This window comes from Carcharodon carcharias, chromosome 32 (assembly GCF_017639515.1).
Source record: "Carcharodon carcharias isolate sCarCar2 chromosome 32, sCarCar2.pri, whole genome shotgun sequence".
Lineage (NCBI taxonomy): Eukaryota > Metazoa > Chordata > Chondrichthyes > Lamniformes > Lamnidae > Carcharodon > Carcharodon carcharias.
The window spans coordinates 5,016,617-5,160,795 of NC_054498.1; the positions used below are offsets into that span (position 1 = coordinate 5,016,617).

The 144,179-nt window shown below is 48.3% G+C and overlaps 4 protein-coding genes across 4 annotated transcripts in view; 1 reads left to right on the forward strand and 3 right to left on the reverse strand.

Annotated features, from left to right (window-relative positions):
- The window catches only part of adamtsl5 (ADAMTS like 5), a 45,005-nt gene extending 42,870 nt beyond the window's left edge, over positions 1-2,135 (forward strand). Inside the window, exon 13 of the mRNA XM_041178555.1 lies at positions 980-2,135. Coding sequence (XP_041034489.1) covers positions 980-1,314 — 335 coding nt within the window. The 3' untranslated portion in view covers positions 1,315-2,135. The remainder of the gene's footprint in view (positions 1-979) is intronic.
- Positions 2,136-49,538: 47,403 nt separating this feature from the next.
- serinc4 (serine incorporator 4) lies at positions 49,539-94,417 on the reverse strand. The gene is made up of 11 exons (XM_041178209.1): positions 94,319-94,417; positions 93,221-93,399; positions 89,822-89,901; positions 82,702-82,795; positions 81,763-81,974; positions 55,720-55,815; positions 53,598-53,724; positions 52,731-52,803; positions 52,242-52,278; positions 51,473-51,602; positions 49,539-49,704 (listed from the first exon to the last, which is right to left on the reverse strand). The coding sequence occupies exons 1-11, from the start codon at positions 94,403-94,405 to the stop codon at positions 49,539-49,541; spliced, it is 1,281 nt and encodes a 426-aa protein (XP_041034143.1). The 5' UTR covers positions 94,406-94,417.
- A 5,394-nt stretch (positions 94,418-99,811) lies between these two features.
- On the reverse strand, positions 99,812-104,525 carry hypk (huntingtin interacting protein K). The gene is made up of 4 exons (XM_041178534.1): positions 104,320-104,525; positions 103,343-103,398; positions 101,419-101,470; positions 99,812-100,204 (listed from the first exon to the last, which is right to left on the reverse strand). The coding sequence occupies exons 1-4, from the start codon at positions 104,470-104,472 to the stop codon at positions 100,109-100,111; spliced, it is 357 nt and encodes a 118-aa protein (XP_041034468.1). The 5' UTR covers positions 104,473-104,525; the 3' UTR covers positions 99,812-100,108.
- Positions 104,526-107,077: 2,552 nt separating this feature from the next.
- mfap1 (microfibril associated protein 1) lies at positions 107,078-120,292 on the reverse strand. Its single transcript, XM_041178196.1, has 9 exons — positions 120,113-120,292; positions 114,410-114,626; positions 113,655-113,784; positions 111,854-112,041; positions 110,195-110,303; positions 109,694-109,854; positions 109,174-109,333; positions 108,612-108,701; positions 107,078-107,529 (listed from the first exon to the last, which is right to left on the reverse strand). The coding sequence occupies exons 1-9, from the start codon at positions 120,192-120,194 to the stop codon at positions 107,347-107,349; spliced, it is 1,320 nt and encodes a 439-aa protein (XP_041034130.1). The 5' UTR covers positions 120,195-120,292; the 3' UTR covers positions 107,078-107,346.
- Positions 120,293-144,179: the final 23,887 nt, after the last annotated feature.

Here is a 144,179-nt window from a genome sequence, read left to right on the forward strand (position 1 = left end):
CCATGTTTACCTACTTAATCCTTCAAACCTAGCTTACCTTCTGATACATCAAAGGCTTCCAACCAGCTGTCTTTAATTCAATTAAGTCTCCCCGCCCCCTGCAAACCCCTCCACAGCCCCCCACCCCCACACATGCACAGACCTCACTATTAATTTACTTATCAATAAATTCCAATAACATTATGAAAATTCTAATATCTTCCTGCCATACTCTGCTTGCTATTGGTGGGGAGAATTTTCGGCTCGGTGAGCGGGGGTAGCAGGGCCCTCTCACCGAGGTGTAGCATGACGCAGGGTGATGTCACTGCACGTCATTTAGATGTTCAGTTCTGGTGAGCACGCAGCCGACTCGCCAAACTATCAAAGGCCTGTTAAGGCCATTAGTGAACTAATTAACGCTTTTGAGAAAGCTGCTCGCCCAACCTTAAGGTCGTTGGGGGGGGCGGGGGGGGGGGGGGGCTGCCGGTGAAGAGCTCAGGCGGCCTTCACATTTTTCATGGAGCCTCATCCGCGGGCGGGATGAGGTTTCATGAAGGGTTTATAAATTAAATAAATTTTTCCATTAACATTTATTGACGTGTCCCAGCTCATGTGATACTGTCACATGAGGGGGACAGGTCTTAAATTTTATTTTTTCTTTCCTGAAATTTTTAAAACTTAAAACTTATCTTCCTGAGGCCCCTCTGTGCCTCGGGGAGATTTCTAAGCTCTATCGCATTCAGGCTGGGTGGGCCTTAATTGGCTTGCCCATGTAAAATGATGGCGTGGACCCGACTGGGGGCACTGATCGGGTATGCACCCGCTTGCACCCAGCCCCATACAAACCCCCAATCGGGGTGGGAGGGGGAGAGAATTCTCTCCGATGTCTATTTACTTGAGTGGGGGAGGAATGGAATCAGATGGTGTGTAAACAGCACTGCTACTCCTAAGCCCATCAGTTTCACAATGTTGCTGAACCTTCTTTCTCTTTTCCTTTCAGTTTTGCATGTGAAGATTATTAGTAAGAGAACTGTCGGATCGGAAACTCGCTACGATGCTCGTGTGGTGACGACCTACAAGAAAAGATTTGCTGTCCTAAGGCGGGAATTCCTGTGGGTCCCAAACATCTGTGACTGTCCCAGACTCTTCACCATGAGGGAGTATGTGGTGATGGCACTGAGACATGTGAACTATGAACAGACACTGAACAGAATCCTGCTGGAGGCTGACAGCTTCATCCGAACCTACAGGCCCCGGGAGGACAAACTCATGAAGGGACTGGACAAGGAGTGTGAGAAGCAGGGATACCAGCTCAGGGTGAATTCACCTGGATAAGACTCAAACCAGCATCACTGTGGTCTGCAGGCATTAACACACTCACCTTGTGCAGACTGAGTGAGACTTGAGATCGATTGAGATGCCGATGGGATCTCTGGCACTTTAAAGTTGGGCGGCAAACAGGCATCAAACTCAGGATCAGGTGGCTCTACAGACCAGTTAGAAACTTTACATTGGGCATTCTACACTCTTGAAAGTGTTTGCTAAACCTCCACACAGCAGAGATACCAAGAGCCAAACTGATCCGTGGTTTTATGTCGCTCTGTTTGCACTGAGTGGTGTTAAGACCTTGTCTCTCCTGACCAAGTGACATACTCCAAGCTGTGTAATGAAGTCAATTGAATTTTTTGTTCCACAGGAAGGTTAGAGGGAAGAGTTTTGGTCTTTAAACCCACCTTGAACTCAGTGCCGTCAAGGCCGTACTTGACAGATTGGGTTAACATTGATAATTGCTGCCTAAAGCAGAAATGGATTAGACTGTATGAATTGGAAAGTGTTCAGTTTGGGATAGGTCTGAAATTACGGACAACACAGGAGAAACTTCAGACAGAAAGGATCTCAGATCTTTGAGCTTCAGAACAAAGAGTATGAGTCCCTGGTGATCCATTTCTCACTGGGGAATGTAGGCTTCATTGCACCTGACATAAACCTGCCTGTAGGTTTGCAACATAGGATGATATTAACCTATAATCAGGGTCACAAGCTGCACCTACTGCTTAATAAGAGACTGGTCATCACCTGATAACTGAGCTGAAGCACTACAGGAACTCACCAAGGCTCCTTAGACAGCACCTTCCAAACCCACGACCACTACCACCTAGAAGGACAAGGGCAGCAGATATATGGGAACATCACCACCTGGAAGTTCCCCTCCAAGTCACTCACCATCCTGTCTTGGAAATATATTGTTGTTCCTTCACTGCCGCTGGGTCAAAATCCTGGAACTCCCTTCTTAACAGCACTGTGGGTGTACCTACACCACATGGACTGCAGCGGTTCAAAAAGGCAGCTCACCACCACCTTCTCAAGGGCAACTAGGGTTGGGCAATAAATGCTGGCCCAGCCAGTGACTCCGTGAATGAATAAAAAAGAAAGGTGTTTGATTTCTCTCACTTTCTCTCTCTAATTCTACCCAATACTGTAACCAGTGCTAACGTCTACAGCCAGCCACACTCTCACCTCTGGCTCAGAAGGTTGATGGTTCTAGTCCCACCTCAGAGGCTTGAACTTAAAATCCAGACTGTCACTCTTCTGCAATACTGAGGGAGTGCTGCACTGTCAGAAATGCTGTCTTTCAGATGAGATGTTAAACTGAGGCTCCATTTGCCCTCTCAGGTGGAAGTAAAAGATTCCACGGTGTGCTTTTGAAGAAGGATAGGAGAGGTTTCCCTGGCCATTATTTATTCCTCAAGTAAAACGATGATCTGGTGATTATCACGTTGCTGTTTGTGGGAGCTTGCTGTGTGCAAATTGGTTGCCATGTTTCCTATGTTACAACAGTGACAATGTTTCAAACAAAAGTACTTAATTGGCTGTAATGCTCTGTAATTGTGGAAGGCACTAGTTGACAAATTATCCTGCCTTAATCCAGACTGCTCTCATGTTTAACTCATAAACATGTACAAATCAAAGTTGGGACTGTTTTCCTTGGAGAAGAGAAGGCTGGGAGGAGATTTGATAGAGGTGTTCAGGATACTGAGAAGTCTGGGCAGAGTAGATAGGGAAAGGATCAAGAACAAGGGCGCACAGATTTAAAGAACTTGGCAAAAGAAGCAAAAGCAGCAGGAGGAAGATAGTTTTCACCAGTGAGTGGTTAGGGTCTGGAACGCATTGTCTGAGAGTGTGGGGGAGACAGGGTCAATCGAGTGGTTAGGATCTGGAACGCACTGTCTGAGAGTGTGGGGGAGACAGGGTCAATCGAGTGGTTAGGATCTGGAACGCACTGTCTGAGAGTGTGGGGGAGACAGGGTCAATCGAGTGGTTAGGATCTGGAACGCACTGTCTGAGAGTGTGGGGGAGACAGGGTCAATCGAGTGGTTAGGATCTGGAACGCACTGTCTGAGAGTGTGGGGGAGACAGGGTCGAGTGGTTAGGATCTGGAATGCACTGTCTGAGAGTGTGGTGGAGGCAGGGTCAATCGAGTGGTTAGGGTCTGGAATGCACGCTCTGAGAGAGTGGTGGAGACAGGGTCAATCGAGTGGTTAGGGTCTGGAATGCACTGCCTGAGAGTGTGGGTGAGACAGGGTCAATTGAGTGGTTAGGGTCTGGAATGCACTGTCTGAGAGTGTGGTGAAGACAGGGTCAATCGAGTGGTTAAGATCTGGAATGCACTGCCTGAGAGTGTGGTGGAGACAATGTCAATCAAGTGGTTAGGATCTGGAATGCACTCTCTGAGAGTGTGGTGGAGACAGCGTCAATCGAATGGTTAGGGTCTGGAATGCACTGCCTGAGAGTGTGGGTGATACAGGGTCAATTGAGTGGTTAGGGTCTGGAATGCACTGCCTGAGAGTGTAGTGGAGACAGCGTCAATCGAGTGGTTAGGATCTGGAATGCACTGTCTGAGAGAGTGGTTGAGACAAGGTCAATCAAGTGGTTAGGATCTGGAATGCACTGTCTGAGAGTGTGGGGGAGACAGGGTCAATCAAGTGGTTAGGATCTGGAATGCACTGTCTGAGAGTATGGTGGAGACAGGGTCAATCGAGTGGTTAGGATCTGGAATGCACTGCCTGAGAGTATGGTGGAGACAGGGTCAATCGAGTGGTTAGGGTCTGGAATGCACTGTCTGAGAGTGTGGTGGAGACAGGGTCAATCGAGTGGTTAGGGTCTGGAATGCACTGCCTGAGAGTGTGGGTGAGACAGGGTCAATTGCGTGGTTAGGGTCTGGAATGCACTGCCTGAGAGTGTGGTGGAGACAAGGTCAATCGAGGCATTAGGGTCTGGAATGCACTGCCTGAGAGTGTGGTGGAGACAAGGTCAATCGAGTGGTTAGGATCTGGAATGCACTCTCTGAGAGTGTGGTGGAGACAGCGTCAATCGAGTGGTTAGGGTCTGGAATGCACTGTCTGAGAGTGTAGGGGAGACAGGGTCAATTGAGTGGTTAGGATCTGGAATGCACTGCCTGAGAGTGTGGGTGGGACAAGGTCAACTGAGTGGTTAGGATTTGGAATGCACTGCCTGAGAGTGTAGTGGAGACAGGGTCAATCGAGTGGTTAGGATCTGGAATGCACTGTCTGAGAGTGTGGGGGAGACAGGGTCAGTCAAGTGGTTAGGGTCTGGAATGCACTGCCTGAGAGTGCGGTGGAGACTGGGTCAATCGAGTGGTTAGGGTCTGGAATGCACTGTCTGAGAGTGTGGTGGAGACAGGGTCAACCGAGTGGTTAGGGTCTGGAATGCACTGTCTGAGAGTGTGGGGGAGACAGGGTCAATCGAGGCTCTCAAAATGATTGAAACTGTTATCTGGAAAGGAAGGATGTGCAGAGTTATGGGGAATGAGGTGAGTTGCTCATTTGGAGAGCTGGTGCAGACACAATGGGCTGAATGGCCTCCTCCTGTGCTTTAAGCAGACTGTGCTTCGGTGAAATCAGGAGTGGTTGGAATAGATGGCAAACCCCTGTAGAGAATTCTTTAACAACACATGAACAGCACGCAGTCAGGTGAATACAAGGCTGTTGAAGGCTTTTTTTTCTCTTATGATATACATGTTGGACTATATATAATACATGAGTAAACCCATATGCACTGAATTTACACTGATGTTTCAGAAGGTGTAGTTCAAGCAGATTAAATAACCATTAATAATTGTGCGTGGGTGAGTGAGTGATGGAGTGAGTAAATGAGTCAAGGAGCGAGGGAGTGAGTAAACAACCCAGGGAGTGAGGGAGTGAGTAAATGAGTGAGGGTGTGTGTCAGGGTGCGAGGGAGTGAGTAAATGAGTGAGGGAACGAAGGAGTGTGTAAATGAGTCAGGGAGCGAGGGAATGAGTAAATGAATCAGGGAGTGAGGGGGTGAGTAAATGAGTGAGGGAACGAAGGAGTGTGTAAATGAGTCAGGGAGCGAGGGAATGAGTAAATGAATCAGGGAGTGAGGGAGTGAGTAAATGAGTGAGGGAACGAAGGAGTGTGTAAATGAGTCAGGGAGCGAGGGAATGAGTAAATGAATCAGGGAGTGAGGGGGTGAGTAAATGAGTGAGGTAACGAAGGAGTGTGTAAATGAGTCAGGGAGCGAGGGAATGAGTAAATGAATCAGGGAGTGAGGGAGTGAGTAAATGAGTGAGGGAGTGAGTCAGGGAGTGAAGAAGTGAGTAAATGAAACAGGGAGTGAGGGGGTGAGTAAATGAGTGAGGGAGTGAGTCAGGGAGCAAGGGAGTGAAGCCAAGCACTGTACAAGTGCAGCCTGAACATTTTGAGGAAATGAAAGAACTTTATTCTGTTTTATTGATTTCTTTAAAAAATGTGTTAAATTTGCAAACTGGCAAGTGCCACAAGATTTTAACTGGCTAGGGATCGAGTTCTGTGTTAGAAACTCAGTGTAGAAATCCCTATATAGATATCTGAGCACAGTTCAAATGAAAGCAAAGTATTTATTGGAACACATATTGTATTTCAATAATTTAATAATGTGAAGCAAAAGTGAGAGACATTCAAGCGATGAGCAGCTAAGGGAGGGGTGAAGGGCTGGCGAGGGGCACAAGAGGGAGGCTGGGAGAGGTGGACCTGTCTGGGCAGTAAAAGAGGGCTGGTGAGGGTAGGAAAGGGTCAGGGAGGCATTTCAAGGACCCCTGAGCTGAGGTTTGTGTCCCCCCCCCATCTGAATTGTGTGTGCAGGCTGCAGGGATATCCAGTTTGGACCCCATGTCAGCCTTGTAACTAGCAAGAAAGGACCCAATAAATAAAATAGATTAAAGAAAGCCTTGTTTCTTTCCTAAATGTGCCTATTCTGTAGGGGGGGGGGGGGGGGGGGGGGAAATACCTGTAAATAGCCCATTCCGCATCTCCCTATTGGAGAGAGGAGGATTTTTGGGATTGGGCAGGACTCTCCAGCCCCGCCCCGTCACCAGGATCGTCCAGTCCGGCCGATGGTCAATCTCCCAGGGCAGCTCCGGCCACCACAGGGCTGGAGAATCCAGGTCAGTGAGTTCAACAGGTTAAAAAAAAAAACTTGACCGGACAGAACGAACGAGCTGTTTCCCGGATTGTGAGGGGACTGAGAGCAACAGCAAGTCTTTGATGGAAAATTCAACATGGTGGACCTCGCGCTCAGGACCAGGACTGTACATTGGCCGGGCGGGCTCGGTGGGAACAGGCGAGGGCATTCGGGGAGCTGACTGCCACCTGTGATCGGCTCCGCACCGCGATTTCGCTGAGCTGAGCACTACCTGTGCGGGCGTGGGGAGGAGGGAGAGTTGGGCCCAACGCTCTTCCACGCTCAGGGGGATTGAAGCGATTGTTAAAAAAATTAAATAAATACGGTAAAAATTTAGCAAAACATGTGCCCTCCTGTGACTGTGTCACCTGAGATGGGACGAGTTTTTATTTTGCAAAGAAAGTTTTTACTTGAGTTGTAATAGCTTTAGGAAACCTCATCCCGCTTGTGGACGAGGTTTCCTAAAAAAAATGTACAGGCCGCTTGGTCTTAACCTGCCCGCCGAACGTTAGGTTGGACGGGCAGCATAAACTTGAAATTACTTTAATTTGTTAATGGCCTTAATAGGCCTTTCAGTTATCAGCGGGTGCACAGCCGACTCCAACAAGCACCCACCGAATGAAATATCGCGAGACAAAGCGATGACATCGGGATGCACGGCTGACTGCATTCCAGTCTCCACTGGACCTGTTGAGGCACATGAACCTCATTTTCAAGATGCCTGTCGTTTGCTCCACCAAAGCCTGGATCGCGGCATGAGCCTTGTTATATTGTCGCTCTGCTACAGTCTGAGGCCACAACACAGACGTCATCAGCCACGTCCTCTGTGGGTGGCCCTGGTCCCCGAGGAGCCATCCCTGCAGCCTCTCTGGACCCTGGAAGGTGTCAGGGATCTGAGACCTGCTCAGGATGTAGGAGTCGTGGACGCTCCCTGGGAATCGTGTGCAGTCCTGTAGGATGTGTTTGTGGTGGTCGCACACCAGCTGAGCATTCAGCGAGTGGAAGCCCTTGCAGTTGACATAGTTGACTGCTTGTTGCCACGGAGATCTGAGCGCCACATGAGTGCTGGTGATAGCGCCCTGCACGTGTGGGAAACCAGAGATCTGTGCAAATCCCAGCGCTCTTACTCCCTGGCTTTCCTGATCCTGGGTGAAATGCACAAAGTTCTGTGCCTTCATGAAGATGGTGTCTGGGACACCCTGGATACACTTGCACCTGGAAGTTTGTGAGATCCTACACAGGTCACCTGTGGAGCCCTGGGAGGAGCCTCTGGCGTAAAGATTGAGCGCTGAGGCCGCTTTCACAGCCACTGGCAGTGAATGTCCTCCATGTCCCTGTGGGGCCAAATCCAGCAGCAGGTGGCAGATGTGAGCGACCAGTTCCCTAGACATGTGGAATCTTTGGTGACACTGGCTTTCGGTCATCTGCAGGAATGATAAGCGCTGTCCATGGACCCTGTCTAGTGAGGCCCCAACAAGCGACAGCTCTCTGGATCTTCAGCTGTGTGCACAGCAGACCCTGCCATCCCTTCAACTTGAGGGAGGTGCTCCTCCCTTTGCCGAGCCAGGATTGACCACTGCTCTCTTCTCCTTCTCCTCTGCTCTCTGTAAACCATGAAGCCTCCTGTTAAATCACCAGGCCCCATGATCCTGACGTTCTCCTCCTGTAGGATTGGACAGAGAGATGCAGGAGTTAGCATATGTCTCCTAAGGGCCCCTCTTGGTTAAATCTCTGGCTCCGGCTGCATCTCAAGGCACCTTCCAGCAAGCAGGAGAGGGCTGGTCATCACTTGGGCAGCCAGTGTGTGGTGCACTTCATGGCTGTCCGAAACCCCACTCACCTCCACCCCACTCCACTTGACCGATTGGCGGCAGCTTCACCCACTGGACTCCATGCTGCGCACTCAGCCCAGACACAGACATTCTCCTAACCCGCGCTGCAAAGCTGCGCTGTTGGCTTTAACCAGGGGGGAGACTGGTCCAAACCTGAATAAAGACATTGCAGGGGACTGTGAGCACCTCCATCAATGATGTTCCTTGCCCACCTTTGGTAAGGGGATTATACAACCTACTCAGCTGCTCCCTGAAGCTCACATTAATTTGCAGTCTGCACTCAAGGGGTGAACAATTCTGGAGCATTTGCTGGCTCTTTCATGCTTTCACAGTGCTTGAGTGGGCAGAGGACCAACTCCAAGCAAGTCAATGTAATGGCATAGCGGTACTGGTAATAGACCCTGGGTAATGCCCTGGGAACCTGGGTTCGAATCCCACCACGGCAGATGGTGAAATTTGAATTCAATAAATATTTGGAATTAGATGTCTAATGATGGCCACCATCTAGATGACAATGAAATGATTGTTGTAAAACCTATCTGGCCAGCCTTACCTGGTCTGGCCTATGTGCGACTCCAGACCCACAGCTCTGAAATGGCCTAACAAGTTGCATCAAACCCTACAGGCGACGCTTGCAAGTGCTGAGCAAGGTTGTGTGCACTCTCCTTCAAGTTCAGGTCACCAGGTACAGGTCTCTTAAGGGCAGTGATGAAGCCAGGGCAGTAAATTTGATATCCTGGTGTACAGCACAATAATGAGATGCAAATACCTGTGTGTATCTGCGTTTGTGTTTGTGTCTGTGCCTGTGTGTCTATGTCTGTCTCAGTGTATCTGTGTCAGTGCATCTATGTCTGTGCCTGTGTCTATGTCTGTCTCAGTGTGTCTGTGCCTGTGTGTTTATGTCTCTCTCAGTGTATCTGTCTCAGTGTGTCTATGTCTGTCTCAGTGCGTCTATGTCTGTGCCTGTGTCTATGTCTGTCTCAGTGTATCTGTGTCTGTGTGTTTATGTCCGTGCCTGTGTGTCTATGTCTGTCTCAGTGTATCTGTGTCAGTGCATCTATGTCTGTGCCTGTGTCTATGTCTGTCTCAGTGTATCTGTGCCTGTGTGTTTATGTCTCTCTCAGTGTATCTGTCTCAGTGTGTCTATGTCTGTCTCAGTGTATCTGTGTCAGTGTGTTTATGCCTGTGCCTGTGTGTCTATGTCTGTCTCAGTGTATCTGTGTCAGTGTGTTTATGTCTGTGCCTGTATGTCTGTGTCTGTCTCAGTGTATGTGTGTCTGTGTGTCCGTGCCTGTGTGTCTATGTCTGTCTCAGTGTATCTGTGTCAGTGCATCTATGTCTGTGCCTGTGTCTATGTCTGTCTCAGTGTGTCTGTGCCTGTGTGTTTATGTCTGTCTCAGTTTTTCTGTCTCAGTGTGTCTATGTCTGTCTCAATGCGTCTATGTCTGTGCCTGTGTCTATGTCTGTCTCAGTGTATCTGTGTCTGTGTGTTTATGTCTGTGCCTGTGTGTCTATATCTGTCTCAGTGTATCTGTGTCAGTGTGTTTATGCCTGTGCCGGTGTGTATATGTCTGTCTCAGTGTATCTGTGTCAGTGTGTCTATGTCTGTCTCAGTGTATCTGTGTCAGTGTGTCTATGTCTGTGTCAGTATGGTTATGTCTGTGCCTGTGTGACTATGTCTGTCTCAGTGTATCTGTGTCAGTGTGTCTATGTCTGTGTCAGTGTGTCTATGTCTGTGCCTGTGTATCTATGTCTGTCTCAGTGTATCTGTGTATGTGTGTCTAGGTCTGTGCCTGTTTGTCTATGTCTGTCTCAGTGTATTTGTGTCAGTATATCTGTGTCAGTGTGTTTATGTTTGTGCCTGTATGTCTATGTCTGTGTCAGTGTATCTGTGTCAGTCTGTTTATGTCTGTGCCTGTATGTCTATGTCTGTCTCAGTTTATCTGTGTCTGTGTGTCTGTGTCTGTGCCTGTGTGACTATGTCTGTCTCAGTGTATCTGTGTCAGTGTGTCTATGTCTGTGCCTGTGTGTCTATGTCTGTCTCAGTGTATCTGTGTCAGTGTGTCTATGTCTGTGCCTGTGTGTCTATGTCTGTCTCAGTGTATCTGTGTCAGATTTTCTATGTCTGTCTCAGCTTATCTATGTCAGTGTGTTTATGTCTGTGCCTGTATGTCTATGTCTGTCTCAGAGTATACGTGTATGTGTGTCTATGTCTGTGCCTGTTTGTCTATGTCTGTCTCAGTGTATCTGTGTCAGTGTGTCTATGTCTGTGCCTGTGTGTCTATGTCAGTCTCAGTGTATATGTGTATGTGTGTCTATGTCTGTGCCTGTGTGTCTATGTCTGTCTCAGCTTATCTGTGTCTGTGTGTCTATGTCTGTGCCTGTTTGTCTATGTCTGTCTCAGTGTATCTGTGTCTGTGTGTCTATGTCTGTGCCTGTGTGACTATGTCTGTCTAAGTGTATCTGTGTCAGTGTGTCCATGTCTGTCTCAGTGTATCTGTGTTGGTGTGTTTATGTATGTGCCTGTATGTCTATGACTGTCTCAGTGAATCTGTGTCAGTGTGTCTATGTCTGTGCCTGTGTGTCTATGTCTGTCTCAGTATATCTGTGTCAGAGTGTCTATGTCTGTCTCAGCTTATCTGTGTCAGTGTGTTTATGTCTGTGACTGTATGTCTATGTCTGTCTCAGTGTATCTGTGTTAGTGTGACTATGTCTGTCTAAGTGTATCTGTGTCAGTGTGTCTATGTCTGTGTCAGTGTGTCTATCTCTGTCTCAGTGTATCTGTGTCAGAGGGTCTATGTCTGTCTCAGTGTATCTGTGTCAGTGTGTCTATGTCTGTGCCTGTATGTCTATGTCAGTCTCAGTGTATTTGTGTCTGTGTGTCTATGTCTGTGCCTGTGTGACTATGCCTGTCTCAGTGTATCTGTGTCTGTGTGTCAATGTCTGTGCCTGTGTGTCTATGTCTGTCTCAGTGTATGTGTCAGTGTGTCTATGTCTATGTCTGTGCCTGTGCGTCTATGTCTGTCTCAGTGTATCTGTGTCAGTGTGTCTATGTCTGTGCCTGTGTGTCTATGTCAGTCTCAGTGTATATGTGTATGTGTGTCTATGTCTGTGCCTGTGTATCTATGTCTGTCTCAGTGTATCTGTGTCAGAGTGTCTATGTCTGTCTCAGCTTATCTGTGTCAGTGTGTCTATGTCTGTGTCTGTGCCTGTGCATCTATGTCTGTGTCAGTGTTTCTGTGTATGTGTGTCTATGTCTGTGCCTGTTTGTCTATGTCTGTCTCAGTGTATCTGTGTCAGTGTGTCCATGTCTGTCTCAGTGTATCTGTGTTGGTGTGTTTATGTATGTGCCTGTATGTCTATGACTGTCTCAGTGAATCTGTGGCAGTATGTCTATGTCTGTGCCTGTGTGTCTATGTCAGTCTCAGTGTATATGTGTATGTATGTCTATATCTGTGCCTGTGTGTCTATGTCTGTCTCAGTGTATCTGTGTCAGAGTGTCTATGTCTGTGCCTGTTTGTCTATGTCTGTCTCAGTCTATCTGTGTCAGAGGGTCTATGTCTGTCTCAGTGTATCTGTGTCAGTGTGTTTATGTCGGTGCCTGTATGTCTATGTCCGTCTCAGTGTATCTGTGTCAGTGTGTCTATGTCTGTGCCTGTTTGTCTATGTCTGTCTCAGTGTATCTGTGTTAGTGTGTCTGTCTGTCTCAGTTTTTCTGTGTCAGTGTGTCTATGTCTGTGCCTGTGTGACTATGCCTGTCTCAGTGTATCTGTGTCTGTGTATCAATGTCTGTGCCTGTGTGTCTATGTCTGTCTCAGTGTATCTGTGTCAGTGTGTCCATGTCTGTCTCAGAGTATCTGTGTTGGTGTGTTTATGTATGTGCCTGTATGTCTATGACTGTCTCAGTGAATCTGTGTCAGTGTGTCTATGTCTGTGCCTGTGTGTCTATGTCTGTCTCAGTGTATCTGTGTCAGAGTGTCTATGTCTGTCTCAGCTTATCTGTGTCAGTGTGTTTATGTCTGTGACTGTATGTCTATGTCTGTCTCAGTGTATCTGTGTCAGTGTATCTGTGTCAGTGTGTTTATGTTTGTGCCTGTATGTCTATGTCTGTGTCAGTGTATCTATGTCAGTGTGTCTATGTCTGTGTCAGTGTGTCTATGCCTGTGCCTGTTTGTCTATGTCTGTCTCAGTGTATCTGTGTTAGTGTGTCTATGTCTGTCTCAGTGTATCTGTGCCTGTGTGTCTATGTCTGTCACAGTGTTTGTGTCAGTGTGTCTATGTCTATGTCTGTGCCTGTGCGTCTATGTCTGTCTCAGTGTTTCTGTGTATGTGTGTCTATGTCTGTGCCTGTTTGTCTATGTCTGTCTCAGTGTATCTGTGTCAGTGTGTCCATGTCTGTCTCAGTGTATCTGTGTTGGTGTGTTTATGTATGTGCCTGTATGTCTATGACTGTCTCAGTGTATCTGTGAGAGTGTGTCTATGTCTGTGCCTGTGTGTCTATGTCTGTGCCTGTGTGTCTATGTCAGTCTCAGTGTATATGTGTATGTGTGTCTATGTCTGTGCCTGTGTGTCTATGTCTGTCTCAGTGTATCTGTGTCAGTGTGTCTATGTCTGTGCCTGTTTGTCTATGTCTGTCTCAGTGTATCTGTGTCAGAAGGTCTATGTCTGTCTCAGCGTATCTGTGTCAGTGTGTCTATGTTTGTGTCAGTGTGTCTATGCCTGTGCCTGTTTGTCTATGTCTGTCTCAGTGTATCTGTGTTAGAGTGTCTGTCTGTCTCAGTTTTTCTGTGTCAATGTGTTTATGTCTGTGCCTGTATGTCTATGTCTGTCTCAGTGTATCTGTGATTGTGTGTCTATGTCTGTGCCTGTGTGACTATGCCTGTCTCAGTGTATCTGTGTCTGTGTGTCAATGTCTGTGCTTGTGTGTCTATGTCTGTCTCAGTGTATGTGTCAGTGTGTCTATGTCTATATCTGTGCCTGTGCGTCTATGTCTGTCTCAGTGTTTCTGTGTATGTGTGTCTATGTCTGTGCCTGTTTGTCTCTGTCTGTCTCAGTGTATCTGTGTCAGTGTATCCATGTCTATCTCAGTGTATCTGTGTCAGTGTGTTTATGTATGTGCCTGTATGTCTATGACTGTCTCAGTGAATCTGTGTCAGTGTGTCTATGTCTGTGCCTGTGTGTCTATGTCTGTCTCAGTGTATATGTGTATGTGTGTCTATGTCTGTGCCTGTGTGTCTATGTCAGTCTCAGTGTATCTGTGTCAGTGTGTCTATGTCTGTGCCTGTGTGTCTATGTCTGTCTCAGTGTATCTGTGTTAGTGTGTCTGTCTGTCTCAGTTTTTCTGTGTCAGTGTGTCTATGTCTGTGCCTGTGTGACTATGCCTGTCTCAGTGTATCTGTGTCTGTGTATCAATGTCTGTGCCTGTGTGTCTATGTCTGTCTCAGTGTATGTGTCAGTGTGTCTATGTCTATGTCTGTGCCTGTGCGTCTATGTCTGTCTCAGTGTTTCTGTGTATGTGTGTCTATGTCTGTGCCTGTTTGTCTATGTCTGTCTCAGTGTATCTGTGTCAGTGTGTCCATGTCTGTCTCAGTGTATCTGTGTTGGTGTGTTTATGTATGTGCCTGTATGTCTATGACTGTCTCAGTGTATATGTGTATGTGTGTCTATGTCTGTGCCTGTGTGTCTATGTCTGTCTCAGCTTATCTGTGTCTGTGTGTCTATGTCTGTGCCTGTTTGTCTATGTCTGTCTCAGTGTATCTGTGTCAGAGGGTCTATGTCTGTCTCAGTGTATCTGTGTCAGTGTGTCTATGTCTGTGCCTGTGTGTCTATGTCTGTCTCAGTGAATATGTGTATGTGTGTCTATGTCTGTGCCTGTGTGTCTATGTCTGTCTCAGCTTATCTGTGTCTGTGTGTCTATGTCTGTGCCTGTTTGTCTATGTCTGTCTCAGCGTATCTGTGTCAGAGGGTCTATGTCTCTCTCAGTGTATCTGTGTCAGAGTGTCTTTGCCTGTGCCTATGCGTCTATGTCTGTCTCAGTGTATCTGTGTCAGTGTGTCTATGTCTGTTCCTGTGTGTCTATGTCTGTCTCAGTATATCTGTGTCAGTGTGTCTATGTCTGTGCCTGTGTGTCTATGTCTGTCTCAGTGTATCTGTGTCTGTGTGTCTATGTCTGTGCCTGTTTGTCTATGTCTGTCTCAGTCTATCTGTGTCAGAGGGTCTATGTCTGTCTCAGTGTATCTGTGTCAGTGTGTTTATGTCTGTGCCTGTATGTCTATGTCCGTCTCAGTGTATCTGTGTCAGTGTGTCTATGTCTGTGCCTGGTTGTCTATGTCTGTCTCAGTGTATCTGTGTCAGAAGGTCTATGTCTGTCTCAGCGTATTTGTGTCAGTGTGTCTCTGTCTGTGTCAGTGTGTCTATGCCTGTGCCTGTTTGTCTATGTCTGTCTCAGTGTATCTGTGTTAATGTGTCTGTCTGTCTCAGTTTTTCTGTGTCTGTGTGTCTATGTCTGTGCCTGTGTGACTATGCCTGTTTCAGTGTATCTGTGTCTGTGTATCAATGTCTGTGCCTGTGTGTCTATGTCTGTCTCAGTGTATGTGTCAGTGTGTCTATGTCTATGTCTGTGCCTGTGCGTCTATGTTTGTCTCAGTGTTTCTGTGTATGTGTGTCTATGTCTGTGCCTGTTTGTCTATGTCTGACTCAGTGTATCTGTGTCAGTGTGTCCATGTCTGTCTCAGTGTATCTGTGTTGGTGTGTTTATGTATGTGACTGTATGTCTATGACTGTCTCAGTGAATCTGTGGCAGTATGTCTATGTCTGTGCCTGTGTGTCTATGTCAGTCTCAGTGTATATGTGTATGTATGTCTATATCTGTGCCTGTGTGTCTATGTCTGTCTCAGTGTATCTGTGTCAGAGTGTCTATGTCTGTCTCAGCTTATCTGTGTCAGTGTGTTTATGTCTGTGACTGTATGTCTATGTCTGTCTCAGTGTATCTGTGTCAGTGTATCTGTGTCAGTGTGTTTATGTTTGTGCCTGTATGTCTATGTCTGTGTCAGTGTATCTATGTCAGTGTGTCTATGTCTGTGTCAGTGTGTCTATGCCTGTGCCTGTTTGTCTATGTCTGTCTCAGTGTATCTGTGTTAGTGTGTCTATGTCTGTCTCAGTGTATCTGTGCCTGTGTGTCTATGTCTGTCACAGTGTTTGTGTCAGTGTGTCTATGCCTGTGCCTGTTTGTCTATGTCTGTCTCAGTGTATCTGTGTTAGAGTGTCTGTCTGTCTCAGTTTTTCTGTGTCAATGTGTTTATGTCTGTGCCTGTATGTCTATGCTGTCTCAGTGTATCTGTGATTGTGTGTCTATGTCTGTGCCTGTGTGACTATGCCTGTCTCAGTGTATCTGTGTCTGTGTGTCAAAGTCTGTGCTTGTGTGTCTATGTCTGTCTCAGTGTATGTGTCAGTGTGTCTATGTCTATATCTGTGCCTGTGCGTCTATGTCTGTCTCAGTGTTTCTGTGTATGTGTGTCTATGTCTGTGCCTGTTTGTCTCTGTCTGTCTCAGTGTATCTGTGTCAGTGTATCCATGTCTATCTCAGTGTATCTGTGTCAGTGTGTTTATGTATGTGCCTGTATGTCTATGACTGTCTCAGTGAATCTGTGTCAGTGTGTCTATGTCTGTGCCTGTGTGTCTATGTCTGTCTCAGTGTATATGTGTATGTGTGTCTATGTCTGTGCCTGTGTGTCTATGTCTGTCTCAGTGTATCTGTGTTAGTGTGTCTGTCTGTCTCAGTGTATCTGTGTCAGTGTGTCCATGTCTGTCTCAGAGTATCTGTGTTGGTGTGTTTATGTATGTGCCTGTATGTCTATGACTGTCTCAGTGTATATGTGTCAGTGTGTCTATGTCTGTGCCTGTGTGTCTATGTCTGTCTCAGTGTATATGTGTATGTGTGTCTATGTCTGTGCCTGTGTGTCTATGTCAGTCTCAGTGTATCTGTGTCAGTGTGTCTATGTCTGTGCCTGTGTGTCTATGTCTGTCTCAGTGTATCTGTGTTAGTGTGTCTGTCTGTCTCAGTTTTTCTGTGTCAGTGTGTCTATGTCTGTGCCTGTGTGACTATGCCTGTCTCAGTGTATCTGTGTCTGTGTATCAATGTCTGTGCCTGTGTGTCTATGTCTGTCTCAGTGTATGTGTCAGTGTGTCTATGTCTATGTCTGTGCCTGTGCGTCTATGTCTGTCTCAGTGTTCCTGTGTATGTGTGTCTATGTCTGTGCCTGTTTGTCTATGTCTGTCTCAGTGTATCTGTGTTGGTGTGTTTATGTATGTGCCTGTATGTCTATGACTGTCTCAGTGTATATGTGTATGTGTGTCTATGTCTGTGCCTGTGTGTCTATGTCTGTCTCAGCTTATCTGTGTCTGTGTGTCTATGTCTGTGCCTGTTTGTCTATGTCTGTCTCAGTGTATCTGTGTCAGAGGGTCTATGTCTGTCTCAGTGTATCTGTGTCAGTGTGTCTATGTCTGTGCCTGTGTGTCTATGTCTGTCTCAGTGTATATGTGTATGTGTGTCTATGTCTGTGCCTGTGTGTCTATGTCTGTCTCAGCTTATCTGTGTCTGTGTGTCTATGTCTGTGCCTGTTTGTCTATGTCTGTCTCAGCGTATCTGTGTCAGAGGGTCTATGTCTCTCTCAGTGTATCTGTGTCAGAGTGTCTTTGCCTGTGCCTATGCGTCTATGTCTGTCTCAGTGTATCTGTGTCAGTGTGTCTATGTCTGTTCCTGTGTGTCTATGTCTGTCTCAGTATATCTGTGTCAGTGTGTCTATGTCTGTGCCTGTGTGTCTATGTCTGTCTCAGTGTATCTGTGTCTGTGTGTCTATGTCTGTGCCTGTTTGTCTATGTCTGTCTCAGTCTATCTGTGTCAGAGGGTCTATGTCTGTCTCAGTGTATCTGTGTCAGTGTGTTTATGTCTGTGCCTGTATGTCTATGTCCGTCTCAGTGTATCTGTGTCAGTGTGTCTATGTCTGTGCCTGGTTGTCTATGTCTGTCTCAGTGTATCTGTGTCAGAAGGTCTATGTCTGTCTCAGCGTATTTGTGTCAGTGTGTCTATGTCTGTGTCAGTGTGTCTATGCCTGTGCCTGTTTGTCTATGTCTGTCTCAGTGTATCTGTGTTAATGTGTCTGTCTGTCTCAGTTTTTCTGTGTCTGTGTGTCTATGTCTGTGCCTGTGTGACTATGCCTGTTTCAGTGTATCTGTGTCTGTGTATCAATGTCTGTGCCTGTGTGTCTATGTCTGTCTCAGTGTATGTGTCAGTGTGTCTATGTCTATGTCTGTGCCTGTGCGTCTATGTTTGTCTCAGTGTTTCTGTGTATGTGTGTCTATGTCTGTGCCTGTTTGTCTATGTCTGACTCAGTGTATCTGTGTCAGTGTGTCCATGTCTGTCTCAGTGTATCTGTGTTGGTGTGTTTATGTATGTGCCTGTATGTCTATGACTGTCTCAGTGAATCTGTGGCAGTATGTCTATGTCTGTGCCTGTGTGTCTATGTCAGTCTCAGTGTATATGTGTATGTATGTCTATATCTGTGCCTGTGTGTCTATGTCTGTCTCAGTGTATCTGTGTCAGAGTGTCTATGTCTGTCTCAGCTTATCTGTGTCAGTGTGTTTATGTCTGTGACTGTATGTCTATGTCTGTCTCAGTGTATCTGTGTCAGTGTATCTGTGTCAGTGTGTTTATGTTTGTGCCTGTATGTCTATGTCTGTGTCAGTGTATCTATGTCAGTGTGTCTATGTCTGTGTCAGTGTGTCTATGCCTGTGCCTGTTTGTCTATGTCTGTCTCAGTGTATCTGTGTTAGTGTGTCTATGTCTGTCTCAGTGTATCTGTGCCTGTGTGTCTATGTCTGTCACAGTGTATCTGTGTTGGTGTGTTTATGTATGTGCCTGTATGTCTATGACTGTCTCAGTGAATCTGTGGCAGTATGTCTATGTCTGTGCCTGTGTGTCTATGTCAGTCTCAGTGTATATGTGTATGTATGTCTATATCTGTGCCTGTGTGTCTATGTCTGTCTCAGTGTATCTGTGTCAGAGTGTCTATGTCTGTGCCTGTTTGTCTATGTCTGTCTCAGTCTATCTGTGTCAGAGGGTCTATGTCTGTCTCAGTGTATCTGTGTCAATGTGTTTATGTCTGTGCCTGTGTGTCTATGTCTGTCTCAGTGTATCTGTGTCTGTGTGTCTATGTCTGTGCCAGTGTGACTATGTCTGTCTCAGTGAATCTGTGTTGGTGTGTCTATGTCTGTGCCTGTGTGTCTATGTCTGTCTCAGTGTATATCTGTATGTGTATCTATGTCTGTGCCTGTTTGTCTATGTCTGTCTCAGTGTAACTGTGTCAGAGTGTCTATGTCTGTCTCAGCTTATCTGTTACAGTGTGTTTATGTCTGTGCCTGTATGTCTATGTCTGTCTCAGTGTATCTGTGTCAGTGTGTCTATGTCTGTGCCTGTGTGTCTATGTCTGTCTCAGTGTATCTGTGTCAGTGTGTCTATGCCTGTGCCTGTTTGTCTATGTCTGTCTCAGTGTATCTGTGTTAGTGTGTCTGTCTGTCTCAGTTTTTCTGTGTCAGTGTGTTTATGTCTGTGCCTGTATGTCTATGTCTGTCTCAGTGTATCTGTGTCTGTGTGTCTATGTCTGTGCCTGTGTGACTATGCCTGTCTCAGTGTATCTGTGTCTGTCTATCAATGTCTGTGCCTGTGTGTCTATTTCTGTCTCAGTGTATGTGTCAGTGAGTCTATGTCTATGTCTGTGCCTGTGTGTCTATGTCTGTCTCAGTGTATCTGTGTCAGTGTGTCCATGTCTGTCTCAGAGTATCTGTGTTGGTGTGTTTATGTATGTGCCTGTATGTCTATGACTGTCTCAGTGAATCTGTGTCAGTGTGTCTATGTCTGTGCCTGTGTGTCTATGTCTGTCTCAGTGTATCTGTGTCAGAGTGTCTATGTCTGTCTCAGCTTATCTGTGTCAGTGTGTTTATGTCTGTGACTGTATGTCTATGTCTGTCTCAGTGTATCTGTGTCAGTGTATCTGTGTCAGTGTGTTTATGTTTGTGCCTGTATGTCTATGTCTGTGTCAGTGTATCTATGTCAGTGTGTCTATGTCTGTGTCAGTGTGTCTATGCCTGTGCCTGTTTGTCTATGTCTGTCTCAGTGTATCTGTGTTAGTGTGTCTATGTCTGTCTCAGTGTATCTGTGCCTGTGTGTCTATGTCTGTCACAGTGTTTGTGTCAGTGTGTCTATGTCTATGTCTGTGCCTGTGCGTCTATGTCTGTCTCAGTGTTTCTGTGTATGTGTGTCTATGTCTGTGCCTGTTTGTCTATGTCTGTCTCAGTGTATCTGTGTCAGTGTGTCCATGTCTGTCTCAGTGTATCTGTGTTGGTGTGTTTATGTATGTGCCTGTATGTCTATGACTGTCTCAGTGTATCTGTGAGAGTGTGTCTATGTCTGTGCCTGTGTGTCTATGTCTGTGCCTGTGTGTCTATGTCAGTCTCAGTGTATATGTGTATGTGTGTCTATGTCTGTGCCTGTGTGTCTATGTCTGTCTCAGTGTATCTGTGTCAGTGTGTCTATGTCTGTGCCTGTTTGTCTATGTCTGTCTCAGTGTATCTGTGTCAGAAGGTCTATGTCTGTCTCAGCGTATCTGTGTCAGTGTGTCTATGTTTGTGTCAGTGTGTCTATGCCTGTGCCTGTTTGTCTATGTCTGTCTCAGTGTATCTGTGTTAGAGTGTCTGTCTGTCTCAGTTTTTCTGTGTCAATGTGTTTATGTCTGTGCCTGTATGTCTATGTCTGTCTCAGTGTATCTGTGATTGTGTGTCTATGTCTGTGCCTGTGTGACTATGCCTGTCTCAGTGTATCTGTGTCTGTGTGTCAATGTCTGTGCTTGTGTGTCTATGTCTGTCTCAGTGTATGTGTCAGTGTGTCTATGTCTATATCTGTGCCTGTGCGTCTATGTCTGTCTCAGTGTTTCTGTGTATGTGTGTCTATGTCTGTGCCTGTTTGTCTCTGTCTGTCTCAGTGTATCTGTGTCAGTGTATCCATGTCTATCTCAGTGTATCTGTGTCAGTGTGTTTATGTATGTGCCTGTATGTCTATGACTGTCTCAGTGAATCTGTGTCAGTGTGTCTATGTCTGTGCCTGTGTGTCTATGTCTGTCTCAGTGTATATGTGTATGTGTGTCTATGTCTGTGCCTGTGTGTCTATGGCTGTCCCAGTGTATCTGTGTCAGAGTGTCTATGTCTGTCTCAGCTTATCTGTGTCAGTGTGTTTATGTCTGTGACTGTATGTCTATGTCTGTCTCAGTGTATCTGTGTCAGTGTGTCTATGCCTGTGCCTGTTTGTCTATGTCTGTCTCAGTGTATCTGTGTCAGTGTGTCTATGTCTGTGTCAGTGTGTCTATGCCTGTGCCTGTTTGTCTATGTCTGTCTCAGTGTATCTGTGTCAGTGTGTTTATGTCTGTGCCTGTATGTCTATGTCTGTCTCAGTGTATCTGTGTCAATGTGTTTATGTCTGTGCCTGTGTGTCTATGTCTGTCTCAGTGTATCTGTGTCTGTGTGTCTATGTCTGTGCCAGTGTGACTATGTCTGTCTCAGTGAATCTGTGTTGGTGTGTCTATGTCTGTGCCTGTGTGTCTATGTCTGTCTCAGTGTATATCTGTATGTGTATCTATGTCTGTGCCTGTTTGTCTATGTCTGTCTCAGTGTAACTGTGTCAGAGTGTCTATGTCTGTCTCAGCTTATCTGTTACAGTGTGTTTATGTCTGTGCCTGTATGTCTATGTCTGTCTCAGTGTATCTGTGTCAGTGTGTCTATGTCTGTGCCTGTGTGTCTATGTCTGTCTCAGTGTATCTGTGTCAGTGTGTCTATGCCTGTGCCTGTTTGTCTATGTCTGTCTCAGTGTATCTGTGTTAGTGTGTCTGTCTGTCTCAGTTTTTCTGTGTCAGTGTGTTTATGTCTGTGCCTGTATGTCTATGTCTGTCTCAGTGTATCTGTGTCTGTGTGTCTATGTCTGTGCCTGTGTGACTATGCCTGTCTCAGTGTATCTGTGTCTGTCTATCAATGTCTGTGCCTGTGTGTCTATTTCTGTCTCAGTGTATGTGTCAGTGAGTCTATGTCTATGTCTGTGCCTGTGTGTCTATGTCTGTCTCAGTGTATCTGTGTCAGTGTGTCCATGTCTGTCTCAGAGTATCTGTGTTGGTGTGTTTATGTATGTGCCTGTATGTCTATGACTGTCTCAGTGAATCTGTGTCAGTGTGTCTATGTCTGTGCCTGTGTGTCTATGTCTGTCTCAGTGTATCTGTGTCAGAGTGTCTATGTCTGTCTCAGCTTATCTGTGTCAGTGTGTTTATGTCTGTGACTGTATGTCTATGTCTGTCTCAGTGTATCTGTGTCAGTGTATCTGTGTCAGTGTGTTTATGTTTGTGCCTGTATGTCTATGTCTGTGTCAGTGTATCTATGTCAGTGTGTCTATGTCTGTGTCAGTGTGTCTATGCCTGTGCCTGTTTGTCTATGTCTGTCTCAGTGTATCTGTGTTAGTGTGTCTATGTCTGTCTCAGTGTATCTGTGCCTGTGTGTCTATGTCTGTCACAGTGTTTGTGTCAGTGTGTCTATGTCTATGTCTGTGCCTGTGCGTCTATGTCTGTCTCAGTGTTTCTGTGTATGTGTGTCTATGTCTGTGCCTGTTTGTCTATGTCTGTCTCAGTGTATCTGTGTCAGTGTGTCCATGTCTGTCTCAGTGTATCTGTGTTGGTGTGTTTATGTATGTGCCTGTATGTCTATGACTGTCTCAGTGTATCTGTGAGAGTGTGTCTATGTCTGTGCCTGTGTGTCTATGTCTGTGCCTGTGTGTCTATGTCAGTCTCAGTGTATATGTGTATGTGTGTCTATGTCTGTGCCTGTGTGTCTATGTCTGTCTCAGTGTATCTGTGTCAGTGTGTCTATGTCTGTGCCTGTTTGTCTATGTCTGTCTCAGTGTATCTGTGTCAGAAGGTCTATGTCTGTCTCAGCGTATCTGTGTCAGTGTGTCTATGTTTGTGTCAGTGTGTCTATGCCTGTGCCTGTTTGTCTATGTCTGTCTCAGTGTATCTGTGTTAGAGTGTCTGTCTGTCTCAGTTTTTCTGTGTCAATGTGTTTATGTCTGTGCCTGTATGTCTATGTCTGTCTCAGTGTATCTGTGATTGTGTGTCTATGTCTGTGCCTGTGTGACTATGCCTGTCTCAGTGTATCTGTGTCTGTGTGTCAATGTCTGTGCTTGTGTGTCTATGTCTGTCTCAGTGTATGTGTCAGTGTGTCTATGTCTATATCTGTGCCTGTGCGTCTATGTCTGTCTCAGTGTTTCTGTGTATGTGTGTCTATGTCTGTGCCTGTTTGTCTCTGTCTGTCTCAGTGTATCTGTGTCAGTGTATCCATGTCTATCTCAGTGTATCTGTGTCAGTGTGTTTATGTATGTGCCTGTATGTCTATGACTGTCTCAGTGAATCTGTGTCAGTGTGTCTATGTCTATCTCAGTGTATCTGTGTCAGTGTGTTTATGTATGTGCCTGTATGTCTATGACTGTCTCAGTGAATCTGTGTCAGTGTGTCTATGTCTGTGCCTGTGTGTCTATGTCTGTCTCAGTGTATATGTGTATGTGTGTCTATGTCTGTGCCTGTGTGTCTATGTCTGTCTCAGTGTATCTGTGTTAGTGTGTCTGTCTGTCTCAGTGTATCTGTGTCAGTGTGTCCATGTCTGTCTCAGAGTATCTGTGTTGGTGTGTTTATGTATGTGCCTGTATGTCTATGACTGTCTCAGTGTATATGTGTCAGTGTGTCTATGTCTGTGCCTGTGTGTCTATGTCTGTCTCAGTGTATATGTGTATGTGTGTCTATGTCTGTGCCTGTGTGTCTATGTCAGTCTCAGTGTATCTGTGTCAGTGTGTCTATGTCTGTGCCTGTGTGTCTATGTCTGTCTCAGTGTATCTGTGTTAGTGTGTCTGTCTGTCTCAGTTTTTCTGTGTCAGTGTGTCTATGTCTGTGCCTGTGTGACTATGCCTGTCTCAGTGTATCTGTGTCTGTGTATCAATGTCTGTGCCTGTGTGTCTATGTCTGTCTCAGTGTATGTGTCAGTGTGTCTATGTCTATGTCTGTGCCTGTGCGTCTATGTCTGTCTCAGTGTTCCTGTGTATGTGTGTCTATGTCTGTGCCTGTTTGTCTATGTCTGTCTCAGTGTATCTGTGTCAGTGTGTCCATGTCTGTCTCAGTGTATCTGTGTTGGTGTGTTTATGTATGTGCCTGTATGTCTATGACTGTCTCAGTGTATATGTGTATGTGTGTCTATGTCTGTGCCTGTGTGTCTATGTCTGTCTCAGCTTATCTGTGTCTGTGTGTCTATGTCTGTGCCTGTTTGTCTATGTCTGTCTCAGTGTATCTGTGTCAGAGGGTCTATGTCTGTCTCAGTGTATCTGTGTCAGTGTGTCTATGTCTGTGCCTGTGTGTCTATGTCTGTCTCAGTGTATATGTGTATGTGTGTCTATGTCTGTGCCTGTGTGTCTATGTCTGTCTCAGCTTATCTGTGTCTGTGTGTCTATGTCTGTGCCTGTTTGTCTATGTCTGTCTCAGCGTATCTGTGTCAGAGGGTCTATGTCTCTCTCAGTGTATCTGTGTCAGAGTGTCTTTGCCTGTGCCTATGCGTCTATGTCTGTCTCAGTGTATCTGTGTCAGTGTGTCTATGTCTGTTCCTGTGTGTCTATGTCTGTCTCAGTATATCTGTGTCAGTGTGTCTATGTCTGTGCCTGTGTGTCTATGTCTGTCTCAGTGTATCTGTGTCTGTGTGTCTATGTCTGTGCCTGTTTGTCTATGTCTGTCTCAGTCTATCTGTGTCAGAGGGTCTATGTCTGTCTCAGTGTATCTGTGTCAGTGTGTTTATGTCTGTGCCTGTATGTCTATGTCCGTCTCAGTGTATCTGTGTCAGTGTGTCTATGTCTGTGCCTGGTTGTCTATGTCTGTCTCAGTGTATCTGTGTCAGAAGGTCTATGTCTGTCTCAGCGTATTTGTGTCAGTGTGTCTATGTCTGTGTCAGTGTGTCTATGCCTGTGCCTGTTTGTCTATGTCTGTCTCAGTGTATCTGTGTTAATGTGTCTGTCTGTCTCAGTTTTTCTGTGTCTGTGTGTCTATGTCTGTGCCTGTGTGACTATGCCTGTTTCAGTGTATCTGTGTCTGTGTATCAATGTCTGTGCCTGTGTGTCTATGTCTGTCTCAGTGTATGTGTCAGTGTGTCTATGTCTATGTCTGTGCCTGTGCGTCTATGTTTGTCTCAGTGTTTCTGTGTATGTGTGTCTATGTCTGTGCCTGTTTGTCTATGTCTGACTCAGTGTATCTGTGTCAGTGTGTCCATGTCTGTCTCAGTGTATCTGTGTTGGTGTGTTTATGTATGTGCCTGTATGTCTATGACTGTCTCAGTGAATCTGTGGCAGTATGTCTATGTCTGTGCCTGTGTGTCTATGTCAGTCTCAGTGTATATGTGTATGTATGTCTATATCTGTGCCTGTGTGTCTATGTCTGTCTCAGTGTATCTGTGTCAGAGTGTCTATGTCTGTGCCTGTTTGTCTATGTCTGTCTCAGTCTATCTGTGTCAGAGGGTCTATGTCTGTCTCAGTGTATCTGTGTCAATGTGTTTATGTCTGTGCCTGTGTGTCTATGTCTGTCTCAGTGTATCTGTGTCTGTGTGTCTATGTCTGTGCCAGTGTGACTATGTCTGTCTCAGTGAATCTGTGTTGGTGTGTCTATGTCTGTGCCTGTGTGTCTATGTCTGTCTCAGTGTATATCTGTATGTGTATCTATGTCTGTGCCTGTTTGTCTATGTCTGTCTCAGTGTAACTGTGTCAGAGTGTCTATGTCTGTCTCAGCTTATCTGTTACAGTGTGTTTATGTCTGTGCCTGTATGTCTATGTCTGTCTCAGTGTATCTGTGTCAGTGTGTCTATGTCTGTGCCTGTGTGTCTATGTCTGTCTCAGTGTATCTGTGTCAGTGTGTCTATGCCTGTGCCTGTTTGTCTATGTCTGTCTCAGTGTATCTGTGTTAGTGTGTCTGTCTGTCTCAGTTTTTCTGTGTCAGTGTGTTTATGTCTGTGCCTGTATGTCTATGTCTGTCTCAGTGTATCTGTGTCTGTGTGTCTATGTCTGTGCCTGTGTGACTATGCCTGTCTCAGTGTATCTGTGTCTGTCTATCAATGTCTGTGCCTGTGTGTCTATTTCTGTCTCAGTGTATGTGTCAGTGAGTCTATGTCTATGTCTGTGCCTGTGTGTCTATGTCTGTCTCAGTGTATCTGTGTCAGTGTGTCCATGTCTGTCTCAGAGTATCTGTGTTGGTGTGTTTATGTATGTGCCTGTATGTCTATGACTGTCTCAGTGAATCTATGTCAGTGTGTCTATGTCTGTGCCTGTGTGTCTATGTCTGTCTCAGTGTATCTGTGTCAGAGTGTCTATGTCTGTCTCAGCTTATCTGTGTCAGTGTGTTTATGTCTGTGACTGTATGTCTATGTCTGTCTCAGTGTATCTGTGTCAGTGTATCTGTGTCAGTGTGTTTATGTTTGTGCCTGTATGTCTATGTCTGTGTCAGTGTATCTATGTCAGTGTGTCTATGTCTGTGTCAGTGTGTCTATGCCTGTGCCTGTTTGTCTATGTCTGTCTCAGTGTATCTGTGTTAGTGTGTCTATGTCTGTCTCAGTGTATCTGTGCCTGTGTGTCTATGTCTGTCACAGTGTTTGTGTCAGTGTGTCTATGTCTATGTCTGTGCCTGTGCGTCTATGTCTGTCTCAGTGTTTCTGTGTATGTGTGTCTATGTCTGTGCCTGTTTGTCTATGTCTGTCTCAGTGTATCTGTGTCAGTGTGTCCATGTCTGTCTCAGTGTATCTGTGTTGGTGTGTTTATGTATGTGCCTGTATGTCTATGACTGTCTCAGTGTATCTGTGAGAGTGTGTCTATGTCTGTGCCTGTGTGTCTATGTCTGTGCCTGTGTGTCTATGTCAGTCTCAGTGTATATGTGTATGTGTGTCTATGTCTGTGCCTGTGTGTCTATGTCTGTCTCAGTGTATCTGTGTCAGTGTGTCTATGTCTGTGCCTGTTTGTCTATGTCTGTCTCAGTGTATCTGTGTCAGAAGGTCTATGTCTGTCTCAGCGTATCTGTGTCAGTGTGTCTATGTTTGTGTCAGTGTGTCTATGCCTGTGCCTGTTTGTCTATGTCTGTCTCAGTGTATCTGTGTTAGAGTGTCTGTCTGTCTCAGTTTTTCTGTGTCAATGTGTTTATGTCTGTGCCTGTATGTCTATGTCTGTCTCAGTGTATCTGTGATTGTGTGTCTATGTCTGTGCCTGTGTGACTATGCCTGTCTCAGTGTATCTGTGTCTGTGTGTCAATGTCTGTGCTTGTGTGTCTATGTCTGTCTCAGTGTATGTGTCAGTGTGTCTATGTCTATATCTGTGCCTGTGCGTCTATGTCTGTCTCAGTGTTTCTGTGTATGTGTGTCTATGTCTGTGCCTGTTTGTCTCTGTCTGTCTCAGTGTATCTGTGTCAGTGTATCCATGTCTATCTCAGTGTATCTGTGTCAGTGTGTTTATGTATGTGCCTGTATGTCTATGACTGTCTCAGTGAATCTGTGTCAGTGTGTCTATGTCTGTGCCTGTGTGTCTATGTCTGTCTCAGTGTATATGTGTATGTGTGTCTATGTCTGTGCCTGTGTGTCTATGGCTGTCCCAGTGTATCTGTGTCAGAGTGTCTATGTCTGTCTCAGCTTATCTGTGTCAGTGTGTTTATGTCTGTGACTGTATGTCTATGTCTGTCTCAGTGTATCTGTGTCAGTGTGTCTATGCCTGTGCCTGTTTGTCTATGTCTGTCTCAGTGTATCTGTGTCAGTGTGTCTATGTCTGTGTCAGTGTGTCTATGCCTGTGCCTGTTTGTCTATGTCTGTCTCAGTGTATCTGTGTCAGTGTGTTTATGTCTGTGCCTGTATGTCTATGTCTGTCTCAGTGTATCTGTGTCAATGTGTTTATGTCTGTGCCTGTGTGTCTATGTCTGTCTCAGTGTATCTGTGTCTGTGTCTCTATGTCTGTGCCAGTGTGACTATGTCTGTCTCAGTGAATCTGTGTTGGTGTGTCTATGTCTGTGCCTGTGTGTCTATGTCTGTCTCAGTGTATATCTGTATGTGTATCTATGTCTGTGCCTGTTTGTCTATGTCTGTCTCAGTGTAACTGTGTCAGAGTGTCTATGTCTGTCTCAGCTTATCTGTTACAGTGTGTTTATGTCTGTGCCTGTATGTCTATGTCTGTCTCAGTGTATCTGTGTCAGTGTGTCTATGTCTGTGCCTGTGTGTCTATGTCTGTCTCAGTGTATCTGTGTCAGTGTGTCTATGCCTGTGCCTGTTTGTCTATGTCTGTCTCAGTGTATCTGTGTTAGTGTGTCTGTCTGTCTCAGTTTTTCTGTGTCAGTGTGTTTATGTCTGTGCCTGTATGTCTATGTCTGTCTCAGTGTATCTGTGTCTGTGTGTCTATGTCTGTGCCTGTGTGACTATGCCTGTCTCAGTGTATCTGTGTCTGTCTATCAATGTCTGTGCCTGTGTGTCTATTTCTGTCTCAGTGTATGTGTCAGTGAGTCTATGTCTATGTCTGTGCCTGTGTGTCTATGTCTGTCTCAGTGTATCTGTGTCAGTGTGTCCATGTCTGTCTCAGAGTATCTGTGTTGGTGTGTTTATGTATGTGCCTGTATGTCTATGACTGTCTCAGTGAATCTGTGTCAGTGTGTCTATGTCTGTGCCTGTGTGTCTATGTCTGTCTCAGTGTATCTGTGTCAGAGTGTCTATGTCTGTCTCAGCTTATCTGTGTCAGTGTGTTTATGTCTGTGACTGTATGTCTATGTCTGTCTCAGTGTATCTGTGTCAGTGTATCTGTGTCAGTGTGTTTATGTTTGTGCCTGTATGTCTATGTCTGTGTCAGTGTATCTATGTCAGTGTGTCTATGTCTGTGTCAGTGTGTCTATGCCTGTGCCTGTTTGTCTATGTCTGTCTCAGTGTATCTGTGTTAGTGTGTCTATGTCTGTCTCAGTGTATCTGTGCCTGTGTGTCTATGTCTGTCACAGTGTTTGTGTCAGTGTGTCTATGTCTATGTCTGTGCCTGTGCGTCTATGTCTGTCTCAGTGTTTCTGTGTATGTGTGTCTATGTCTGTGCCTGTTTGTCTATGTCTGTCTCAGTGTATCTGTGTCAGTGTGTCCATGTCTGTCTCAGTGTATCTGTGTTGGTGTGTTTATGTATGTGCCTGTATGTCTATGACTGTCTCAGTGTATCTGTGAGAGTGTGTCTATGTCTGTGCCTGTGTGTCTATGTCTGTGCCTGTGTGTCTATGTCAGTCTCAGTGTATATGTGTATGTGTGTCTATGTCTGTGCCTGTGTGTCTATGTCTGTCTCAGTGTATCTGTGTCAGTGTGTCTATGTCTGTGCCTGTTTGTCTATGTCTGTCTCAGTGTATCTGTGTCAGAAGGTCTATGTCTGTCTCAGCGTATCTGTGTCAGTGTGTCTATGTTTGTGTCAGTGTGTCTATGCCTGTGCCTGTTTGTCTATGTCTGTCTCAGTGTATCTGTGTTAGAGTGTCTGTCTGTCTCAGTTTTTCTGTGTCAATGTGTTTATGTCTGTGCCTGTATGTCTATGTCTGTCTCAGTGTATCTGTGATTGTGTGTCTATGTCTGTGCCTGTGTGACTATGCCTGTCTCAGTGTATCTGTGTCTGTGTGTCAATGTCTGTGCTTGTGTGTCTATGTCTGTCTCAGTGTATGTGTCAGTGTGTCTATGTCTATATCTGTGCCTGTGCGTCTATGTCTGTCTCAGTGTTTCTGTGTATGTGTGTCTATGTCTGTGCCTGTTTGTCTCTGTCTGTCTCAGTGTATCTGTGTCAGTGTATCCATGTCTATCTCAGTGTATCTGTGTCAGTGTGTTTATGTATGTGCCTGTATGTCTATGACTGTCTCAGTGAATCTGTGTCAGTGTGTCTATGTCTGTGCCTGTGTGTCTATGTCTGTCTCAGTGTATATGTGTATGTGTGTCTATGTCTGTGCCTGTGTGTCTATGTCTGTCTCAGTGTATCTGTGTTAGTGTGTCTGTCTGTCTCAGTTTTTCTGTGTCAGTGTGTCTATGTCTGTGCCTGTGTGACTATGCCTGTCTCAGTGTATCTGTGTCTGTATATCAATGTCTGTGCCTGTGTGTCTATGTCTGTCTCAGTGTATGTGTCAGTGTGTCTATGTCTATGTCTGTGCCTGTGCGTCTATGTCTGTCTCAGTGTTCCTGTGTATGTGTGTCTATGTCTGTGCCTGTTTGTCTATGTCTGTCTCAGTGTATCTGTGTCAGAGGGTCTATGTCTGTCTCAGTGTATCTGTGTCAGTGTGTCTATGTCTGTGCCTGTGTGTCTATGTCTGTCTCAGTGTATATGTGTATGTGTGTCTATGTCTGTGCCTGTGTGTCTATGTCTGTCTCAGCTTATCTGTGTCTGTGTGTCTATGTCTGTGCCTGTTTGTCTATGTCTGTCTCAGCGTATCTGTGTCAGAGGGTCTATGTCTCTCTCAGTGTATCTGTGTCAGAGTGTCTTTGCCTGTGCCTATGCGTCTATGTCTGTCTCAGTGTATCTGTGTCAGTGTGTCTATGTCTGTTCCTGTGTGTCTATGTCTGTCTCAGTATATCTGTGTCAGTGTGTCTATGTCTGTGCCTGTGTGTCTATGTCTGTCTCAGTGTATCTGTGTCTGTGTGTCTATGTCTGTGCCTGTTTGTCTATGTCTGTCTCAGTCTATCTGTGTCAGAGGGTCTATGTCTGTCTCAGTGTATCTGTGTCAGTGTGTTTATGTCTGTGCCTGTATGTCTATGTCCGTCTCAGTGTATCTGTGTCAGTGTGTCTATGTCTGTGCCTGGTTGTCTATGTCTGTCTCAGTGTATCTGTGTCAGAAGGTCTATGTCTGTCTCAGCGTATTTGTGTCAGTGTGTCTATGTCTGTGTCAGTGTGTCTATGCCTGTGCCTGTTTGTCTATGTCTGTCTCAGTGTATCTGTGTTAATGTGTCTGTCTGTCTCAGTTTTTCTGTGTCTGTGTGTCTATGTCTGTGCCTGTGTGACTATGCCTGTTTCAGTGTATCTGTGTCTGTGTATCAATGTCTGTGCCTGTGTGTCTATGTCTGTCTCAGTGTATGTGTCAGTGTGTCTATGTCTATGTCTGTGCCTGTGCGTCTATGTTTGTCTCAGTGTTTCTGTGTATGTGTGTCTATGTCTGTGCCTGTTTGTCTATGTCTGACTCAGTGTATCTGTGTCAGTGTGTCCATGTCTGTCTCAGTGTATCTGTGTTGGTGTGTTTATGTATGTGCCTGTATGTCTATGACTGTCTCAGTGAATCTGTGGCAGTATGTCTATGTCTGTGCCTGTGTGTCTATGTCAGTCTCAGTGTATATGTGTATGTATGTCTATATCTGTGCCTGTGTGTCTATGTCTGTCTCAGTGTATCTGTGTCAGAGTGTCTATGTCTGTGCCTGTTTGTCTATGTCTGTCTCAGTCTATCTGTGTCAGAGGGTCTATGTCTGTCTCAGTGTATCTGTGTCAGTGTGTTTATGTCTGTGCCTGTATGTCTATGTCCGTCTCAGTGTATCTGTGTCAGTGTGTCTATGTCTGTGCCTGTTTGTCTATGTCTGTCTCAGTGTATCTGTGTCAGAAGGTCTATGTCTGTCTCAGCGTATCTGTGTCGGTGTGTCTATGTCTGTGTCAGTGTGTCTATGCCTGTGCCTGTTTGTCTATGTCTGTCTCAGTGTATCTGTGTTAGTGTGTCTGTCTGTCTCAGTTTTTCTGTGTCAGTGTGTCTATGTCTGTGCCTGTGTGACTATGCCTGTCTCAGTGTATCTGTGTCTGTGTATCAATGTCTGTGCCTGTGTGTCTATGTCTGTCTCAGTGTATCTGTGTCAGTGTGTCCATGTCTGTCTCAGGGTATCTGTGTTGGTGTGTTTATGTATGTGCCTGTATGTCTATGACTGTCTCAGTGAATCTGTGTCAGTGTGTCTATGTCTGTGCCTGTGTGTCTATGTCTGTCTCAGTGTATCTGTGTCAGAGTGTCTATGTCTGTCTCAGCTTATCTGTGTCAGTGTGTTTATGTCTGTGACTGTATGTCTATGTCTGTCTCAGTGTATCTGTGTCAGTGTATCTGTGTCAGTGTGTTTATGTTTGTGCCTGTATGTCTATGTCTGTGTCAGTGTATCTATGTCAGTGTGTCTATGTCTGTGTCAGTGTGTCTATGCCTGTGCCTGTTTGTCTATGTCTGTCTCAGTGTATCTGTGTTAGTGTGTCTATGTCTGTCTCAGTGTATCTGTGCCTGTGTGTCTATGTCTGTCACAGTGTTTGTGTCAGTGTGTCTATGTCTATGTCTGTGCCTGTGCGTCTATGTCTGTCTCAGTGTTTCTGTGTATGTGTGTCTATGTCTGTGCCTGTTTGTCTATGTCTGTCTCAGTGTATCTGTGTCAGTGTGTCCATGTCTGTCTCAGTGTATCTGTGTTGGTGTGTTTATGTATGTGCCTGTATGTCTATGACTGTCTCAGTGTATCTGTGAGAGTGTGTCTATGTCTGTGCCTGTGTGTCTATGTCTGTGCCTGTGTGTCTATGTCAGTCTCAGTGTATATGTGTATGTGTGTCTATGTCTGTGCCTGTGTGTCTATGTCTGTCTCAGTGTATCTGTGTCAGTGTGTCTATGTCTGTGCCTGTTTGTCTATGTCTGTCTCAGTGTATCTGTGTCAGAAGGTCTATGTCTGTCTCAGCGTATCTGTGTCAGTGTGTCTATGTTTGTGTCACTGTGTCTATGCCTGTGCCTGTTTGTCTATGTCTGTCTCAGTGTATCTGTGTTAGAGTGTCTGTCTGTCTCAGTTTTTCTGTGTCAATGTGTTTATGTCTGTGCCTGTATGTCTATGTCTGTCTCAGTGTATCTGTGATTGTGTGTCTATGTCTGTGCCTGTGTGACTATGCCTGTCTCAGTGTATCTGTGTCTGTGTGTCAATGTCTGTGCTTGTGTGTCTATGTCTGTCTCAGTGTATGTGTCAGTGTGTCTATGTCTATATCTGTGCCTGTGCGTCTATGTCTGTCTCAGTGTTTCTGTGTATGTGTGTCTATGTCTGTGCCTGTTTGTCTCTGTCTGTCTCAGTGTATCTGTGTCAGTGTATCCATGTCTATCTCAATGTATCTGTGTCAGTGTGTTTATGTATGTGCCTGTATGTCTATGACTGTCTCAGTGAATCTGTGTCAGTGTGTCTATGTCTGTGCCTGTGTGTCTATGTCTGTCTCAGTGTATATGTGTATGTGTGTCTATGTCTGTGCCTGTGTGTCTATGTCTGTCCCAGTGTATCTGTGTCAGAGTGTCTATGTCTGTCTCAGCTTATCTGTGTCAGTGTGTTTATGTCTGTGACTGTATGTCTATGTCTGTCTCAGTGTATCTGTGTCAGTGTGTCTATGCCTGTGCCTGTTTGTCTATGTCTGTGTCAGTGTATCTGTGTCAGTGTGTCTATGTCTGTGTCAGTGTGTCTATGCCTGTGCCTGTTTGTCTATGTCTGTCTCAGTGTATCTGTGTCAGTGTGTTTATGTCTGTGCCTGTATGTCTATGTCTGTCTCAGTGTATCTGTGTCAATGTGTTTATGTCTGTGCCTGTGTGTCTATGTCTGTCTCAGTGTATCTGTGTCTGTGTCTCTATGTCTGTGCCAGTGTGACTATGTCTGTCTCAGTGAATCTGTGTTGGTGTGTCTATGTCTGTGCCTGTGTGTCTATGTCTGTCTCAGTGTATATCTGTATGTGTATCTATGTCTGTGCCTGTTTGTCTATGTCTGTCTCAGTGTAACTGTGTCAGAGTGTCTATGTCTGTCTCAGCTTATCTGTTACAGTGTGTTTATGTCTGTGCCTGTATGTCTATGTCTGTCTCAGTGTATCTGTGTCAGTGTGTCTATGTCTGTGCCTGTGTGTCTATGTCTGTCTCAGTGTATCTGTGTCAGTGTGTCTATGCCTGTGCCTGTTTGTCTATGTCTGTCTCAGTGTATCTGTGTTAGTGTGTCTGTCTGTCTCAGTTTTTCTGTGTCAGTGTGTTTATGTCTGTGCCTGTATGTCTATGTCTGTCTCAGTGTATCTGTGTCTGTGTGTCTATGTCTGTGCCTGTGTGACTATGCCTGTCTCAGTGTATCTGTGTCTGTCTATCAATGTCTGTGCCTGTGTGTCTATTTCTGTCTCAGTGTATGTGTCAGTGAGTCTATGTCTATGTCTGTGCCTGTGTGTCTATGTCTGTCTCAGTGTATCTGTGTCAGTGTGTCCATGTCTGTCTCAGAGTATCTGTGTTGGTGTGTTTATGTATGTGCCTGTATGTCTATGACTGTCTCAGTGAATCTGTGTCAGTGTGTCTATGTCTGTGCCTGTGTGTCTATGTCTGTCTCAGTGTATCTGTGTCAGAGTGTCTATGTCTGTCTCAGCTTATCTGTGTCAGTGTGTTTATGTCTGTGACTGTATGTCTATGTCTGTCTCAGTGTATCTGTGTCAGTGTATCTGTGTCAGTGTGTTTATGTTTGTGCCTGTATGTCTATGTCTGTGTCAGTGTATCTATGTCAGTGTGTCTATGTCTGTGTCAGTGTGTCTATGCCTGTGCCTGTTTGTCTATGTCTGTCTCAGTGTATCTGTGTTAGTGTGTCTATGTCTGTCTCAGTGTATCTGTGCCTGTGTGTCTATGTCTGTCACAGTGTTTGTGTCAGTGTGTCTATGTCTATGTCTGTGCCTGTGCGTCTATGTCTGTCTCAGTGTTTCTGTGTATGTGTGTCTATGTCTGTGCCTGTTTGTCTATGTCTGTCTCAGTGTATCTGTGTCAGTGTGTCCATGTCTGTCTCAGTGTATCTGTGTTGGTGTGTTTATGTATGTGCCTGTATGTCTATGACTGTCTCAGTGTATCTGTGAGAGTGTGTCTATGTCTGTGCCTGTGTGTCTATGTCTGTGCCTGTGTGTCTATGTCAGTCTCAGTGTATATGTGTATGTGTGTCTATGTCTGTGCCTGTGTGTCTATGTCTGTCTCAGTGTATCTGTGTCAGTGTGTCTATGTCTGTGCCTGTTTGTCTATGTCTGTCTCAGTGTATCTGTGTCAGAAGGTCTATGTCTGTCTCAGCGTATCTGTGTCAGTGTGTCTATGTTTGTGTCAGTGTGTCTATGCCTGTGCCTGTTTGTCTATGTCTGTCTCAGTGTATCTGTGTTAGAGTGTCTGTCTGTCTCAGTTTTTCTGTGTCAATGTGTTTATGTCTGTGCCTGTATGTCTATGTCTGTCTCAGTGTATCTGTGATTGTGTGTCTATGTCTGTGCCTGTGTGACTATGCCTGTCTCAGTGTATCTGTGTCTGTGTGTCAATGTCTGTGCTTGTGTGTCTATGTCTGTCTCAGTGTATCTGTGTCAGTGTGTCTATGTCTGTGCCTGTGTGTCTATGTCTGTCTCAGTGTATATGTGTATGTGTGTCTATGTCTGTGCCTGTGTGTCTATGTCTGTCTCAGTGTATCTGTGTCAGTGTGTCTATGTCTGTGCCTGTTTGTCTATGTCTGTCTCAGTGTATCTGTGTCAGAAGGTCTATGTCTGTCTCAGCGTATCTGTGTCAGTGTGTCTATGTTTGTGTCAGTGTGTCTATGCCTGTGCCTGTTTGTCTATGTCTGTCTCAGTGTATCTGTGTTAGAGTGTCTGTCTGTCTCAGTTTTTCTGTGTCAATGTGTTTATGTCTGTGCCTGTATGTCTATGTCTGTCTCAGTGTATCTGTGATTGTGTGTCTATGTCTGTGCCTGTGTGACTATGCCTGTCTCAGTGTATCTGTGTCTGTGTGTCAATGTCTGTGCTTGTGTGTCTATGTCTGTCTCAGTGTATGTGTCAGTGTGTCTATGTCTATATCTGTGCCTGTGCGTCTATGTCTGTCTCAGTGTTTCTGTGTATGTGTGTCTATGTCTGTGCCTGTTTGTCTCTGTCTGTCTCAGTGTATCTGTGTCAGTGTATCCATGTCTATCTCAGTGTATCTGTGTCAGTGTGTTTATGTATGTGCCTGTATGTCTATGACTGTCTCAGTGAATCTGTGTCAGTGTGTCTATGTCTGTGCCTGTGTGTCTATGTCTGTCTCAGTGTATATGTGTATGTGTGTCTATGTCTGTGCCTGTGTGTCTATGTCTGTCTCAGTGTATCTGTGTTAGTGTGTCTGTCTGTCTCAGTTTTTCTGTGTCAGTGTGTCTATGTCTGTGCCTGTGTGACTATGCCTGTCTCAGTGTATCTGTGTCTGTGTATCAATGTCTGTGCCTGTGTGTCTATATCTGTCTCAGTGTATGTGTCAGTGTGTCTATGTCTATGTCTGTGCCTGTGCGTCTATGTCTGTCTCAGTGTTCCTGTGTATGTGTGTCTATATCTGTGCCTGTTTGTCTATGTCTGTCTCAGTGTATCTGTGTCAGAGGGTCTATGTCTGTCTCAGTGTATCTGTGTCAGTGTGTCTATGTCTGTGCCTGTGTGTCTATGTCTGTCTCAGTGTATATGTGTATGTGTGTCTATGTCTGTGCCTGTGTGTCTATGTCTGTCTCAGCTTATCTGTGTCTGTGTGTCTATGTCTGTGCCTGTTTGTCTATGTCTGTCTCAGCGTATCTGTGTCAGAGTGTCTATGTCTCTCTCAGTGTATCTGTGTCAGAGTGTCTTTGCCTGTGCCTATGCGTCTATGTCTGTCTCAGTGTATCTGTGTCAGTGTGTCTATGTCTGTTCCTGTGTGTCTATGTCTGTCTCAGTATATCTGTGTCAGTGTGTCTATGTCTGTGCCTGTGTGTCTATGTCTGTCTCAGTGTATCTGTGTCTGTGTGTCTATGTCTGTGCCTGTTTGTCTATGTCTGTCTCAGTCTATCTGTGTCAGAGGGTCTATGTCTGTCTCAGTGTATCTGTGTCAGTGTGTTTATGTCTGTGCCTGTATGTCTATGTCCGTCTCAGTGTATCTGTGTCAGTGTGTCTATGTCTGTGCCTGGTTGTCTATGTCTGTCTCAGTGTATCTGTGTCAGAAGGTCTATGTCTGTCTCAGCGTATTTGTGTCAGTGTGTCTATGTCTGTGTCAGTGTGTCTATGCCTGTGCCTGTTTGTCTATGTCTGTCTCAGTGTATCTGTGTTAATGTGTCTGTCTGTCTCAGTTTTTCTGTGTCAGTGTGTCTATGTCTGTGCCTGTGTGACTATGCCTGTTTCAGTGTATCTGTGTCTGTGTATCAATGTCTGTGCCTGTGTGTCTATGTCTGTCTCAGTGTATGTGTCAGTGTGTCTATGTCTATGTCTGTGCCTGTGCGTCTATGTTTGTCTCAGTGTTTCTGTGTATGTGTGTCTATGTCTGTGCCTGTTTGTCTATGTCTGACTCAGTGTATCTGTGTCAGTGTGTCCATGTCTGTCTCAGTCTATCTGTGTCAGAGGGTCTATGTCTGTTTCAGTGTATCTGTGTCAGTGTGTTTATGTCTGTGCCTGTATGTCTATGTCCGTCTCAGTGTATCTGTGTCAGTGTGTCTATGTCTGTGCCTGTTTGTCTATGTCTGTCTCAGTGTATCTGTGTCAGAAGGTCTATGTCTGTCTCAGCGTATCTGTGTCGGTGTGTCTATGTCTGTGTCAGTGTGTCTATGCCTGTGCCTGTTTGTCTATGTCTGTCTCAATGTATCTGTGTTAGTGTGTCTGTCTGTCTCAGTTTTTCTGTGTCAGTGTGTCTATGTCTGTGCCTGTGTGACTATGCCTGTCTCAGTGTATCTGTGTCTGTGTATCAATGTCTGTGCCTGTGTGTCTATGTCTGTCTCAGTGTATCTGTGTCAGTGTGTCCATGTCTGTCTCAGAGTATCTGTGTTGGTGTGTTTATGTATGTGCCTGTATGTCTATGACTGTCTCAGTGAATCTGTGTCAGTGTGTCTATGTCTGTGCCTGTGTGTCTATGTCTGTCTCAGTGTATCTGTGTCAGAGTGTCTATGTCTGTCTCAGCTTATCTGTGTCAGTGTGTTTATGTCTGTGACTGTATGTCTATGTCTGTCTCAGTGTATCTGTGTCAGTGTATCTGTGTCAGTGTGTTTATGTTTGTGCCTGTATGTCTATGTCTGTGTCAGTGTATCTATGTCAGTGTGTCTATGTCTGTGTCAGTGTGTCTATGCCTGTGCCTGTTTGTCTATGTCTGTCTCAGTGTATCTGTGTTAGTGTGTCTATGTCTGTCTCAGTGTATCTGTGCCTGTGTGTCTATGTCTGTCACAGTGTTTGTGTCAGTGTGTCTATGTCTATGTCTGTGCCTGTGCGTCTATGTCTGTCTCAGTGTTTCTGTGTATGTGTGTCTATGTCTGTGCCTGTTTGTCTATGTCTGTCTCAGTGTATCTGTGTCAGTGTGTCCATGTCTGTCTCAGTGTATCTGTGTTGGTGTGTTTATGTATGTGCCTGTATGTCTATGACTGTCTCAGTGTATCTGTGAGAGTGTGTCTATGTCTGTGCCTGTGTGTCTATGTCTGTGCCTGTGTGTCTATGTCAGTCTCAGTGTATATGTGTGTGTGTGTCTATGTCTGTGCCTGTGTGTCTATGTCTGTCTCAGTGTATCTGTGTCAGTGTGTCTATGTCTGTGCCTGTTTGTCTATGTCTGTCTCAGTGTATCTGTGTCAGAAGGTCTATGTCTGTCTCAGCGTATCTGTGTCAGTGTGTCTATGTTTGTGTCAGTGTGTCTATGCCTGTGCCTGTTTGTCTATGTCTGTCTCAGTGTATCTGTGTTAGAGTGTCTGTCTGTCTCAGTTTTTCTGTGTCAATGTGTTTATGTCTGTGCCTGTATGTCTATGTCTGTCTCAGTGTATCTGTGATTGTGTGTCTATGTCTGTGCCTGTGTGACTATGCCTGTCTCAGTGTATCTGTGTCTGTGTGTCAATGTCTGTGCTTGTGTGTCTATGTCTGTCTCAGTGTATGTGTCAGTGTGTCTATGTCTATATCTGTGCCTGTGCGTCTATGTCTGTCTCAGTGTTTCTGTGTATGTGTGTCTATGTCTGTGCCTGTTTGTCTCTGTCTGTCTCAGTGTATCTGTGTCAGTGTATCCATGTCTATCTCAATGTATCTGTGTCAGTGTGTTTATGTATGTGCCTGTATGTCTATGACTGTCTCAGTGAATCTGTGTCAGTGTGTCTATGTCTGTGCCTGTGTGTCTATGTCTGTCTCAGTGTATATGTGTATGTGTGTCTATGTCTGTGCCTGTGTGTCTATGGCTGTCCCAGTGTATCTGTGTCAGAGTGTCTATGTCTGTCTCAGCTTATCTGTGTCAGTGTGTTTATGTCTGTGACTGTATGTCTATGTCTGTCTCAGTGTATCTGTGTCAGTGTGTCTATGCCTGTGCCTGTTTGTCTATGTCTGTGTCAGTGTATCTGTGTCAGTGTGTCTATGTCTGTGTCAGTGTGTCTATGCCTGTGCCTGTTTGTCTATGTCTGTCTCAGTGTATCTGTGTCAGTGTGTTTATGTCTGTGCCTGTGTGTCTATGTCTGTCTCAGTGTATCTGTGTCTGTTTGTCTATGTCTGTGCCTGTTTGTCTATGTCTGTCTCAGTCTATCTGTGTCAGAGGGTCTATGTCTGTCTCAGTGTATCTGTGTCAGTGTGTTTATGTCTGTGCCTGTATGTCTATGTCCGTCTCAGTGTATCTGTGTCAGTGTGTCTATGTCTGTGCCTGGTTGTCTATGTCTGTCTCAGTGTATCTGTGTCAGAAGGTCTATGTCTGTCTCAGCGTATTTGTGTCAGTGTGTCTATGTCTGTGTCAGTGTGTCTATGCCTGTGCCTGTTTGTCTATGTCTGTCTCAGTGTATCTGTGTTAATGTGTCTGTCTGTCTCAGTTTTTCTGTGTCTGTGTGTCTATGTCTGTGCCTGTGTGACTATGCCTGTTTCAGTGTATCTGTGTCTGTGTATCAATGTCTGTGCCTGTGTGTCTATGTCTGTCTCAGTGTATGTGTCAGTGTGTCTATGTCTATGTCTGTGCCTGTGCGTCTATGTTTGTCTCAGTGTTTCTGTGTATGTGTGTCTATGTCTGTGCCTGTTTGTCTATGTCTGACTCAGTGTATCTGTGTCAGTGTGTCCATGTCTGTCTCAGTGTATCTGTGTTGGTGTGTTTATGTATGTGCCTGTATGTCTATGACTGTCTCAGTGAATCTGTGGCAGTATGTCTATGTCTGTGCCTGTGTGTCTATGTCAGTCTCAGTGTATATGTGTATGTATGTCTATATCTGTGCCTGTGTGTCTATGTCTGTCTCAGTGTATCTGTGTCAGAGTGTCTATGTCTGTGCCTGTTTGTCTATGTCTGTCTCAGTCTATCTGTGTCAGAGGGTCTATGTCTGTCTCAGTGTATCTGTGTCAGTGTGTTTATGTCTGTGCCTGTATGTCTATGTCTGTCTCAGTGTATCTGTGTCTGTGTGTTTATGTCTGTGCCTGTATGTCTATGTCTGTCTCAGTGTATCTGTGTCTGTATGTCTATGTCTATCTCAGTGTATCTGTGTCAGTGTGTCTATGTCTGTGCCTGTGTGCCTATGTCTGTCTCAGTGTATCTGTGTCAGTGTGTCTATGTCTAGGTCTGTGTGTCTATATCTGTGCCTGTGGGTGGTATTTTACCGTCACAATGAAGTCAATGGGTTCTTGAACGACTTGCTGCATTTCATGGCTCCCCACTGCACCCCCCCACCTCCCCCACCCTCCCCCGCAACAGGGCAGTAAAATTCCATCCTGTGTGTCTGTCCATGTCAGTGTCTCTCTGTCTGTGTCAGTGTTTATGACAGATTTGTCATCTTGAACGAGGCACACCCTTGAACTCCGGGGATTTCTGAAACAATCTGCAGGCTCTGAATCCCAAGCCCCGGTGTTGTTGTGCCAGTGCCAGCCCAGAGCACAGTGTGGTGTCAGTGTGTAGTGCTGCTGAATGTATTTTAAAATGTTGCTGTTTTGTTTTACTTTGATAGGAAAGTTGTGCCCATTCTATGAGAGAACAATAGAGTGTGACAAAGCAGCTGGCTTGATCAGCACCGCATCCACAAACATTCACTCCCTCCATCACCGATGCAGCAGTGTATGTACCATCTACAAGATGCACTGCAGGAACTCACCAAGGCTCCTTAGACAGCACCTTTCAAACCCATGATCTCTACATCTAGAAGGACAAGGGCAGCAGATACATGGGAACACCCACCGCCTGGAAGTTCCCTCCAAGCCACTCACCATCCTGACTCGGAAATATATCACTGTTCCTTCACTGTCGCTGGGTCAAAATCCTGGAGCTCCCTTCCTAACAGTGCTGTGGCTGTACCTACACCACATGGGCTGCAGCGGTTCAAGAAAGCACCTCACCACCACCTTGTCAAGGGCAACTAGGGACGGGCAATAAATGCTGGCCCAGCAGAGAAGCCCACATCCCATCAATGGATAAAAAGAAAACAAATCATTTCAGGAATGTGGACGGTAGATAATTTAACAGTCAAGCAGCTTAAAAAGTAACCAGTGGAATTTTAATGGATAATAGTAAATATTTATTTGCTGATGTACATCCGTGTTGCATGACAGAGGGTCAAAGGTGAAATCAGTTACAAGGCCCCTCCCTGTGGAAGATGGAGGCTCTCACTACAGAGTTCAATACAGAAACCCAGTTAGAGTGAACACCTCATGAGAGTGGGTCTGTGGCAGGGTGGGGGTGGGGGTGGGGGTATGTGGGATGCACTGTGGAATGGGATTGAAGGCATGTCTGTCTCAGTGTATCTATGTCAGAGATCAGTGTGTCTATGTCTGTGCCTGTGAAGTGAATGGTGTACCTATTTTCTGTTGCTCAAGTCGCTATTCAGCCTGTCTGTTACTCAGTGATCTGTGTCAGTGTGTCCATGTCTGTGCCAGTCTGTTCACAGGTCAGGAGGATCCATGTCAGCTCTGTCAGTCTGTTTACTCTGTCATGTCTTTCTATTCTCTCAGTTTATCTGTGGTTGGTGTGTCATGTCTGTGTCCAGGTCACTATGCTGTCTCAGGGTATCTGTGGCTGTGAATCAATGTCAGTGCCTGTGGTCTATGTCTGTCTCAGTGTATCTGTGTCAGTGTGTCCATGTCTGTCTCAGAGTATCTGTGTTGGTGTGTTTATGTATGTGCCTGTATGTCTATGACTGTCTCAGTGAATCTGTGTCAGTGTGTCTATGTCTGTGCCTGTGTGTCTATGTCTGTCTCAGTGTATCTGTGTCAGAGTGTCTATGTCTGTCTCAGCTTATCTGTGTCAGTGTGTTATGTCTGTGACTGTATGTCTATGTCTGTCTCAGTGTATCTGTGTCAGTGTATCTGTGTCAGTGTGTTTATGTTTGTGCCTGTATGTCTATGTCTGTGTCAGTGTATCTATGTCAGTGTGTCTATGTCTGTGTCAGTGTGTCTATGCCTGTGCCTGTTTGTCTATGTCTGTCTCAGTGTATCTGTGTTAGTGTGTCTATGTCTGTCTCAGTGTATCTGTGCCTGTGTGTCTATGTCTGTCACAGTGTTTGTGTCAGTGTGTCTATGTCTATGTCTGTGCCTGTGCGTCTATGTCTGTCTCAGTGTTTCTGTGTATGTGTGTCTATGTCTGTGCCTGTTTGTCTATGTCTGTCTCAGTGTATCTGTGTCAGTGTGTCCATGTCTGTCTCAGTGTATCTGTGTTGGTGTGTTTATGTATGTGCCTGTATGTCTATGACTGTCTCAGTGTATCTGTGAGAGTGTGTCTATGTCTGTGCCTGTGTGTCTATGTCTGTGCCTGTGTGTCTATGTCAGTCTCAGTGTATATGTGTGTGTGTGTCTATGTCTGTGCCTGTGTGTCTATGTCTGTCTCAGTGTATCTGTGTCAGTGTGTCTATGTCTGTGCCTGTTTGTCTATGTCTGTCTCAGTGTATCTGTGTCAGAAGGTCTATGTCTGTCTCAGCGTATCTGTGTCAGTGTGTCTATGTTTGTGTCAGTGTGTCTATGCCTGTGCCTGTTTGTCTATGTCTGTCTCAGTGTATCTGTGTTAGAGTGTCTGTCTGTCTCAGTTTTTCTGTGTCAATGTGTTTATGTCTGTGCCTGTATGTCTATGTCTGTCTCAGTGTATCTGTGATTGTGTGTCTATGTCTGTGCCTGTGTGACTATGCCTGTCTCAGTGTATCTGTGTCTGTGTGTCAATGTCTGTGCTTGTGTGTCTATGTCTGTCTCAGTGTATGTGTCAGTGTGTCTATGTCTATATCTGTGCCTGTGCGTCTATGTCTGTCTCAGTGTTTCTGTGTATGTGTGTCTATGTCTGTGCCTGTTTGTCTCTGTCTGTCTCAGTGTATCTGTGTCAGTGTATCCATGTCTATCTCAATGTATCTGTGTCAGTGTGTTTATGTATGTGCCTGTATGTCTATGACTGTCTCAGTGAATCTGTGTCAGTGTGTCTATGTCTGTGCCTGTGTGTCTATGTCTGTCTCAGTGTATATGTGTATGTGTGTCTATGTCTGTGCCTGTGTGTCTATGGCTGTCCCAGTGTATCTGTGTCAGAGTGTCTATGTCTGTCTCAGCTTATCTGTGTCAGTGTGTTTATGTCTGTGACTGTATGTCTATGTCTGTCTCAGTGTATCTGTGTCAGTGTGTCTATGCCTGTGCCTGTTTGTCTATGTCTGTGTCAGTGTATCTGTGTCAGTGTGTCTATGTCTGTGTCAGTGTGTCTATGCCTGTGCCTGTTTGTCTATGTCTGTCTCAGTGTATCTGTGTCAGTGTGTTTATGTCTGTGCCTGTGTGTCTATGTCTGTCTCAGTGTATCTGTGTCTGTTTGTCTATGTCTGTGCCTGTTTGTCTATGTCTGTCTCAGTCTATCTGTGTCAGAGGGTCTATGTCTGTCTCAGTGTATCTGTGTCAGTGTGTTTATGTCTGTGCCTGTATGTCTATGTCCGTCTCAGTGTATCTGTGTCAGTGTGTCTATGTCTGTGCCTGGTTGTCTATGTCTGTCTCAGTGTATCTGTGTCAGAAGGTCTATGTCTGTCTCAGCGTATTTGTGTCAGTGTGTCTATGTCTGTGTCAGTGTGTCTATGCCTGTGCCTGTTTGTCTATGTCTGTCTCAGTGTATCTGTGTTAATGTGTCTGTCTGTCTCAGTTTTTCTGTGTCTGTGTGTCTATGTCTGTGCCTGTGTGACTATGCCTGTTTCAGTGTATCTGTGTCTGTGTATCAATGTCTGTGCCTGTGTGTCTATGTCTGTCTCAGTGTATGTGTCAGTGTGTCTATGTCTATGTCTGTGCCTGTGCGTCTATGTTTGTCTCAGTGTTTCTGTGTATGTGTGTCTATGTCTGTGCCTGTTTGTCTATGTCTGACTCAGTGTATCTGTGTCAGTGTGTCCATGTCTGTCTCAGTGTATCTGTGTTGGTGTGTTTATGTATGTGCCTGTATGTCTATGACTGTCTCAGTGAATCTGTGGCAGTATGTCTATGTCTGTGCCTGTGTGTCTATGTCAGTCTCAGTGTATATGTGTATGTATGTCTATATCTGTGCCTGTGTGTCTATGTCTGTCTCAGTGTATCTGTGTCAGAGTGTCTATGTCTGTGCCTGTTTGTCTATGTCTGTCTCAGTCTATCTGTGTCAGAGGGTCTATGTCTGTCTCAGTGTATCTGTGTCAGTGTGTTTATGTCTGTGCCTGTATGTCTATGTCTGTCTCAGTGTATCTGTGTCTGTGTGTTTATGTCTGTGCCTGTATGTCTATGTCTGTCTCAGTGTATCTGTGTCTGTATGTCTATGTCTATCTCAGTGTATCTGTGTCAGTGTGTCTATGTCTGTGCCTGTGTGCCTATGTCTGTCTCAGTGTATCTGTGTCAGTGTGTCTATGTCTAGGTCTGTGTGTCTATATCTGTGCCTGTGGGTGGTATTTTACCGTCACAATGAAGTCAATGGGTTCTTGAACGACTTGCTGCATTTCATGGCTCCCCCACTGCACCCCCCCACCTCCCCCACCCTCCCCCGCAACAGGGCAGTAAAATTCCATCCTGTGTGTCTGTCCATGTCAGTGTCTCTCTGTCTGTGTCAGTGTTTATGACAGATTTGTCATCTTGAACGAGGCACACCCTTGAACTCCGGGGATTTCTGAAACAATCTGCAGGCTCTGAATCCCAAGCCCGGTGTTGTTGTGCCAGTGCCAGCCCAGAGCACAGTGTGGTGTCAGTGTGTAGTGCTGCTGAATGTATTTTAAAATGTTGCTGTTTTGTTTTACTTTGATAGGAAAGTTGTGCCCATTCTATGAGAGAACAATAGAGTGTGACAAAGCAGCTGGCTTGATCAGCACCGCATCCACAAACATTCACTCCCTCCATCACCGATGCAGCAGTGTATGTACCATCTACAAGATGCACTGCAGGAACTCACCAAGGCTCCTTAGACAGCACCTTTCAAACCCATGATCTCTACCATCTAGAAGGACAAGGGCAGCAGATACATGGGAACACCACCGCCTGGAAGTTCCCCTCCAAGCCACTCACCATCCTGACTCGGAAATATATCACTGTTCCTTCACTGTCGCTGGGTCAAAATCCTGGAGCTCCCTTCCTAACAGTGCTGTGGCTGTACCTACACCACATGGGCTGCAGCGGTTCAAGAAAGCACCTCACCACCACCTTGTCAAGGGCAACTAGGGACGGGCAATAAATGCTGGCCCAGCCAGAGAAGCCCACATCCCATCAATGGATAAAAAGAAAACAAATCATTTCAGGAATGTGGACGGTAGATAATTTAACAGTCAAGCAGCTTAAAAAGTAACCAGTGGAATTTTAATGGATAATAGTAAATATTTATTTGCTGATGTACATCCGTGTTGCATGACAGAGGGTCAAAGGTGAAATCAGTTACAAGGCCCCTCCCTGGTGGAAGATGGAGGCTCTCACTACAGAGTTAGAACAGGAGGGGAGCCCACAATACAGAAACCCAGTTAGAGTGAACACCTCATGAGAGAGGGGCTGTGGCGAGGAGAGGGTGGGGGTGGGGGTGGGGGTGGGGGGGGGGAAGGGTGGGATGCACGGAGGGGAGAATAAAAGAGCTGGAATGGGATTGAAGGCACAACAGGGGAGGAAATCAGGGGAGAGGAGGGGTAGGGGCAGAGATAAGGGGAGAGGAAAGGATGAAGGGGAAGGACTGAAGGGAAGTGAAGAGAAGGAAAAGAAAGAGGAAAAAGGGAGGGGGAAGGGAGGGGGGAAAGGGAGGGGGGGAAAGAGGAAGAGAGAAGAGAATGGAAAGTACCAAAAATATTTTAACCCACTGTTGCTCCCCCCCCCACAAGAACAGGAAGAGGCCATTCAGCCCCTCAAACCTGTTACACAGGAACAGGAAGAGGCCATTCGGCCCCTCAAACCTGTTACACAGGAACAGGAGGAGGCCATTCAGCTCTTTCAGTCAGTTCTACTACAATCATGGCTTTCTATTCTCTATTTTTAACTGTGGTTGGTAAGGTCAGTCGAAGGTCACAGGTCACTATTTCCTGTTTCAGTCGGTTCCTTGTGTTCCCTTGCATTTGTGCTCTTGAAGCTTGATCCTGAGGTTTGATGGGGAGGGAATGTTTCCTGCGTTTACAGTTCTCAAGCTGTCAATAACCTGCTTTTCCTCCTCACACCAAAGGGTGATTATTTTATCAACCTGTTCCCCCCACCAGGAAGAAGAGAAAGAATCCAGATGTGGAAGGGGAGCCAGAAGGTGAGCACATAGGGTAAGAACTTCATCCAAACCAGGGCAACTGAACCAAATACATGATTATAAGAAATGACTGCACTTAAGTAGTGCCTTCACATCCTTGTGATGGCACAATTCTTTCACAGTTACACCTCTCCACCACCGCATTTAACACCAACCTCTTTGACCAAGATCTTGGCCACCTTCGCTAACATGTGGATCGGTGTCAAATTTTGTTTACATTCCTGTGAAGCACCTTTGGACATTTTACTATGTCAAAGGTGTTATGTAAATGCAGGTTGTTGCTGTTGTTATTGTTCCCGGCCAATGAATCCCTTCCCCTGTAATACATGCAAGTCCAACAACCGGTTTACTCACAGGAATGAGATACACGGCCAATTCATGTATTTTTGGTAATGTAGATTTAGTGGGGCTCCCCCAACAGCTAACTCCCTTGAATATCTATGAGACACGATGGCACCAAAACCCAACAGCCCAGCACTCCCTCAGCGCTGCACCTGAGGTTCAGGTGAGATCTCGGGTTTGCATCTCTGGACAGCGATTTTGAACCCCCAATGTCCAGAGTCAGAGGTGAGAGCGTGAGCATCGAGCTAAACTTACTTCAGCACATCAAAACTCTTCAGATTAGGAGGATATGGGGTGCAGTGCATCGTTGCCCGATGTAGGCATACTGACATGGCAGGGTGTTTAAACAAGGTGCTGGGCTTGGTTTGGCAGCAAGTAGGGGTTTGGATCAGTACAATTCCTTCGACAGCCCTGGGTGCCTAAGATGGGCTGAATGGCCTATCATTATTCATCCCAGATGTCACTGCTCCCTTTCCTGGTGGTACTCATTCAGCCCTGGCTTCACAGCTAAGGTCGATCCTGACCATATCAGACAAACTGTCCAGCAAAGCTCACTGAGAGGATTGTGGGCGTGGGAACCTTGGCTGAATCAGACCCTCTTTAATCCTGTGAGACATAATGCCAGCAGTAATAATGCCAGCACTGACAGTCCTATAATTGGCCTGGATAGCTCCACTCCATATCGGCAGTCAATTTACCCACTGAGGCACTCAGGTGTTTGGAGGGCTTCCTTATATTTTTGCTGATTATAAATCATATCCCATCCCTCCACCCCCGCTGACCCTCCACCACTATCAAATGGCACATTCCACAGTACAGCTGGTGGTTATAGAATTAGATTTTGCAGCAGTGGGTTGTGTAGGGCCAGAATAGGGCAGAAAGAATAATGGTCATTGTCCAATCAAGTTTTACCAGTTTCAAGTGGACAAGATTAATTGTAGCAGAGGCCATAGGGGAAGCAGACTTGACCTGATTTGTTAAAGTGTCCTGAGTCAACCGCAAGTGCACGGGGTCAGCCACTAGTGTCCAGGCCCAATCAGCGGTGCCCAGGGTCAACCATCAGAGTGTGAGGTCAACCACCAGTGTCTGAGGTCGATCGCCACAAGGGATCAACTGCCAGTGCATGGGGTCAATTGCCAGTGTCTGGGGTCAATTTCCAGTGTGGGGGGTCAATTTCCAGTGTGTGGGGTCAACTGCCAGTGTGCAAGGTCAATTGCCAGTGTCTGAGGTCAATTGCCAGTGTGCAGGGTAAATTGCCAGTGTGCTGGGTGAATTGCCAGTGTCTGGGGTCAATTGCCAGTGTGGGGGGTAAATTGCCAGTGTGTGGGGTCAATTGGCAGTGTGTGGGGTCAATTGCCAGTGTGCAGGGTAAATTGCCAGTGTGTGGGGTCAATTGCCAGTGTCTGAGGTCAATTGCCAGCATGCAGGGTCAATTGCCAGTGTCTGGGGTCAATTGCCAGTGTGTGGGGTCAATCATCAGTGTCTGAGGTCAATTGCCAGTGTCTGGGTCAATTGCCAGTGTGCAGGGTCAATTGCCAGTGTCTGGGTCAATTGCCAGTGCGCAGGGGTCAATTGCCAGTATCTGGGGTCAATTTCCAGTGCGCGGGGTCAATTGCCAGTGTCTGAAGTCAATTGCCAGTGTGCAGGGACAATTGCCAGTGTGCAGGGTCAATTGCTGGTGTGCGGGGTCAGTTGCCAGTGTCTGGGTCAATTGCCAGTGTGCAGGGTCAATTGCCAGTGCGCGGGATCAATTGCCAGTGCATACTCAGGGGTCAATTGACAGTGCGCGGGGTCAATTGCCAGTGCACGGGGTCAATTGCCAGTGCATACTCAGGGGTCAATTGCCAGGGCACGGGGTCAATTGCCAGTGCATACTCAAGAAATGACACCACTATAAAATAGAACAAATCTGATAAAGAAACAAATTTGGCAAATGTAAATATCTTACGAATCCACCTATTTGTATCTCAGTTTGGGTTAAGTGAGGAAGACAACATTGACTCGAGGAGGGGAGCAGAGGCAATCACAGATCCAACAACCAGAGCCCAAACCAAATGAGGTGAACTAAACCAAAGCTGATGGGCAGTTTTATTGAAAATTACATTGACCTCGCCTGGGTAGCGGGTCCGGATCTCTCTGCTCTCCTGAAAGACACTGAATTTGCTGGCTTCCCTGAGCAACAGCACAGCTCGGCCACAGATCTCCCATCACACATTCTCTAGATCTCTAACGTTGAATGACTGCTCTTCTCTTTCCCTGTGTTTGTAATCTCGTACCGGGATTCTGTACACATCAGAATCCAAACAGCTGGATCTTGTGATGCATTAAGAAGCGATGGGGCATCAGCCGGTCATTGTCCAGGACTATCAGCTCCACTGTGAAAGTTCCGGAAAATCCTAACTCTGACATTGTGAACATCAAAACTTCCCATTGTTGTCTTTACTTGCTGCCCCGCGGAGAAGCACAAAAGGCACAGAAGGAGGCCATTCAGCCCATCATATCTGTGCTGGCCCTTTGAAAGAGCTACCCAGTTAATCCCACTCCCCTGCTCTGTCACCCAGGGCGCTGCAAGTTTTTTTCCTTTGAGTATTTATCCATTTCCCATTTGAATCTGCTTCCACCAGCCTTTCAGGCAGTGCCTATTCGCTGTGCAAAAAGGATGTTTCCTCATGTAGCCTTCACCTTAAATCTGTGCCCTCTGGTGACCAGCCCTCCTGCCAGTGTAAACAGTTTCTCCTTATTTTCTCCGTAAAAACCCTTCCTCTTGTTTGTTTGCACAAGTTGTTCAGTTGCTTCACAGGGTACAAAGGGTTAACACACACCCGCAGGGCAGAACTGGAGTCATATGGAAGCCAGACCAGGTAACAGGGCGACAGTTTCTCTTCCCCGAAGGACATTAACCAACTGCCTGGGTTTCCTCTTGAGACAATCCAGTTCAAAGATCATCAGAATTTGTTCAATTTGATCACAGGGGTTAGTCCGGGTGGGATTTGAGCTCCCTGAGTTTTTCGACCAAAACCAGAGTCACGAGACCATCGCCGCCTCTCTATTGGAGGTTCAGCTGTTCTAAAGGTTCATTTCCAAACTGCCTCTCTGGGTCAGGTGCTGTACCCCCGCGCCTTAGTTTGCAAAAGGAATCGGCGCCCAATAGTTAGAAGATTCCGTCTGCTGCTAAAACCCTCGCGTTCCCAATCCCGGTGGGTGGCTACTTCGCATGGACCACACGCCGCCTCTCACTGTCTAAGCAGCATGGCGGGGCCAAGAGGATCACCAGGTACAGCAGCAGGCACAGCCAGCAGGAGCAGCTCTTCACCCAGAATGTCGACCAGCTCCCCTGTGAAAACACCGTCTCCAGGGTGGCAGATTCATAGCTGAAGTATTGACCGAGGGACAGAGAGAGGGAGAGGGAGAGAGAGTGAGACGTAGAAACACAGAGAGAGACAGATAAATCAAGAGAGAAGAACAGAGAAAGAAAGCAAAACAGAGAGAGAGAGACAGAGGGAGAGAGAGATAGAGAGAGGGAGAGAGAGAGAGTGAGAAAAAGGGAGAGAGAGAGAGAGAGAGAGTGAGAGACAGGCAAGGAGAGAGAGAGAGACAGAAGGGGAGGGAAAGAGAGACAGAGGGAGAGAGAGGGAGAGAGAGAGTGAGAAAAAGGGAGAGAGAGAGAGTGAGAGACAGGCAAGGAGAGAAAGAGAGACAGAGGCGGAGGGAGAGAGAGACAGAGGGAGAGAGAGAGAGTGAGAGAGTGAGAAAAAGGGAGAGGGAGAGAGAGTGAGAGACAGGCAAGGAGAGAGAGAGAGACAGAGAGGGAGGGAGGGAGAGACAGAGGGAGAGAGAGAGACAGAGGGAGAATGAGAGAGAGAGAGAGAGATAGAGAGAGGGAGAGAGAGAGTGAGAGACAGGCAAGGAGAGAGAGAGACAGAGGGGGAGGGAGAGAGAGAGGCAGGGGGAGATAGAGACAGAAAGGGAGAGAGGGAGAGACAGATAGAGGGAGAGAGAGAGAGTGAGACAGAGGCAAAGAGACACAGAGAAACACAGATAGAGATAAATCCAGCGAGAAAAACAGAGAAAGCGAAACAGCAGAGAGAGAGATAGAGGGAGGGAGAGACAGATAGATAGAGACAGATAGGGAGAGCGAGAGAGACAGAGAAAGAGAAACAGGGAGGAAGAGAAAGGGAAAGAGAAACAGATAGAGAGACAAAGAAAGAGAAAAACAGAGACACAGATGGAGAGAGCGTGAGACAGGGAGAGAGCGAGACAGAGAGGCAGAGAGAGAGAGAGACAGAGTATTAACAACAGTGAAACAAGCTGTCAAGGAAATCAAAAATACTCTATAAACTGTTTAGTAATGTTCTGAGGTACTGATCTGGTCTTTCAGTGCTTAGTTTACACATTAAAAATGATGAACAGGTGCAGAGCCCAATAGTCCATCCAAGAGAACTATATCAAGACTACACTACAGAAACAGCCCAAGTGGGCTGAGCTGGTGTTAATGCTCCACATGAACTTCATCCCAAACCTACTTTCATCTAACTTCATCTCCTATCCCTTTCTCCCTCATGTCTTTATCCAGCTCCCGCCTAAAATGTCTCTATCCGATTCCCCTCAACTCCTGTATGGTAATGAGCTCCCCATTCTCACCGCTCTCTGAGGGAGTTTCTCCTGAATTCCTGATTGGATTTATTAATGACTGTCTCATACTGATGGTGCTAATTCTGGATTCCCCCATAATGGTGTTGTCTTGTGTATCAGAACCACAGACACTCGCCACACTGATGGTAAAGACTGAGCTGACCTTTTGCTGCAATGTTCCCTCCCTCTCTGGTAAAGGCACTGACTCCCGCTGGTACAGTCCCACTGTCTGATCCCTCCCCTCATTGCCCCAGTATCTCTCCCAAGTGTCTAGACTTTATGGGTACAGACAGGCTATTTTGACCTTGTCCCAACACAATTCTTATGCCCATACACACACACACAGACTGGACAGCAGCAGTGTCCTTAGCCCAGGGCACTGCGGACAAGCGCAGAGCCCGCTAGAGGTTGCGCAGGCCAGCTAACTGGGTGGACCAGCACCCCAAGAGGTGAGGCCTGAGTCACCCCTTCAACACTTTGACCGAACTGTTCCCAGACTCAACTTACTTGAACCAGTTGGTCAATGTCATCATGACATAAAGCGAGGCCAGAAAGAATACAAAATGGAAGGAGGAGTAACTGTACGTGACTTGCTCTCTCTCGTTGTGTATCACTTTCTGTCCACCGGTCATCTCCACTTCATTCCTGGGCACTGTGGGTCACACCAAAATCAAATGATTCCAAATATTTAGGGGAGGGAAAACATATTAAACTCTGGTCATCAGTGCAGAGAATCCAACTTTCTGGAACACACAACACTTAAAACCAATTCTAGCCCATATCACACAGGATCTTCAGCAAGTCCCCCCCAGTGAGAGTCAGCACCTTCAGGAACTGTCCCCCTCACCCCAGTGAGAGTCAGCACCTTCAGGAACTGTCCCCCAGTGAGAGTCAGCATCTTCAGGAACTGTCCCCCAGTGAGAGTCAACACCTTCAGGAACTGTCCCCCAGTGAGAGTCAGCACCTTCAGGAACTGTCCCCCAGTGAGAGGCAGCACTTTCAGGAACTGTCCCCCAGTGACAGGCAGCAGTTTCAGGAACTGTCCCACAGTGAGAGTCAGCACCTTCAAGAACTGTCCCCTAGAGAGAGTCAGCACCTTCAGGAACTGTCCCCCAGTGAGAGTCAGCACCTTCAGGAACTGTCCCCCAGTGAGAGTCAGCACCTTCAGGAACTGTCCCCCAGTGAGAGTCAGCACCTTCAGGAACTGTCCCCCAGTGAGAGTCAGCCATTGTGTCGCGGTGAGGAGGGGGCGATTGATTTAATTTCTGTCCCTCACCTTCCTCATCGAGGCCGCAGAAACAGCAAGAAGCTTTCTGTAACAGACAAGAGTGAAATCGTCACTAGGTGTAACCGATGAAATGGGGAAGGGGAAAGGATCAGTCAAGGGAATGTGAATACAGTAGGGGTAAAATAAGGAAAGCAGATTGGAGAGGAGAGGAATATTATGGGAATGAACTGAAAAACAGAAAAATAGGAAAGAGTTTGAAAATTTCTCGAAGTATGAACAGTAAACATTTCGAAACTGAGATTGATAGATTCTTGTTGGGTAAAGGGTTACCCAAGCGGGGTAGATAGAGTTAAGATACAGATCAGCCATGGTCTACGTGAATGATGGAACAGGCTGGAGGGGCAGGATGACCTTCACCTATTCCTATGGGGAGCCAGAGAAGTTGAGTGATGGAGAAAGGAATGATTGCTGATGAATTTCAGTGAGGGCCAGAGGCTGGAATGAGGAAGGATTAACAATGAGAGAGAAATTACTAACCTTGAACTCATATCTGTAAACACGGAGCATCCATGATGGTCCAAACACCTTGGCCAGGTAAGAAGCTTCATTACTACCCAGAGGGCATTGGGAGAATGAGAGACAGCCAATCAGATTGATTGAAAGGAGGGTAATGATTGGATAACTATCACAGAACAATCGCATTGACAGCAATCACAATATTGCAAAAGCATTCTGCTCTGCCTCTCACCATTTTACCAACAGACACAAAATGGTTCAAGGTTACACAACACACGGTGCAAATATGAAGCTGGACATCACCTTATTTCCTTAGTCACCTTTTTATTTACTGAATAGAAATGAAGCTGGATCCTCAGTGAAGCACATGTGGGTGAATGATTGACATTGACGGTCACCGGGTTCCAGCCTTGACAACTGGCAGCAGCTGTACCCCTACCGCTCAGCATTTCACTCTGACCTCAGCCAGACTAAACTTTCAGCCCATCCCAGCGACAACCCCATGAGATCCCTAACTGCCCCTTGAGAAGGTGGTGGTGAGCTGCCTTCTTGAACCGCTGCAGTCCCTGCGGTGTAGGTACACCCACCGTGCTGTTAGGGAGGGAGTTCCAGGATTTTGACCCAGTGACAGTGAAGAAATGGTGATATATTTCCCAAGTCAGGGTGGTGAGTGACTTGGAGGAGAACTTCCAAGTGGTGCTGTTCCCATCTATCTGCTGCCCTTGTCCTTCTAGATGGTAGTGGTCGTTGGTTTGGAAGGTGCTGTCTAAGGAGCCTTGGTGAATTCTTATAGATGGTACACTGCTGCTACTGTGTGTTGGTGATGGAGGGAGTGAATTTTAAAGGGAGACTGTGGGTTTTGATCGATTCATTACCAAAAAGACTTACCAAGCAAACAGGACACAGCAATACATGATGGCCGCTCCAATGATCGCAATCATCTTTCCCTCTTCCTGAGCCCCATCGTCACTGACACTTGGGAAACAGATACTGATGTTCTGACCCTGATATTCCACTGAGAAAATGGAAGAATGATTACTCTGCTTTATCACAAAAACATGTTCGAAACGATCTGACTGGTGACCCGTTCTGTGTCACACCCATTTTAGCACAGGATTCAAACCCCACTTCAGAGACTTGAGCACAGACTCCAGGCTGTAATGAGGGAGGGTTGCAGTGTCGGAAGTGTCATCTTTTATATAGGGTGTTAAACTGACACTCTGTCTGCCCTTACAGGTACATATAAAATACTCCACGATATTTTGAAGAGCCACAGGGTCTCCTGGTTAAAATCACTCCTTTAACCAACATTACCAGAAGCAGATTAACCAGATATTCATCTCTTAATTGTGAGATCTTCTTGTGTACAAAATGGCTTTAGCTGTGGCCCACCCCTTCCCCATGCCCCACCCCTTCCCCATGCCCCACCCCTTCCCCATGCCCCACCCCTTCTCCCATGCCCCACCCCTTCCCCCATGCCCCACCCCTTCCCATGCCCCACCCCTTCTCCCATGCCCCACCCCTTCCCCATGCCCCACCCCTTCCCCATGCCCCACCCCTTCCCATGTCCCACCCCTTCCCCCATGCCCCACCCATTCCCCCATGCCCCACCCCTTCCCCCATGCCCCACCCCTTCCCATGTCCCACCCCTTCCCCCATGCCCCACCCCTTCCCCCATGCCCCACCCCTTCCCCCATGCCCCACCCCTTCCCCCATGCCCCACCCCTTCCCCATGCCCCACCCCTTCCCCCATGCCCCACCCCTTCCCCCATGCCCCACCCCTTCCCCATGCTCCGTCACTTCCCCATGCCCCACCCCTTCCCCTATGCCCCACCCCTTCCCCATGCCCCACCCCTTCCCCCATGCCCCACCCCTTCCCCCATGCCCCACCCCTTCCCATGTCCCACCCCTTCCCCATGCCCCACCCCTTCCCCATGCCCCACCCCTTCCCATGTCCCACCCCTTCCCCATGCCCCACCCCTTCCCCATGCCCCACCCCTTCCCATGTCCCACCCCTTCCCCATGCACCACCCCTTCCCCGTGCCCCGCCCCCTTCCCCATACTCCGTCCCTTCCCCATGCCCCACCCCTTCCCCATGCCCCACCCCTTCCCCGTGCCCCGCCCCCTTCCCCATACTCCGTCCCTTCCCCATGCCCCACCCCTTCCCCATGCCCCACCCCTTCATGCCCCACCCTTTCCCCATGCCCCACCCCTTCCCATGTCCCACCCCTTCCCCATGTCCCACCCCTTCATGCCCCACCCTTTCCCCATGCCCCACCCTTTCCCCATGCTCCGTCACTTCCCCATGCCCCACCCCTTCCCCATGCCCCACCCCTTCCCCATGCCCCACCCCTTCCCCATGCTCCGTCACTTCCCCATGCCCCACCCCTTCCCCATGCCCCACCCCTTCCCCATGCCCCACCCCTTCCCCGTGCTCCACCCCTTCCCCCATGCCCCGCCCCTTCCCCATGCCCCACCCCTTCCCCCTGCACCATCCCTTTTCTTGAGAGTTTTGGGACAGGGAACTGCAATTCTGATACTACAGTGAACATATTGGACGACCAATGGTGCGAGGGTGGGGGTGGGGCAGTTGGAGGCAGGAGGTCATGTAGTGAAGTACTGACCGGTCACCCTGTGCCAGCCGCAGACTGGGAGGTTGGGGGAGGCTGCGGTGCTGATGTGCTTGTCCTGGCTTCCAGAGTGAGTGTGAGGCCCCTTGACTTGGTGCAGTTGGTGCTGTCGTCTCTCTCTCTCTCTCTCTCTCCCCCTGAGGGGAGCCTGGGGTGTGCACTTGGCACCAGCCCACAGCAGCCACACTAACAACACAGGCTGAGGGTTCAGCGAGGGAGGGAGGAGACAGCAAGGGTCGTGTCACATCAGATGAAGCGCATGTTGGACCGAGCTCGGACTGAGACTATCAAGGAGCGCTGACACCTGGTGTGTCATCGACAGGCGGGACTGTGTATCCTCACGTAGCCTCGGGTCACCTGGAGTGTAGCTGTTCACTGACCTGTCTCTGGGGGGCGGCTGGAGAGTGCGGAGAAGGTCAGGTACATGACATAGCAACTGATGATGGAGGCTTGAAGCAAACTGCTGTGTGTCTGCCCTGTAATCAAAGGACAAAGATTCACCACATATTGAGGAGAGAAAGAGTTTGGGAAATGCCACTTACCCTGTTTAATGTTAATTCCCAGTTCCCCTCTATACTCCTGAGGTGTCAACTGTCCCCCGGGGACGAGTAGCACAGACACCGGCCCTTCTCCCACCTCCCTCTAGTCTCTGTGAATGGGGAGTGTTGACAGGACATCATAGCTGAGCACAGCCCTGCCTTCATCCTTAGTGCAACACACACTCGCACATCAGCACTCACACAGGACACACTCACACAGGACACACTCACACATCAGCACTCACACAGGACACATTCACACAGGACACACTCACACAGGACACACTCGCACATCAGCACTCACACAGGACACACTCACACAGGACACACTCACACAGGACACACTCACACATCAGTACTCACAGAGGACACACTCACACATCAGCACTCACACAGGACACACTCACACAGGACACACACACACAGGACACACTCACACAGGACACACTCACACAGGACACACTCACACATCAGCACTCACACAGGACACACACACACAGGACACACACACACAGGACACACTCACACAGGACACACTCACACAGGACACACTCACACATCAGCACTCACACAGGACACACTCACACAGGACACACTCACACAGGACACACTCACACATCAGCACACACACAGGACACACTCACACAGGACACACTCACACAGGACACACTCACACAGGATACACTCACACATCAGCACTCACACAGGACACACTCACACAGGACACACTCACACAGGACACACACACACAGGACACACACACACAGGACACACACACACATCAGCACTCACACAGGACACACTCACACAGGACACACACACACAGGACACACTCACACATCAGCACTCACACAGGACACACACACACAGGGCACACTCACACAGGACACACTCACACATCAGCACTCACACAGGACACACACACACAGGACACACTCACACAGGGCACACACACACAGGACACACTCACACATCAGCACTCACACAGGACACACACACACAGGACACACTCACACAGGACACACTCACACAGGACACACACACACAGGACACACTCACACATCAGCACTCACACAGGACACACACACACAGGACACACACACACAGGACACACTCACATCAGCACTCACACACAGGACACACTCACACAGGACACACTCACACAGGACACACTCACACAGGACACACACACACAGGACACACTCACACAGGACACACACACACAGGACACACTCACACAGGACACACTCACAAATCAACACTCACACAGGACACACTCACACAGGACACACTCACACAGGACACACTCACACAGGACACACACACAGGACACACTCACACATCAGCACTCACACAGGACACACTCACACAGGACACACTCACACATCAGCACTCACACAGGACACACTCACACAGGACACACTCACACATCAGCACTCACACAGGACACAATCACACAGGACACACTCACACATCAGCATTCACACAGGACACACTCACACATCAGCACTCACACAGGACACACACACACAGGACACACTCACACAGGACACACTCACACAGGACACACTCACACATCAGCACTCAAACAGGACACACACACACAGGACACACTCACACAGGACACACTCACACAGGACACACTCACACATCAGCACTCACACAGGACACACTCACACAGGACACACTTACACAGGACACACTCACACAGGACACACTCACACATCAGCACTCACACAGGACACACTCACACAGGACACACTCACACAGGACACACACACACATCAGCACTCACACAGGACACACTCACACAGGACACACTCACACAGGACACACACACACAGGACACACTCACACAGGACACACTCACACATCAGCACTCACACAGGACACACTCACACAGGACACACTCACACAGGACACACTCACACAGACAGCACTCACACAGGACAGCACTCACACAGGACACACTCACACAGGACACACACACACAGGACACACTCACACAGGACACACTCACACAGGACACACACACACAGGACACACACACACAGGACACACTCACACAGGACACACACACACAGGACACACTCACACATCAGCACTCACACAGGACACACACACACAGGACACACACACACAGGACACACTCACACAGGACACACTCACACAGGACACACACACACAGGACACACTCACACAGGACACACTCACACATCAGCACTCACACAGGACACACTCACACATCAGCACTCACACAGGACACACTCACACAGGACACACACACACAGGACACACACACACAGGACACACTCACACATCAGCACACACACAGGACACACTCACACAGGACACACACACACAGGACACACACACACAGGACACACTCACACATCAGCACACACACAGGACACACTCACACAGGACACACACACACAGGACACACTCACACAGGACACACTCACACAGGACACACTCACACATTAGCACTCACACAGGACACACTCACACAGGACACACACACACAGGACACACTCACACAGGACACACACACACAGGACACACACACACAGGACACACTCACACAGGACACACTCACACAGGACACACTCACACAGGACACACTCACATATCAGCACTCACACAGGACACACTCACACAGGACACACTCACACAGGACACACTCACACAGGACACACTCACACATCAGCACTCACACAGGACACACTCACACAGGACACACTCACACAGGACACACACACACAGGACACACTCACACAGGACACACTCACACAGGACACACTCACACATCAGCACACACACAGGACACACACACACAGGACACACACACACAGGACACACTCACACAGGACACACTCACACATCAACACTCACACAGGACACACACACACAGGACACACTCACACAGGACACACTCACACAGGACACACTCACACAGGACACACTCACACATCAGCACTCACACAGGACACACTCACACAGGACACACTCACACAGGACACACACACACAGGACACACTCACACAGGACACACTCACACAGGACACACTCACACATCAGCACTCACACAGGACACACTCACACAGGACACACTCACACAGGACACACACACACAGGACACACTCACACAGGACACACACACACAGGACACACTCACACAGGACACACTCACACATCAGCACTCACACAGGACACACTCACACATCAGCACTCACACAGGACACACTCACACAGGACACACTCACACAGGACACACACACACAGGACACACTCATACAGGACACACTCACACATCAGCACTCACACAGGACACACTCACACATCAGCACTCACACAGGACACACTCACACAGGACACACTCACACAGGACACACTCACACAGGACACACTCACACATCAGCACTCACACAGGACACACTCACACATCAGCACTCACACAGGACACACTCACACAGGACACACACACACAGGACACACACACACAGGACACACTCACACATCAGCACTCACACAGGACACACTCACACAGGACACACACACAGGACACACACACACAGGACACACTCACACAGGACACACTCACACAGGACACACTCACACAGGACACACTCACACATCAGCACTCACACAGGACACACACACACAGGACACACACACACAGGACACACTCACACAGGACACACACACACAGGACACACACACACAGGACACAATCACACAGGACACACACACACAGGACACACTCACACAGGACACACTCACACAGGACACACTCACACATCAGCACTCACACAGGACACACTCACACAGGACACACTCACACAGGACACACTCACACATCAGCACTCACACAGGACACACTCACACAGGACACACTCACACAGGACACACACACACAGGACACACTCACACAGGACACACTCACACATCAGCACACACACAGGACACACTCACACAGGACACACTCACACAGGACACACACACACAGGACACACTCACACAGGACACACTCACACAGGACACACTCACACATCAACACTCACAGGACACACACACAGGACACACACACAGGACACACTCACACAGGACACACTCACACAGGACACACTCACACAGGACACACACACACAGGACACACTCACACAGGACACACTCACACATCAGCACACACACAGGACACACTCACACAGGACACACTCACACAGGACACACTCACACATCAGCACTCACACAGGACACACTCACACAGGACACACTCACACAGGACACACACACACAGGACACACTCACACAGGACACACTCACACAGGACACACTCACACAGGACACACTCACACATCAGCACTCACACAGGACACACTCACACAGGACACACTCACACAGGACACACTCACACATCAGCACTCACACAGGACACACACACACAGGACACACTCACACAGGGCACACTCACACAGGACACACTCACACATCAGCACTCACACAGGACACACACACACAGGACACACTCACACAGGACACACTCACACAGGACACAAACACAGGACACACTCTCACATCAGCACTCACACAGGACACACACACACAGGACACACACACACAGGACACACTCACATCAGCACTCACACACAGGACACACTCACACAGGACACACTCACACAGGACACACTCACACAGGACACACACACACAGGACACACTCACACAGGACACACACACACAGGACACACTCACACAGGACACACTCACAAATCAACACTCACACAGGACACACTCACACAGGACACACTCACACAGGACACACTCACACAGGACACACACACACAGGACACACTCACACATCAGCACTCACACAGGACACACTCACACAGGACACACTCACACAGGACACACACACACAGGACACACTCACACATCAGCACTCACACAGGACACACTCACACAGGACACACACACACAGGACACACTCACACAGGACACACTCACACAGGACACACACACACAGGACACACTCACACATCAGCACTCACGCAGGACACACACACACAGGACACACACACACAGGACACACTCACATCAGCACTCACACACAGGACACACTCACACAGGACACACTCACACAGGACACACTCACACAGGACACACACACACAGGACACACTCACACAGGACACACACACACAGGACACACTCACACAGGACACACTCACAAATCAACACTCACACAGGACACACTCACACAGGACACACTCACACAGGACACACTCACACAGGACACACACACACAGGACACACTCACACATCAGCACTCACACAGGACACACTCACACAGGACACACTCACACATCAGCACTCACACAGGACACACTCACACAGGACACACTCACACATCAGCACTCACACAGGACACAATCACACAGGACACACACACACAGGACACACTCACACATCAGCACTCACACAGGACACACTCACACATCAGCACTCACACAGGACACACACACACAGGACACACTCACACAGGACACACTCACACAGGACACACTCACACAGGACACACTCACACAGGACACACACACACAGGACACACTCACACATCAGCACTCACACAGGACACACTCACACAGGACACACTCACACATCAGCACTCACACAGGACACACTCACACAGGACACACTCACACATCAGCACTCACACAGGACACAATCACACAGGACACACACACACAGGACACACTCACACATCAGCACTCACACAGGACACACTCACACATCAGCACTCACACAGGACACACACACACAGGACACACTCACACAGGACACACTCACACAGGACACACTCACACAGGACACACTCACACATCAGCACTCACACAGGACACACACACACAGGACACACTCACACAGGACACACTCACACAGGACACACTCACACAGGACACACTCACACATCAGCACTCACACAGGACACACTCACACAGGACACACTTACACAGGACACACTCACACAGGACACACTCACACATCAGCACTCACACAGGACACACTCACACAGGACACACTCACACAGGACACACACACACATCAGCACTCACACAGGACACACTCACACAGGACACACTCACACAGGACACACACACACAGGACACACTCACACAGGACACACTCACACATCAGCAATCACACAGGACACACTCACACAGGACACACTCACACAGGACACACACACACAGGACACACTCACACAGGACACACTCACACAGGACACACTCACACATCAGCACTCACACAGGACACACTCACACAGGACACACACACACAGGACACACTCACACAGGACACACTCACACAGGACACACACACACAGGACACACACACACAGGACACACTCACACAGGACACACTCACACAGGACACACACACACAGGACACACTCACACAGGACACACACACACAGGACACACTCACACATCAGCACTCACACAGGACACACTCACACAGGACACACACACACAGGACACACTCACACAGGACACACTCACACAGGACACACTCACACATTAGCACTCACACAGGACACACTCACACAGGACACACACACACAGGACACACTCACACAGGACACACACACACAGGACACACACACACAGGACACACTCACACAGGACACACACACACTGGACACACTCACACAGGACACACTCACACAGGACACACTCACATATCAGCACTCACACAGGACACACTCACACAGGACACACTCACACAGGACACACTCACACAGGACACACTCACACATCAGCACTCACACAGGACACACTCACACAGGACACACTCACACAGGACACACTCACACAGGACACACACACACAGGACACACTCACACAGGACACACTCACACAGGACACACTCACACATCAGCACACACACAGGACACACACACACAGGACACACACACACAGGACACACTCACACAGGACACACTCACTCATCAACACTCACACAGGACACACACACACAGGACACACTCACACAGGACACACTCACACAGGACACACACACACAGGACACACTCACACAGGACACACTCACACAGGACACACTCACACAGGACACACACACACAGGACACACTCACACATCAGCACTCACACAGGACACACACACACAGGACACACTCACACAGGACACACTCACACAGGACACACTCACACAGGACACACTCACACATCAGCACTCACACAGGACACACTCACACAGGACACACTTACACAGGACACACTCACACAGGACACACTCACACATCAGCACTCACACAGGACACACTCACACAGGACACACTCACACAGGACACACACACACATCAGCACTCACACAGGACACACTCACACAGGACACACTCACACAGGACACACACACACAGGACACACTCACACAGGACACACTCACACATCAGCACTCACACAGGACACACTCACACAGGACACACACACACAGGACACACTCACACAGGACACACTCACACAGGACACACTCACACATCAGCACTCACACAGGACACACTCACACAGGACACACACACACAGGACACACTCACACAGGACACACTCACACAGGACACACACACACAGGACACACACACACAGGACACACTCACACAGGACACACACACACAGGACACACTCACACAGGACACACACACACAGGACACACTCACACATCAGCACTCACACAGGACACACTCACACAGGACACACACACACAGGACACACTCACACAGGACACACTCACACAGGACACACACACAGGACACACTCCCACAGGACACACTCACACATCAGCACTCACACAGGACACACTCACACATCAGCACTCACACAGGACACACTCACACAGGACACACACACACAGGACACACACACACAGGACACACTCACACATCAGCACACACACAGGACACACTCACACAGGACACACACACACAGGACACACACACACAGGACACACTCACACATCAGCACACACACAGGACACACTCACACAGGACACACACACACAGGACACACTCACACAGGACACACTCACACAGGACACACTCACACATTAGCACTCACACAGGACACACTCACACAGGACACACACACACAGGACACACTCACACAGGACACACACACACAGGACACACACACACAGGACACACTCACACAGGACACACACACACAGGACACACTCACACAGGACACACTCACACAGGACACACTCACATATCAGCACTCACACAGGACACACTCACACAGGACACACTCACACAGGACACACTCACACAGGACACACTCACACATCAGCACTCACACAGGACACACTCACACAGGACACACTCACACAGGACACACACACACAGGACACACTCACACAGGACACACTCACACAGGACACACTCACACATCAGCACACACACAGGACACACACACACAGGACACACACACACAGGACACACTCACACAGGACACACTCACACATCAACACTCACACAGGACACACACACACAGGACACACTCACACAGGACACACTCACACAGGACACACTCACACAGGACACACTCACACAGGACACACACACACAGGACACACTCACACATCAGCACTCACACAGGACACACTCACACAGGACACACTCACACAGGACACACACACACAGGACACACTCACACAGGACACACTCACACAGGACACACTCACACATCAGCACTCACACAGGACACACTCACACAGGACACACTCACACAGGACACACACACACAGGACACACTCACACAGGACACACACACACAGGACACACTCACACAGGACACACTCACACAGGACACACTCACACAGGACACACACACACAGGACACACTCAAACATCAGCACTCACACAGGACACACTCACACAGGACACACTCACACAGGACACACTCACACAGGACACACTCACACAGGACACACTCACACAGGACACACTCACACATCAGCACTCACACAGGACACACTCACACAGGACACACTCACACAGGACACACACACACAGGACACACTCACACAGGACACACACACACAGGACACACTCACACAGGACACACTCACACATCAGCACTCACACAGGACACACTCACACATCAGCACTCACACAGGACACACTCACACAGGACACACTCACACAGGACACACACACACAGGACACACTCACACAGGACACACTCACACATCAGCACTCACACAGGACACACTCACACATCAGCACTCACACAGGACACACTCACACAGGACACACTCACACAGGACACACTCACACAGGACACACTCACACATCAGCACTCACACAGGACACACTCACACATCAGCACTCACACAGGACACACTCACACAGGACACACACACACAGGACACACACACACAGGACACACTCACACATCAGCACTCACACAGGACACACTCACACAGGACACACACACAGGACACACACACACAGGACACACTCACACAGGACACACTCACACAGGACACACACACACAGGACACACTCACACAGGACACACTCACACAGGACACACTCACACATCAGCACTCACACAGGACACACACACACAGGACACACACACACAGGACACACTCACACAGGACACACACACACAGGACACACACACACAGGACACACTCACACAGGACACACACACACAGGACACACTCACACAGGACACACTCACACAGGACACACTCACACATCAGCACTCACACAGGACACACTCACACAGGACACACTCACACAGGACACACTCACACATCAGCACTCACACAGGACACACTCACACAGGACACACTCACACAGGACACACTCACACAGGACACACACACACAGGACACACTCACACAGGACACACTCACACATCAGCACACACACAGGACACACTCACAGGACACACTCACACAGGACACACTCACACAGGACACACTCACACATCAACACTCACACAGGACACACACACACAGGACACACTCACACAGGACACACTCACACAGGACACACACACACAGGACACACTCACACAGGACACACTCACACAGGACACACTCACACATCAGCACACACACAGGACACACTCACACAGGACACACTCACACAGGACACACTCACACAGGACACACTCACACATCAGCACTCACACAGGACACACTCACACAGGACACACTCACACAGGACACACACACATAGGACACACTCACACAGGACACACTCACACAGGACACACTCACACATCAGCACTCACACAGGACACACTCACACAGGACACACTCACACAGGACACACTCACACAGGACACACTCACACATCAGCACTCACACAGGACACACACACACAGGACACACTCACACATCAGCACTCACACAGGACACACACACACAGGACACACTCACACAGGACACACTCACACATCAGCACTCACACAGGACACACACACACAGGACACACACACACAGGACACACTCACATCAGCACTCACACAGGACACACTCACACAGGACACACACACACAGGACACACTCACATCAGCACTCACACAGGACACACACACACAGGACACACTCACACAGGACACACTCACACAGGACACAAACACAGGACACACTCACACATCAGCACTCACACAGGACACACACACACAGGACACACACACACAGGACACACTCACACAGGACACACTCACACATCAGCACTCACACAGGACACACACACACAGGACACACTCACACAGGACACACTCACACAGGACACAAACACAGGACACACTCACACATCAGCACTCACACAGGACACACACACACAGGACACACACACACAGGACACACTCACATCAGCACTCACACACAGGACACACTCACACAGGACACACTCACACAGGACACACTCACACAGGACACACACACACAGGACACACTCACACAGGACACACACACACAGGACACACTCACACAGGACACACTCACAAATCAACACTCACACAGGACACACTCACACAGGACACACTCACACAGGACACACTCACACAGGACACACACACACAGGACACACACACACAGGACACACTCACACATCAGCACTCACACAGGACACACTCACACAGGACACACACACACAGGACACACTCACACAGGACACACACACACAGGACACACTCACACATCAGCACTCACACAGGACACACTCACACAGGACACACACACACAGGACACACTCACACAGGACACACTCACACAGGACACACACACACAGGACACACTCACACATCAGCACTCACGCAGGACACACACACACAGGACACACACACACAGGACACACTCACATCAGCACTCACACACAGGACACACTCACACAGGACACACTCACACAGGACACACTCACACAGGACACACACACACAGGACACACTCACACAGGACACACACACACAGGACACACTCACACAGGACACACTCACAAATCAACACTCACACAGGACACACTCACACAGGACACACTCACACAGGACACACTCACACAGGACACACACACACAGGACACACTCACACATCAGCACTCACACAGGACACACTCACACAGGACACACTCACACATCAGCACTCACACAGGACACACACACAGGACACACTCACACATCAGCACTCACACAGGACAAAATCACACAGGACACACTCACACAGGACACACTCACACATCAGCACTCACACAGGACACACTCACACATCAGCACTCACACAGGACACACACACACAGGACACACTCACACAGGACACACTCACACAGGACACACTCACACAGGACACACTCACACATCAGCACTCACACAGGACACACACACACAGGACACACTCACACAGGACACACTCACACAGGACACACTCACACAGGACACACTCACACATCAGCACTCACACAGGACACACTCACACAGGACACACTTACACAGGACACACTCACACAGGACACACTCACACATCAGCACTCACACAGGACACACTCACACAGGACACACTCACACAGGACACACACACACATCAGCACTCACACAGGACACACTCACACAGGACACACTCACACAGGACACACACACACAGGACACACTCACACAGGACACACTCACACATCAGCAATCACACAGGACACACTCACACAGGACACACTCACACAGGACACACTAACACAGGACACACTCACACAGGACACACTCACACAGGACACACTCACACATCAGCACTCACACAGGACACACACACACAGGACACACTCACACAGGACACACTCACACAGGACACACACACACAGGACACACACACACAGGACACACTCACACAGGACACACTCACACAGGACACACACACACAGGACACACTCACACAGGACACACACACACAGGACACACTCACACATCAGCACTCACACAGGACACACTCACACAGGACACACACACACAGGACACACTCAAACAGGACACACTCACACAGGACACACACACACAGGACACACTCACACAGGACACACTCACACATCAGCACTCACACAGGACACACTCACACATCAGCACTCACACAGGACACACTCACACAGGACACACACACACAGGACACACACACACAGGACACACTCACACATCAGCACACACACAGGACACACTCACACAGGACACACACACACAGGACACACACACACAGGACGCACTCACACATCAGCACACACACAGGACACACTCACACAGGACACACACACACAGGACACACTCAGACAGGACACACTCACACAGGACACACTCACACATTAGCACTCACACAGGACACACTCACACAGGACACACACACACAGGACACACACACACAGGACACACTCACACAGGACACACACACACAGGACACACTCACACAGGACACACTCACACAGGACACACTCACATATCAGCACTCACACAGGACACACTCACACAGGACACACTCACACAGGACACACTCACACAGGACACACTCACACATCAGCACTCACACAGGACACACTCACACAGGACACACTCACACAGGACACACTCACACAGGACACACTCACACATCAGCACACACACAGGACACACACACACAGGACACACACACACAGGACACACTCACACAGGACACACTCACACATCAACACTCACACAGGACACACACACACAGGACACACTCACACAGGACACACTCACACAGGACACACACACACAGGACACACTCACACAGGACACACTCACACAGGACACACTCACACAGGACACACTCACACAGGACACACACACACAGGACACACTCACACATCAGCACTCACACAGGACACACACACACAGGACACACTCACACAGGACACACTCACACAGGACACACTCACACAGGACACACTCACACATCAGCACTCACACAGGACACACTCACACAGGACACATTTACACAGGACACACTCACACAGGACACACTCACACATCAGCACTCACACAGGACACACTCACACAGGACACACTCACACAGGACACACACACACATCAGCACTCACACAGGACACACTCACACAGGACACACACACACAGGACACACACACACAGGACACACTCACACAGGACACACTCACACATCAACACTCACACAGGACACACTCACACAGGACACACTCACACAGGACACACTCACACATCAGCACTCACACAGGACACACTCACACAGGACACACACACACAGGACACACTCACACAGGACACACTCACACAGGACACACACACACAGGACACACACACACAGGACACACTCACACAGGACACACACACACAGGACACACTCACACAGGACACACACACACAGGACACACTCACACATCAGCACTCACACAGGACACACTCACACAGGACACACACACACAGGACACACTCACACAGGACACACTCACACAGGACACACACACACAGGACACACTCACACAGGACACACTCACACATCAGCACTCACACAGGACACACTCACACATCAGCACTCACACAGGACACACTCACACAGGACACACACACACAGGACACACACACACAGGACACACTCACACATCAGCACACACACAGGACACACTCACACAGGACACACACACACAGGACACACACACACAGGACACACTCACACATCAGCACACACACAGGACACACTCACACAGGACACACTCACACAGGACACACTAACACAGGACACACTAACACAGGACACACTCACACAGGACACACTCACACATTAGCACTCACACAGGACACACTCACACAGGACACACACACACAGGACACACTCACACAGGACACACTCACACAGGACACACACACAGGACACACACACACAGGACACACTCACACAGGACACACTCACACAGGACACACACACACAGGACACACTCACACAGGACACACACACACAGGACACACTCACACATCAGCACTCACACAGGACACACTCACACAGGACACACACACACAGGACACACTCAAACAGGACACACTCACACAGGACACACACACACAGGACACACACACACAGGACACACTCACACATCAGCACACACACAGGACACACTCACACAGGACACACACACACAGGACACACACACACAGGACACACTCACACATCAGCACACACACAGGACACACTCACACAGGACACACACACACAGGACACACTCACACAGGACACACTCACACAGGACACACTCACACATTAGCACTCACACAGGACACACTCACACAGGACACACACACACAGGACACACTCACACAGGACACACACACACAGGACACACACACACAGGACACACTCACACAGGACACACACACACAGGACACACTCACACAGGACACACTCACACAGGACACACTCACATATCAGCACTCACACAGGACACACTCACACAGGACACACTCACACAGGACACACTCACACAGGACACACTCACACATCAGCCCTCACACAGGACACACACACACAGGACACACTCACACAGGACACACACACATAGGACACACTCACACAGGACACACTCACACAGGACACACTCACACATCAGCACTCACACAGGACACACTCACACAGGACACACTCACACAGGACACACACACACAGGACACACTCACACAGGACACACTCACACAGGACACACTCACACATCAGCACACACACAGGACACACACACACAGGACACACACACACAGGACACACTCACACAGGACACACTCACACATCAACACTCACACAGGACACACACACACAGGACACACTCACACAGGACACACTCACACAGGACACACACACACAGGACACACTCACACAGGACACACTCACACAGGACACACTCACACAGGACACACTCACACAGGACACACACACACAGGACACACTCACACATCAGCACTCACACAGGACACACACACACAGGACACACTCACACAGGACACACTCACACAGGACACACTCACACAGGACACACTCACACATCAGCACACACACAGGACACACTCACACAGGACACACACACACAGGACACACACACACAGGACACACTCACACATCAGCACACACAGAGGACACACTCACACAGGACACACACACACAGGACACACTCACACAGGACACACTCACACAGGACACACTCACACATTAGCACTCACACAGGACACACTCACACAGGACACACACACACAGGACACACTCACACAGGACACACACACACAGGACACACACACACAGGACACACTCACACAGGACACACACACACAGGACACACTCACACAGGACACACTCACACAGGACACACTCACATATCAGCACTCACACAGGACACACTCACACAGGACACACTCACACAGGACACACTCACACAGGACACACTCACACATCAGCACTCACACAGGACACACTCACACAGGACACACTCACAAAGGACACACACACACAGGACACACTCACACAGGACACACTCACACAGGACACACTCACACATCAGCACACACACAGGACACACACACACAGGACACACACACACAGGACACACTCACACAGGACACACTCACACATCAACACTCACACAGGACACACACACACAGGACACACTCACACAGGACACACTCACACAGGACACACACACACAGGACACACTCACACAGGACACACTCACACAGGACACACTCACACAGGACACACTCACACATCAGCACTCACACAGGACACACACACACAGGACACACTCACACAGGACACACTCACACAGGACACACTCACACAGGACACACTCACACATCAGCACTCACACAGGACACACTCACACAGGACACACTTACACAGGACACACTCACACAGGACACACTCACACATCAGCACTCACACAGGACACACTCACACAGGACACACTCACACAGGACACACACACACATCAGCACTCACACAGGACACACTCACACAGGACACACTCACACAGGACACACACACACAGGACACACTCACACAGGACACACTCACACATCAGCACTCACACAGGACACACTCACACAGGACACACTCACACAGGACACACTCACACAGGACACACTCACACATCAGCACTCACACAGGACACACTCACACAGGACACACAAACACAGGACACACTCACACAGGACACACTCACACAGGACACACACACACAGGACACACACACACAGGACACACTCACACAGGACACACACACACAGGACACACTCACACAGGACACACACACACAGGACACACTCACACATCAGCACTCACACAGGACACACTCACACAGGACACACACACACAGGACACACTCACACAGGACACACTCACACAGGACACACACACACAGGACACACTCACACAGGACACACTCACACATCAGCACTCACACAGGACACACTCACACATCAGCACTCACACAGGACACACTCACACAGGACACACACACACAGGACACACACACACAGGACACACTCACACATCAGCACACACACAGGACACACTCACACAGGACACACACACACAGGACACACACACACAGGACACACTCACACATCAGCACACACACAGGACACACTCACACAGGACACACTCACACAGGACACACTAACACAGGACACACTCACACAGGACACACTCACACAGGACACACTCACACATCAGCACTCACACAGGACACACTCACACAGGACACACACACACAGGACACACTCACACAGGACACACACACAGGACACACACACACAGGACACACACACACAGGACACACTCACACAGGACACACTCACACAGGACACACACACACAGGACACACTCACACAGGACACACACACACAGGACACACTCACACATCAGCACTCACACAGGACACACTCACACAGGACACACTCAAACAGGACACACTCACACAGGACACACACACACAGGACACACTCACACAGGACACACTCACACATCAGCACTCACACAGGACACACTCACACATCAGCACTCACACAGGACACACTCACACAGGACACACACACACAGGACACACACACACAGGACACACACACATCAGCACACACACAGGACACACTCACACAGGACACACACACACAGGACACACACACACAGGACACACTCACACATCAGCACACACACAGGACACACTCACACAGGACACACACACACAGGACACACTCACACAGGACACACTCACACAGGACACACTCACACATTAGCACTCACACAGGACACACTCACACAGGACACACACACACAGGACACACACACACAGGACACACACACACAGGACACACACACACAGGACACACTCACACAGGACACACACACACAGGACACACTCACACAGGACACACTCACACAGGACACACACACACAGGACACACTCACACAGGACACACTCACATATCAGCACTCACACAGGACACACTCACACAGGACACACTCACACAGGACACACTCACACAGGACACACTCACACATCAGCACTCACACAGGACACACTCACACAGGACACACTCACACAGGACACACACACACAGGACACACTCACACAGGACACACTCACACAGGACACACTCACACATCAGCACACACACAGGACACACACACACAGGACACACACACACAGGACACACTCACACAGGACACACTCACACATCAACACTCACACAGGACACACACACACAGGACACACTCACACAGGACACACTCACACAGGACACACACACACAGGACACACTCACACAGGACACACTCACACAGGACACACTCACACAGGACACACACACACATCAGCACACACACAGGACACACACACACAGGACACACTCACACAGGACACACTCACACAGGACACACTCACACAGGACACACTCACACATCAGCACTCACACAGGACACACTCACACAGGACACACTTACACAGGACACACTCACACAGGACACACTCACACATCAGCACTCACACAGGACACACTCACACAGGACACACTCACACAGGACACACACACACATCAGCACTCACACAGGACACACTCACACAGGACACACTCACACAGGACACACACACACAGGACACACTCACACAGGACACACTCACACATCAGCACTCACACAGGACACACTCACACAGGACACACACACACAGGACACACTCACACAGGACACACTCACACAGGACACACACACACAGGACACACACACACAGGACACACTCACACAGGACACACACACACAGGACACACTCACACAGGACACACACACACAGGACACACTCACACATCAGCACTCACACAGGACACACTCACACAGGACACACACACACAGGACACACTCACACAGGACACACTCACACAGGACACACACACACAGGACACACTCACACAGGACACACTCACACATCAGCACTCACACAGGACACACTCACACATCAGCACTCACACAGGACACACTCACACAGGACACACACACACAGGACACACACACACAGGACACACTCACACATCAGCACACACACAGGACACACTCACACAGGACACACACACACAGGACACACACACACAGGACACACTCACACATCAGCACACACACAGGACACACTCACACAGGACACACACACACAGGACACACTCACACAGGACACACTCACACAGGACACACTCACACATTAGCACTCACACAGGACACACTCACACAGGACACACACACACAGGACACACTCACACAGGACACACACACACAGGACACACACACACAGGACACACTCACACAGGACACACTCACACAGGACACACACACACAGGACACACTCACACAGGACACACTCACACAGGACACACTCACATATCAGCACTCACACAGGACACACTCACACAGGACACACTCACACAGGACACACTCACACAGGACACACTCACACATCAGCACTCACACAGGACACACTCACACAGGACACACACACACAGGACACACTCACACAGGACACACTCACACAGGACACACACACACAGGACACACTCACACAGGACACACTCACACATCAGCACTCACACAGGACACACTCACACATCAGCACTCACACAGGACACACTCACACAGGACACACACACACAGGACACACACACACAGGACACACTCACACATCAGCACACACACAGGACACACTCACACAGGACACACACACACAGGACACACTCACACAGGACACACACACAGGACACACACACACAGGACACACACACACAGGACACACTCACACAGGACACACTCACACAGGACACACACACACAGGACACACTCACACAGGACACACACACACAGGACACACTCACACATCAGCACTCACACAGGACACACTCACACAGGACACACTCAAACAGGACACACTCACACAGGACACACACACACAGGACACACTCACACAGGACACACTCACACATCAGCACTCACACAGGACACACTCACACATCAGCACTCACACAGGACACACTCACACAGGACACACACACACAGGACACACACACACAGGACACACTCACACATCAGCACACACACAGGACACACTCACACAGGACACACACACACAGGACACACACACACAGGACACACTCACACATCAGCACACACACAGGACACACTCACACAGGACACACACACACAGGACACACTCACACAGGACACACTCACACAGGACACACTCACACATTAGCACTCACACAGGACACACTCACACAGGACACACACACACAGGACACACTCACACAGGACACACACACACAGGACACACACACACAGGACACACTCACACAGGACACACACACACAGGACACACTCACACAGGACACACTCACACAGGACACACACACACAGGACGCACTCACACAGGACACACTCACATATCAGCACTCACACAGGACACACTCACACAGGACACACTCACACAGGACACACTCACACAGGACACACTCACACATCAGCACTCACACAGGACACACTCACACAGGACACACTCACACAGGACACACACACACAGGACACACTCACACAGGACACACTCACACAGGACACACTCACACATCAGCACACACACAGGACACACACACACAGGACACACACACACAGGACACACTCACACAGGACACACTCACACATCAACACTCACACAGGACACACACACACAGGACACACTCACACAGGACACACTCACACAGGACACACACACACAGGACACACTCACACAGGACACACTCACACAGGACACACTCACACAGGACACACACACACATCAGCACTCACACAGGACACACACACACAGGACACACTCACACAGGACACACTCACACAGGACACACTCACACAGGACACACTCACACATCAGCACTCACACAGGACACACTCACACAGGACACACTTACACAGGACACACTCACACAGGACACACTCACACATCAGCACTCACACAGGACACACTCACACAGGACACACTCACACAGGACACACACACACATCAGCACTCACACAGGACACACTCACACAGGACACACTCACACAGGACACACACACACAGGACACACTCACACAGGACACACTCACACATCAGCACTCACACAGGACACACTCACACAGGACACACTCACACAGGACACACTCACAGGACACACTCACATCAGCACTCACACAGGACACACTCACACAGGACACACACACACAGGACACACACACAGGACACACACACAGGACACACACACACAGGACACACTCACACAGGACACACACACACAGGACACACTCACACAGGACACACACACACAGGACACACTCACACATCAGCACTCACACAGGACACACTCACACAGGACACACACACACAGGACACACTCACACAGGACACACTCACACAGGACACACACACACAGGACACACTCACACAGGACACACTCACACATCAGTACTCACACAGGACACACTCACACATCAGCACTCACACAGGACACACTCACACAGGACACACACACACAGGACACACACACACAGGACACACTCACACATCAGCACACACACAGGACACACTCACACAGGACACACACACAGGACACACACACACAGGACACACTCACACATCAGCACACACACAGGACACACTCACACAGGACACACACACACAGGACACACTCACACAGGACACACTCACACAGGACACACTCACACATTAGCACTCACACAGGACACACTCACACAGGACACACACACACAGGACACACTCACACAGGACACACACACACAGGACACACACACACAGGACACACTCACACAGGACACACTCACACAGGACACACACACACAGGACACACTCACACAGGACACACTCACACAGGACACACTCACATATCAGCACTCACACAGGACACACTCACACAGGACACACTCACACAGGACACACTCACACAGGACACACTCACACATCAGCACTCACACAGGACACACTCACACAGGACACACACACACAGGACACACTCACACAGGACACACTCACACAGGACACACACACACAGGACACACTCACACAGGACACACTCACACATCAGCACTCACACAGGACACACTCACACATCAGCACTCACACAGGACACACTCACACAGGACACACACACACAGGACACACACACACAGGACACACTCACACATCAGCACACACACAGGACACACTCACACAGGACACACACACACAGGACACACACACACAGGACACACTCACACATCAGCACACACACAGGACACACTCACACAGGACACACACACACAGGACACTCTCACACAGGACACACTCACACAGGACACACTCACACATTAGCACTCACACAGGACACACTCACACAGGACACACACACACAGGACACACTCACACAGGACACACACACACAGGACACACACACACAGGACACACTCACACAGGACACACTCACACAGGACACACACACACAGGACACACTCACACAGGACACACTCACACAGGACACACTCACATATCAGCACTCACACAGGACACACTCACACAGGACACACTCACACAGGACACACTCACACAGGACACACTCACACATCAGCACTCACACAGGACACACTCACACAGGACACACTCACACAGGACACACACACACAGGACACACTCACACAGGACACACTCACACAGGACACACTCACACATCAGCACACACACAGGACACACACACACAGGACACACACACACAGGACACACTCACACAGGACACACTCACACATCAGCACTCACACAGGACACAATCACACAGGACACACTCACACAGGACACACTCACACATCAGCACTCACACAGGACACACTCACACATCAGCACTCACACAGGACACACACACACAGGACACACTCACACAGGACACACTCACACAGGACACACTCACACAGGACACACTCACACATCAGCACTCACACAGGACACACACACACAGGACACACTCACACAGGACACACTCACACAGGACACACTCACACAGGACACACTCACACATCAGCACTCACACAGGACACACTCACACAGGACACACTTACACAGGACACACTCACACAGGACACACTCACACATCAGCACTCACACAGGACACACTCACACAGGACACACTCACACAGGACACACACACACAGGACACACTCACACAGGACACACTCACACAGGACACACACACACAGGACACACTCACACAGGACACACTCACACATCAGCACTCACACAGGACACACTCACACAGGACACACTCACACAGGACACACTAACACAGGACACACTCACACAGGACACACTCACACAGGACACACTCACACATCAGCACTCACACAGGACACACTCACACAGGACACACACACACAGGACACACTCACACAGGACACACTCACACAGGACACACACACACAGGACACACACACACAGGACACACTCACACAGGACACACTCACACAGGACACACACACACAGGACACACTCACACAGGACACACACACACAGGACACACTCACACATCAGCACTCACACAGGACACACTCACACAGGACACACACACACAGGACACACTCACACAGGACACACTCACACATCAGCACTCACACAGGACACACTCACACATCAGCACTCACACAGGACACACTCACACAGGACACACCCACACAGGACACACACACACAGGACACACTCACACATCAGCACACACACAGGACACACTCACACAGGACACACACACACAGGACACACACACACAGGACACACTCACACATCAGCACACACACAGGACACACTCACACAGGACACACACACACAGGACACACTCACACAGGACACACTCACACAGGACACACTCACACAGGACACACACACACAGGACACACTCACACAGGACACACACACACAGGACACACACACACAGGACACACTCACACAGGACACACTCACACAGGACACACACACACAGGACACACTCACACAGGACACACTCACACAGGACACACTCACATATCAGCACTCACACAGGACACACTCACACAGGACACACTCACACAGGACACACACACACAGGACACACTCACACATCAGCACTCACACAGGACACACTCACACAGGACACACTCACATATCAGCACTCACACAGGACACACTCACACAGGACACACTCACACAGGACACACACACACAGGACACACTCACACATCAGCACTCACACAGGACACACACACACAGGACACACTCACACAGGACACACTCACACAGGACACACTCACACATCAGCACACACACAGGACACACACACACAGGACACACACACACAGGACACACTCACACAGGACACACTCACACATCAACACTCACACAGGACACACACACACAGGACACACTCACACAGGACACACTCACACAGGACACACTCACACAGGACACACACACACAGGACACACTCACACATCAGCACTCACACAGGACACACTCACACAGGACACACTCACACAGGACACACACACACAGGACACACTCACACAGGACACACTCACACAGGACACACTCACACATCAGCACTCACCCAGGACACACTCACACAGGACACACTCACACAGGACACACACACACAGGACACACTCACACAGGACACACACACACAGGACACACTCACACAGGACACACTCACACATCAGCACTCACACAGGACACACTCACACATCAGCACTCACACAGGACACACTCACACAGGACACACTCACACAGGACACACACACACAGGACACTCTCACACAGGACACACTCACACATCAGCCCTCACACAGGACACACTCACACATCAGCACTCACACAGGACACACTCACACATCAGCACTCACACAGGACACACTCACACAGGACACACTCACACATCAGCACTCACACAGGGCACACTCACACAGGACACACACACACAGGACACACACACACAGGACACACTCACACATCAGCACACACACAGGACACACTCACACAGGACACACACACACAGGACACACACACACAGGACACACTCACACATCAGCACTCACACAGGACACACTCACACATCAGCACTCACACAGGACACACTCACACAGGACACACACACACAGGACACACACACACAGGACACACTCACACATCAGCACTCACACAGGACACACTCACACAGGACACACACACACAGGACACACACACACAGGACACACTCACACATCAGCACACACACAGGACACACTCACACAGGACACACACACAGGACACACACACACAGGACACACTCACACAGGACACACTCACACAGGACACACACACACAGGACACACTCACACATCAGCACTCACACAGGACACACTCACACAGGACACACTCACACAGGACACACTCACACAGGACACACTTACACAGGATACACTCACATTCATATGCATTTTTCAGCTAGACTCACACTGCTTTCCTTTCTCTTTCATCCCTCCACCATTGGCGGCCGTGCCTTCAGCTGCCTGGACTCTAAGCCCTGGAATTCCCTTCCTAAACCTCTTCGCCTCTCCATCTCTCTCTCCTACTTTAAGACGTTCCTTAAAAGCTACCTATCTGACTCAGCCTTTTGTCACTTGTCCTAGTATCTCCTTAATGGGCTTGATGTCAAATTGCATTTGATAAGATTGCTGTGAATTGCCTTGGGATGTTTGACTCTGCTGAAGATGTGAGCTAAATCGATGTTGTTGTGGTGTTACTCACTCTGCTGCACACACTGGCTTCTGGATAAGAACGAGACTATAAAGCAGAGGCAAATGTTTAGGATCAGGAGAGCTTTGTTAATGAGACATCCAGCTGGGTGGGTGTAGAACTTGTACATCAGTGAGAATGCAGTCACAGCCAGCACGTAGAAAATCAGTGTAACAACCAGCACAGCAAGACTCCAACACTTCCCATCTGCAGCTCCCATCATCCTGTTGGAGAGACAGAACCCAATGAATGGGAGCCACAAGTGGTCAATAATGTCTCAAACAATCTCATCCATCCAGGCTCCATCTCAATCTTCCTTTCAATTTTCTCCCCTGCTAAGCATGAGATTGATACAGAGGAAAGAGACCCTTCAGCCCATTCAAGCCCATCATCCAAAAGCACCAAACTCCCAGGACAGGTACAGCACGGGGTTAGATACAGAGTAAAACTCCCTCTACACTGTCCCCATCAAACACTCCCAGGACAGGTACAGCACGGGGTTAGATACAGAGTAAAGCTCCTGGAGAGCATCACAATGAAGTCAAATCCTGTAAACTATCTGTATCCTCTGTGCTCCTCAGGCCTTTTCCCAGTTTGAGTTGTTCCACCTGTGCTGCTTGAACCCCAAGCTGTGGAATTCTTTCCTTAAACCTCTCCGCTCTGAGCTTTTGTTTAAAGTGTTTCTAAAAAGCAACCTCTTTAACCCAACCTTTGGTAACCTCTCCTCATATCCCCACAATGTGTCTCGGTGTCAGGTTGTTGTTCAATAATTGCTTCTCTGAAGCCGCTGGAGATGTTTAATCTCTGCTGATGAATTCCAGTTCTCGATGCTGTTGATGCTGGCACCTGCAGTCAGGGTCACTGCCTGGTGACAGAGTATTTCCCCCTCACCCCGAACGATCGGGAAAGGGTCACGGGGACATTAGACATTAACCAGAGCAATAAACTCACCAGTTCTTGTTCCAGAAGTGTGCAAAAACAGTGATGAGGGAGAGCTGCATCAGGATAAAGAGAAGTGCTCCTGTCACACCAACGTATCGCCAAACTGCACAGCAGGGCCACAGATCCACACAGAAACATCACACAGGAGGGGACAGAAAAGGGGAACATTAGTGAGAAAAGGATGAAGATCTGCAGATGGGGATTATGCTAGGAATTGTTAAACTAAAATATCACCTTCTACCATCCTGCCAGTCACATGATTCAGTGGAGTTGTCGACTAATCACAGGGATCAATCTCAGTCAGTGAGTCTACAACAGACCCAGACATGAGGTGAGGAAACCGCCCCCCAGCACTGGAGAGATTTGGGAACCAGAGGTCCAAAACCACCTGTTCCTTCTGAGCATGTTACACTCCCCACAGATCATGTCTCAGATTATTCTGGATCCCAAAATGTTATTTCATGAAAGGACTGCATCTAATTAATTGGAATTTGAATGAATCAATATAGACTCCTTCCACCATCTCCCTAGGGAAATCTGTTCCATACATTGACCATTCACTCATATTGCTCCTGCCGACTGGTTGCCTCCCCCGACTGCCTGGGGTCTCACATTGACCCCCCCCCCCCACCCCCCACCACTCAGAGACTCAAACTGACCCCCCCAGCCGGCCCGGGGTCATACTGACCCGCCACTCCCCCAGCTGGGGTCTCACATACACCGATCCCCTCCTGTTTGCTAAAGATCTGAGTCTAGGAAAAGTTCAGTTGCAGAATTTACCGTCTGTAATTATCAAAACAGGCCCAAGTTTGATTCTGGTCTGTCCAAGTTAACACAGGAACAGGAAGAGGCCATTCAGCCCCTCAAAACCTGTTACACAGGAACAGGAAGAGGCCATTCAGCCCCTCAAAACCTGTTACACAGGAACAGGAAGAGGCCATTCAGCCCCTCAAAACCTGTTACACAGGAACAGGAAGAGGCCATTCAGCCCCTCAAAACCTGTTACACAGGAACAGGAAGAGGCCATTCAGCCCCTCAAACCTGTTACACAGGAACAGGAAGAGGCCATTCAGCCCCTCGAGCCTGTTACACAGGGACAGGAAAAGGCCATTCAGCCACAATGAAGTGTTTCCTAACTTCCCTCCCGAGTGAGCTCTCTCTGATTTGAAACCTATGTCACCCCATCCTGCTATAGAAATGAAATTCTCTCTATCAACCCTGTCCATTCCTTTTGCCCTTTAACTGTTTACATTCCAGGGAATATAAGCCCAGTTTATGGAATCTGTCCACAGGATCTACCTCTTGGAGCCCTGGCCACATTCTGGTGAATCTGCTCCACACTTTAAGGCCAGCATATAAGGAGCGAACCCCGGAATCTTATAAAGGGCTCCAGATGTGCTCTAACCAGATCCTTGCATCTCCTTTATGTTCCAGCCCTCTAATATATTGGCTAACACTCCATTTGCCTTTTTGATTTTGTACCTGACCCACTGCCATTTTAGTGATCAGTGTACATGGATCCTGAAATCTCTTTGTCTAGTCGCAATTCCTAGCTTTTCCCTACTCAAATATTCACATCTCTCCCTTTTTTTTGGTATCAACTGAACAATCTCACACCTCCTCACACTGAAATGCATCTGCCACAGTTTTACAAACATGCCTAATCTATTAATGTCTCTTTGCAATCTTATGCTCCCATCTACGCTGCTTACTTGACCAGTAACCGTGTTATTGGTGTGGTGGGATATGGTTGTTTATCGTGTTATCAAAGTCATTAATAGATTTAGTGAATATTTGAGGCCCCAGCACAGATCCTGGTGAACACACAGTCACAATCTTGAGTATTGATGGATTCAGAACTGGGGCAAGTATCACCCAGGGTTCCTGCCTCCCTATGAAAGCACATGGGCTGCTGGAAGTCTGTTTGGTTTGTGGTAGAATAGCCAGACACCTCTCGCCATCCAGGCTTAATGGTAAAAGCCAGTCCCTCGAGTCAGGGCAAGGCAGTGTCCATGGCAACTATGCATTTACTAAAGCCAGGACCTTAAGAGAGGAGGAGAGAAACGCAGGACACACGAGCAATATCTTATCCCTCCACCAGCTGGCGTGATGCACTCCCTGGTCGCAGGGCCACCGGAGCGTGAGATGTCCCCACGTTCCCTCCGGCCGTGCTGGTAAACACCAGTGACTTCCTGACTCTCCCGATAAGATGTACATTCCTCGGTTATCCTTCCACAAAAAACCCTCAGCCTCCACAGTGACCCACACCTTATCTCCGTTTAGATCCGGAGCAGAATAACTCCTTGAGCTGCAATGGGGCAGGTGGGTTGGGCAGTATCTTTAGGTGAGAGGAAGGGAAAAGGGGTTTGGAGGCTAATCGGCTGGGACTGTGGTGCTTTCCTGCCATCTGGTGGTCGTCAGTTGACAATACAGCAGCATCAAAATCCAATACAACCGTTCTCACAGCACAGAAGTATTATGTTCAAAACAAAAACAGAATTACCTGGAAAAACTCAGCAGGTCTGGCAGCATCGGCGGAGAAGAAAAGAGTTGACGTTTCGAGTCCTCATGACCCTTCGACAGAAAGCCAGCATAGACATGGCAGGCCAAATAGCCTCCTCCTGTGCTGTAATCTATGTTTATGCTGCACATTAACCTTCTCCTACACATATAAAATACACATGACACCTATAGATAACAACCACACAAAAAACCGTGCTTCTTTAATCAATTACTTTTCAAGCCTGCTCTTTCCTGTCCATAAAGCAAGGAGAAATTAGCACAAAAACAGCCAGCAATTCTCATGTGAGATAAAGGGCAACAAAACAGAAAGGAACGAGATACACAGACTGGAAGGAAAGCGAATATAGAATCATAGATTACAGCACAGGAGGAGGCTATTTGGCCTGCCATGTCTATGCTGGCTTTCTGAAGGAGCAATTGACCTAGTGTCACTGCCCAGCCTTCTCCCTGTAACCCTGCACATTCTTATTTTACAGATAACAATCCAATTCTTTCTCGAATGTCTCAATTGAACCTGCCTCCACCACACTCCCAGGCCCTAACCACTCACTGCGTGAAAAACTTTTTCCACCATCGCTTCTTTTGCCAGTCACCTTAAATCTGTGTCCCTCTCGTTCTCGATCCTTCCACCAATAGGAGCAGTTTCTCCAGTTCTACTCTGCCCAGGCCCCCTCATGATTTTGAACACCTCTATCAAATCTCCTCTCAACCTTCCCTTCTGCATGGATAACAGTCCCGACTTATCCAGTCTATCTAGGTAGCTGAAGTTCCTCATCCCTGGAACCATTCTCGTGAATCTTTTCTGCACTCTCTCCAATGCCTTCACATCTTTCCTAAAGTGGTGCCCAGAACTGGATCCAATACTCCATCTGAGGCTGAAACAGGGATTTATATAACCTCCCTGCACTTGTACCCTATGCCCCTGTTAATAAAGCCCAGGGTACTGTATGATTTATTAATTCCTCTCTCAATCTGTCCTGCCGCCTTCGATGATTTATTCACATATACCCCCAGCTCCCTCTGCTCCTGCACCCCCTTTATTTTATACTGTCTCTCCACATTCTCTACTACCAAAATGAATCACTTCACACTTCTCTGCATTGAATTCCATCTGCCACTTGTCTGCCCACTCCACCAACTTGTCTATGTCCTTTTGAGGTTCTACACTCTCCTCCTCACCGCTCACAATACTTCCAAGTTTGTATCGCCTGCAAATTGTGCTCCGTACACCAAGGTGTTCATTGTTGAAACGTATCAGGAAGAGCAAGGATCCTGGGAAAGACCCCTGGAAAACACCGTGACAAACCTTCCTCCAGTCTGAAAAACATCCATTAACCATTTACATAATAAACTAAAAGCAAAATACTGCAGATGCTGGAAATCTAGAACAAAAACAGAAATACCTGGAAAATCTCAGCAGGACTGACAGCATCTGCGGAGAGGGATACAGTTAACGGTTCAAGTCCGTATGACCCTTCATCTGGACTGAGGAAGGGTCATACAGACTTGAAACGTTACTGTATCCCTCTCCGCAGATGCTGTTAGGCCTGCTGGGTTTTTCCAGGTACTTTTGTTTTTGTTCATTAACCATTGCTCTCTGTTTCCTGTCAATTTTGTATCCGTGTTGCTACTGTCCCTTTTATTCCACGAGCTCTAACTTTTCTCACAAGTCTGTTGTGCGTCACTGTATCAAATGTCTTTTGGAAGTCCATGTACACCACATCGACAGCATTGCCCTCACCAACCCTCTCTGTTACCCCTTCAAAAACATTAAAGCAAATTAGTTAAACATAAACAAACTCATGCTGGCTTTCCTTAACCCACATTTTCCAAAGTGACGATTACATTTTTCCTGGATTAATGTTTCTAGAATCTTCCCTAGCACTGCAGTTAAACTGACCGGCCTGTAGTTACTGGGCTTTTCTGTCCACCCTTCTCAAACAAGGGTGTAACGTTTGCAATTGTCCAATCCGCTGGCCTAGGGAAGATGGAAGAATTATAACCAGCGCCTCCACAATTTCCACCCTCACGTCCCTCAATATCCTTGGATACAACTCATCCGGCCCTAGTGCCTTATCATCTTTAAATACAGACAGGCTATCCAATACCTCCTCCTTATCAATTTCAAAACTTGCAAGTGTCTGAGCTAGTTCCTCTTTCACCACAACCTGCGCAGCATCTTTACCTTGGTAAAGAGTGAGGCAGAGGGATATACAGAGATTAGACAAGGTTAGGGGAGGTGACTATTAGGTAGACCATTGAAGAGCTATTGCAGAAGAACATGAACATAAGAAATAGGAGCAAGATTAGACCATTCAGCCCATCAAGGCTGCTCTGCCATTCAATATGATCAGGGCTGATCTTCAGCTTTAACTCCACTTTCCTGCCCACTTCCCATATCCCTCGATTCCCTGAGACCAAAAATCTGTCTATCCCGGCCTAAAATACACTCAGTGATGGAGCAGCCACAACCCTCTGGGGTAGAGAATTCCAAAGAATCACAACCCTTTGAGTGAAGAGCCGATACAGACTCGATGGGCTGAATGGCCTCTTTCTGTGTGGTACTAGTCTATGACTTGTGCTAACTGAGACACAATCAAGTCTGATGGAATGTTCTGGAATTCTGGTGGATGAATTGAAGCAGGAAACAGGGGGAGTTTGAATTTGTGCAAAATTCCACTCTTTCCCCTCCCTTTGGGTGGCACTGAGGTCCTGCATTCAGTTCCCGGTCTGAAGTACCTGCTCTCAGGTGAGCCTAGGGAGGGGGGATTCAGGGAAAATTCCTGCTCCTGATCACAATCCAGTGTGTGTGTGTGTCAGTGTGCACGTGTGTGTGTGTTTGTGTCAGTGTGCACGTGTGTGTCTACATGTGTGTGTGTATGGCTGTCTGTGTGTGTCAGTGTGCACGTGTGTGTGTGTGTCAGTGTGCATGTGTGTGTGTGTGTGTGTCAGTGTGCATGTGTGTGTCTACATGTGTGTGTGTATGGCTGTGTGTGTGTGTCAGTGTGCATGTGTGTGTCTATATGTGTGTGTGTGTATGGCTGTCTGTGTGTGTCAGTGTGCACGTGTGTGTGTGTGTCAGTGTGCATGTGTGTGTGTGTGTGTGTGTGTCAGTGTGCACGTGTGTGTGTGTGTGTGTGTCAGTGTGCACGTGTGTGTGTGTGTGTGTGTGTGTGTCAGTGTGCACGTGTGTGTTTGTGTGTGTCAGTGTGCACGTGTGTGTGTGTGTGTCAGTGTGCACGTGTGTGTGTGTGTGTCAGTGTGCATGTGTGTGTCTATATGTGTGTGTGTGTATGGCTGTCTGTGTGTGTCAGTGTGCACGTGTGTGTGTGTGTCAGTGTGCACGTGTGTGTGTGTGTGTGTGTGTCAGTGTGCACGTGTGTGTGTGTCAGTGTGCACGTGTGTGTGTGTCAGTGTGCACGTGTGTGTGTGTGTGTGTGTGTCAGTGTGCACGTGCGTGTGTGTGTGTCAGTGTGCATGTGTGTGTCTACATGTGTGTGTGTGTATGGCTGTCTGTGTGTGTCAGTGTGCACGTGTGTGTGTGTGTCAGTGTGCACGTGTGTGTGTGTGTGTGTGTGTCAGTGTGCACGTGCGTGTGTGTGTGTCAGTGTGCATGTGTGTGTCTACATGTGTGTGTGTGTATGGCTGTCTGTGTGTGTCAGTGTGCACGTGTGTGTGTGTGAAAGTGTGTATGAGCTTGAGAGAGTGTGTGTGGTGAGAGAAAGAGTGTGTGTGTGTGTGTGAGGGTGTATGAGTGAATGTGAGTGAGTGTTTGGAAACTGGGTGCACGATGGATCAGATGGGGCTGCACCCCATGGTTGAATACCCTGTTGTCACTCGCTGTCTCACTGCTTATGTGAAATAGAGCCACTGGGGTGAGGTCCTGCAGACTGCCTGTGACCTGTGGAATCCCGACACTGTGAAGTGTGGATGGAGAGGGGCATCTGGGAGGAGGAGGGGGGATGTGGGAGCAGGAGGAGGGAGTGTGGGGGGAGGAGGAGGAATGTGGGGGCGGGGAGGGGGGATGTGGGTGTGGGGAGGGAGTGTGGGGGGAGGAGGAGGAATGTGGGGGCGGGGAGGGGGGATGTGGGTGTGGGGAGGGGGTGTGGGGGGAGGAGGAGGAATGTGGGGTGAAGAGGGGGGATGTGGGTATGGGGGAGGGGGTGTGATGGGAGGAGGGGCATGTGGGAGGGCAGGAGGAATGTGGAGGAGGGTAGGGGGATGTGGGGGAGGGGAGGGGGATGAGGGGGATGTGGGGGAGGGGAGGGGGATGTGGGGGAGGGGAGGGGGATGAGGGGGATGTGGGGGAGGGGAGGGAATGTGGGGGAGGGGAGGGAATGTGGGGGAGGGGAGGGAATGTGGGGGAGGGGAGGGGGATGAGGGGGAGGGGAGGGGATGAGGGGGATGTGGGGGAGGGGAGGGGGATGAGGGGGAGGGGAGGGGGTGGGGGGGAGGGGAGGGGGAGGGGAGGGGGATGGGGGGATGTGGGGGAGGGGAGGGAATGTGGGGGAGGGGAGGGAATGTGGGGGAGGGGAGGGAATGTGGGGGAGGGGAGGGGGAGGGGGAGGGGGGAGTTGTTAAATTCTTGCTTTGTGATTTTACTCACTGTGCAGAAATGATTCGTCTGGAATAAAAAAGGCTGCAGCAGAAATCGCCACTAGAATCAGGAACTTCAAAAACCAGAACCTGCGAGAGAGTCAGACAGTGAGTGAGAAACAGGAGACAGAGCAGCAGGTCTGGGGTACATCACACTCCATGTTCACTGACCCATAGGCACCAGGAACAAGAGCCAGACAGAAATATCCAAACAGGGACTGGAAATCCAAACTCAGAAATACATCAGCTTCTTGGTTTTTGGCACCTGTGACCCTGTCCCTGAAATTTAATCAGCAGGTCAGTGTGGCCGTATTGACCGGTCAGTGAGTGTGCGGATCAGTCAGTGTGGCCGTATTGACTGGTCAGTGAGTGTGCGGAATGGTCAGTGTGTCCATATTGACTGGTCAGTGAGTGTGCAGAATGGTCAGTGTGGCCTTATTGACTGGTCAGTGAGTGTGCGGATCGGTCAGTGTGTCCATATTGACCGGTCAGTGAGTGTGTGGATCAGTCAGTGTGGCCGTATTGACCGGTCAGTGAGTGTGCAGATCAGTCAGTGTGTCCATATTGACTGGTCAGTGAGTGTGCGGATTGGTCACTGTTTCTGTATTGACTGGTCAGTGAGTGTGCGGATCGGTCAGTGAGTGTGCGGATCGGTCAGTGTGTCCATATTGACTGGTCAGTGATGGTGTGGATCAGTGTGGCCGTATTGACCAGTCAGTGAGTGTGCGGATCGGTCAGTGTGGTCGTATTGACCGGGTCAGTGAGTGTGTGGATCGGTCAGTGTGGCCGTATTGACCGGGTCAGTGAGTGTGTGGATCGGTCAGTGAGTGTGTAGATTGGTCAGTGTGGCTGTATTGACCAGTCAGTGAGTGTGTGGATCGGTCAGTGTGTCCATATTGACTGGGCAGTGAGTGTGCGGATCGGTTAGTGTGTCCATATTGACTGGTCAGTGAGTGTGCGGATCGGTCAGTGTGGCCGTATACACTGGTCAGTGAGTGTGCGGATTGGTCAGTGTGTCCGTATTGACTGGTCAGTGAGCGTGTGGATCGGTCAGTGTGGCCGTATTGACCGGGTCAGTGAGTGTGTGGATCGGTCAGTGAGTGTGTGGATTGGTCAATGAGTGTGTGGATCGGTCAGTGAGTGTGTGGATTGGTCAGTGAGTGTGTGGATCGGTCAGTGAGTGTGGATCGGTCAGTGAGTGTGGATCGGTCAGTGAGTGTGGATTGGTCAGTGAGTGTGCGGATTGGTCAGTGAGTGTGCAGATCGGTCAGTGAGTGTGGATCGGTCAGTGAGTGTGGATCGGTCAGTGAGTGTGCGGATCGGTCAGTGAGTGTGTGGATCGGTCAGTGAGTGTGGATCGGTCAGTGAGTGTGTAGATCGGTCAGTGAGTGTGTGGATCGGTCAGTGAGTGTGGATCGGTCAGTGAGTGTGTGGATCGGTCAGTGAGTGTGGATCGGTCAGTGAGTGTGTGGATCGGTCAGTGAGTGTGGATCGGTCAGTGAGTGTGCGGATCGGTCAGTGAGTGTGCGGATCGGTCAGTGAGTGTGTGGATCGGTCAGTGAGTGTGGATTGGTCAGTGAGTGTGTGGATCGGTCAGTGAGTGTGTGGATTGGTCAGTGAGTGTGTGGATCAGTCAGTGAGTGTGTGGATTGGTCAGTGAGTGTGCGGATCGGTCAGTGAGTGTGGATCGGTCAGTGAGTGTGGATCGGTCAGTGAGTGTGTGGATCGGTCAGTGAGTGTGGATCGGTCAGTGAGTGTGTGGATCGGTCAGTGAGTGTGCGGATCGGTCAGTGAGTGTGTGGATCGGTCAGTGAGTGTGGATCGGTCAGTGAGTGTGTGGATCGGTCAGTGAGTGTGCGGATCGGTCAGTGAGTGTGGATCGGTCAATGAGTGTGTGGATCGGTCAGTGAGTGTGGATTGGTCAGTGAGTGTGTGGATCGGTCAGTGAGTGTGTGGATCGGTCAGTGAGTGTGGATCGGTCAGTGAGTGTGGATCGGTCAGTGAGTGTGTGGATCGGTCAGTGAGTGTGTGGATCGTTCAGTGAGTGTGGATCGGTCAGTGAGTGTGTGGATCGGTCAGTGAGTGTGGATTGGTCAGTGAGTGTGTGGATCGGTCAGTGAGTGTGCGGATCGGTCAGTGAGTGTGTGGATCGGTCAGTGAGTGTGGATCGGTCAGTGAGTGTGTGGATCGGTCAGTGAGTGTGTGGATCGGTCAGTGAGTGTGGATCGGTCAGTGAGTGTGGATTGGTCAGTGAGTGTGTGGATCGGTCAGTGAGTGTGGATCGGTCAGTGAGTGTGGATTGGTCAGTGAGTGTGGATCGGTCAGTGAGTGTGGATTGGTCAGTGAGTGTGTGGATCGGTCAGTGAGTGTGGATCGGTCAGTGAGTGTGGATTGGTCAGTGAGTGTGTGGATCGGTCAGTGAGTGTGGATCGGTCAGTGAGTGTGTGGATCGGTCAGTGAGTGTGGATCGGTCAGTGAGTGTGGATTGGTCAGTGAGTGTGTGGATCGGTCAGTGAGTGCGGATCGGTCAGTGAGTGTGGATCGGTCAGTGAGTGCGGATCGGTCAGTGAGTGTGTGGATCGGTCAGTGAGTGTGTGGATCGGTCAGTGAGTGTGTGGATCGGTCAGTGAGCGTGTGGATCGGTCAGTGAGTGTGTGGATTGGTCAGTGAGTGTGTGGATCGGTCAGTGAGTGTGGATCGGTCAGTGAGTGTGTGGATCGGTCAGTGAGTGTGTGGATTGGTCAGTGAGTGTGGATTGGTCAGTGAGTGTGTGGATCGGTCAGTGAGTGTGGATCGGTCAGTGAGTGTGGATTGGTCAGTGAGTGTGTGGATCGGTCAGTGAGTGTGGATTGGTCAGTGAGTGTGTGGATCGGTCAGTGAGTGTGGATTGGTCAGTGAGTGTGTGGATCGGTCAGTGAGTGTGTGGATTGGTCAGTGAGTGTGGATTGGTCAGTGAGTGTGTGGATCGGTCAGTGAGTGTGTGGATTGGTCAGTGAGTGTGTGGATCGGTCAGTGAGTGTGTGGATCGGTCAGTGAGTGTGTGGATTGGTCAGTGAGTGTGCGGATCGGTCAGTGAGTGTGGATTGGTCAGTGAGTGTGTGGATCGGTCAGTGAGTGTGTGGATCGGTCAGTGAGTGTGCGGATCGGTCAGTGAGTGTGGATTGGTCAGTGAGTATGTGGATCGGTCAGTGAGTGTGTGGATCGGTCAGTGAGTGTGTGGATCGGTCAGTGAATGTGTGGATCGGTCAGTGAGTGTGTGGATCGGTCAGTGAATGTGTGGATCGGTCAGTGAGTGTGCAATGATTGGTTGCTGAATGAGCAATGATTGGTCAGTTGTATTTGATTTACTCCTGGTTCAGAGGGCAAACTCTCTCTCTCTCACAGACACTGATCTTATTAGTCCAGTTACCCATTGTGGATCAGAGCCCGGAAATCACGGCTCGATTTGACATTGAAGAGAAACAGACACAGTAACAGGTAGAAGCAGGCGGTGCCGAAAGAGACCCTGTACACAGCCGAGTATCCGATTAACATGTCACAGTCAGAGCCTGGCTGAAGCTGCTCACAGAAAACCCGGAAAAAAGGCACCTGGAAGAGAAGAGGGAAGGTTCAAACCCTTTGTGTACAGACGAGGCACCAGGCCGGGCTGGGCTGAACTGAACCCAACCCAACCAGGATCAATAACTATCAGTTCACAGGATCCTGAACCAACATTGTTATTTAGAAAACATATCAGATTGAAGAAAGGCCATTCAGCCCATCTTCCTGATCCTCCCACAGCCCCGTGTACACTCTCCCCCATCACTGACTCTACCCACCCATTTAATCCCCTTCCACAGCCCCATGTACACTCTCCCCTATCACTGACTCTACCCACCCATTTAATCCCCTCCCACAGCCCCATGTACACTCTCCCCCATCACTGACTCTACCCACCCATTTAATCCCCTCCCACATCCCCATGTACACTCTCCGCTATCACTGACTCTACCCACCCATTTAATCCCCTCCCACAGCCCCATGTACACTCTCCCCCATCACTGACTCTACCCACCCACTTAATCCCCTCCCACAGCCCCATGTACACTCTCCCCTATCACTGACTCTACCCACCCATTTAATCCCCTCCCACAGCCCCATGTACACTCTCCCCTATCACTGACTCTACCCACCCACTTAATCCCCTCCCACAGCCCCATGTACACTCTCCCCTATCACTGACTCTACCCACCCATTTAATCCCCTCCCACAGCCCCATGTACACTCTCCCCCATCACTGACTCTACCCACCCATTTAATCCCCTCCCACAGCCCCATGTACACTCTCTCCCAGTGATGGAACAATCGAAATTGAGGATTTGCAGAAGGCTAGAATTGGAGGAGTGCAGAAATCTCGGAGGGTTGTGGGGCTGGAGGGGTTTGCAGGAATAGGTAAGGCTGAGGAGAGATACTAATGGACAAGGTAAGCTTTAGTGAGGCATTCGAGGAGTCCAGAGTTTGTACTTACAGTCTCCCTGACAGACTCAGCGACTGTTCTGGAAAGCATGAGGCAGCAGCCGGTGGAGCTGACAATGTGATACAAGGTGTACATCATCCGGGTCCCAGACGATACTTTAATGCCTGGTAGGAAAGGGCAGCACAGAGAACACGGAGAGGGTCCACAGCAGCAACATATCTGTGACAGAAAGAAAGGAGACAGCTCATTACACGATACAACATGCTATTATTAACCAGGAAACATGCTACCTGGAATGGACAGCCTACGCTGCACTCTCCACAGATGTTATTACACATTTATCTCAGCGAAGCTGTTCCTGATCAAAATTAGCACTGTCAGAACTTTTCACTTCACCTAGACACTGTCCCCATCAAACACTCCCAGGACAGGTACAGCACGGGGTTAGATACAGAGTAAAGCTCCCTCTATACTGTCCCCATCAAACACTCCCAGGACAGGTACAGCACGGGGTTAGATACAGAATAAAGCTCCCTCTACACTGTCCCCATCAAACACTCCCAGGACAGGTACAGCACGGGGTTAGATACAGAGTAAAGCTCCCTCTACACTGTCCCCATCAAACACTCCCAGGACAGGTACAGCACGGGGTTAGATACAGAGTAAAGCTCCCTCTACACTGTCCTCATCAAACACTCCCAGGACAGGTACAGCACGGGGTTAGATACAGAGTAAAGCTGTCCCACCAGTGAGAGTCAGCATCTTCAGTACTGACCCTGTGACAGTGCAGCACTCCCTCAGTACTGATCCTCCAACAGTGCAGTGCTGTCTCGGTACCACCCCACAGTGTGATACTGAATCTCACAGACCATGGCCCTGCCCCTATCAATCGGGCCAGTACACATGGCCCCACCCCTGAACATTCGGGAGATTCAGCCTGGATTCCCATTCATGTGACGTGTCCAATCAGGCCAGCTGGAAAGTTCGATGAAGGTTTCAGGTGAAGCAGCGCTTCACTTGCACTTCCTTCAATTTAGTCTACTGCATTCGCTGCTCCCAATGTGGTCCTTTTTACATCAGGGAGACTAAATGCAGACTGGGTGACCACTTTGCAGAACACCTTCGGTCTGTCCGCAAGCATGACCCAGACCTCCCTGTCGCTTGCCATTTCAACACCCCACCATGCTCTCATGCCCACATGTCCGTCCTTGGCCTGTTGCATTGTTCCAGTGAAGCTCAATGCAAACTGGAGGAACAGCACCTCATCTTCCGACTAGGCACTTTACAGCCTTCCGGACTGAATATTGAATTCAACAACTTCAGACCATGAACACTCTCCTCTATCTTTATCCCTTTTTAAATCCAATCTTTAAAAATTTATATATATTTTTTCCTTTTTAATTATTTTTTTTACCCAACCACCACCACTGTCCCCAACAGGAGCATCTGTCACTTTGTTTCTATGTTATGCTCTCACAAAGCACTGACCCATGTCCTGCTATTTACACATTCTGCTATCTTACCTTTACGCCACTATCAGCACCTTCTTCAGTCTTTAACACTACCATTAACACCCCCTTTGTCCTGTGTCTATGACATCAATTTCTCCTGAGCTCCCACCCGTCCCTGATCTTCCATGTTGCTCCACCCCGTCATAAACAGTATAAAATCCATCACACTTCTACTTCTCTTTAGCTCTGAGGAAGAGTCATACGGACTCAAAATGTTAACTCTGTTTCTCTTGCCACAGATGCTGCCAGACCCTCTGAGCTTTCCCAGCATTTTCGGTTTTTATTTCAGATTTCCATCATATGCAGTATTTTGCTTTTATGCTATGGGAAGGTTGATGGCTGTGGCTGCCACAGGACTGGCAGGTTCTGAAGGAACTATGCCCCTGTGTAGGTGTCCCTTTCTCCATGTTAGCTTCGATTTTCACCATTTGTCTGAACCTTCCTCATTCAATGTTCCCCTATCCTACCCAGTCTACCTCTTGCCTCGTTGTATGGAAATCCAGACTCATCTCTGACTCTAATCCACTCCTTTTTGTAGACTGTGACCCTGCTCACATCCATCGATCTTCTCAGCCTTCTATCATCCACTGCCACTTTTCCACTGTCTGCTCCCTCCAGCCTTGGTGTTGTCCCACATTGGGGCTGCTGGGACAAAATTCTTCTCCAAGCCCGCCATTTACCTGTGCTCGAACACTGCGCTCACACATTCCCCTGCAGTTGGAGAGCTCCGAGATCAAGGCACGCACAAGTCAAATGCACCCCGAGTTAGTCCTTGGCTCCTTTGTGACAGGCTGTAAAGCCGTGGGGAACCCAACACCATGCTGCAGTGAAGCACAAGAATCATAAAAGCTGCTAAAATTAAACTCCTAACTCCAATAATGAGCGGAAACTCCCGATGAAAACAGTTTTGTGGCTCGGCAGGTTTCTGCTCGGTGAGGATGAGATGTGGATAGACCCTGATCTCCCAGTTGGAATGTCAAACTGTGTTGAAGCAGCATTAAAAAAAGAGATTAAGTAAATCCTTTTGAGGCTCTTTAAACCTGCTTATTGTATCAAAATAGAACTTGGGACAAACAGTTTAAAACCTTCAGGACAGCAATGACCTGTAGGTTGTTTAATAGACACAGCAGGAAGGGATCGATTGTGAAACCACATTCTTCTCCCAGAGCCCTCACTTACCTCATGAGGAGATGTAACCATGTTCCAGCTCCTGCTGCTTCCCCAGTCTGTCCACATCCCACCAGGTGCTGGGAGCAGCTTGCCAAATGGAGAGGAATCTTTCAGGGTAACTGCATTTTAAAACCAAACTGGGTCCCAACTATAACCAGTCAAGGAAATCTGTTTTTTAAAAAAATTCATTCTCAGAGTGTGTACATCACTGGCGAGACCAGCATTCATTGCCCATCACTAATTGCCCCTTGAGAAGGTGGTGGTGAGCTCACCTTCTTGAACCGCTGCAGTGCATGTGGTGTAGCTACACCCACAGTGTTGTTAGGGAAGGAGTTCCAGGATTTTGACTCAGCGACAGTGAAGGAACGGTGATATATTTCCAAGTCAGGGATGGTGAGTGACTTGGGTGGAGAGGGACTTGCAGGTGGTGGTGTTCCCATTCCTATTCACAGGAGCTCAGTTGGTAGCGCTCTCACCTCTGCGTTGCAACATTTTGGGTTCAAATCCCACTCCAGGGCTTGAGCACAAAAATCAAATTGACATTGAAGTGCAGTACTGAAGGAATGCTGCACTATCAGGGGTGTCACCTTTTGGATGAGACGTTATACCTGCTTGGTGAGTGTAAAAGATCACATGGCACTATTTTGAAGAACAGGAGGAGAGTTCTCCTCAGTATCCTGGTCAAGTTATCCTTCAATCAACATCACATAAAACGGATTATTTCATCATTCACATTGCTGCTTGTAAGAGTTTGCTGAGCAGATATTGGCTGCCCATGTTTCCTAAATTACAACAGTGACTACACTTTCAAAAGTACTCCATTGGCTATGACATGCTTTGAGATGCTTATCCAGCTTTTATCTGGGGTCTTTACATGCGATCTTTCTCTCTTGTTCTAGAACTCTCTATGACTGGAAACAGTCTACTACTATCGCCTCTGCTCCATCAGTTCATCACTTCCTAAAAACCTCGATCTTTAGAATTTTCTCGCTCTAATTTTCCTCATCTTTTTTCATATTTGGCCATTTCGTCATGCTGGGAAATTTGCACCTTACCCTCTCTGTACTCCCTGGATTACAAAATACTCAAGTTGTGGCTGTACTAACTTTATATGTCCTGACTTTTATAGCCTGTACTAAACCCGGTGCTCCATTCTCATCCACTTGAACAGATTTTAATATCATGTAAATTTGACCCCAAATCTCTCTGCTCTTCCACTGCATCCATTCTACCATCATTCAACTTTCTGACCAAAATGTACTGCCTCATTCACTGATACTGAATTCCACCCAACAGAAATTCTGGTCCAGTCCACAACCTCGTGAATATCCTTCCTTCTGTCCAAATGGTTAGGTACTGTACTCGCTATTTTAGTAATTTGCGCAGATTTACACAAGAGGTAGGAGCAGCAGGAGGCCATTCAACCCTCCAAGCCTGCTCCACCATTCAATAAGATCATGGCTGATTTGATTGTGGCCTTAACTCCACTTTCTCGTCTGCACCCCCATAACCCTAGACTTGTAGTCCTATGGATAGCGATGGTGGAGCCTCCAATTTTTTTCCTTCTCATGGCTGATCAGGAATTTCTCTCACTCTTACCACCTGTCATTTGGTTCATTGGAAGGATTTGCAGCTTGATACCCAACCTGTTTGGCCATGTTATGAACTTGGCCATCAAGTGCGGGAGTGGGACTTGAACCCGGAGTTTTTGGCTCATGAGGCATGGACACTACCCACTGCACCAAAAGACCCAACAACACTCCCTCTAATCTTAGTTTCAAATTATCGATGAACAGCAGTCCTAGAAGACCCCGTGGGATACCATCACAAATTTCTAACCACTGAGGATATTCTAGTCTTTGCATCTTTCCTTAAAGAGAGAAATTGTTTCTGTTCGTTGGAGAGTCCAGGACTAAGGGGAATAGTCTAAAGGATAGAGCCAGGTGCTCCAGGAGCAAAGTTAAGAGACACACAAAAGGCAGTAGAAGTTTGGAACTCCCTTCCACAAACAGCGCTAGATCAATGGATAATTTCAAATCTGAGGTTGATGAGATTTTTGTTATCCGTCTTAAAATATAGGGGAAAAATTTTTTTTTGGAGTTTGGTCATAGATCAGCCATGATCTCATTAAATGGGGGAATGGATTTGAGCTGTTAAATGCCTTGTTCCTGTTCCAGGTCTAGATAATGGGCCCAGCTATGATTATCTGAAGATAATCTGAATAGGGTTGAATGGCCTACTGCTGCTCCTAGTTCTGCACAAATTACTAAAATAGTAAGTACAGTACCTAATAATGCAGACGGAAGGAAGGATATTCATGAGGTTGCGGACTGGACCAGAACTTCTGTCGGGTGGAATTCAGTATCAGTGAATGTGAGGCAGTACTGTTAGGTCAGAAAGTTGAATGGATGCAGTGTCCATCTCGGTGTTGTAAGAGGTGCTGATTGAAGTTTAGCAGAGACAAAAAATAAAATCAAAGAATCTTAGGTTAGATACAGAGTAGCCAGGAACGACTGACTGCACCTTGAGGACTGTGCCCAGTCAGACACAAGGGAGAGACTCCAACTGGGAAGAAGGTGCAGAGAGGAGAGAAGCTGATCCCTTGGGTTTGAGGGACTGAATTACAGAAAAGATCAGAGAAACTTTGGTTTTTCAGCCAGAATAAAAGAGGTTTTAATAACATTTTAAAAAGTAAAAAAAGCGATCCAGGATCTTACTTTAAATTAAATTGACAGTTTAAGCAGAAATCACGGCGTCAAACTGGTAAAAGGCTAATGTCAAACCGATGAGTTCTTCAAACTAGGAATGAACTTCCTCCCCACGTTGTAAAAATCTCCAAAGGCAAACACACAGCAAGGCGAGGTTTGAGTAAGTGGACTTGTTTTTTATTGATTCAAGTTTTCAGTCTTTTTATTCCTTCTCATTTGGAAGGTTCCGCCCTTCTTCAAGATTCAGTGTTGGATCTTGAGTAGCACTTGCGCCAGTAAAGCAGCCAACTTCACTGAAACCATCCCAATCCTGTCACCAAACAGTGGGCAGTGTTTGCACAGATGGAGGGACCTTCAATTCCATTCACCTCTTGCCCCCCACCCCTTTGCATTCCCCCTCCCCCTCCCCTCCCAAACATGTCTGAAGCAGTCCCAGGCAACATGCTGTGAGCTCAGTCAGTGAGAGCAATCAAAGCTTCAACGACATTTCCCAAATGTTCTCGCAGGCCACGCTCTGCTGCAGTCCGAGAGATCTCCATCTCGTTCATCTAGAGAAAAAGAAAAAGCAAACTTGTCACGGAGACAGTTTTTACATGGTTCCCCTCAGCTTCAGTGAATTGTGCTGGACATGTTCTATAGGAGACTCTTTTTCAGGCTGAGTTTTTTTATGATGTGGTGATGGAGCAGACTCAATAGTAACCTTCAAATTTGACAAATATTTGAAGGTGGGGGGGGAGAAATTGCAGGGCTATGGGGAACGAGCAGGGGAGTGAGACTAATTGGATAGCTCTTTCAAAGAGCTGACACAGACACGATGGGCTGAATGGCCTCCCTTTCGCCACAAGATTCAACGAAGTTAAGAAATTCCTGTGTTATTTTAATATGGTAACACTTTAGATCAGAACACACTTTTTTTCAATTGGTTATTGTCAAAAACTGCAGCCACTCGTCTCCATAAAAAGCAACAAGATGACTGAGCAGTTAAGATGCTGGTGCTGGTTGGAAGAGGGAGACCTCCCTACATGTCATGGATTCTTAACACCCACCTGGACTGGTAGACGGGACTTCAGTTTAATGGAATACCTGCAAGATGGCACTTCTAAGAAATTGTCAGTCCCTCAGTGCTGCACTAAAAACATTTGGTATAGGCTGAAGTTCTGGATTAGTGCTTAAATCCACCTCCTTCTGAGGTAGGAGCATAGACGGAAACAGATCAATAATTTTGTTCTGACTGCATGTTATCAACTTGAGTTAACTGGACCAAAGCTGCAATGAGATTTGAATACATGATTCCTGGCTAACATGCCCAAAACCTGAAATCTTTGCAAGACACAATGAACTGATTGTAACCAGATTGCAAAAAACGTTTTAAACAATGAGACAGAATTTACAGAATCAGGCCATTTAGCACCCCCCCCCCTCCCCCTCAACCATGCTGGTGCTTATAGGCCATGCAAGCCTCCTCCCTGCATCTCACTTATTTCCTTCTCCCTCATGTGTTTACCCAGCTTCTCCCTAAAAGCATCTGTTCTGCTGGAAGCTCTTACTTTAGCAGAAGTCCAGATCTGTATGCAATCGACACTGAACACAGAGCAGGAACCTCAGCCATTTTCATTTTGCATGAGGTTACTTTTGCCCAGCCTCCAATGTTTTTTGGCACCGAGCGGGAATCTCCCGTGTTTAACATGCCTGGGGCAGCTGGGAGGTAAAGCCGCCTTGAATCACAAGAAAAATGCCGTGCGCAGTTACAAACGTGACTTACAATCAATTCGACATCTTCTTTCCTGATGGTCACTTTTGCCAGCTCTTTCTCTCTGCAGAGCAAAGGGGAAAATAAAAAAATCAACCCCAGTTCTTTACCAGGCTGAGTAATACAAAGTACAGCTATTTGGGAATGATGAGTTTTCATCTCCAGGATGACAGTGATTGGTCTGAGAGCCTTAAACACAGCGGGTCAGCCCAAGGAGCTGGGTCAGGTAGAAGGAAGTCGAGCACTGATTACGAGAAAAGGTAAAGGAGAATGACTGAGAATGTGGTCCCAAGGGTAGGTTTTCGGGGGGGGGGGGGGCTTCTGAACATGTGGGGATAGTGTGGAGGCCTGGAGGTGGCAGTCAGTGAGGTGAGGTGAGGTTTCTTGCTGCAGGACCACGATGGCTGAGGTTCTGGCACTGCTAGTGAGGTGGAGGGGATTCACCGTAAATTAGAATCAGAACAGGCAGGATGTGATCTAGGAGGTAATAATTATTGGGGGTGGGGGGGGTCACAGGGGTTGGATGGGGCAAGGTCATGGAGATCTGTAAACAACATTGAGGATGCTAGGATAAAAGCAAAAAAACTGTGGATGCTGGAAATCCGAAACAAAAACAAAAATACCTGGAAAATCTCAGCAGGTCTGACAGCGTCTGCGGAGCGGAACACAGTTAACGTTTCGAGTCCGTATGACTTACTTCCCCCTCCTCACCGTCCAAGGGCCCAAACACTCCTTTCAAGTGAAGCAGCATTTCACTTGCATTTCCCCCAATTTAGTCTACTACATTCGCTGCTCCCAATGCGGTCTCCTCTACATTGGAGAGACCAAATGCAGACTGGGTGACCGCTTTGCGGAACACCTTCGGTCTGTCCGCAAGCATGACCCAGACCTACCTGTCACTTACCATTTCAACACTCCACCCTGCTCTCATGCCCACATGTCCGTCCTTGGCCTGCTGCATTGTTCCAGTGAAGCTCAACACAAACTGGAGGAATCTTCCGACTAGGCACTTTACAGCCTTCCGGACTGAATATTGAGTTCAACAACTTCAGAACTCTCACCTCTATCCTCACCCCCTTTCCGATCCCCCTTTTTCCAATAATTTATATAGATTTTTCTTTTCCCACCTATTTCCATTATTTTAAAATGTATTTCCATACGTTGTTTTATCTCCACCTTTTAGCCTATTTCAATCCCTTCCCCCCACCCCACCCCCACTAGGGCTATCTGTCCCTTGCTCGTCCTGCTTTCTACCCTTAATGTCACCATTAGCACATTCCTTAGATAATATCACCACTATCAACATCCCCTTGTCCTTTTGTCTATGACATCTTTTGGCTATCTCCACCTATCACTGGCCCTCTATCCAGCTCTACCTGTCCCAGCCCCCCAAAAACCAGCTTATATTTCACCTCTTTTCTATTTTTCCTTAGTTCTGATGAAGAGTCATACAGACTCGAAACGTTAAACTGTATTCCTCTCCACGGATGCAGCCAGACATGCTGAGTTTTTCCAGGTAATTTTGTTGAGGATGCTAAGATCAATGCTCTGGCGCAGCGGAGGTTGGCAAGGCTTGAAGGCAGTTAAGGAATAGGAAGCAGCGAAAGCTCTGACAGCAAGAGACACCACTGGAGCTCGCAAAAGGATGATGGTTTTCAGAGGTGCTGGAATTGAGTGACGGGAGGAGACTGTTAGGGGTAGAAATATGCTGCCATTTGAAGTTCACTTGAGGATTACAAGGGCACCGAGGTTACTGCTCATCAGCCTGGGGGAATGGCCAGGCAGGGAGGTGGAAGCAGGGGCTGAAATGAATTGGGAAAGTTTTCTGCTCGCCAGCGCTATTCCTGCTTCCCTCACCTTCACCAATTCCCAAAGGCTAAAGTGACATTACATAGGTTACAGAACAACCTGCATTCATTCAAAGGGAGATTCAGACCTTTCCTGTTTAGCTTTCTGTTCCCGGGATCTTCTGTCTCCAATGACGGACATTGCCTGTGAACAAAAACACACACGTCACAATCCGCACTCACTGTTGTAACTAAACACTCCCCAAATCTCAACACCCCCAGCAATCCTCTTCTCCCCGTATACCTCTCTCACCCCAAATCCCCAAATGCAACCTCATCCCCATACCCCCCATTTCCTCCCATCCCTTTACCACCCTCAGCCCCATGGTTCCCCCCTCCTCCACCACTCCCATGGCTCCCCAAACCCCATAAACTCCCATGGCTCTCCCCCTAATCCCCATACTTCGAACCTCCCCTCAGCACTCCCCTGCCCCTCTCTCTCCCAGCCCTCCCTCTCCCCCCATTCCCCCTACTCTCTCTCCCTCCCGTTCCCCTCTCCCTCTCCCCCCCATTCCCCTCTCCCTCTCCATTCCCCTCTCCCCCATTCCCCTCTCTCTCCAATTCCCCCCACCATTCCCCTCTCCTCCCCATTCCCTTCTCTCTCCCCCCTCCCCATCTCTCCCCTATTTCCCTCTCTCCCCCTCCCCCATTCCCGCTCTCTATCCCCCCTCCCCATCTCTCCCCCATCCCCCCTCACTCCCCCTCTCTCTCCCCCCTCCACCTCTCCTCCCCATTCCCCTCTCCCCACTCCCGCATTCCCCCCCTCTCTCTCCCTCCCCCCTCTCTCATCCCATTCCCCTCTCCTCCCTCCCCCTTCCCATTCCCCTCTCCTCCCCCATCTCTCCTCCCCCATCTCTCTTCCCCTCTCTCCTCTCTCCCCCTCCCCTGTACCCCCCTTCTCTCCCCCCTCCCCATCTCCCCTTCCCCCCTCCCCCCCACCACCACCCCTTCCCCCCTCCCCCACCACCACCACTCCCCCCCACCACCACCCCTTCCCCCCTCCCCCACCACCACCACTCCCCCCCACCACCACCCCTTCCCCCCTCCCCACCTCCCGCAGCCTCACCGTCTCCAGGTCCGAGCTGAGAATCTCTTTCTCCTCCGCATAGTCGGTCACCCGCTCCAGATCCGCCGCTCCGCTGTCGTGTTTCCGCGGCTTCTCCGCCGGCCGCTCCGTCTCCTCATTCTCCAGGTCCAGGTCTCCATCGGCCTCCGCCATCGCCTCCACGCCGCCGCCGGAAGTCGCGTCACCTTGCGCGCTGCTGCGGCCGCCGCCGGAAACTGCGTCATCACGCACGGTGCCTGGCGACGCGTCAGCACGTCGCTCCAGCTTCTTCCGGGTTTTGCTCAGTCTTGACCCTATGAAGGTTGATGACAGACTGTGCACAATCCCTGTGTGCAACTCCCTGCTTCAACCACATCCACTGAGACAGTCTGTTTGACCAGCTTCACGAATGTTTAAGACACACCAGAAATAAATATTCTGCAAACGTTTCCAAAACATCTCATATCACTGAAGTTAAAAAAAAGACCTAGGAACACCCAACACTGAGCAGCAACTAACAGACTGGTGACAAAGACAGCCTGAATACCAGTCTGCAAATACTGATCAAAACATGCAATGAGAGGGGAAGCACTGTGATCAGAGCTGAATCACAGAATCATTGGAGGCAGTGCAGAGCAGAGCCTGGCACATGGTGCCAGGGATTTAACATCTGGAGGAACATGGGTTTAACACGTGTAGAGGTATCGAGCAAATGATATGGAAAATGTTTATCTGCTAGGTTTAAATTGTGGGAATAAGACAAGGAGACTGATTAAGACCGATATCAGGGAGTCCTTTAGACAGTGACCAGTGCCTGGAATAAATGCCAAGGTTAATAAGTGAAGACAAAAACCCTAGAAGCATTTCCCAGGGAACTGGATCACGTATGGGGAAATGGCGTGAGTTTTTCCGAATGAATGAAAATGAGCCAATTGGCTTTTCCTATCTGTGTATCTAGTGACGGTTTAGTATCTCCTCCATTAGAAATCCCCAATAATTCATAATATAGTTATGATAACTGCAACAGGCTGATTAAAATAAAAGCAAACTGATTTGAATTTTCACCACGGACAAAATGGACATTTTAAGCTTCTACAATTTTAACGTTGGTTTCATGACCCCACTGTAAAATGTTCCTTTCTTTCAGACCCTACCCTGACCATCTGCTGGTTAAGAGGCCTTGAATCTGTCAACGTGTATCTGTGCTCTCCCTATACCTGCAAAAGGTGGTGTGCATTCCATCTCAACCAGGAGCTGGCAACATCAAAGTATCAAAATATCCTATAATCATAACCATACAACTCCATTTGGTCTATCATGCCAACACCAACTATCCCTATTGTAATACCCAAAAAGGAAATATTTGCAGTATACCCAAAAAGGAAATATTTGCAGTACTAAGTTTTTAAAAATTAATTTACAGGATGTGGGCATTGATGGCTAGCCCATCTCCAACTGCCCTTGAGGTGGCGATGAGCTGCCTTCTTGAACCGCTGCAGTCCATGTGGTGTAGGTACACCCACAGTGTTGATAGGAAGGGAGTTCCAGGATTTTGACCCAGTGCCAGTGAAGGAACGCCGATAGATTTCCAAGTCAGGATTGTGAGTGACTTGGGGGTGAAATTCCAGGTGGTGGTGTTCCCATCAATCTGCTGTCCTTGTCCTTCTAGATGGTAGTGGTCGTGGGTTTGGAAGGTGCTGTTGAAGGAACCTCGGTGAGTTCCTGCTGTAGATGGTACACACTGCTGTCACTGTTCGTTGGTGGTGGGAGGAGTGAATGTTTGTGGAAGGGGTGCCAATCAAGCAGGCTGCTTTGTCCTGTATGCTGTCAAGCTTCTCGAGTGTAAGTGTAATTATTCCATCACACTCCTGACTTGTGCCTTATAGATGCAGGACAGGCTTTGGGGTGGCAGAAGATGAGTTACTCGCCGCAGAATTCCCAGCCTCTGACCTGCTCTTGTAATCACAGTATTTATATGGCTAGTCCAATTCACTTTCTAGTCAATGGTAACCTCCAAGCTGTTGATAGTGGGGATTCAATGATGGTAGTGCCATTGAATGTTAAAGGGCGATAGTTGGATTCTCTCTTGTTGGAGATGGTCATTGCCTGATACGTGTGTGGCACAAACGTTACTTGCCACTTGTCAACCCAAGTCAGGATATTGTCCAGGTCTTGCTGCATTTGGACATGGACTGCTTCAGTATCTGAGGAGTCACGAATGGTGCTGAACGTTGTGGAATCATCAGCGAACATCCCCACTTCTGACCTTATGATGGAAGGAAGGTCATTGATGAAGCAGCTGAAGATGGTTGGGCCGAGGACACTACGCAGCACAGCCTGACCATTCAACTCAACCGGTCCGTGCCGGCAGTTAGGCTGCACACAAGGCTACTCCGCGAGCCGCGCCCACCCCCTTCATTTCACCCTATCTGCATACCTTTCTATTCCTTTCTCCCTCATATACGTCAGATCAAATTCCCTTTTGAAAGTTAATATTGAATCTGCTTCTACCAACCGTCAAGCAGTGCTTTCTAGATCATAACAGTGTGCTGATTTTTTTTTGGATGTTATGTTTTAATTTCTATGTATCTTGGGAAGGGCGGGGGGGGGGGGGGGGGGGGGGGGGGGGGGTGGCGGGCAGGAGGAGGTTGGATAATTGAATCCAGGGTACTAATTTACAATGTGCAGGCTCACACTGCATTGTTGCCTGAATACCAATGTTCCTCCCTCAGGAAGATATGTAGCCCAACTCACAAGAATGAAACAAGGAGATTAGAAATAAATTCACCAACTTGCAATTTTTAATCCTACTCAGCAAAACAACAGGGAAAAGATACATGATTACACAAATGTATACGCTCCAGAAAAAATGTAATATAAACCTGCTTTCTTAAAACCACGCGAATAATATTTTAACAATATTTTAACAGACGATTACTAAGTCTTAGAAACCGGAACCAGGTGTGGTAAAGGTTCACCGTGCAAAAGATCTAATGCTTGGTGTAAAACAAAGTTCTTGTGGCCTCAATGCCCTTTGCATCCCCGAGATTACGTGGTCTTCCTCTTCTTGGCCGATGGCCTCTCAAAGACGTCACGCACACCAGCTGCCCGCTGCTTGAAGAACTTGCTGTTCTGAGCAGATTCCTGGGCCCATGCCGAGTCAAACGAGGTGGTGTCTTGGTCAACCAGGTGAGTGTATTTGGTCCGGCCCGAACGACCAAAGTTTTTGACCTGATGGAGGGAGTGAAATGTGGCCCCAAATTCAGTTTAGCCAGCCAAGCATTTTCATTCAAACAGCAACAAAGCAAATTTCACACAAAGTACAGGAAATATGCAGCCCATCAGTCATAGAATCTCACAGCCTAGACAGAGGCCGTTCAGCCCTGCATGCCTGTGCTGGCTCTTTGAATGAGCTATATAATTAGGTTCACTCCCTGCTCTTTCCCCATATTCCAATTTTCCTTCAAGTTTCTATCCAATTCCCTTCAGGAAGCTCCTGTTCACTCCTCACCACCCATTCAGTCAGCACATTCCATTTCATCATAACTCACGTTGATAAATTTTTACCTGAAAACTTCTGATCACCATTTTCCCCTTGGTAACTAAACTCTCAAGTCTAAATGAAAGGATTAAAACAAAATAAAAGCTTAAAAAAAAATTTAAAAATGTGTTGGAGTTTCTGGTGTCCCCCTTTATCAGCTCGGATTTCTCTTTGCATTTGACTTTCTCATGTGGGGAGACATGACCCAGTTAATCATTCTTTACATATGATGAATCATGTAGAGAGCAACTGAGATTCTCATTCCCTTATCTTTCACAACAGGTGGTTACGGTGCTAGGAAAGTGCACAGAAGTGGTCAGTTGATGTCTGAAGGGCAGCAGTTTTAAAGCTGTTGGTGGGATCCTCCATCAAAACGTATGGTGTTCTGACAGAGACTCCACGGGACACACAAAGTCAGCTTCTCTCTTTCAAATGTTAAGTGACGTGCTATGTATTTTGTTGGTCGAAGCGTCAGTCAGTGAGGAAACGGGGTAAGTTCCCTAGTTGAGCCTTGCCCCTCTTGTCCTGGATGTCCTCAGGGCCCAGCAGGACCTCAGCAGCATCGTCCAGCCACCTGAGTGCAGGAGCATTCTACTCTCCCAGCTGATCCCTAGCTTGTTTCTCACTCTCGTACCCAGAGCTGTTATCTCTGAAAACCAGTTACTTTGGCAGTGCCATAGGATCTCCCCCAATACCTGCCTTAACCCTCCCCCTCCCACAATAAGGGTGGGACCTTATTGGTCCCACCTCAGGTAATCCAGGTGCACAGTACCTGCATGACTTTGGGCAGAATGGTCTTGTTGAAATGATCCTCCAGCGTTGGGGAACTGAAGTCCCGTTTGTACAGATCCTCCTCTTCATCCTGTTAGACAGTAAACAAGAGGGTCAGTTAGTTTAGCACACTAGAGGGAGTTTTATATCTATTAACAAGTGGTGTATACTCCCAGAGCAGACAGATATGGTTTGTAACAAAATAAGACACATCAAATTCCGTCCATGGCCCATTTTTGCAAATAATCAGCACGTCCTTAAAGATGCCTCGAAAGATCATGGCTCTCATCTCCATCTCCCAAAGGTGCTGCCTCTCACTGGCGCCTGGTACCACGTGCAACAGCAGCCCTTTGGCTCGTCTGAATGGCCATTAATGTCAGTGACTGTCAGCAGGCTATCCTACTCTAGACACCATCACACTGGAGCCCAATCCCCACAAACAGTTTCCAACACAAGTTACTAGGAGCGTGAGCACAGGCTTATGCACCTATTACTGGAACTACCAGGGGGCCCCAAAATATTGGGGTTTGCGTTTAGCGTCAGCTGGAACCAGCTCCACTCACCATGAAGAAGGCTCCTCTGTGGTAGTATTTCTGCAGGAACTTGTATTTTCCTTTGCTGGCTTTGTTGGTGATGGCTTTGCTGTTGGCTCGAAGCTCTGCTCGCCTCTCCTCCTCTGTCAGATTATGCATTCGGTCAATCTCAGCTTTCTCCTTCTCCATGCTGCAAAATGGGATGGTCATGAAACAAGGAATGACCCTTCACAATCACAAAATAATCACTTCATCCACACAGAAAATCGGATGGGTGGGGGGTGGGGGGGGGGGGAAGCAAGATTAATTTTATTCAAAGTTAGCATTATCATACTCACTATATATAAACACACTGAAGTAATGTACTGATAGTGGACACACTGCTCAAAGAAATGCCCGACTAACTTGTATATTGGATAATGATTCAGTAAAGAGTGAGTTAGGTATGCAGCATAGATGCTGACATATTTCTGCAGGGTTTAAAGGGAATGGGGAGGGTGTTGCAGTAATGAAGAGGTGGTGGTATATAGTGATTAAATACAGTACTCACGATTCCCGCTCCTCTCTGTCCCGTTTAATGCGTTTAAGTTCCCGAACTTTCCACGACTCGTATTCCTCTTCATCGTTCTCATCATCGGTGTTCAGTGCATCGAGAGCCGACAGTGTTCTCCGTGACTCCTCGATCTCTCGCCTGGCCTCCTCTTCCACAATCTGCAAAATGCCACGACATCGCTTGTTAGTTCGCCATGGAAACCACTGATAGTCCTCTGCCCTCACCAGAATGGTCTGCCAACCAGCCCCACCCACTGGTACTGCCCTTCCTCCATTAGTGCCATCCCAATATCCAAAACTAGACCGCCAGTCTTATCTAGTTACTGCGCCACCACCACCCCCCTCCCCCACAGCATGCTTCCTGCAGTGGCACTGAGCTGCAGGGCACAAATCCAGCCCAGGGTACTCCTAATCCCTATCCTGTGAGCTGTGCTGGAGGAGGGCAGGATTTCACAATGCACACAGGAAGCAGTGCAGATCTGCAGCCTGCACTCAGTACCTTCAGTGTGTACTTGCGTTGCTCCTCGCTCAAACGTTTTGCCTCCAGCTCTAGCTCCTTCTGCTTTACGGCCTCAGCCTCACGTTCCTGCACCGTGACACGGTCCTTTCTGGGGAAAATCAGAATGGGGACGTTTGTCAAGAGGACCTGCACAGATTCGCTCATAATACAAACCTCAGATAAAAGAAATTGGATAAAATAGTTTTTATCTCCCCAAAGCCAATTTGTTTTCAATTAATCCTTTCACAGGGTGAGAATGTCACTGGCTAGCCCAGCATTTATTGCCCATCTCTGACTGCCCTTCAGAAGCTGGTGGTGACGCTGTCTTCTTGAATCACTGCAGTCCATGGGATGTAGGTACACCCACAGTGCTGTTCTGAAGGGAGTTTCAGGAGTTAGACTAAGCGACAGAATTTTAAGTCAGGATGGTGTGTGGAGGGTAACTTGCAGGTGCTTGTATTCCTATGGATTTGCTGCCCTTGTCCTTCTGGGTGGTAGAGGCTGTGGATTTGGGAGGTGCCGTCAAGTTGCTGCAGTGCATCTTGTAGATGTTAAACACTTGTCACTGTGCGTCAGTGGACAGAATGGTTGTTTAAGGTGGTAGATGCGGTGCCAATCAAGTAGGCGGCATAGTCCTGGATGATATCGAGCTTTATGAGTGTTGTTGGAGCTGCTCTCATCCAGTCAGGTGGAGAGTATTCCATCACATTCCTCACTTGTGCCTTATATATGATGGAGAGGCTTTGGGGAGTCAGGAGGCGAGTTATTCGCCACAGGATGACCTGCTCTTGTAGCCACAGTAGTTATATGGCTGGTTCAGTTCAGTTTCTGGTTTCTGGTAGCCCCCAGATTGTTGATAGTGAGGGATTCAGCAACAGTAATGCCATCGAATGAAGTACTTTAAGTGTAGTCACTGTTGTAATTTAGGAAACACAGCAGCTAATATATGCACAGCAAGATCCCACAAACAGCAATCTGATTATTAGCCGATGTGTTTTATCGCTGATTGACGGATAAACATCTCAATACCTTGTCCCCATCAAACACCCCCAGGACAGGTACAGCACAGGGTTAGATACAGAGTAAAGCTCCCTCTACACTGTCCCCATCAAACACCCCCAGGACAGGTACAGCACAGGGTTAGATACAGAGTAAAGCTCCCTCGATACCGTCCCCATCAAACACTTCCAGGACAGGTACAGCTCGGGGTTAGATACAGAGTAAAGCTCCCTCTACACTGTCCCCATCAAGCACTCCCAGGACAGGTACAGCACGGGGTTAGATACAGAGTAAAGCTCCCTCTACACTGTCCCCATCAAACACTCCCAGGACAGGTACAGCACGGGGTTAGATACAGAGTAAAGCTCCCTCTACACTGTCTCCATCAGGCACTCCCAGGACAGGTACAGAAGAGCTGAATAGAGTCAATCTCCCTGAATTACTCAACATGCCTCAGCTTCATTCCCAGAAGAGCCTCCCTCACTGCACTGGTTTGACAATGTTACTACTTCCAGCGCAAGTCAGCTAATGGCCCAAGTGAATTAATAAATTTTACCCTGATTGTTGGTAATTTTAACCTGGTGTTGTGCCCTTTGCCCACACACACTTACTGCTTTGCATGAGAAAGTTTATGGGTTGCCAGCTTTATATGAATCATACCTTCTTATAAAGACAGGCTTTAGCCTCGGTTCAGTCTCGTCCTCGCTGTCAGTATATTCCTCATACTCAGACTCCTCCTCCGACTCTTCTCCAGATCTGCCTTCATCCTCCAGTTCCAACAGTTCCAATTCCTCATTCTCTCTCTCCTGAGCCCGCTGTCTCATCATAGCACGACGGCGTTCGATTTCCTGCCAGGGTACAAGAGGGACAGCTGTAAATCTGCTTGGGCTCCTGACCTTCAATTACTGATCAAAGCTGTCCATACACAATCACAACTCAACTTAAGTTAAAAACCTTTCCACTTGCAGGAGGACCAGAAGTGAGACCATCATTTTAAGATGGTCACTAATAAAACTAATCTGGAATTCAGGAGGAACTTCCTTACTGAGAATGGTGAGAATGTGGAACTTGCTACCATAGGGAGTGGATAAGGTGAATAGAATCAATACATTTAAGGGGAAGTTGGATAAACACACGAGGGAAAAAAGAATAGAAAGATGTATTGAGACGAAGTAAGATTGGAGGAGCTGCTACAAACCACAAACATCAGCACAGACCAGTTGGGCTGAGTGCTGAAAATGATTTCTAAAGATAACCACCATCCCCTGATCCAATGGGCTATAATTCATTTCTGTTCTCTCCCATGGCCCTAACCTTGTCCAACCAGCTTTACCCTACCTACATGATGTTCCTCAGGCACTGACCATCTCCTGTTCCCTCAGTCAAGTGGCCTTAATGTGTTAACCTGGATAAGTTATTTGAATGTGGGAGGCATTCAAAGCCTGACCATTTCTTCATCACACCACACCTTCAAATGTTGCAGCCAGAGCCCTGATTCTTGCATTGCTCAAGGGAGGTTGAAGCTAACTGCAGTCTACCTACTTGCATTTCAGCTGCAATCAGCTAACTCAGCAAAGTGCCAGGTCCTTCCTGAGCAGGGCTGCCCAGTTTTACACCCGATACCTACATCCTGTACCAGTAAGTAACTTTGGGGAAATAGTCCAGGGTCATACACCCACAAGCCTGAGGAGCAACTGATGCCAGCAGCTGCAATCTGTCTGACGTGCACAGCACAGAAGCAGGCCATTCGGCCCAACAGGTCAGGAAGGAACCTTTCCCCTTGGTGGAGGGATCAATAACCAAGGGGTATAGATTTAAGGTAAGGGGCAGGAGGTTTAGAGGGGATGTGAGGAAGAATTTTTTTACCCAGAGGGTGGTGGGAATCTGGAACTCACTGCCTGAAAGGGTGGTAGAGGCAGAAACCCTCATAACATTTAAGAAATATTTGGATGTGCACTTGAGATGCCATGGCATACAGGGCTATGGGCCTAGTGCTGGAAAATGGGATTAGAATGGTTAGGTACTTGTTTGAGTGACGCAGACTCAATGGGCCAAAGGGCCTTTTTCTGTGCTGTAGACCTCTATGACTAAGACTCTATGAGGTCAGTGCTGTTGTTTATGCTCCACCCTACTTCATCTCACTCTATCAGCATATTTTTCTATTGCTTTCTCACTTCCCCTTAAATATATCTTATCCGCTTCGACCATTCCTTCCACAGTCATTGCCCAGTAACATTCTGAAAAAACTGGTCAGCACCTAAAGAGAGACAGGCCTGTGATTCCACTTAGAAACTGCACTCAGGTTGGGGTCTGCACGTGTCCAGTCATTGAGTCTCCACCCAATCCGTACCCAGTTTATTCACTACTACACATTGACTTCTGCCGTCGGTCCTCCTGCTTTTAAAGGTTCACTATTTCCCGTTCATTGTTACTTAAGTGCTAGTGCAAGACCCAAACACACCTCATCGTCCACTTCCTCCTCCTCTTCCTCACTGGTGTCCTCCCGATCCACATGCCATGGCTCACCCTCATCCTCCGATTCCGCTTCCATCACCACCTCGGGCTCAACGATCATCCGATGCCGAGCCAACCTGAAGAAAGGCAAAAGAAAACACAATGGTCATCTTCTCCAGGGAGCAACAGAGCTCGAACACTGAACATTACTTCATTTATATAGCCCTTTTCACATCCTCAGGATATCCAAAAGTGAATGACTTGGAATGTAGTCATTGCTGGTAAAAAGGTAAATGCAGCAGCCAATTTGTCCATCCCACAAGCAGCAATTTAAATAAATGACCTGTTAGTCTGTCATTTCAGTGATTTTGGTTGAAGCATAAATATTGGCCAGGAAAATAGTTGCATGGGATCTTTGACATCCACTTAAACTGACATTTGCGTTAATGTCGCATTTGAAAGATGGCATCTCTGACAGTGCAATCCTCCCTCAGTACAAGCCTGGGTTGTATGTTCATTTCCTGATCAGGAACAGCAATCCTAGTGACTTTTTAAAAATTCCTTAACTGAGGCGCAGTGAAACCACTCATCCCCTGGCCTTCACCTGAGATCAGACATTTCACCTGCGACCTTCCCTGATCTGTGCAGTTCAGGTCCAGGCAGTATGTTTAAGGAGGAAGCCTGTAATATTATAAACAGAACACATTCAAGTAAAAATAAATAGAACTTGGCTGACCCTGTGTGATCCCCAGAGTCTCTTACCTCTCCTCTACATCCTCGGAGAGCCGGTTCTGGAGACGCTTCAGACGGGGGTCATTTGCCAACTCCTCTGTCACCTCAGGCTCCGCCTCTGTGTCCTTCGGCTTCTTAACAAACTGGAAGTCTTCCTCCTCCTCGTCTGAGGACTCCATTGGCGCATAGTCGGGTCGCTTACCAGAGACATAGCGTTTCACCTTCACCTTTTCCATTGACACCTCACCTGGGCACAGAAGGCAGCTGTGTTTAGTGAAGAGCATTACCACAGTAACTGGAGAATCATCAGCAACAAGAGATCGAAAGGGGACTGGGCCTCAGGTCTCCCACCCAGCTATGGCATGGCTGAACTGAGATGACCTCAGAGTAAAGGTACCCCTAGATAGCAGCGACCACAATATGGTTGAATTTTACATCCAGTTTGAAAAGGAGAAGAGTGGGTCTAAGACTAGTATCTTAAACTTAAATAAGGGCAACTATGTGGGCATGAAAGCTGAGCTAGCTGAAGTGAATTGGGATACTAGGCTAAGGGATAGATCAATAGAGAAGCAGTGGCAGATGTTTAAGGTTATATTTCAAAATATTCAGAATATGTATATTCCTAAAAAATTCTAAAGGGAAGACCCAACATCCATGGTTAACTAAAGAATTTAAGGAAAGCATCAAACTTAAGGAAAAAACATAATTGCGGAAAGATGAGTGGCAGGTCAGATGATTGGTCAGAATATAAATAACGGCAGAGAATGACTAAAAGATAATCAGGGGAAAGAAATAGAGAATGAGAGGAAGCTAGCTAGAAATTTGAAAACAGATAGCAAGATTTTCTACAGCTATCTAAAAAGGAAAATAATAAGAACGGGAGTGTTGGTTCGCTAGAGAATGTCAGTGGGGAGTTAATAGTAAATAATAAGGAAATGGCGGATGAAATGAACAAATATTTTGCTTCTGTCTTCACTATAGGATACAAAAACATTCCAGTCATAGCTGTAAATAAGGAGGTGGAAGGGAGAGGGGAAATTGGCGAAATTACAATCACTGGGGAAGCAGTACTGAGCAAACTGATGGAGCTGTGGGCTGATAAGTCTCTGGGTCCCAAAGGACTTCATCCTAGGATCTTAAAATAGGTGGCTAATGAAGTGGTAGATGTGTTGGTGTTAATTTTCCAAAATTCGCTAGATTCTGGAAAGGTTCCTTCAGATTGGAAAGTTGTAAATATAACCCCTCTATTCAAGAAGAGAGGGAGGCAGAAAACAGGAAACTAGAGGCCAGTTAGCTTAACATCTGTTGTGGGGAAGGTGTTAGAATTGATCATTCAGGAGGTTATAGCTGGGCACTTTGAAAAACTCTAATCAGGGAGAGTCAACATGATCTAGTGAAAGGGAAATCATGCTTAACCAATTTATTGGAGCTCTTTGAAGAAATAACATGCACTGTGGTTAAAGGGAAGCCTGTGGACATGCTGTACTTTGATTTCTAGAAGGCATTTGATAAAGTGCAACATCATTGGCTATTGTGGAAAATAAAAGTTCATGGTGTAGAGGGTAACATATTAGCATGAATAGTAGATTGGCTGGCTGGCAGAAAACAGAGAATATGCATAAATGGGTCTTTTTCTGATTGGCAGGATGTGATGAGTGGAGTCCCGCAGGCTCTGTGCTGGGGCCTCAACTTTTTTATAATTTACATCAATGGCTTAGATAATTAGATCAGCAGAGTGAAGGCATGGTAGCTAAATTTGCAGATGACACAAAGATAAATAGGAAAGTATGTTGGGAAGAGGACATGAGGCTGCAGACAGATATAGACAGGTTGAGTGAGCGGGCAAAAATCTGGCAGATGGAATATAATGTGGGAAAATGTGAGGTTGTTCACTTTGGCAGAAAGAATTTTAAAAAAGCAGAGTGTTACTTAAACAGAGAACGACTTCAGAATTCTGAGGTGCAGAGGGATCTCAAAGTTCTAGTGCATGAGTCACAAAAAGTTATTATGCAGGTACAGCAAGTAATAAGGCTAATGGATTAGGAGAGGAGAGGAATTAAACATAGAAGTAATGGTGTTATGCTTCAGTTATGCAGGACATTGGAGAGATTACATCTCGAACACTGTGTGCAGTTTTGGATTTCTTATTTAAGGAAGGATGTAAATGTGTTGAAGGCGGTTCAGAGAAAGTTTACTAGACTGATAGCTGGAATGAGTGGGTTTTCTTATGAGTGTAAGTTGGACAGACTGGGCTTGTTTCCACTGGAGTTTAGAAGAGTGAGGGGTGACTTGATTGAAGTATATAAGATCCTGAACGGCCTTGACAAAGTGGACGTGGAAAGGATGTTTCCTCTTGAGTCCAGAACGAGGGGGCACTGTTTTAAAATTAGGGATCGCTCTCTTAGGACGGAGATAAGAAGAAATTTTTTCTCAGTTTTCGTGCGACTTTGGAACTCTCTGCCTCAAAAGGCGGTGGTGGCAGGGTCATGGAGTATTTTTAAGGCAGAGGTAGATACATTCTTGTTAGGCAAAAGAATCAAAGATTATCGGGGGTAGATGGGAATGTGGAATTCAAAATGCAAACAAATCATACATGATCTTATTGAATGGCGGAGCAGGCTCAAGGGGCTGAATGGTCTACTTCTACTCCTATGTTTGTATGAGACAGAAATTAAAACCACCATGGGTGAGAAGTCACAGAGCAGAGTTTGATGGAGGTGGAGAGAGTCCATCACTGGAAAAACACTAAGATGGTACTGGGTGTCATAAGTGTCTGAGAGGAGGAGTGAGGGGTGAAACCAGTAAGATGCCTGAGAGAGACACAAAGGTGTGATTTAGTGATGTGGGTGACATGGAGTGGAAAGTACAATCACGTAGGAAGGTTGCAGGTTCCAGTCAAATCTAGATATCAATGCAATCTTCCACAACGAGCCTGTGACATTCCAGAGAGAAAGAGAGAGAGGGATGGCATTCATTGATCTGTTATGGGGAAGGTTGAGGTGAGCGGGATCAATCGCCAGCCAAACTGTCGCCTGGGCAGGACGGTCTGGATTGATTCCTCAATGGACACATCGGAAAGAGAAAGCGGGGGAATTATCCAGGGATAACAAGAGTTTTGGGCAGGGCAAAAGCACCCGAGAGGAAGGAAAGGCAAAGGCAGGATGGGCCTTCAGTGGCATGTGATTCTGTGGGGATGGGGAGGGAGAGATAGCAGTGACTGGACTGGCCTCCGAGGCTGGAGCCGTCACCAAATAAACAAGTTGTATTTATACAGCACCTTTAACATAGTAAAACATTCTAAAGTGTTTCACCAGATGACATCTTTCACTGAGTCAATAGCCCGCCACTCAGCTCCCCCACCCCCGGCCTCTTGCTCACTCCGACACCCCCCCCTCCGGCCCCTCACTCACGCCGACCGGCCCCGGCCCCTCACTCTGCTCCCCCCTGGCCCCTCAACCACCCCCTTGGCCCCTCAATTACTCCGGCCCCCCACTTGCTCCGCCCCCCCCAGCCCCTCTCACTCCAACTCCTCACGGCCTTTCACTCACTGCGACCACCCTGCCCCTCACTCACTCAGCCCGCCCCTCCACCAGCCCCTCACTCTCCCGCACCCCGGCCCGGCCACTCACTCTTTCCGCCCCCCCAGCCCCTCACTCATTCCAACTCCCCCAGCCCCTCACTCACTCCGACCTCTTAGTCACTGCGCCCCCCCCACCCCTCACTCACTCAAACCCTCCCCCCGGCCCCTCGCTCACTCCGACCCTCCCCCTGGCCCCTCGCTCACTCTGACACTCCCTGACCTCTCGCTCACTCCGACACCCCCCGGCTCCTCGCTCACTCTGACCCTCCCCCCGGCCCCTCGCTCACTCCAACATACCCCGGCCCCTCGCTCACTCTGACCCTCCCTGACCCCTCGCTCACTTCGACCCCTGACTCACTCCGAAACCCCTCCGGCCCCTCACTCACTCTGACACTCCCCGACCTCTCGCTCCAACACCCCCCGGCCCCTCACTCATTCTGACCCTCCCCAGCCCCTCGCTCACTCCGACACCCCCGGCCCCTCGCTCACTCCGACACCCCCGGCCCCTCGTTCACTCCGACCCTCCCAGACCCCTCGCTCACTCCGACCCTCCCAGACCCCTCGCTCACTCCGACCCTTCCCCCGGCCCCTCGCTCACTCCGACCCCACCCCCCGGCCCTCGCTCACTCCAACATCCCTCCCGGCCCCTCACTCACTCTGACACTCCCCGGCCCCTCGCTCACTCCCACCCTCCCAGGCCCCTCGCTCACTCCCACCCTCCCCCCGGCCCCTCGCTCACACCGGCCCCCCACTTGCTCCGCCCCCCCCAGCCCCTCGCTCACTCTGACCCTCCCCGACCTCTCGCTCACTCCGACACCCCCCGGCCCCTCGCTCACTCTGACCCTCCCCGCGGCCCCTCGCTCACTCCGACATCCCCCGGCCCCTCGCTCACTCCGACACCCCCCGGCCCCTCGCTCACTCTGACCCTCCCCGCGGCCCCTCGCTCACTCCGACATCCCCCGGCCCCTCGCTCACTCCGACATCCCCCGGCCCCTCGCTCACTCCGACATCCCCCGGCCCCTCGCTCGCTCCAACACCCCCCGGCCCCTCGCTCACTCTGACCCTCCCCAGCCCCTCGCTCACTCCGACACCCCCGGCCCCTCATTCACTCCGACACCCCCCCGACCCCTCGCTCACTCCGACCCTCCCAGACCCCTCGCTCACTCCGACCCTCCCAGACCCCTCGCTCACTCCGACCCTCTCAGACCCCTCACTCACTCCGACCCCACCCCCCGGCCCCTCACTCACTCTGACACTCCCCGACCCCTTGCTCACTCCGACATCCCTCCCTGGCCCCTCGCTCACTCTGACCCTCCCAGGCTCCTCACTCACTCCCACCCTCCCCCCGGCCCCTCGCTCACTCCGACCCTCCCCCCGGCCCCTCGCTCACTGCGACACCTCCGGCCCCTCGCTCACACCAGCCCCCCGGCCCCCCACTTGCTCCGCACCCCCCCAGCCTCTCACTCAATCCGATTCCTCCCGACCCTTCACTCACTCCGACCCCCCTGCCCCTCACTCACTCAGCACCCCTCCCGGCCCCTCACTCACTCAGCCCGCCCCCCCCCCCACCGGCCCCTCACTCTCCCGCACCCCCCCAAGCCCCTCACTCTCTCCGCCCCCCCGGCCCCTCACTCACTCCGACCTCTTAGTCACTGCGCACCCCCCCACCCCTCACTCACTCAAACCCTCCCCCCGGCCCCTCGCTCAATCCGACACCCCCGGCCCCTCGTTCACTCCAACACCCTCCCCCCGACCCCTCGCTCACTCCGACCCTCTCAGACCCCTCACTCACTCCAACCCTTCCCCCGGCCCCTCACTCACTCTGACACTCCCCGACCCTTTGCTCACTCCGACATCCCTCCCGGCCCCTCACTCACTCTGACACTCCCCGGCCCCTCACTCACTCCCACCCTCCCAGGCCCCTCACTCACTCCCACCCTCCCCCCGGCCCCTCACTCACTCCCACCCTCCCAGGCCCCTCACTCACTCCCACCCTCCCCCCGGCCCTTCACTCACTCCCACCCTCCCCCCGGCCCCTCGCTCACTCCGACAGCCCGCCACCCCCCCCCCCCCCACCTCCCCCGGGTCACTGTAACGACCGCCCGGGGCTCCGGCCGTGATAGGCCTCAATCCCCTGGCCAGGCCCTCGTCACCTTTCTCATTGAGGACGGGCACGGCTCCAGCCGTGGACTGGATCGGCGGCTGTTTAGCGTTCAGACCGAGTGGAGCCGCCATGATTGCGCCGCCGGTTCCGGAGACAAAACTGGGGAGAGAAACGAAAACAATCGGAGCAGAATCAATCCGCAATATGGCCGCGGGGGAGGCGCGTAGAGATGATGACATCAGAAAAGCGACCAGCCGCGCCCCTCGGCCCGGTTTTTTTTTTAGGGGTGGGCGGGGCCAATGGATGGGCGGGGCTAGTAAAGTGGGCGTGGAATGGACGGAGCAAAAGGAAAATATCCGGCTCACGGTAGTGGGCGGGGATAAAGAGAATGGGGGCGGGGCTTGCTGAATGGGCGTGGCTAAGGGCTGGGTGGTCTTTCCCATGGTGCAGCCATGGGTCTCTGGAGGGGGCAGGCAGCAGCTGGGGGACTGGGTTCAGGGGCAGAGGGCTTGGCCATGGAGGAAGTGGGTGAGCTACTGCCAGAAATTCACTGATGGCATCTGTCTGCACATTCATTGACTCCGGCAGCAGAGAAGGAGGCCGTTCAGCCCGTCATGTCGGTGCCAGCTCCTTTAAACCTATCCACTTAGTCCCACTCCTCTTATTCTGCCATGATTGAATGGCGGAGCAGACTCGATGGGCCAAATGGCCTAATTTCTGCTCCTATGTCTTATGGTCTCTTTCCCCACAGCCCTGCAAATTATTCCAGTGTCCTAGTGTCTTTAGAAAGTTCCTATGGAATCTGATTCCACCACAAATTGAGGTGGTGTCTTTCAGATCTTAACCACCCCTCTGTCTGAAAATATTAATCCTCATTTTCCCTCTGGTTCTTTTGCCTCTTGAGTGTGAAATGCATGTGTTTGAGTCCCATTCCATGGCTGACTTTCCAAGTACCGAGGGAGTGCTGCACTTCCAGAGGTGATATGTTAAACTGAGGCCCCCCTCTGCCTCTAAAGGGAGGCAGGGCACCTTGGTAATTTCAAAGAAGAATGGAAGGGTTTTCTCTGGTGCCCTGGCTGGAGCCAAATTGGCTTCTGTGTTTAGATATTTTGACCATGGCAGTTCAAACTGGTTTGAGAAGTACTTTGCATACGAAAATATGAAATAAGGGCAGAAGTCAGCTATTCAGCCCATCAAGCCTGCTCTGCCATTCAAAAAGATCATGGTTGATTTGTTTGTCTGTCGAATCCCGCATTCTCATCCACCCCCGATAACCTTTGATCCCTTGCCTAACAAGAATCTATCTACCTCTGCCTTAAAAATATTCAGTGGCCCCGCCTCCACCACTTTCTGAGGCAGAGAGTTCCAAAGTCGCCCAACCCTCAGAAAAAAATTCTCCTCGTCTCTGTCCTAAAAAGACACCTAGTTTTAAAACAGTGCCCCCTAGTTCTGGACTCAACCACAAGAGGAAATATCCTTCCCACATCCCCCTTGTCAAGACCGTTCATGATCTTATGTACTTCAATCAAGTCACCCCTCACTCTTCTAAACTCCAGTGGAAACAAGCCCAGCCTATCCAACCTATCCTCGCAAGACAATGCAACACTAAACAGGGACTTACAGTAATAGAGGATCACTGATGAAGAAACTCAAGGGGGTGCAGTAATTTATAAATCAATTAATAAATTGAATAAATTATGATAGTGATGGCAGGATGGGTGATGTGTTGCTGCTGCAGCATATGGGCGCTGCTGGACACTAAGGTGATCCAGAGCGAACACATCTGTAGTAAGTGTTTGCAGCTCGAGGAACTTCGGATCTGAGTTGAAAACCTGGAGTCCGAGCTGCAGACATTGCGACACATCAGGGAGGGGGAAAGTTACCTGGACACTTTGTTCCAGGAGGTGATCATACCTCTCAGATAAGGTAATTCAGATTTGGTCTGTGATCAGGGACAGGAGGGTGTGACTGCAGATGAAGCAGGTTTGGCGACCCAGGGGTGTAGCCTTTGAGGAGCCTCGGTCCCTGCAATTGTCCAACAGTTACGAGGTTTTTGCAAGCTGTGTGGACGAGAGCGGGGACTGCAGGGAGGAGGAGCAAACTGACCACAGCACCGTGGTACAGGGAGCCATTCAAGTGGGGCAAGGAAATAGGAATGTAGTAGTGGTAGGGGACAGTATAATTAGGGGGATAGATACTGTTCTCTGCAGCCGTGAGCTTGAGTCTCAAAGGCTGTATTGCCTGCCCGGTGAGAGGGTTAAGGACATTTCCTCAGGGCTGGAGAGGAACTTGGAATGGGAGGGGAGGGATCCAGTTGTCGACATCCATGTTGGTACCAACAACCCTGATAGGACTTGAAAGGAGGTTGTGCTGAAAAAATTTGAACTGTCAGGAGCTAAATGAAAAAGCAGAGAGTCAGGAAACAAAACAGGCCACGAACTGGAACTTCCTGAGACGAGGGGCCTGCAGCGACCAGGAGGGTCAGAGAAAAGGATGCGTAGTGAGCAGGAATGGCAGTGAATGAGAGGTCCTGTAAGTATAAAGTTACCATCTTTCCTTTATATTTTTAAGTTTATTTTATTTTAAAAGTCATTTCACTTACCAATATAGGAACTTAGCAATGTAAAGTATTTCAACCTAAAGAGTATAATGTTTTAATGTTTTTTCTGATAAGGAATGTGCTACAGAACCTAACTACAGCTTTTACATTGGTTTTAATGAGAAAATATGATTCACTTAAAGCCATTTTACTTAAAGTTGTGATTTAAAAACCAACAAAAGATGACCAAATAATAATATAGAGGGAGAAAATAAACTTTGAGGGTAAACAAGGTAATAATCTTGGGATTGCTACCTGAGCCGTGTGCAAACTGGCACAGGGTAAATAAAGTCAAGGAGTTAAATGTGCGGCTCAAAGATTGGTGTGGGAGAAATGAGTTTCAGTTCATGGGACAAAAACAAAAAATGCTGGAAAAACTCAGCAGGTCTGACAGCATCTGTGGAGAGAAAGGCAGAGTTAACGTTTCGAGTCCGTATGACTCTTCTTCAGAGCTAAAGGGAAGTAAAAATGTGGTGAAATATATACTGTTTAAGGGGGGGATGTAACAGATGAAGCTGGATAAAAGGCCAGCGATAGGTGGAGGCAAAGGAGAGATTGTGAAAGATGTCATAAACAAAAGGTCAAAGGGTTGTGATGTTCAGATCATGAACTCTCTCCTCCATCTTCACCTCTTTTTGATCCTTTTTTTCCAAATATTTATTTTTAAATTTTTATACATATTTCCCACCTATTTCTATTATTATTATTTTAAACATTTATTTCCATTCACCGTTTTATCCCCGCCTTTTAGCCTATTTTGATCTTTTCTCCCACACGGTCCCCTCCCCCCACCCCACCCCCACTAGGGCCATCAGTCACTTGGCTCATCCTGCTTTCTACTCTTAATGTCACCATTAGCACCTCCTTTAGCCAGTATCACCACCATCAACACCCCTTCAACCTTTTGTCTATGACATATTTCACAATCTCTCCTTTACCTCCACCTATCACTGGCCTTCTATCCAGCTTCTCATGTTCCACTCCCTTAAACAGTATATATGTCACCACATTTTTACTTCCCTTTAGCTCTGAAGAAGAGTCATACGGACTCAAAACGTTAACTCTGTCTTTCTCTCCACAGATACGGTCAAACCTGCTGAGTTTTTCCAGCAATTTTTGTTTTTGTTTCAGATTTCCAGCACCCACAGTATTTTGCTTTTATTTCAGTTCATGGGGCACTGGCACCAATACTGGGGTAGGAGGGAGCTGTTCCGCTGGGACAGGCTTCACTTGAACTGTGCTGGGACCAATGTGCTTGAGAACTGAATAACTAGGGCTGTAGAGAGGGCTTTAGGCTAAATAGAGTGAGGGGGAGGGTTCTGGAAAGGGGATACATAAGCTTACAAAGCAAAAGAACATGGTAGTCTTGCAGGGCAGCTATTTGGGTAATGATACCAGAGTGTGACAGGAAGGGACAGAGTATACAAAATTAAAAAAAAGCAGCAAATGGGGTCAAAAAGAGGAAATAATGGTAAAAAGGTAAAATTAATGGCCTTTTACTTAAATGCACATGGTATTCGGAACAAAATAAATGAATTAACGGCCCAAATAGAGGTTAATGGGAATGATCTTGTAGCCATTACGGAGATGTGGTTACAAGGAGTTCAAAGCTGGGAACTAAATATTCACCTGTATGTGACTTTTCGAAAGGACGGGCAGGATGGAAAGGGTGGTGGGGTAGCTTTGTTAGTACGAGATGGAATAAATACGATAGCAAGAAATGATCTTGGATGGGAAGATGTAGAATCCATATGGGTGGAGGTAAGAAAGAACAAGGGGAAGAAGACACTGGTGGGAGTAGCCTATTGTCCCCTGACAGTAACTATACTGTAAGACAGAGAATAAATCAGGAACTAACGAGGGCATGTAAAAAAGGCAGTACATTAATCATGGGTGCTTTAATCTTCAGGTAGATTGGGAAAATCAAATTGGCAGAGGTAGCCATGAGCAAGAATTCACAGTGTATTTGCGACAGTTTCTTAGAACAATATGTTGTGAATCCAACCAGGAATCAGGCTATTTGGATATGGTAATATGTAATGAGGCAGGTTTAGTAAATAATCTCAGAGTAAAGGATCCCCTAGGAAACAGTGACCATAATATGGTGAATTTAGCATTCAGTTTGAGAGTGAGAAACTTGGGTCAGAAGCAACTGTGCTAAACTTAAATTAGGGTAATTACAATGGAATGAGGGCAGAGTTGGCTGCAGTGGGCTGGGAAAGGAGTTTAGCAGAAAAGACGGTTGGTGAACAATGGCGGATGCTTAAGAAAATAGTTCATGATTCACAACAAAGATATATCCCAATGAGGAAGAAGGATTCAAGGAAGGGGATAAACCAACCATGGTTAACCAAGGAAGTTAAGGACAGTATCAAATTGAAAGAAAAAACATAAAATGTGGCAAAGATTAGTGGTAAGCTAGAGGATTGGGAAAGTTTTAAAAACCAACAAAAGATGACCAAATAATAATATAGAGGGAGAAAATAAACTTTGAGGGTAAACTAGTAAGTAATATAAAAATGGACAGTAAGAGCTTCTTTAAGTATATAAAAAGGAAGAGACAGGCCAAGTTGAACATAGGCCCCTTAGAGAATGAGGCTGGGGAAATAATAATGGGGAACCAGGAAATGGCAGAGGAGTTGAGTAAATACTTTGCTTCAGTCTTCAAGGTAGAAGATAGCATTCCAAAAGTACTAAATAATCAAGGTGCAAAAGGGGGGAAGGAAATAAATACAATAACTATCACTAGAGAAAAAGTACTAGGGAAACTAATGGGGCTAAAGGCTGATAAGTCCCCTGGACCTTATGGGTTGCATCCTAGGATATTAAAGGAAGTAGCTACAGAGATAGTGGATGCGCTGGTAGTAATCTTTCAAGAATCCTTAGATTCTGGAAAAGTCCCAGAGGATTGGAGCACGTCCAATGTAATACCCTTATTCAAAAAGGGAGGGAGACAAAAAACAGGTAACCATATGCCAGTTAGCTTAACACATGTCATTGGGAAAATGTTGGAGCCTATTATAAAGGATGTAGTAGCAGAGTGTTTAGAAATACATAATTTAATCAAGCAGAGTCAGCATGGCTACATGAAGAGGGAATCATGCCTAACAAATTTATTAGAATTCTTTGGGGAGATAACAAGAGGATAGATAAAGGGGAACCAGTAGATGTAATATATTTGGCTTTCCAAAAGGTGTTCGATAAGGTACCGCACATAAAGCTACTTAATAAGATAAGAGCGCATAGTGTTGGGGGTAGTATATTAGCATGGATAGAAGCTAACTAATAGAAGACAGAGAGTTGGGATAAGGGGGGCATTTTCAGGATGGCAACTGGTAACTAACGGAGTGCCAAAGAGATCAGTGCTGGGGCCTCAATTATTTACAATATATTTAATGACTTAGATGAAGGAAGTGAATGTACTATCATCAGGTATCGGAATACACAAAAATAGGTGGGAAGGCAAGTGGTGAGGATGACGCAAGGAGTCTACAGAGGGATATAGACAGGTTAAGTGAGTGGGCAAAAACTTGGCAGATGGAATATAATGTGGGAAAATGTGAGCTTATGTACTTTGGCAGGAAGAATAGAGGAGCTGAATATTATTTAAATGGAGAAAGACTGCAAAAAGCTGCAGCACAGAGGGATTTGGGAGTTCTTGTGCATGAATCCCAAAAAGCTAACATACAAGTTCAACAGGTAATAGAGAAAGCAAATGGAATGTTGGCCTTTATTTCAAAGGGAATGGAGTATAAAAATGGGGAAGTCTTGCTAAAACTATATAAGGCATTAATTAGACCACACCTAGAATACTGTGAACAGTTTTGGTCCCCTTATCTAAGGAAAGATATACTGGCATTGGAAGCAGTCCAGAGAAGGTTCACTAGGTTGATCCCAGGGATGGAGGGATTTTCTTATGAGGAGAGGTTGAGTAGTTTGGGCCTGTACTCACTGGAGTTTAGAAGAATGAGAGGAGACCTTATTGAAACATATAAGATTCTTAGGGAGCTTGACAGGGTAGATGCTGAGAGGTTGTTTCCCCTTGTGGGATAGTCTAGGACCAGAGGGCATAATCTCAGAGTAAAGGGGCACCCATTTAAAACAGAGATGAGGAGGAATTTTTTCTCTCAGAGGGTAGTCAATCTGTGGAATTCTTTACTGCAGTGGGCTGTACAGGCTGGGTTGTTAAGTATGTTGAAGGCTGAGATAGATTTTTAATCACTAAGGGAATCAAGGGTTATGAGGAAAAGGCAGGAAAGTGGAGTTTAGGACTATCAGATCAGCCATGATCTCACTGAATGGTGGAGCAGACTCGATGGGCCGAATGGCCTACTTCTGCTCCTACATCTTATGTTCTTGTCAGGCAAGTAGTACAGAAGAAGCCTCAATAGATGGAGCTATTTGATTAATATAGTAAAATTGTTCAGTTAGCTATGAACTAGCGACTCTTTGTTGGTAGAACGCTCCATCTAGTTAACTTGCAACAAAATTCTAAGTTTCTATTAATGCTAAAAATCTGAAAACAAATTGCCATACCCTAGTGACAGGCAGTGTGTTTGCAGCCTGTACCCCAGTGAGAGTCAGTGTGTGTGGAGCCTGTACCCCAGTGAGAGTCAGTGTGTGTGGGGCCTGTACTCCAGTGAGAGTCAGTGTCTGTGGAACCCGTACCCCAGTGACAGTCGGTGTGTGTGGGACCCATGCCCCAGTGAGAGTCAGTGTGTGTGGAACCCGTACCCCAGTGAGAGTCAGTGTGTGTGGGACCCATACACCAGTGAGAGTCAGTGAGTGTGGGACCCATACCCCAGTGAGAGTCAGTGTGTGTGGAACCAGTACCCCAGTGAGAGTCAGTGTGTGTGGGACCCATATCCCAGTGAGAGTCAGTGTGTGTAGAACCAGTACGCCAGTGCGAGTCATTGTGTGTAGAACCAGTACTCCAGTGAGAGTCAGTGTGTGTGTGAAGCCTGTACCCCAATGAGAGTCAGTGTGTGTGGAATGCATACCACAGTGAGAGTCAGTGTGTGTGTGTGTGTGTGTGTGTGTGTGTGTGGGTCCCGTATCCCAGTGAGCGTCAGCATGTGTGGAACGCGTATCACAGTGAGAGTCAGTGAGTGTGGAACCCGTACCCCACTGAGAGTCACTGTATGTGGAACGCATACCCCAGTGAGAGTCAGTGTGTGTGGGACTTGTAACCCAGTGAGAGTCAGTGTATGTGGAATCCGTACCCCAGTGAGAGTCAGTGTGTCTGGAACCCATACCCTAATGAGAATCAGTGTCTGTGCGGAACCTGTACCCCAGTGAGAGACACTGTGCATGGAACCGATACCCCAGTGAGAGTCACTATATGTGGAACCAGTACCCTAGTGAGAGTCAGTGTGTGTGGGACCTTTACCCCAGTGAGAGTCAGTGTGTGTGGAACCCATACCCCAGTGTGTGAAACCCTGTTGAATCCAGTGCCCTGGGTTTTTGGGGCTAAAGGATCCGGGTTGCACACTTGTTCTGGGGTAACCGAGTTGGAACCAAGACAGAGAAGGTCTGTAGATCATTCTTAGAAGAAACACATTTTATTTATTTACAAAAGAAACTCAGCAGCTACACTTGTGTGCTCACAACTCAAAATTCTGTCTTTGCTGTTCAGACTCTAACTCAAGACTACTGACTACAGAGGTATCCTGCGCTACTCTGCTATTGGGCGTCTAGATTGTGATCTTACATTACAACATTTGTCTTAAAGTTCTATTACACATCAGATTACTACATCCCTTCCCCTTTACTCAGAAACACACCTTGCAATTTTTCTCAAAACAGCAAATTATTCACAGAAGTAAAAAATTTACAAAGTCAGTCTCTCTGGGGGTTTCCTTATGTGTGTAGAACGTCTCAACTCTACAGCTTCTGATGTTTTATCCAGAACCTCCTTTACTGGAATCATCTGAACATCTGGTTCTTCAGCAGGTACCTGCAAATCTGTTTCTTCGTCTCTTTCAGGTACAGTCAGCCCTTCAGACACATCTGTACTCGGTTGAGTTCTTTCAACAGGAGATGTTGACTCAGTCACATACACTGGTGGAATCATTTCTGGGTATTTTGTTTCTCCTCTTCTTACATGATCCACGTGTCTCTGTATGGCTCGATCTTCCACTTTCACGTGGTAGGAAAAAGGTTCCGTTACTGCACTTATTTCACCAAACAACCATGCTGGTCCTTCTCTAAAGTTCTTCACAAATATTTTCTCTCCTACGTTAGAAGTCCTGTCACGACTGTGACAGTCATGTCCAATTTTCTGACTTTCCTGACTCCTTTCCACTTTCTCCCCCAAGTTTGGCATAATTAGGCTCAGTCTCGATCGGAGATGGTGCTTTATCAACAATTCCGCAAGTGTGACACCTGTTGTAGAGGGGGGTGGTTCTATAATGGAAAAGAAAACGGGCTAATTTATTCGCTATAGAATCTTCAGACAATTCCTTCACACCAGATTTGAATGTCTGAACTGCGCTCTTGGCCAGTTCGTTTGAGGAAAGGTGGTATGAAGTTTTCACATGAGTAATACCGTTGAGGCTGATAAATCAGTGAAATTCAGCGCTGGTAAATACTGTTCCGTTGTCTGATACGACCACTTCAGGTAGTCCGTTGATTGCAAAACTTTATCATAGCTTGTCTATTGTAGCAGAAGATGTTGGCAACCTCACTCCACATATGTCCATCCATTTTGAATGCGCGTCGACGATAATTAGAAACATTGTCCCCATAAAAGTTCCCACATTGTCGACGTGTACTCGGACCCATGGTCTTCCTGGCCACTCCCAAGGGTGTAACGGAGCTGTTGAAGGTAATTTTTGTTCTTACTGACACTGCATACAATTTCTCACTAAGTTTTCTATTTCTCCATCCATCCCAGGTCACCATAAATAGCTATGTGTGCTATTTCTTCATTCAGGAGATTCCGGGATGTGCTCTGTGAAGTTCAGATAACAATGGCTTTCATCCTTTTGGAAGAACAATCACTCGTGCTCCCCACAATACCATACCTTCCTGGCTGGTTATTTCGTATCTTCTCAGGAAATACCGTTTCACTTCATCAGGTTCTTGCTCGTGGGCCAACCATGAAGAACTTGATCTCGCACTTTGGGTAAGACCGGGTCCCGATTTGTCCAATCTTTAATCTGTCTGGCACATATCGGTGATGAATCCAGGAAGTTCAATAATGAAACGGATTCTTGAGGAATTGGAACATTCCCATCTTTTACTTGCACGGGCAAACAGCTGAGTGCATCTGCGTTTGCAATTTGACTTCCGGGTCTATGAATGAAAGTACAACCATACACTGCCAAGATCAATGGTATTATTTGTGTTTCTGTGTCTTCTTTCAATGGGCATTTTTCTTTCCAACACTGACTTTATTCTCGACCTTCTTTTCAACTTCCACATTGGCCAGACTAATCACAGATGTAAGCTCGACTTGAGTGAACTCGCTGGTGGCGTTTTCCTGAATTTTATTACCTGTCTGCTTCTTAGAAAATCTTGGGGCCTTTGCCTCCAAAGCCTCTTTGGCTTCACGTAGCTGTGTTTTCAGCTGTTCCATCTCTTTTTTGCATGGGTGGCCTGCCTCCTGGAAAATTAAACATTGACGCGTCTTCTCTGCCAAATCCTCCTTCATTTTACTTAGAGAAGTGCAGAACTCTTCCCGTTTCTCTTCATACTTTTCCACTTAGATAGGATGGAAACTGGTCGTGTGTGAAGGTCTTTCGGCAGGTTTTCACTTTTCTTTTGGAATCTCTGTGACAAATCAAGGTTGATTTCCCTCAGCCAGTTTCATCCTCGTATGCTTGGTCCTCCACCTGCTACCACCATCAAGGGTAATCTCACTCTTTGACCTCTGTAGTGTACTGTGGCTTTACACGTGCCCTTGACTTGTATGTCTTCTCCCATGTAAGTTTTCAATTTGGCAACAGTTTCTTCCAAATTTAGTTTACATTCCCCATGATTCAGGTATTTAAAAGTCTGCTCATCTATCACCGTAGTGGCTGTTCCAATATCCACCTCCATTCTGATAGGCCTCTCATTCACTCTCATGGTTACATAGATAGGCTCTGTTCTTCCTACCTTTAAATTATATAGCGAATAAATATCTGAATCTATTCAGGCTTTTCAATGCTGTTAATCTCATCGGGTTTTTGCTTTTGTCTGAAATTCTGCCTGATTCTACCTTTACAATGTCTCATGTGGTCTCCATTTCGATGACAGAAAAAAATCATTCGATCTTTTTAAACTGTGATTCATGACAAAGTTGTCTGCTTCCACCTCTGTTACCATTATACCATGTTTTTGCTGCTAGGTTTTCTCTTTTAATTTGTCTGCTAGCGGTGGCTGCTTCCCGATTCTGAGCAAAGCTTTGCACTTTCGCGATCTTATTGGCTGAGGCTCCCCACCCAACATGGAGGACGGTGCCATTTTGCGCTCCCTGTATGCTTTCGAGTCTCGCACTGCATCTTCCAATGCCAGAGTGATTCCCAATCCCTTCGGAATATCTGGATTTGTTTCAGACAGTAATCTCTTCCTAATCACATCTTCATTTATACCGCACACCAAACGACCTTGAAGCATATTATTGATAGATGTACCAAACTCGCATTATTCAGTTAATTGTTTCAGACTTGCCACATAACAAGCAACTGTCTCGCCCATGGCTCTATTCCTTGAATTAAATTTGAACCGTTGCATCATCACCGACGGCTTGGGCTGGTAATGAATCTTTACCAGGTTCACTAAGTCATCAAAACTTTTCCAACCTGGGGCACTGGGTACCAACAAATTTTGAATTAATCCATCTGTTTTACTCCCACAGGTGGATAAGAGGATCGCACGCCCCTTCTCCTTCCCTGCAGCGCCAATTGCCTGGAGGAAGAATGCAAGGCATTCAACATAGTGAGACCAGTCGTCCGAGGTTGGATCAAAAGGCTCAACTCTTCTGAATTGTGGCACGCTCTGAGGGGATTGCCTCAACGATGAGGAAGGAAATTTTTCTTCACTCACAACTACCGGACGAGGCACGGCTCGATTTCGGTTCTTCTGGTTTCTTTTGTTCTTTCTTGCTTTTTACCTCGCCCTTTCGTGTCTTTTCTTGCTTTTCACTCTCGTCACCAGTTTGCTGGATCCAGTGCCCTGGTTTGTTGGGGCTAAAGGATCCAGGTTGGGGCTAAAGGATCCAGGTTGCACACTTGTTTCGGGGTAACCAAGTCGGTATCAAGACAGAGATGATCTGTAGACCGTTCTTAGGTGAAGCACATTCTGTTTATTTACAAAAGGAACCCAACAGCTACACTTGTGTTCTTACAACTCAAAACTCTGTCTTTACCATTCAGACTCTAACTCAAGACTACTGACTACAGAATTAGCCTGCGCCCCTCTGCTATTGGGTACCAAGATTATGTGATCTTATATTACAACATTTGTCTTAAAAGTATATTACGCATCAAATTACTACAAACCTATACTCCAGTGAGAGTCAGCGTCAGTGGAACCAGTACCCCAGTGACAGACAGTGAGTGTGGAAACCATACTCCAGTGAGAGTCAATGTGTGTGGGACCCATTCCCCAGGGAGAGTCAGTGTGTGTGTTGAACCCGTACCCAGTGAGAGTCAGTATGTGTGGAACACATCCCGACTGAGAGGAAGAGAGTGTGGGACCTGTACCCCAATGAGAGGGAGAGAGTGTGGGACCCATCCCTCAATGAAGTTCAGTGTGAGTGGAACCCATACCCCAGTGAGAGTGAGTGTGTGTGAAACCCATACACCAGTGAGAGTCAATGTGTGCGGACCCATACCCCAGTGAGAGTCTGTGTGTCTGGGACCCATTCCCCAGTGAGAGTCAGTGTGTGTGGGACCTGTACCCCATTGAGAGTCAGTGTGTGTGGGACCCATACCGCAGCGAGAGTCAGTGTGTGTGGAACACGTACTCCAGTGAGATTAGTGTGTGAGGAACCCATACCCTAGTGAGAGTCACAGTGGGGAACATCCACCCCAGTGAGAGTCAGTGTGTGTGGGACCTGTACCCCAGTGAGAGTCACTGTGGTGGAACCCATACCCCAGTGAGAGTCAATGTGTGTGGAACCCGTACCCCAGTGAGAGTCTGTGTGTGTGGGACCTGTACCCCATTGAGAGTCAGTGTGTGTGGGATCCGTACCCCAGTGAGAGTCAATGTGTGTGGGACTCCTACCCCAGTGAGAGTCAGTGTGTGTGGGACAAATACCTGAGGGAGATCAGTGTGTGAGGAACCCATACCCTCGTGAGAGTCACAGTGATGGAGAACATCTACCCCAGTGAGAGTCAGTGTTTGTGGGACCTGTACCCCAGTGAGAGTCACTGTGGTGAAACCCATACCACAGTCCGAGTCAATGTGTGTGGGACCTGTACCCCAGTGAGAGTCACTGTGGTGAAACCCATACCGCAGTCCGAGTCAATGTGTGTGGGACCCGTACCGCAGCGAGAGTCAGTGTGTGTGGAACACGTACCCCAGTGAGATCAGTGTGTGAGGAACCCATACCTTAGTGAGAGTTACAGTGGGGAACATCCACCCCAGTGAGAGTCAGTGTGTGGGACCTGTACCCCAGTGAGAGTCACTGTGGTGGAACCCATACCCCAGTGAGAGTCAATGTGTGTGGAACCCGTACCCCAGAGAGAGTCAGTGTGTGTGGAACCCGTACCTCAGTGAGAGTCAGTGTGTATGGAACCCGTACCTCAGTGAGAGTCAGTGTGTGTGGGACCTATACCCCACTGAAAGTCAGTGTGTGTGGAACCCGTACCCCAGTGAGAGTCAGTGTGTGTGGGACGCATACCCCATTGTGAGTCAGTGAGTGTGGAAACTGTGCTCCAGTAAGAGTCAGTGTGTGGAACCCATACCCCAGTGAGAGCCAGCGTGTGTGGAAACTGTACTCCAGTGAGAGTCAGTGTGTGTGGGACCTATACCCCATTGAAAGTCAGTGTGTGTGGGACCCGTACCCCATTGAGAGTCAGTGTGTGTGGAACCCGTACCCCAGCGAGAGTCAGCATGTTTGGAACCCGTACCCCAGTGAGAGTCAGCATGTTTGGAACCCGTACCCCAGTGAGAGTCAGCATGTTTGGAACCCGTACCCCAGTGAGAGTCAGTGTGTGTGGGACCTATACCCCATTGAAAGTCAGTGTGTGTGGGACCCGTACCCCATTGAGAGTCAGTGTGTGTGGAACCCGTACCCCAGCGAGAGTCAGCATGTTTGGAACCCGTACCCCAGTGAGAGTCAGCATGTTTGGAACCCGTACCCCAGTGAGAGTCAGCATGTTTGGAACCCGTACCCCAGTGAGAGTCAGCATGTTTGGAACCCATACCTTAGTGAGAGTCAGTGTGTGTGGAACCCGTACCTTAGTGAGAGTCAGTGAGAGTGGGACCCATATCCTATTGAGAGTCAGTATATGTGGAACCTGCACCCCAGTGAGAGTCAGTGTGTTTGGAACCCCTACCCCAGTGAGAGTCAGTGTGTTTGGAACCCCTACCCCAGTGAGAGTCAGCGTGTGTGGAACCCATATTTTAGTGACAGTTAGTGAGAGTGGGTCCCATATCCCATTGAGAGTCAGTATATGTGGAACCTGCACCCCAGTGAGAGTCAGTGTGTGTGGAACCCATACCCCAGTGAGAGTCAGTGTGTGTGGGACCCATACCCCAGTGAGAGTCAGCGTGTGTGGAAACTACTCCAGTGAGAGTCATTGTGTGGAACCCGTATCCCATTGAAAGTCAGTGCGTGTGGAACCCGTACCCCATTGAGAGTCAGTGCGTGTGGAACCCGTACCCCAGCGAGAGTCAGCATGTTTGGAATCCGTACCCCAGTGAGAGTCAGCATGTTTGGAACCCATATTTTAGTGACAGTTAGTGAGAGTGGGTCCCATATCCCATTGAGAGTCAGTGTGTGTGGAACCCGTACCCCAGCGAGAGTCAGCATGTTTGGAATCCGTACCCCAGTGAGAGTCAGCATGTTTGGAACCCATATTTTAGTGACAGTTAGTGAGAGTGGGTCCCATATCCCATTGAGAGTCAGTATATGTGGAACCTGCACCCCAGTGAGAGTCAGTGTGTGTGGAACCCATACCCCAGTGAGAGTCAGCGTGTGTGGAAACTACTCCAGTGAGAGTCAGTGTGTGGAACCCGTATTCCAGTGAGAGTCAGTGTGTGTGGAACCCATACCCCAGTGAGCGTCAGTATGTGTGAAACCCATACCCCAGTGAGAGTCTGTGTGTGTGGAAACTGTACTCCAGTGAGAATCAGTGTGGGGAACCCGTACCCCAGTGAGAGTCAGTGTGTGTGGGACCCGTACCCCAGTGAGTGTCCGTGTGTGTGGAAACTGTACCCCAGTGAGAGTCAATGTGTGTGGGACCCCTACCTCAGTGAGAGTCAGTGTGTGTGGGACCTGTACCCCAGTGAGAGTCACTGTGGTGGAACCCGTACCCCAGTGAGAGTCAGTGTGTGTGGGACCCATACCCCAGTGAGAGTCAGTGTGTGTGGGACCTATACCCCATTGAAAATCAGTGTGTGTGAGACACGTACCCCAGTGAGAGTCAGTGTGTGTGGGACCTATACCCCATTGAAAATCAGTGTGTGTGGGACCCATAGCGCAGCGAGAGTCAGTGTGTGTGGGACCCTGTACCCCAGTGAGAGTCAGTGTGTATGGAATCCGTACCCAGCGAGAGTCAGCATGTTTGGAACCCGTACCCCAGTGAGAGTCAGCATGTTTGGAACCCGTACCCCAGTGAGAGTCAGCGTGTGTGGAACCCATACCTTAGTGAGAGTCAGTGTGTGTGGAACCCATACCTTAGTGAGAGTCAGTGAGAGTGGGACCCATATCCTATTGAGAGTCAGTATATGTGGAAACTGCACCCCAGTGAGAGTCAACGTGCGTGGGACCCGTACCCCAGTGAGAGTCAGTGTGTTTGGAACCCGTACCCCAGTGAGAGTCAGCGTGTGTGGAACCCATATTTTAGTGACAGTGAGAGTGGGTCCCATATCCCATTAAGAGTCAGTATATGTGGAACCTGCACCCCAGTGAGAGTCAGTGTGTGTGGAACCCATACCCCAGTGAGAGTCAGTGTGTGTGGGACCCGTACCCCAGTGAGAGTCAATGTGTGTGGCAACTGTACTTGAGAGTCAGTGTGTGTGGAACCCATACCCCAGTGAGAGTCAGTGTGTGTGGAACCCATACCCCAGTGAGAGTCAGCGTGTGTGGAAACTGTACTCCAGTGAGAGTCAGTGTGGGGAACCCGTACCCCAGTGAGAGTCAGTGTGTGTGGGACCCATACCCCAGTGAGGGTCAGTGAGTGTGGAAACTGTACCCCAGTGAGTGTCAGTGCGTGTGGAACCCATACCCCAGTGAGAGTCATTGTGTGTGGAACCCATACCCCAGTGAGAGTCAGCGTGTGTGGAAACTGTACTCCAGTGAGAGTCAGTGTGGGGAACCCGTACCCCAGTGAGAGTCAGTGTGTGTGGGACCCGTACCCCAGTGAGGGTCAGTGAGTGTGGAAACTGTACCCCAGTGAGTGTCAGTGCGTGTGGAACCCATACCCCAGTGAGAGTCAGTATGTGTGGAACCCATACCCCAGTGAGAGTCAGCGTGTGTGGAAACTGTACTCCAGTGAGAGTCAGTGTGTGGAACCCGTACCCCAGTGAGAGTCAGTGTGTATGGAAACTGTACCCCAGTGAGTGTCAGTGTGTGTGGAGACTGTACCCCAGTGAGAGTCAGTGTGTGTGGAAACTGTACCCAGTGAGAGTCATTGTGTGTGGAAACTGTACCCCAGTGAGAGTCAGTGAGTGTGGAAACTGTACCCCAGTGAGTGTCAGTGTGTGTGGAAACTGTACCCCACTGAGTGTCAGAGCATTTGGAAACTGTACCCCAGTGAGTGTCAGTGCATGTGGAAACTGTACTCCAGTGAGAGTCAGTGTGTGGAACCCATACCCCAGTGAGAGTAAGTGTGTGTGGAACCCGTACCCCAATGAGAGTCAGTGTGTGTGGAACCCATATCCCAATGAGAGTCAATGAATGTGGGATCCGTACCCGAGTGAGGGTCAGTGTGTGTGGAATGTTTAGAAGCACCCATATTCAAGGAAGATAGAAAAAACTGGGGGAAATCCGGTTATAAGAACCAGAAAAACCAACAGAGGAAATTCTTTTGCGCACAAGAAACCAAAATGGCAGGAAGTTAGCTAACTGAACACTTTTTAGCTTTTCCAAGAACCCAGTCAGACCACAGCGTGTTTTCCCGAAGGTGATAGCATATCTATGTCTTTTTGCTGAGACACACATAAAGATCGACCTGTTCTGTGGTAAAGTCAGGACTGCTAAAACCACTCAGAGAAGTAGCCAGGAGATAAAACCATGCTCGAGCATTAGAAATAGGAGCCAGAGGAGGAGACTCTACCACCCTCCAAGCCCGTTCCATCATTTATCATGATCATGGCTGCACTCCACCTTCCTGCCAGAGCCCCTTATCCCTCGATTCCATTCATGCCCAAAATCTATCGATCTTGAATAAACTCAGTGACTGAACGTCCTCAGCTGTTAGAGTAAGAGAGTTCCAAAGATTCATATCCGCTTTTACACAATTAGATTAAATTGTTACTGCTTTGCCATTGTGCATTTTTGGCTTTCACATTGGTGTTTTAAATCCATCATTAATCACTTTAATATGCAGTTTCATTTGTTTTCAAAACTTGACATCAACAGTTTGTTTTTGAGTTCATCTAAAGCTCCGCTGTCCCTGTCCTAACTCGCACCAAGTCCTGTTTACTCCTCACCCTGTACTCACTGACCTACATTGGCTCCTGGCTGAAAACTCCAACTTATTGGGGTTGTTTGAGGAAGTAACATGTGCGGTGGATAGAGGGGAACTGGTGGATGTACTGTACTTAGATTTCCAGAAGGCATTTGATAAAGTGCTACATCAAAGGTTATTGTGGAAAATAAAAGCTCATGGCATAGGGAGTAACATATTGGCATGGATAGAAGATTGGCTGGCAAACAGGAAATGGGTTTTTTTCAGGTTGACAAGATGTAACAAGTAGTGTGCCACAGGGATCAGTGCTGGGGCCTCAACTGTTTACAATTTATATAAATGACTTGGATGAAGGGATGGTTGTCAAATTTGCTGATGACACAAAGATGGGTAGGAAAGTAAGTTGTGAAGAGGACAAAAGGTGGCCACAAAAAGATATAGATACATTAAGTGAGTGGGAAAGATCTGGCAAATGGAGTATAATGTGGAAAAATTGTCCCTTTGGCTGGAAGAATAAAAGAGAAGTATATTGTCTAAATGGTGAGAGATTGCAGAGATCTGAAATGCAGCAGGATCTGGGTGTCTTAGTGCATGAATCGCAAAAGGTTAGTGTGTAGGTATAGCAAGTAATTAGGAAAGCTAATAGAATGTCATCATTTATTGCAAGGGGAATTGAATAGGAATGTAAGGAGGCTATGCCTCAGTTATACAGGGCGTTAGTGAGATCACATCTGAAGTGTGTACATTATGGGTCACCTTATTTAAGGAAGGATGTAAATACGTTGGGAGCAGTTCAGAGAAGGTTCACTAGGCTAAAACCAGGAATGGTTGGGTTGTCTTATGAGGAGAGGTTGGACAGGTTAGGTTTGTATCCGCTGGAGTTTAGAAGAGCAAGAGGCAACTTGATTGAAGCCTTTAAGATCCTGAGGGTGGATGTGAAGAGGATGTTTCCTCTTGTGGGAGAATCTACAACTAGGGGTCACTGTTTAAAGATGAGGCAAAATTTTTTTTCTGAGAGTCGTGAGTCTTTGGAACTCTACCTGAAAAGGTGGGGGAAGCAGAGTTTTTGAATATTTTTACGGCAGAAGTTGACAGATTCTTGGTAAACAAGGGGGCGAGAGGTTATTGGGGGTAAGCAAGATGCAGATTTGAGGTTACTATCAGATCAGTCATGATCTTTTGGAATGGCAGAGCAGGCACTAGGGACCGAATGGCCTACTCCTGCTCCTTGTTCGTATGTTCGTAAAAGTATTAAAATTCTCATCCCTCTGTGGCCTCATCCTTCCTTCTCTCTGTAATCTCCTCCAGCTCCACAATTCTCCAACATATTTGCATTTCTCTAGTTATGGTCTATTGCACACCCCCAATTTTAATCACTCCATAATCAATGGCCGTGCCTTCCTTTTTTGCCTTTTCTTTTTATTCATTCACAGGATGTGGGCTTCGCTGGCTGGGCCAGCATTTATTGCCCATTCCTAGTTGCCCTTGAGAAGGTGGTGGTAAGCTGCTTTCTTGAATCGCTGCAGTCCATGTGGTGTAGGTACACCCACAGTGCTGTTAGGGAGGGAGTTCCAGGATTTTGACCCAGCGACATTAAAGGAATGGCAATATATTTCCAAGTCAGGATGGTGAATGACTTGGAGGGAACTTCCAGGTAGTGCTGTTCCCATCTATCTTCTGCCCTGTTGTAGCAGTGCATCTTGTAGATGGTGCACACTGCTGCTGCTGTGCGTCAGTGGTGGAGGGAGTGAATATTTGTGGCTGTGGTGCCAATCAAACGGGCTGCTTTGTCCTGGATGGTATCAAGCTTCTTGAGTGTTGTGGGATCTGCACTTCTCCAGGCAAGTGGAGAGTATTCCATCACACTCCTGACTTGTGCCTTGTAGATGGTGGACAGGCTTTGGGGAGTCAGGAGGTGGGTTACTCGTTACATGATTTCTAACCTCCGACCTGCACTTGTAGCCACAATATTTATATGGTTCGTCCAGTTCAGTTTCTGGTCTATGGTAACCCCCAGGATGATGATAGTGGGGGATTCATGATGGTAATACCATTGAATATCAAAGGGCGATGATTAGATTCTCTCTTGTTGGAGATGGTCATTGCCTGACTCTTGTGTGGTGTGAATGTTACTTGCCACTTGTCAGCCCAAGCCTGGATATTGTCCAGGTCTTGATGCATTTGGACACCGACTGCTTCAGTATCTGAGGAGTCGCGAATGGTGCTGAACACTGAGCAATCTTCAGCGAACATTCTCATTTCTGACCTTATGATGGAAGGAAGGTAATTAATGAAGCAGCTGAAGATGTTTGGACCGAGGACACTACCCTGAGGAACTCTTGCGGTGATGTGCTGGAGCTGAGATGACTGACCTCCAACAACCACAACTATCTTCCTTTGTGCTAGGTATGACTCCAACCAGCAGAGTGTTTTCCCCGATTCTCATTGATGCCACACTCGGTCAAATGCTGCCTTGATGTCAAGGGCAGTCAGTCTCACCTCACCTTGGGGATTCAGCTCTTTTGTCCATGTTTGAACCAAGGCTGTAATGAAGTCAGGAGCTGAGTGGCCCTGGCGGAAACCAAACGGGGCATCAGTGAGCACGTTATTGCCAAGCAAGTGCCACTTGATAGCATTGTTAATGACCCCTTCCATTACATTTACTGTTCTACTGATCGAGTGTAGACTGATGGGACGGTAATTTGCCGGGTTGGATTTGTCCTTCTTTTTGTGTTCAGGACACACCTGGGCAATTTTGCCACATAGCTGGGTAGATGCCAGGGATGTAGCTGTACTGGAACAGCTTGGCAAGGGGTGCGGCAAGTTCTGGAGCACAAGTTTTCAGTATTATTGCTGGAATATTGTCAGGGTCCATAGCCTTTGCAGTATCCAGTGCCTTCAGCCATTTCTTGGGTTGAATTGAATTGGCTGAAGACTGGCATCTGTGATAAGACCATAAGACCAAAAGACATAGGAGCAGAAATTAGGCCATTCGGCCCATCGAGTCTGCTCCGCCATTCAATCATGGCTGATAAGTTTCTCAACCCCATTCTCCCACCTTCTCCCCATAACTTTTGATCTCCTTACCAATCAAGAATCTATCTATCTTGGTCTTAAATACACTCAATGACCTGGCCTCCACAGCCTTCTGTGGCAATGAATTCCATAGATTCAGCACTCTCTGGCTAAAGAAGTTTCTCCTCATCTCTGTTCTAAAAAGTCTTCCCTTTACTTTGAGGCTGTGCCCTCAGGTCCTAGTCTCTCCTACTAATGGAAACATCTTCCCCACGTCCACTCTATCCAGGCCTTTCAGTATTCTGTAAGTTTCAATCAGGTCCCCCCTCATCCTTCTAAACTTCATCGAGTATAGATCCAGAATCCTCAAATGTTCCTCATATGTTAAGCCTTTCATTCCTGGGATCATTCTCGTGAACCTCCTCTGGACCCTCTCCAATGCCAGCACATCCTTCCTGAGATACGGGGCCCAAAATTGCTCACAATATTCTAAATGTGTTCTGACCAAAGCCTTATAAAACCTCAGCAGCACATCCCTGCTTTTATATTCTAGTCCTCTTGAAATAAATGCCAACATTGCATTTGCCTTCCTAACTACCGACTCAACCTGCAAGTTAACCTTAAGAGAATCCTGGACTAGGACTCCCAAGTCCCTCTGCACTCCAGATTTCTGAATTCTCTCCCCATTTAGAAAATAGTCTATGCCTCTATTCTTCCTACCAAAGTGCATGACTTCACACTTCCCCACATTGTATTCCATCTGCCACTTCTTTGCCCATTTCCGAACCTGTCCAAATCCTTCTGCAGCCTCCCCGCCTCCTCAATACCATCTGTCCCTCCACCTATCTTTGTATCATCTGCAAACTTAGCCAGGATGCCCTCAGTTCCTTCATCTAGATCATTAATGTATAAAGTGAAAAGTTGTGGTCCCAACACTGACCCCTGCGGAACTCCACTAGTCACCGACCGTCATCCTGAGAAGGACCCCCTTATCCCCACTCTCTGCCTCCTGCCAGACAGCCAATCTTCTATCCATGCTAGTACCTTGTCTCTAACACCATGGGCTCTTATCTTACTGAGCAGCCTCCTGTGCGGCACCTTGTCAAAGGCCTTCTGGAAGTCCAAGTAGATAACATCCATTGGCTCTCCTTTGTCTAACCTACTCGTTACCTCCTCAAAGAATTCTAACAGATTTGTCTGGCATGACCTCTCTTTGATGAAACCATGCTGCCTTTGCCCTATTTTACCATGCACTTCCAAGTATTCTGAAATCTCATCTTTAATAATGGACCGAGATTAGGCTAATCGGCCTGTAATTTCCCATCTTTTGCCTCACTCCCTTCTTAAACAGGGGGGTTACATTAGCGATTTTCCAGTCCTCTGGGACCCTCCCTGACTCCAGTGATTCCTGAAAGATCACCACTAACGTCTCCACTATCTCTTCAGCTATCTCCTTCAGAACTCTGGGGTGTAATCCATCTGGTCCGGGTGATTTATCCACCTTCAGACCTTTCAGTTTTCCTAGCACCTTCTCCTTGGTAATGGCCACCATACTCACCTCTGTCCCCCGACTCTCTTGAACTTTGGGGATGTCACTCATGTCTTCCACTGTGAAGACTGACGCCAAGTACCTATTCAGTTCCTCCGCCATTTCTTTGTTCCCGCTACTACTTCTCCAGCATCATTTTCCAGTGGCCCAATGTCTACTTTTGCCTCTCTCTTACCCTTTATATATCTAAAAAAACTCTTGCAATCTTTTATATTACTGGCTAGTTTACCCTCATATTTAATCTTCCCACTCCTTATTTCTTTTTTAGTTGTCCTCTGTTGGTCTTTGTAGGCTTCCCAATCCTCTGGTTTCCCACTGCTCTTCGCCGCATTGTATGCTTTCTCTTTAGCTTTTATGCTGTCCCTGACTTCCCTTGTCAGCCATGGTTGCCTCATCCTCCCTTTAGTATGCTTCTTCTTGCTAGGGATGAATTTTTGCTGTGTATCCCAAATTACTCCCAGAAACTCCCGCCATTGCTGTTCCACTGTCTTTCCTGCTAGGCTCATCTCCCAGTCAATTCTGGCCAGCTCGTCCCTCATGCCTCTGTGCCTTTATTCAACTGTAATACTGTTACAACTGATTCCAGCTTTGTCCTCTCAAATTGCCGGGTAAATTCTATCATATTATGGTCACTTCCTCCTAAGGGTTCCTTCACCTTAAGCTCCCTTATCAAATCTGCCTCATTACACGTCACTAAATCTAGAATTGCCTGTTCCCTAGTGCGCTCCACCACAAGCTGCTCCAAAAAGCCATCTCGTAGACATTCCACAAATTCCTTTTCTTGGGATCCACTACCAACCTGATTTTCTCAGTCTACCTGCATGTTGAAATCCCCCATGATCACTGTAACCTTGCCTTTCTTACGCGCCTTTTCTATCTCCTGGTGTATCTTGTGCCCCACATCCTGACTACTGTTTGGAGGCCTGTACATAACTCCCATTATGGTTTTTTATACCTTTGCGGTTCCTCAACTCTACCCACACAGATTCTACATCATCTGACCCTACATCATTTCTTGCTATCGATTTAATTTCATTTCTTACTAACAAAGCAACCCCACCCCCTCTGCCAACCTGCCTATCTTTTCGATAGGATGTATATCCTTGGATATTTAGCTCCCAGTCCTGATCCCCTTGCAGTCATGTCTCTGTAATGCCCACCACATCATACATGCCGATTTCAATCTGTGCCACAAGCTCATTTACCTTATTTCGTATACTGCGTGCATTCAGATACAACACCTTCAATCCTGTATTTCCGGTCCCCTTTCTCATTGTCGTCCCTTTATCTGATGTGCTTGAAGTTAGATTCCTAGCCCTTTCCAAACACTCTGTCCTATTTTGTGTTCTGGGGACTTTAATAGCCTCTCCTAGGCTCTCCTTTCTTTTCAGTTTTTTCATAATTTTCCATGAAGTTGAATCCACCTCCCCCACCCCACCCCCACATGCTAAACTGCTGCTTTGTTTCCCATTAGTCATACTTCTTGGAGTTTTTCCCTTCCCTTCCCCCCACTTTCTAGTTTAAAGTCCTGTTGACCACCAACTACCTACACCACATGGACTCAGAGGTTCAAGAAGGCAGCTCACCACCACCTTCTCAAGGGCAACTAGGGATGGGCAATAAATGCTGGCCCAGCCAGCAAAGCCCACATCCTCTGTAAGAATAAAAACAAGGAACCAATGTCGGTCAGTGGGTGATACGTGAATGCGACTCCTTGCGAATCAGGACAGTGTGTATGGCTGGGTGTGTCAAAGGTGCTAGGGATCTCTGGAGGAGGCTGAGATGGACCATCCACTCGGCATTTCTGGCTGAAGATTGTAGCAAATGCTTCAGCCTTATCTTTTGCACTGATGTGCTGGGTTCCTCCATCATTGAGGATAGGGATATTTGTGGAGCCTCCTCCTCCAATGAGCTGTTTAATTGTCCATCACCATTCACAACTAGATGTGGCAGGGCTGCAGAGCTTAGATCTGATCCGTTGGTTGTGGGATTGCTCAGCTCTGTCTATCACTTGCTGCTTATGCTGTTTGGCACGGAAGTAGTCCTGTGTTATAGCTTCACTAGGTTGACATCTCATTTTTAAGTATGCCTGGGTCTAAACTCTGAGTATTCTCACTAAACCTCTCCAACTTTCTCCCGCTTTCTGCTCCTTAAAACCTACCTCTTT

What these genes read in the sequence shown, in the direction of transcription:
- serinc4 (XM_041178209.1), bottom strand. Translation starts at nt 94,405, where the DNA reads ATGATGTACACCTTGTATCACATTGTCAGCTCCACCGGCTGCTGCCTC. An exon ending in TTTACAGATATGAGTTCAAG is followed by an intron (nt 52,279 to 52,730) that starts GTTAGTAATTTC and finishes TGTCTGTTACAG; the next exon opens with AAAGCTTCTTGCTGTTTCTG. An exon ending in ACATTGACCAACTGGTTCAA is followed by an intron (nt 49,705 to 51,472) that starts GTAAGTTGAGTC and finishes TCAATACTTCAG; the next exon opens with CTATGAATCTGCCACCCTGG.
- hypk (XM_041178534.1), bottom strand. Translation starts at nt 104,472, where the DNA reads ATGGCGGAGGCCGATGGAGACCTGGACCTGGAGAATGAGGAGACGGAG. An exon ending in TCAGCTCGGACCTGGAGACG is followed by an intron (nt 103,399 to 104,319) that starts GTGAGGCTGCGG and finishes TTTTGTTCACAG; the next exon opens with GCAATGTCCGTCATTGGAGA. An exon ending in CAGAAAGCTAAACAGGAAAG is followed by an intron (nt 101,471 to 103,342) that starts GTCTGAATCTCC and finishes TTTGCTCTGCAG; the next exon opens with AGAGAAAGAGCTGGCAAAAG.
- mfap1 (XM_041178196.1), bottom strand. Translation starts at nt 120,194, where the DNA reads ATGGCGGCTCCACTCGGTCTGAACGCTAAACAGCCGCCGATCCAGTCC. An exon ending in GCCCGTCCTCAATGAGAAAG is followed by an intron (nt 114,627 to 120,112) that starts GTGACGAGGGCC and finishes TTCTGTGCCCAG; the next exon opens with GTGAGGTGTCAATGGAAAAG. An exon ending in AGGAGGAAGTGGACGATGAG is followed by an intron (nt 112,042 to 113,654) that starts GTGTGTTTGGGT and finishes GTACCCTGGCAG; the next exon opens with GAAATCGAACGCCGTCGTGC.